Below are 144,179 nucleotides of genomic sequence, written 5' to 3'. Positions count from 1 at the left end.
GCAATAAGGTTCTTTAGTTCAAAGTTAATTATGAAATTTATTTTACAAGAATTAAAGTGAAGATTTCAAGAGCCATTACAAAATAACTACAATGAATTCCTAAATAGTTTTGGTATTTAAAAAGATCTTTTTTTTTCCAGCACTTATACAACAATTTGGGGATTGAGGCCTCCCAACTGCTGTAAATGTGGCTGCTGGCCCAGCGTCGGAAATTCATTGCGGGCTGATAACAGGCTCTGGCAGTCAGCTGACTGTACAGCTGCTGTGTACCTAACAGTGGTGCGAATTTGTGCCATTTTATTCAGAAAAAAACTGTTTGGGTAATGTTTTTTTTTACTCTTTCCTTTATAAAAAAAATAGAATATAACAGTTTTAAATGCTTATAGTTTCAAAAAAGTACCATAACATAAGAGTGAATGAGGTTTTCTCTGGGTATCTATCTTATACACCGCATTTAATAAAGTTTTCGTAAGTTCACAATAACTATCTTTGGAATTATTAAAACCTTAAAATCTTTGAAGGGGGTAAAAAAAATTGAAATTGGTTAAAGCAAGCTTAGATATTAGTTTCTGGAGGATACAACATTCCCCCGCCTTTAATGTTTAATTACAAGGGGAATGTCATTTTCATTTTCAAATGTTAGTTTAAGTTCATTAATGCCTTATATTTGATAAGCGTATTTAACAGGAACAGGTTTATTTATGGGTCTGTTTACATGTTGGTATCATTGTGACATGTGTCTTTTGAACCCGACTCTTTAAATTGTTTACAAATCGCAGATTCCAGCCAGTTACTCTGTTTCATCGTTCAAAACTACTAAAATGCTCAGTATCAATAAACTCAAGATTAATGTCAATGGAAATGGTGGCAGCTAATAAACATAAGTTACTTTCATTATCTTTCAGTTCATTTAAATTGTAAGAGGGCCATGAAACTGAAACGTCATTAAAATAATCAGGGCCTTTAAACCAAATGTCATGATCAATAATATACTTGAAGAGGGATCCACGGGATATAATGTCAGCCGGATTTCGCGTAGTCTTCACATAATGACAAAATTAAATAGGAAGTAAATCACGAATTTTTATCAATCGATTTTGTACATAGGGCTGATAAGTTTTATTCATACTATTCAACCAATGTTCGAGTTTTTAAGCTTCTTTCTCACGGTAGACATCAGAGAGGATAATAAACCCATCGCTGTTAACTCCAGTCTTGGAATAGTTTATTTTTTTACGGGGGCCACGCTAGATTTAGAGGCAACGAGCGAGACAAAACAGTGTGATTCATTAACAATATATCCAAGATAGATACAACAACCTAAAGTTTTTTGGCTTGCATCAGAAAAGGTATAAAACTCAAGTTTAATATTATTGTTGGATAAGTAAGAGCCAGATAAAATCTAAAACAATTCATCCCAAGAAAATTTCTCAACACACAATCTCTGAAACAAGCACTACATCTGAAACGACAGGATTAATAAGTCCCATTGGTTCGAAAACACTGACAACAAATTTAATTAAATCTCTTTTTGAAGGAATTTTTATAATGGTTTCAAGAATGTCATTAAATGAATATATCAATTCGTTCGAATCTTTATCCCATACTTGATAGAGTACTATAATTTGAGTATTTCGTTCATAATTGTTTGCTGAATCTGTTATTCAAGTTCGACCGAGTTTGATTCAAACTATCGAAGATTGAAGTTTACTTCTTGCAAACAATTTCTAGCTTTATTGAAGAACTCCAAGCATTGGTTTAAGTTAATTGGTTTTAATTGCTTTCAGAGTTTAAATCATCAACATGTAAAGAAGGCAATATCCTTTTAACAAATCCTTGATCAGTTTCCTATTAGCGACTCACCTAGAAGGTGAGTCACTAATGTTGCCCTGAGTAAGAATGGTGACGATGTTACTCCAAACAGAACTCAGCATAAACGATATGTAACAATTAGAGATGACAAAAGTTCTTTTTTATTTATAGAATCTATAGCGTGAACCCATAAAAATTAAACAAAATCTCAATCTTTTTCTTTAAAGGATATTTGAAAAAATGCTTTTTCAATGTCTAAGATGAATGCATGCTTGTTACATCAAAATTGAAAGAGTACACTAAGCAAAGAGGTTGTTAAGCTTCGACCTGCATTTAAATTGTCATTTAAGGATGGCCCATCAATAGTTGCACTAGCGTCAAAGACCATGAGAACTTTAGTAGTGGTCTTGTCATCTCTGATTACAGGGCGATGTGGTAGGTAATGTACATCACCATAACTAATTACATGGTTTGCTTTTTCAATCAGTTAACTGTTCTTTTATAATCGCATTGTAGCTTTTAAGCAGCTTGTTGTCTTTGCTGAGTTTATTAAGCACAAGTGCTAGGCGTTTGATGCAATAAATACAACTATCACTTATTAAATCATGGTTGAGTTTAAACGGTAACCCAACTTCGCAGCGATTAGAATATTTATTGAACTCAATTTCATTTTTAAATTCTCATACACGTTTCAAAATCCCATAATGATGACATAGAATTATGAAAAACAGTTTTATCGTTACAGAAATTAGAAGCAATGTTCAAAGTATGAGAGTGAAACACAGTACAACTATCTGAAACGCCAAAAATATTTCCACTCAATAAAAAACCAACCTTAGATTTCAAAGCTATAGGACCCTCAACACCTCTAGTTACCTCATTATCTACAATGGACCAGTAAAAATTAGAACCAATAAGGATATCAACACGAACATTCCCTTCAGCAAAATGACTGTCTGCCAACCTAAAACCTTTCAAATGACTGTAATTTTCAATAACAAACTTTAAATTTTGACCATTAATGAGAGCGCATATCTTCTTCACAAAGCATGAAATGGAAATGCGAGCACTATTCATATCAAGAACACAGAATTGGAGCTTCTCTTGAATGACTCTGACTTCCAAATGTTTTAATAGATATTTTCTTTCAATCAATAGTTTCTAAATGAAGTCTTTCTCGAATAGAGGGTGAAACATTACTCAATTAGGAGCAAGTATCAAATAAAATTCTGCAATTACGTAATATAGTGGTACCAGATGTTATTGTATCTAAAGCAGTCTGTAACAATACAAAATTGCCTTTTGATAATCCAGCAACAGACTTTAGATGGTTGTCAGGTAGTCGCAGCTGATTTTTTTTATTAAGCATGGCTGAATGATGTCTCTGAACGTTCATAACACTTTATTCGAGATAAACAAAAGAAATATGTTCAATACGTAAACAAATGAAGCAACGTCTTTTGTCTTCTTGCATCTAATTGCGTTAAAGGCTTGTATTGTTGGAACAAATGATCCTTGCCAGAGAAGGCACACTTAAAACTTTCATTTTTATTATGAAATTTAATGTAAGAAATACTATAGTTTCTTCTATTGTAACATGAGGAGCTTGAATGAATTGTCTCAATTGATAAGGATCTTCGATCATAAGCAGAAGCATTCGAAACTGAATTTTCATGAGCTTGAAGTTCACATTAGAAATTTTCAAGAAATATTTTTATATCCCAAGAGTCACAGCCTTGAAATTTTCTTCAGATAATGAGATTTAATTCTTCAGGTAATTGTTGGATGAAAATTGGTACAAGCAAGGGACCATACATAGAAGAAGTTATGTCCAAACTCTCTAAACTACGTATTTGAGTTTCTAGATTGTCGTAGGTTTTTCGAAGCTTTGATAAGTCTCTAGTATCAATAACTTTATCTAAGGAAAGTAAAGAGGTCATGTGAGCTGATATGAGTAGTTATTAATTATTGTACTGCACTTTTAGTACGTTCATGGCAACATCAAAGCTGCTGTTCGTTAAAGCAAGACCTTTAATAGTAGAAGATGCCCGTCCTTGAACTAAACTGCGAAGATATGTCAGCTTCTGGATGCCAGATAAATCATTGTTATTAACAATTGCACATTCAAAGTTCTCATAAAATGACAACCAATTTTCAGGCTGACCATCAAATGGCTTAAGGATTGTTAATGATAATTTGACTACGTATGATTTTGACTGACTAGAAATACTTATATTTGCATCAGATGCTATGTACTTTTTCAATGAATTTTGTCATTAATAAAACGTTTTTATGAAAGTAGACACTGAACTCAGTAGAAGTATCTTCCTAAATTTCCAACTCAGCGTTCTCCTCAATTTGGTACATAATTTCGTCATTAAACTGTTCAACTTTTTTAAATTTTTCATCCTGCGTATTTTGAAAACTAGACATGTTTTTCGGCAGCATCTTCAACAGAGTCATAAGTGTTAATACACGAAAAAGCTTTTTAAAACAGTTTTTTAATAGAATTAATATTAGTTATGCGAAATCGACTTATGTTAACTAGAGACATTATACGGAAATATACAAACAGCTTTATACTCAACGATATGCAATAAAGGTTTTAAATTTAAACGTGTGACAAGCTTTAATATGCTTAAATCTTTGTAATCAGTAATAACACAGCTTTAAAACTCAACAAGCAAGTTCAATGCTATCTCTCGGCTGGCTCCAATGTAGAATCTTGAAGTGACCTATTTAGCTAAAGGGTTTATAAATATCAAATTAATGAAACACTTACCAACGTTAAAGGTTATTACTCTAAAAATATATGCTCCTTCAAGGTATTTACACTTAACAGCAACAAAAAACTGTAAATTCGGGCCGTCCTAAGAATGGTCTATGCAAATAAGTTTCTGGAGAATACAACACCTTTAAACCAATTCATTTAGTCCATTGAAGCAAGGTTTACAACAGACGTGTGGAGCCCATGACTTGTCCTGATCACCAATTTTCTTGTCAAAATAGTGAAAGTAGGCGGTTCTGAGGAGGGGAGTGATTGTTCGATGCTGTGCAACTGATGTGACGTCCCCACACACGTAGCAGAAAGAATTGGCTTTGTTAAGGCATCCTCGATGTTTTGACGTACTTGAAGCCATCGGAGAATCTGAAAATATAACAAAGTAAAAGTTAACTTTATACAAGGGAATAAAGTGTGCATCGGAAAATGCAATACAAATATTTACCTACCAAAAAGATGTGTAACATTATGTGTTACATGACAAGTTCAGGGACACCAACATCCTGCGCCGCCTGCGAACAACCTCTTCCAGTGACTGCCAGAGCAATACTGAGTACGGATTGAGACCTGCTGCCTTAACTTCAAAAATCAGTCTTGATACATAACTATATATATATATATACGTATATAATGTAATGCTATCACTTACATTTAGTGTATTATAACTAAAAAATAAGCCATAAATCTCACAATGTAAGAATTAACCCCGAATGCATATGCGCCTTTATGTACCGTATATGCGCAAAATATACACCATGCATATCTAAAAAACTAGAGATGATGAATAAAAACAAATTTTAATTTGAGTTCAGCACCCCCCAAATTAGGCAAAAATTTCTCAATTTCTTTATAAACCAGTGTTAATCTAATATCAACTCTACTACATTGTTCCTCAGAATTTCCAAAAACACCATTTTCTATGAACTTGAAGTAATCCTTTTTAAATATCGCTTTGAGCCTATACCCTAAACTTAGCATTCAAATCAATATATTTCTTTAGCCAGGCACTTTCCTTACATCTAATTGTTCTATGAACTACTAAGCCAAACTTTCATTTAAATTTAAGGTCTCATGATGAACAATATATTTTTTTTATCTTTTAAATTAGGTTATACTTAATCTTTATTACCTATTTATAATCCCTCAGGAGCTAGAAGACAGTCGTTTCGTAAATCATGCAACTCTTTTGGATATGTAGGTGCAATTTTTGAATTTCCAAAATGTTCTCTCCATGAAATACATTTGGTTTCATCATAAACATTCTACAGCCTTGTGTAGGCAAAGGTCCACACATTGCATGTGAGTAATGAGACTTTACACCTATATTAATTACAAACTATGAAGGTTCATTTTTGTTATATTTATCTCCCATGTACTAGTTATTATCTTCTGCATATCTTTTATTCCACCTCTAATTTCTTGATCAAACATGAGTAACATATCAATATCATTAAATAAATCTAACTAAATATCAGTTACTTTAAGAGCAGTATCCAGAGATAGTCCAGGATAAATGTAATGCCGTGCAGGATCTAAAGTATATGTTTTAATAGGTACATCTCTAAAATTCTCATAAAAATCAGCTAAGGCTGAAAAACTTAGTTGATTGTCAGTGTTTTTTTTTTATTCTTTTAGAGTTTTCACTCCAAAAGCTTTTCATACTTTTTGTGCGCGATTCTAATCATCATCAAATGTGTACTCACCACTTAGTTTCGAGTAGAATGCCTTTTAGGAGGTAAATTAGTATCATTTATTTATCAATACTTGTCATCTATTTATATGGATACACACTTTTTTGTAAAAGTATTTATTCACATGCATAAACATCATACTTATCTGAGAAGTTGTTAATATTTTTAAAAACTATTACTATCGAGATTTTTAGCCAGATTATCTTAACTAGCGGCCATAAATCTAAAAATTATCACCGACCTCTATTTTCACATCTGCTCTATTACTTATTTGGCTTTGCTGCGTTCCGCTTCTCATCCCGTTAACCTCTATCACTTGCTCCGATACATCCCCAGTAACAATACCTGGACGGACAGTAATGAATGAAATCCATTTCAAACATTTTCTATGTTTTGTTTACTTCTAACTTCCCGTGCGTCCACGCGACGGGTGCTGGATCTATCGATTGATATGGTTCGCACTCCCAACAAATTTTTCTTGCACCTTTTTTTGCTGCAAACGGTAACTTCTTCAAAAAATGGGAAAAGCTTTTCTAACTCGAAAATGTCCAGCCCGCTTGTATATTTCCAAAATTGATTCTTTATCCATCAATGCAATTTCTGCACAATTTACTAAGTATTCTAGTTAGCTGTTGCAAGCTGTAAACAGTTATTTAAAAAAAATGAAAGTTGTAAATAATAGAAGACTGTAACATTTGGCTACAAAAGATATATTGGAAGAGCTCAAGCCAAAAGAAATAATAGAATTTTCTTTAGTAATTTAACTAAAGAACTTACAGCTTGGTTTAAGTTAACGCTAATTAATGATAGAGCAAATAAAGTTAGTAACAAATAGTAATAACTAAAAAAACTGTTTCGAAGAAATTTAGTCCTTGGTGTAGGGTTTTTCTAATTGAAGAACTTAACAGTGCAGCCATGAATCTTAAGTTTTATATTTGACTTAGAAGCTAAGTTTATGATACAGGGCAGTACGGCATTTTTAAAGATGTTTTTGAACTCTTTTCTTTAAATTACTCTATTTTTAAGTTACTACGGAGCCTTACTTTAAACAAAAAAGCGACGTTCAAACCCAAAGTGCAAGGCTTAGCAGTGCACTTAAGGGTTCTGATATTAGTCCATGGGCAGTAACCAAACTAACATGAAAAGAATCCATGGTATGTACTGGTTAGGTATTAAGATGATTCCAATAATATTGTTAGAAAAAAGTCTAAGTTTATACAAATCCTGTATGAGATTATTTATGCGGATTGATAAAGTACATCTGGGGAAAGTGCGACGCGATTTATAAGTTTCAAAATTTCTCTTTTGAATTAAAATAAGATCAAATTATATTCCAGCTGAACGGTGCCACTTCAGAAAATTTTTTTTTTTTAATTGCTATTTAATTGTCAGCTTCACCGATTACAAGAAGGATTACATTGGATGACATCTTCAACTATTAAAAATTGAAAAAATAGTTTCAATACTTTTGTAAAAGTATTTCGAATTCGAATAAAGTATTCGATCTTGGGGTAGGTTTACCACCATTTGTAAACATCTTTCGTCTTGATTTCCAACTAGAATTACTTGCGCTGATAATGATGAGACTTTGTATTTAGTGGTTTCCTTATGTAACAACATTTTAGACCATTTAGAAGTTTGAAGGACGGAAAAATCAATAACGAGGATGCAACACAGCTGTAGAGAGTAATAGGGTTTTTAATTCTCCGCGCCTCTCTTGATTTTAATGTGTTACGGCGTTATTTTTTAATTTGGTGATTACCATACATTTGTTTTACTAATTGATGTAAGATTCATGCTATGCGACTTCATAATACTGAATACATCGATAAATTGGCGGCTGAAATAAGCAAGGATGTTGAGCACAAATACAATATCTAGGAATAGTAATCTTAGACATAACCCGCAAGTAAGTGTAATTGCATTTCACAAAAAATTCAAATTTAAAAGTTTTATTATCTTTTGAATTTTTTTTATCTAATTTTTTGCTAAACGGAAAAAAGGAATTATTAAATACGGACTTTTTTCAAACTTTATAAAGGCAATTTGTACTAAGAGTTATTTGACGGATATATCAAAGCTTATTATCATGCAAAGTCGAAGCACAGATGTTAACAAGAAAAAAGTTCTATAGGAAATGAAATAAAAAGTTTATCCAAACTAAATCCTCCTTCATGTGCAAAGAAGTTCATACTTTCTTCGAATCGTTAGTGTATATTTATTTATTCCAACGGTAAAAATGGTCGAGACGATCATACTTCATAGTCACTCTTCTTCATACTTCATAGTCTTTTTTTATGACGACCGATTCCTATCTGATAATTGTCGTAAAAGGTAAGCTTCAAACTTTAAACGCATCGCACCACATAAAAACCACAAGCACCCATATCTTTTTATTGGACGAGCTATAAATTTTAATGGTATTAACTCACATCTAACCTATAAGGCCCTGCCCTACGACTTCTTCTGACCATCTATGTAATCTCTTCTTCAGAATCTTTATTGAGAGATTTTTTGCATGTGTTTCGCAACTAACGTGTTGGTGAAGAATCATTTGGTTGTATATCTACGATTTGAGGAACTGTTAAAGAGACACCAATCAATATACATTTTACTTAGTATTATAATTGATTTATATCTGACAGCAAATGATTTCCGAATAATAATAGCCTTCTTTTATGCATAATTTACAACCGCGACATAGTCATTAGTACCTTTAAAGAGATTTTATTTGCAAATTCAAAATATTCCAGTTTATATCAATTTTAAATAAGCTTAAGACCCTGCGTGAAGGAATTACATTTCACAACAATAGGTATCCGCGCTCAAAAAGACCCTTGGTTTTAGCAATAGCCTTTGTAATGACTTTGACTTTGATCCTAAAACCTTTGACAATGATCATGGACGTGAATGGTATCCCTAAATTCCTGCATAATCTTAAGAGTCTGTAAGAGCACTACAGGGTTTATAAAAAAATATTTTCCCCAATAATGTTTCCTTAATAAAATTTTTTTTAAAGAAACGTTTACGGGACATAGAATCAATTAAAAGCCTTTACGTTGAACAGTTGTGAGAGTCACTTAGAATAGAGCGATATATATATATATATATATATATATATATATATATATATATATATATATATATATATATATATATATATATATAATTACGGCCTAAAAAAATAAAGGATTTAAAAAATCAATCAGATAAACGAAGTTTTAAACATTTGAGAACCGACCTATCATTTTCTATTTTTTAAGAGAAATGGGAAAAATACTTAACGACCATAATTTTGTACAAATTTTTATAAAAGAATAGTATAGAAACAAGTGACTGAGCCAAACTTTTTTAAAAGACGTTGAATAATAACTTGATATTGAGATTTAATCCTCCTTTTTGAATTTTTCTCACCAATAACTTTATCAAAAAAGTATCATAACAAAATTTAAAAATTTTGAATTTATAGTGAAAACAATATTGCTCCTGAAATCACTCATATTCGTCTGAAAAGAACTAATTCTGAGAAGAGAGCAATTCTAATAGATAAACGTTCATCTGTGTGTATTGTGTGTGAGTGAGTCTATAAATAATCCTATCTACCCCCACCCCCTGACTCCTAAAAGCAAGTTTCTAAAATATCATTCCCAAAGCTTTAAGCTCAAGAAGATCACTCAATCGTTACCCTTTTTTAGAAGGAATGAACTCGAAAGCCAACGGTAAATTTCAAGAATGTCAGGGCAATTAAAATATTTTTGATTTAACTTTTTTAATTTTTTTCTTGTATGTATATATTTATACGTATATGAGTAAAAACAAGTGCAACTATTTTCTTCCAAAAGTATCAATACAGTATTTTATATCTGAAAAAGTAACGTATGTTTATATCTTATATTATGTATGTATAACGCATGTTTTTATCGTATATTAATTGAAACTTTTTTTTAAAATAATATACATCTACTGATGCAAAAAATTAGAACAGGTGTTATACACATTTTATGCAACTCCGACATTTAAGTCCCATTCATGTTTAAATAAAAAAGAAAATTGTAGGGTTCATTGACTTTTAGAACGTTAAATTTCAAAGTTGGTTTTGTAAAGTTAGCTAATATATTTTAGGATTTCCTAATCAAGTAATAGCTACCTTTTCTTAAAAAAACAGGTTCAAGAAAATAAAACGGAATTAAATTTTAAATCAAAGAGCGCAGCACAGTTGTCAGTTTCTCCTAAACTCGTAATAGCTTTCATGCTGAAAAGATTGTAGTTCATTATTAACACGAAAACATAATTTCTCTAAAACATTTACAGTTCTATAACAGGCCAAGTAAAATATTGCTGGACTTTATTCAGCATTAAGTAACGATTGTTTGTCATGAGTAAATCGATTTTAAACGTTGCAGGTTGTCCAATACCGAAAAGTAAAGGGTCTTTAGTCTAGTCTAGTTTCTTGTGATATAGCGAATTGTAACATGTTAAAATCGCAAGATTTAAAACAACTCACGTCTAAACTTTTGTTTAGTTAAGCGGTAGCTTTTGATAAAACGCTGCGAATAACAGAACCCGAAGGCTCATCACAATGGGTTAAACAAGCCCTATATCCTTTGAACCAGTTAACCGTTACATATAAGTCTCATAAACTTGGTTCTGTAACCGTATAAGAGAAACCGGTGATTATATACTAGGTGTGTTATCAAATAAATAAACGCAACATAAGAATAAATCAATTTTAAACAACAACCAGAAAGTTTACTAATACGAAGATAATAGATGCGGCAAAAACTCAAATACTAAGTTATAGCACATATATATTAATTAACTTTACAGAGGGACGGAAATCTTTTACGTACTTGTGTTAAAAAATGGGGGCAAGAAGCAAAAGTGGAGTTTATACGGAGTTACATTACTTTAGTAAATGCACTGTTCTCTAATAAACTAGTCTTAAACTTTTTCGAAAAATGAAAGCTAAGTTTTTTGAGGAAAATGTCGCAGTACTTTTTTTTTTTTAAATAAGCAATCTTCAACTTGAGTTTATTCAAAAACTATTTTTGATTTTTCATAGAGTAAAGAAAATGTCTCTCAGCTTCTAACTTCAGCTTTGCTCCAATTTCCATGTTCGTTTTGCTCCATTTCTGTTAACTTCACCCTTGATCCTTGTTTTGAGTCTTAACGTGACTGTCAGTGGCTGTTGACAGCAAACCTAAATGCACTCGCAGTCTTGTATTGGTTTTGCTTAGATAAGTATACTTTAACATTTGATACACTTTTTGTTTATTATGTAAGGGCGGCGGTTTTAATAACTAAATGTTTTAACATTTGCTGCTGTATGTGATAGTAAGGACTAAAATTTAGGGAAGAATTTGGCCAGAGTTTTGAGGAATGAGTCTTGTGGAAGGTTGGGGTCCGAGGTTGTTGGTGTAAAGATTACTTAGTTAGGATAGACTGAGGTGTGGCAAAAGCTTGGTTAGGAATGGGCGAGGTTTAATCGTGAAAGGGTTAGTGTTGTGTTTACAGTCCTCAAAATTACACAATATACAATACTGTTATGCAATACAATAACTCGATACTATTATACAATAACTCAATAAACGTCCTATTAGTGTGTAATGGTCAGCACTCTTTATCAATTATGTTTATAAAATACAAATGATACTCCCTTACTCTACTTGTAGTGTTTGATACTGCTTTTTATCAATTACTTCTCTCTTTTTTATTCTATTTTTTTACAAGTATATCTTCTTCATTTGAAACTTCTGGTTATTTTTCTTGAACCAACATTTCTTCTGACTTTTTTATATTGCCAGAAGAAATGTTGGTTCAAGAAAAATTTCTCATTGTCAAAAATTTCTTCTTCTTTTTATCTTTTGTTCACTCATAACACTTGTTTATCCAAATATTTTTCAATTACAAAAGTTCTGTCTCTTTAGAGTTCTTCTTATAAACTTTCAAAAAAACTCTCTTTTACTTCTCTTTAAAACTCCGTCTTGCTCTTTTTCTGTCCTTCTCTTACCATCCTCTCTGTTTTATTTTTTTTCCAGTAAAAATGGCTGAAGGAAAAAACTCTAAAACAATCACCAACATGCTTCTGATGTGCACATTTGCAGGATGATGAGGAGAAGAACAATTCTTATTGACCTTTGAAATTAAGTTATAAATGGTAGTGATACAAATCTTGCTAATATATTTTTTTGAAAAGAAAATAATGCTAGCCCACGGTTTGCAAAAGATACTGCATGATATATTTTAAAACAAAAGCTAGTTAGCTCTAAATGCCACTCCATATGCGCTCTGTTTTTTTATATTTATTTCCATGAAATTTAATTGTTAAAAAATAATTCGATTTCAATACTTACTTTCTAGCAGCATACATGCTACTTTATTTTTCAATAACCATTTGAATGACATCAATATAATTTTATCAAATGTTTTTAGGGCCATTAAGAAACCTGTTGTTCAATACGGGCGAGTTGTCTATTACAGCCTGCACACGGCGTCTAAAGGCGTTGCCACTGTTCAAAATGAAGTCACTAGATATTTTGTCCCATTTTCATTTCATTACTTGCTTGAAATCATTAACACTAGAATGAGATGTTTTGTTGGTGATGCTCCAGTTTCTACCAAGTTGAATTGTCCAGGGGGTTCAAGTCAGTGCTGGACGAAAGACAGAAGGTAGTTGGCTAAAAATCTGCAATAATGTCTTTGCAGAATTTTCACACATGTTTTTGAAGCATTCTGGGTCCACAGGTTAAAAAAAGAAAAACATAGGTATCTTTTTTCCATCAGATGCCACAACTCTCAGAACAATGATTTGAGCTGGGTGCTTGGTTCTAAAGATTTCTTTCACTTCAGAAGTTGACTTAGCAAGGTACCGACAGTTACAATGCTTTAAAACTGCATTAATAGTAAATATTTTTTATCAGAAAAGACTTTTATTGTTGGTCCATGCAGTTCAGAGAGAGAAATCCATTTCAGGCTCTTTCATGTCTTCTGGATTTCAACATTTTTATCAAAATGTACTTTCAAGTCCTTTTATATAACCTTAGCTGCAAACCAGTATGGACAGCCCTTCTTTTGGTCCGTGAGCTTGCTTTCATGTCCCAAAATAGCTTTTTCATGGATTCTATTGGATCTTTCTATAATTTGGTTTGGAGAGACTTAAAAATAAATACAAAATCCCGTTTCTTATTCATACCTCAAAATACTAGCTTTATCTTAATGACTTCTCCAACTGAACTTTTGCCCTTAAGATTGTAGACGGTGCTCATAGCTAACCCAACATCTCCGTGGTACGTCTAGTTTTCACTCCAGCAAGAAGCAAATCTGTTATTTGCTATCTTTTAGCAATTTGGGCGGAAACAGTTTATCCAATCGTTAAAACTGCTTTTGAAAATAATTTTTTAATCCCTTAAAAGGAAAAGGTATATTAAACGCAATCGAGAAAATAATTTTAAAAAATTGTTTAAGATATTCTAAGTTTTACTGTCCCACCATATATATCATATATATCACGTTTATTTATATATGATAGATGCGATATATACCTGATATATATAATATATACATATATATCATATATACCACAGTATATAAATATACATAATATATATATATATATATATATATATATATATATATATATATATATATATATATATATATATATATTAGGGATATGACTTTTTTGCAACCTACTAGGCCTGTATCGTAATTCAATGAACTTTTATGTAAAAAGAACGAATAGATGTTTCATTTTGACATATTTTGAAAAAAGGTCACCCCAAAACCAAAAAATCGAATTTTCAATAGGTACACTTTTGTACAGTAAATGAATATTAAAGGCTGAAGATGTTGTAAGAGTCATACTCCTGTTGTTATTTTATTTATTTATGCAACATGTACTGTGATATAACAAAAAACATTATGTGATATATAATTATACATGTATTACAAAATTAACAGTATCAAAGCGTCTAGTACAACAATATACATAACTGTCTGTGTCTATAGGCCTACTGTGTTTAGTACAGGGGTCACATGATGCTCACGTCTCATAAAGAGTCTAGCGCTTATTACTTAGAATGAATCGAAGTTGCAGTTTGTCTTTCTTTCTGCAGGAAGCATACAGGTCTTGCATCACCTTGATTGCACGTTCAGCTATCTGATTACTTCGTGGTATGTCGATGACGGATGGCTCTTTCTTCCAGTGATTTTTGAATGACTGCAATGCCTTTTTGTAAGGCTTCAATACATCAGATAAATTCTTGAAGTCATTGTCATTGTACTTTTGACTACTAAACCAATGTTCTGCCCACTCATATGAAATGAACCTGCAAACCTTCTCCAAATTCTTTCTCGCTTCAGGCATAAGAATGAACGCCAGAATGGCGAGAATGGCTCTTGAGTTCCATCTGGCATTGCTCATATTAGGAATGTTCTGAAAGTGAATCAGAGGGAAGTTTCTTTGTTCTTCATAGAACCTAAACACTCTTGTTAAATGGTACAAAAACTTCATATCGTCTCTCCACCCTGATTTATCAAGAATTTCTACAGTTCCATTCACAAACTTATCCTTCAGTTCATCATACTTATTCAACAGTTCAGACACAAATGGGTATTCAATGTTTGGAGATTTGGTATCACCCCCAAGTTCTTCGTCCATCACCAGACGGAGAATCCTGTCTAGTACGTGATGCTGACAACCGATAAATTGTGGTATTGTGACACCCTTTAATTTAAACATACGTTGCAACTTCACAACAACTCCATTTCTCTTCCCAGTATTGACGTTTGTTGTATCAGTAATGATCATCTTAATTGAATTCCACAAATTGTATTCATCAATAAGTTTGGCAATTTTTTCAGCAACAGTTTCAGCTTTGCCATCTTTTAAACGCAGTGCATCAAGTTTCACGTCAGTTCTTTCATTCTGAAGTACAACTACCTGATATTCCTTATCATCTATTCGTTTGCCGTCAAAGTGTAAGGACCACTGTTCCATTTTAAGTTGTTGTATCATTTCTTTTTTTAATTTACCTGCCTCTTTGAATGTGGACTTGTAAATTGCTGATTGACTTGGAGTTGGAATATCAATACCTTGTTGTGATAATACATTGCATATTTTAGCAGCTTTCTTTGTGGAAACTCCACTTGATGTAACCATACTTACAGCAAATTTACTTTTGTAGTGCTTTCTAGTTTTTTTCTGAGTGTCCTCATCATCGTCTTTATTACCGTCGTCGTCTTCATCATCTTCACTCTTACTTTTGCAGTTTTCAGATTCAGTACCACTGTCTGTGGTAGACAGGACTTGTGATGTGGAAGGTATTGCTGTTCCAGACTGGACTTTCCTTCTCTTGGAAGGGTGAATGGTTTCTTTACTTGCCACTTGTCCTGTTGAGTACCCCACCTGTCCTTTACTTTCTTTTTGTAGGTGGTATAGACGTTTATCTTCCGAGGATAACCACTGGCCATTCACTTTCGTGATGTCAAATAATGCATTGAGAACATCATATTTTCCACGCTTGACACATTCATCATAGACCTTCAGCACCTTCATAAGCTTTGCTCTTATCACTTGATCAGACACATGTGGAAAATTCAGTTTATTGTCCCAAAATTTTGTAATTTCCTTAGAAATTTGGTCTATTCGTTCTTTTCTTCCTTTAACATATGCTCCGAGAAACTGGTATCTTCCTACGATCTGCAATTGAAGTGGTATTCTGGATTTTTCATCGAGTGAATGTTCTTCTACAGCCACGCTTCCTCTTCTTCTGTGTGACTCTTGAAATCTCACCAAATTTTTAGTCCAAGTCTTCTTGTTCTTTGTTACTGTGGTATGACTTTTCTTGTGAGACATCATATAATATTGTTACGACTTTACGGATAGCTGAGCGTAAATATCCGTTTAATAAAGTCGTTTAATTAATAAAATACTTTAACTGTATAGTAATCCAATTATAGTTCGATAATCCAGTCAATGTTGATAACAGTTCGATAATCCAGTCCGTATCCTAACGATAATGCTACAACTACTTATACTTCGTACACTTACAGCGTCTTTAGTTCGCTACAGTAGTTCCTTATTAGCTCAGTTATTATTATACTATTCACATTATCAACACTGAGCTCATATTAGCAACACTGAGAATTAAGCTGAGAATTAAGCTTAAGATTAAAACATCGGTCAAAAATGAATGTATAAAAATGGTAAATCAAATTTTTATTTTGGGGGTGACCTTTTTTTGTTGCAGAAAGCTATTTGGGCCTTTTTTCATGATTTTAAGTAAAAGTTCATCGATTTATGATACAGGAAACATTTTATTTGAAAAAAAATTAAAAAGTCATATCCCTAATATATATATATATATATATATATATATATATATATATATATATATATATATATATACATACATCGCACAGCTACTGGAGCAAGAGTAGGGCCAAAATGTTTTCCATGAAAAACTTTATTGGTTTTCAATTATAAACTTTGCTTTTTATTAGCAACTTGTGAAAGAAAATGATTAATTCAATTAACATTACTTTTTCAAATTCAACTTACTGTATTGATACTTTTGGAAGAAAATAGTTGCACTTGTTTTTACTCATATACGTATAAATATATACATACAAGAAAAAAATTAAAAAAGTTAAATCAAAAATATTTTAATTGCCCTGACATTCTTGAAATTTACCGTTGGCTTTCGAGTTCATTCCTTCTAAAAAATGGTAACGATTGAGTGATCTTCTTGAGCTTAAAGCTTTGGGAATGATATTTTAGAAACTTGCTTTTAGGAGTCAGGGGGTGGGGGTAGATAGGATTATTTATAGACTCACTCACACACAATACACACAGATGAACGTTTATCTATTAGAATTGCTCTCTTCTCAGAATTAGTTCTTTTCAGACGAATATGAGTGATTTCAGGAGCAATATTGTTTTCACTATAAATTCAAAATTTTTAAATTTTGTTATGATACTTTTTTGATAAAGTTATTGGTGAGAAAAATTCAAAAAGGAGGATTAAATCTCAATATCAAGTTATTATTCAACGTCTTTTAAAAAAGTTTGGCTCAGTCACTTGTTTCTATACTATTCTTTTATAAAAATTTGTACAAAATTATGGTCGTTAAGTATTTTTCCCATTTCTTTTAAAAAATAGAAAATGATAGGTCGGTTCTCAAATGTTTAAAACTTCATTTATCTGATTGATTTGATTTTAAATCCTGTATTTTTTTAGGCCGTAATTATATATATATATATATATATATATATATATATATATATATATATATATATATATATATATATACTTACTTTTGAAGAATATTCTATTAGAGCAAGAAAAAAAGCTTCTCGCTTAGCATGCAAGTCGGTATTTTCGTTATTAATCAGTCCCTTAAAAATAATCCTTGCGCCGCTGTACCGATCATATGATGTTATCTTAACCCAGTCCCGTGAAAACCTGAAAAGTTGTATGTTGTAAATATAAAAAACATCCGTAAAATATAAAAAACTATATCTCCGCCTGTGGTAAAAACCAGATGAGAGACTTAGGAAGTTTTTCCGATTGTAGCGATTTAGGAATAAATTACTTTCGCTGGTAAAATTAACCGAACGTAACGATTAACGTTATCAATTAAATTGTAATTCTGACTAGTAACAGTTTCAGTTATTTGAAGTTCCGTCTAGTAACTCAATCAGTTTATTCGCAACTTCAAGTAATTTGCTCGAAAGGTCCGTCATAACTAACGAAATCAATTAATTTCCTCGAATTTTCCACTAAAAACTGCGACAGCCATTATTTAATTTATTACGATCTTTTCCCGTTAAATTTTCAAAAAATTTTGAATTACTTTCAAATTTTTGAACTATTTTCAATTTTGATCTCTTTTGGGTCATTATCATTCCAGTTTGTGAAAAGACCCTCTTTGAGCTAGATGATGTGGGCGGAGTGCACAAGAATGCACATACCAGACTAGCAACCAATGGTAGATGCTTCTCATTTGATATCCAACAGTCCAGAGGGCCAACCCCAAGAAAACTTTTGCAGAATTTTAAAAGTAAATTTTAAAAAAGGGGGAAAGCAAGCACATGTTATCACAAGTTTCTGTCTGAAATTAATTTTTATGCTCGAGCGAGTATACTATCATCAACAGTTACTGTTTTAAAATGTTTTATACTCACGGTGGTTTAACTTTAAGCATTTGTGGACATTTATAATGCGCATGCGTTACTTTAATATTTAAAAAAAAGATGGTTTTAACTTTGTAAAAAAAAAATTATTAGTTTATTAGTTTAAACTTTTTATAAGTTTAAAAATTTTGTACATTAAATCTTATATGTTAGCAATAAAAAAACACCTAAAAATGACTGAGAATCATGAAACAAAACTAAAAACATTATGTGGAACATGTGGAGAAAGTCTAGATAACGGCAGTGTTCTTTTAACGAAACATATTTTTAGAATAGAATTTCAATATTAAGAAATATTGAAAAAGGTTCAAACACTGCACTAAAATTAAGATCTTGGCCTGAAAATTGCAATGTGACTGAATGTGTTTGCTTTAAAGCCAGTATAGAAAGAAAAAGAAAAAGAAAAAGATAAGGTTATTCAAAGTGCCACTTGTTTAGGTGCTTTTTTTTTTCATTATTCACGTTATTTTGATTTTATTTATTAGGCATTTGTCGCAAAATCACATGAATAGTCGTAAACTAAATAATACAATATTGTTTACAATTTATAAATTATAAATAATATTGTATTATATCGTGAACGAATTGAGAAGGGTAAATATATATTTTCTCAGTTGAGAATTAGTGATAAAATATATTAATTTATTTTATCACTATTTCTCAACTGAGAAAATAAATATTTACACTTCTCAATTCGTTCCAGGACTTTTTCATACGCGATATTAATAATGGCAGAAATTCGCTTGAACTGGTGAATTATTGTAATAAAACTAGACGTCATCGCGTGGTTAAATAAATGTTTACAACATATCCAAATGCATTCTTAAGATTTCATCAATATCCTTTTCTTGGTTTTTTAGCTCAGCATTAACATCGTTGTTCTTGTTGTCAAGGTGATCATGGTAAGCTTTTGTTGAAGTTTGTTTTTCAATAATCTTTTTCACCAGTGCATCTCTTTCATTGTTGATGATCATGCTCTTGTCCTCATATTGTTTCTTGAAGTTTGCCTTTTTAGAAATGAACCTCTAAACAGGGGGTCAAATAAGTTTCCCATGGCGTAAGCTTCTGTTTTGATGCCTTCCTCTGGGAATCTCTTGTCAAGGTCCTCTTTGAGAGCATTGCGCCATCCGACAATCAGGATCCGCAATCTTTGCCTGTTCAAACTCAAGGTTGAACTCATCAGCAATTAGAACATTCTCTCGTCCAAGAGTGCTTTGTTTCAACTGTTTCAGTGGTTCCCGCACCTGTGTGGCTCTAGAGATCATTTACTGATGACTGTTCTAACGGGTATCAGCCAGTACAGGGATAACCATGTATTTGCCTTAAGGAAAAATACTTACTTCAATCAATTTCGTAGTGTTATTTTTTGTTAAAGTTATCAAACTATTTCAAATAAAAATATAAGAAGAACAAAAATGATTGTGGAAAAAAGTATCCGGACAGTTACTTTCTGCTAATTTTTGGTCAAGATTTTCAATTCAGTTCATGATAAAAGATCTTATAAATATACAAATAGCTGAGGATAATATAAGTAAAAATGATAAAAACCATAATTTCTATTTCTCTAACATTAAGAATCCATTGACGACTGTTACCAATGTGAAAAGTAAAGAATTTACAGAAGTTGCTGGGAAAGAGATTGAAGTGCTCTCAAAAGAAGGCAAAACGGTTCGAGATATAGCACAACAGCTTGGTATGCCCAAATCAACTGTTCAAGATACTCCGGGGAGAATTAAAAAGCATGGAGTACTCAAAAGTTTGCCAAGATCTGGACGAAAACGAAAAACAAATCCACGGATTAATCGAAATTATCGATTAATCGAAAAATCCTCACTTTGGCTGTGAATTCTGTGAGACCAAACGCAACAGACATTGTAAATCAACTCAGAGAACTCGAGTTAGTTAATATCATTCCTCGAACTGTTAGAAACAGGCTGCATGAGTATGATTTACATGGTAGAGCACTTGCCACTACTAGGATTTGGGAGTTCTGGAACAAAACTTTTTTTGAGCATAAATTGAGCATGAAATTTTAAATTGCGTCATAAGGTGGAATTAGAAATTTTAATTTTTGTAAAGGTAATATTTCTTGCATTTTGTCTTGTTTAATGTTCTTTGTCTTGTTTTTTCTTTTCCTGGATACTTTTTAAGATTTCATTGAATTTCCAATTTTGTTGTGGTGAATGACGTCTTTTCATTTTGTCTGTGATGAAGAAGACGTGAGTGACCATTTTGTTTAATTGAGGATCAAATTTTTGAATGGAAATAGTTTTTGGTGAGACGGTGCAACAACTCATTGTTTTTAAATGTGCTAAGAATTTCTTTAAGTCAAAATTTTCACAAAATTAAATTTAAAAAGAGGATGCTTGAGAATGGGGAGTTGGGTCCGAAAAGCAATCCGGAGCCGATAGATTAGTATCCTTTTCCGCTTTTTACATAAACTCCATCTCCGACTGAACTTCCTTTCACCCATGGTGTTAAAAACAGTTCGTCACCTCTCAGAGTTTTCATTTTCATTCCATTTCCATATCTTTTGACGTAAACGACGCCTCTTCCTGAAATTTTGTCGATCACAGTGGACCCAATCGAAGAGGCAGCGCCGCCGAGCAAACCAGTGGCAAGTACTGGAGCTGCTTGCGCTGCAAGCATGCCGATTAAAGGCAAAAGAGCTCCAATAAATCCTCCTTTCACTTTCGAATTGTGTTCCAACTGAGTTTTGCTCATTTTAATGGTCATTCAAACGCCTTGACGGAGAGCATTCGCAATTTTTTGATATTGTCTTTCCGTCACAAACAAAACGTCTTTTCCGTTAAAATCTTCTTTTGAAAGCCTGATGCTCACTGGCTTGCCTTCCATCATGGATTTTTTTATTTTGTCGGCTTGTCCCTGAGACACATTTACTTTAACACTGAAATATCTGCTCATTTTATTAACGTCGGAAAAATATTTTTTTCACTTCTCGAATGTGATATCGGGTCGCGATGTCTTCCCCTCGAAAGTCGATTAAATTTCCATTCTGATCAATGATGCGAGGGATCATAGTGGAAATTTCGCTCAATTTGACAGGGAGATAAAACAAATGGGTGGGCCTCTCAATGATTTTAAAACCTGGACCCACGTCTGGATAAAAGGATTAAATGCAATTTAATTGGGAACCATTGATGTATGCCAACCCGATGACGTTGTTGACAATTCTGATAGTTTTTACGCTTGAAATTCTGTGGATCCCAAAACTGACGCGATGCTGTTTTCCACGTTCAAGTCCATTAAATAATTCAAACCCAGTTTGATGGTTGATTTTAAAGTTTTTTGGTTAGATCCGATTTTGATGTTTTCCGGTGAGTAGCTGATTTTATTTGCAGCGACGTAACTCGGACTTTGAGACGCGTAACTTTTTATTGTGTTTGAGACGGACTTTTGCAAAAAATGGTTAATATCGATGATGTCGTAACTCCCTTCTGGAATGACGATGTTTTCTCAATTGACTCCATTGTTCATGCTGTACTTGAAAGAATTGTTTTTGCTGGTGATGTTTGGAAAGCTGTTGTATGTCTCCAGACCAAGAAAAGCCATTTCGTAATTTTTCCCTTTTTCAAAAACAATTTTGTCCAAAAAATTCGCTATGATTACGTTGAAATTTCCATCCACGTCAATGATTATGCCATACATTTTTAATACGCGCCATTTTTTTAAAATCATTTTCGGATTCCCAGAAAATTCGAAGAATTTTTAAAATTGTCTCTTTTGGAAAATAAAAAGTGTCAAACCGCTCCGATATTTTCCATCCTCATTTTTGGAGAACAAGTCAATCACCACAAATCCATGAGGTTGAGACCAGCAATGTCTGCAAAACTCTGTAAACTCTTCTTTTTTCATGTCGCTCGAAACATGGTTTGGAAAAATGTGAGCATATTTGTGTCCGTTTGAGGAACGACAAAAAGCAAGTTTGTTCCTTCGCATGGATCATTTCAAAAAGGGGGAGACTTGGTGGAATCGATCAACAAATTTTCAAAAAAAATCAAACTCCCTTGGGCTGAATTCCCAGGAGAAATGCACATTCCAGGCATGAATTTTGCTGGGCCTGGCACAAACTTAGACAAGAGGCTCACTTACACCGACATGTATCAGGAGTGGAGCAAACCATTCGACAGGATGGACAACGCAGCATACCATCACGACCTTGCTTACAAATATTTCAGCGACAGGCAAAATAGAAATTTGGCAGATTAAATGATGTTTAAAGAAATGAACTCAATTCCAAACCCAACTCAAAAAGAAATTAACGAAAGAAAACTTATCACTCCCATCATCACCGCCAAAGCCAAATTCGGACTGGGTGTTGGGAAAAAAAAAATTCCAACGATGAACCTAAAATGGACAGATCAGCTTGCAGAGAAGCTTCACAAACCAGTGATTAATCATTTTAAAGGAAGAAAAGTTTTTGTGAATGACGTCGATGAAATATGGGCTGCAGACTTAGTCGACATGCGCTCTTTTTCAAAATTCAACAACGGGATAAAATACTTGCTTATGGTCATTGACGTGTTTTCAAAGTATCGATGGATCACGTCTTTAAAAGCAAAACGGGCCTTGATTCGGCTGAAGCTTTCAGTAAAATCTTCGAAAAAAGAAAGTGCACCAAAATATGGGTGGACAAAGGAAAAGAATTTTACAACAAGCACGTGAATGCGCTGGGCGTGCAATTATATTCCACTGAAAACGAAGAAAAAAGTTTCGTCGTCGAACTATGGAACAGAACGATGAAAGAAAAAATGTTCTAATTCTTTTCAGCAAACAACACCAAAAAATACATTGATGTTTTAGATGAAATGGTAAACAATTACAACAACATAAAACACTCTTCAGTCATAATGACTCCAGTTGAAGCCAGAGATGAAAAGAACAAAAGTAAGGTCTGGATGAACCTGGATGGAAAGGTGCAAACAAAAAGACCAAAACCAAAATTTTCCATTGGCGACAAAGTGAGGATCACAAAAAAGAAGTCTAATTTTGAAAAAGGGTACACACCGAGATAGACTTAGAGATTTTCACAGTGTCAAAAGTTCAGTACACTGATCCACCCACGTACAAAGTCATCGACGCCAACGGTGAAGAAATTCAAGGCACTTTTGACATATTCAGAATTGAAAAAATAATTCAAAAAACAAAGGGCAAATCATTAGTCAAGTTGCAAGGATATCCAGACTCGTTCAACTCGTGTGTGGACCATAAAGAATTGATCCGTTTGAAAAAATGATTAAAAAAAAAATTTTTTTTATAAAAAGATGAATTTTGTTATGATTGAAAATTTTGACGAGAGCAAATCATCGGTTAGAGAAATTTTTTCAGCAACAAAACCAATTCAGTACCAAAAGATTCCGCTATTTTATGATTACCCCTCTGGAAAAGGTCCTGTCATTTTGAGGACTCCCGTTTTGTTTTCGCTGGATGTGTTTGAAAGTCGCAGTTTTGAAACGAAAGAACTGAATGGTTATTCCATGTCTTTTCTTGGTTTTAACGAAAGAAATGGAATGAACGAAGAAGAAAGAAAGTCCATCGAAGTAACTGAAAAAATATCAAAATTTCTTCGAAAACAAGTCAAGGAAATGATGCCCACTTTGAAAAATGGAGGAAGAGCAAAAAAAAGTCATGACGGAAGATTTGTCCATTTTGAAAAACAAATCTGAAAATCCAAACGCAGCTCCAATTTTTTTCGGAAAGTTGTTTACAAAGAAAAACGGAAAAAACATTGAAGTGACTTCTTTGTTTTTCAAAAAGAAAACAAAAAACGAAAAGTGAGTCAATGAAAATAAAATGCCCGTGAAAACAAATCCTTTGGAATACATTCAACAAAAGTGCTTCACCATCGCTTCTTTGAAAATTGAAGGTGTTTTTATCGGAGCGCAGATCGAGTCCATCCAAGTCAAACTTCCAGAAGTTTTCATCACAAAAACTGCACCTTCTTTTCAAAGCATCATGGGTGACGATTTGGATTTGGGGGAAGTGGAATCTGACTTTACATAAAATTCATGAAAATAAAATGTGAAATTACATAAAATTCATGAAAATAAAATGATTTAATGAATTTTCTTTTCATATAAAAAATGTACGCCCCTCCTAAGTTGTTTAAAAACAGCGCCTCAGCAGAAATCCACAGTTTGGATTTGTATTTGGAACATTTGGAGGAAAGAATTATAGAGTTGGAACGAAAAAATCCGAAAAACATTGTGGTCAATAAAAAATTGAATCATCCCACCTATTTCAATGTCAACGGACAGCAATCTCATGCTGTCCAACAAGACATTAAATTTCTTCCTTTATCACACAAGCAGATATCGCTGTCAAACGGACTGAATTTGGAAAAGGTAATTGCTATCGTCACTTTGATGAACAAAATTAGTGATCACTTGAATTATTTCAAAAACGATGTTATTCTTTCAGAGTCTGTGGATGACGTTGTCATGGTTATACACAATTACAGCAACCAAGACGTCGTAGTCAAAAAAGGTGAAAAACTTTGTAAAATTAATCATATTAATTCGAATTAAAAAAAACATGACTTGTTTAAAAAGATGGAAATATTAAAAAACACGGAAAAAATTTACCCAGTTCTTCTAAAAGCACTGTTGGATGAAGGACACAATAATCGACTTCAGAAGATCAGCGAGATCCAAAAAGAAATTGAATTGGAAAAGGAGAAAAGGATGTCGCTCAGTAAAAAGTACCATCGAGCAGCGAAGATTATTCATTACACATATGATGGATTGCAAGCAGAGTGTCTTGCTCTTGGTGCAGTCGCAGTTGGGTTCTTGTCAACCATCGCGGCCGCTCCCGTGGCGATTGTCGCTTTGGGAGCAGGTTTTTTATCGATCGTTGAAGGGCAAGTCAACAAAAAACTGATACTAAAGTCTGAAAAGCACGAGAAATTGAAAGTTCTTGCAGAGTCAAAATTAAACGCCACTAGTGACCACATTTCAAAAGCTTTAATGGACGGTGTTATAAGTGATTCCGAGTACGAGTTTATTTTAAAAGAGCGTCAAAAGTTCAAGTCCCCTGGAAAACAAAATCAGAACAAAGATCTAAACAAGCATTGATGAAGTTACAAAAGAGTCGTTGATAAACGAAGGAAGGAAAAAAAATTGATTTTCCTCTCAACACAAACGCAAACGAGTTTGTGTTTTTGTTTAAGATTTTTTTCTGCGTATTTTAAAAATTTCTTTTTTTTAAATACAAGACCCGAAAAAGAGGGACGAGATTGTTAAAAACTACATGGCTAACAGAGAAAAGCTTTACAATGACAGCATCAACAACAACATTTCAGAAACAAATTATAAGGCTGTTTTGAGCAAGTTTTTCAAGCCTCTGATCGAAAGCAATGAAAAGGTGAAAAACGAGCTGAAGAGCATTGCTTACAGAGCGGTTGACAACAATCCACTCGCTTTAACTTATCCAGAAAGCGAGACGTCTTTTAAAAGTTAAGAGACTTCTGAAAAGCCTCCTGAAAAAAAATGAATGTTGGAAATATTGCTATGTACTATTTGTCCAATTACGCGTCCGACCGATTTTCTTCAGACAGAGTGTTTGGAAATTACGCAAAAGATGGAAAAATGTACATTGGAAAAGAAGAAATTTCCATCGATGAAAACGACGTCATTGTTGGTGGAGAAAGGTATGAGGGAACAATAGGTCTTTGGGAGCTAATTTTAAGGTCCATACCTGACAAAAGCAAGTACAAGGATGAGGACCTTAAAAATTATGAAAAAATACTTCTCGAAACGCATGCAATGGAGAGAGAAGGGAAGCCAACCATACCAAAAGCTTCGAGAAGTGAAAAGTGGGAAACGATTATTTCAGCAATTTGGGAGAGAAATCGAATTAAAACGAATGGAAAAAAAGGTAACGGAGTGATCAAGGAAAAAGGAAAATGACGAAAAAGAATGCAACCAGAATTCAAGATCTTGTCAGAATGGGGAGTGGACTTTTAATTGCGTGAAAAAATTCAAAGAATTTTCCACAGATCAAATGTTTTCAGATGGTTTGAAGCAAATGTGGTACAAAGACACTTCAAACGCTACTGAAAATTCAGGATTCAACGTCAGATGAGACCACTTGTTTACAAACACAAATTCCATTGGAGCTTTTTCGTTTGGGATACCTTTAAAGCACATTTTTGGTTTTTGTGAAACTTATGACAAAGTTGTTTATGGATTCAGACACACCATCAACTTTACAAAGAAAGAATATGACGACACTATTTATAGATCTGGGATTAAAGCTGCAGGAATGATCGGCCTTAAAAAGTTCATGCTTTTTATCCCAAGAAGTGCTCTAGATGTTTTGAGGAAAGCCGATTTTACGGGTTTCATGACGAAATGAATTTCCGTTCTAGTGGCATATAAGGCAAACTAAGTCGAAAGGCAAGCCATTCCAGCTGGTATTATAGAACTTACCTGGACTCTCGGAAGAGTCACGGACAAAAGCGTTCGGATATATGTCATATTCGGACTTCAGACAAATAGACCTTCCAGTCAAACTGCAACTTCGTCCATATTCGATCATTGCGATATTAACAATTTTTACATGACCGTCAATGGAATAAAGTATCCAAACTACAATTACGACTTGAATCTTGGAGAAAAGAAAATTGTAATGGCTCATTCTTGTTTGACAAAAAATATTACGGCACAAACGAGCTTGTTTGTCAATCTGGTTTGTCTCTGCTTGAAGATAAAAATTTGTATCCATTGTTCTTTGTTGACATCAGCAAGCAAAAAGAAAGAGTTGTTTTGGAAACGGCTGAATTGGTTGTGAACCTTAAATTCCGAACAGCAACGCTAGAGAACACCGTTATATTCGCAGTGATCACTTCCGACAAAATGATTAAATTTGTTTCAGACGGAATCAACATGAATGCTGTTTATTAAGATCCGCATGAATAAATCTTGACAAAAATGAATTAAACAAAATTTTTTACTTTTCAAAATAAAAACATGAGGTTCACAAAAAAATTATCTGAAATAATTGTTGAGAGAAAATGGAGTCACAAAAACTTCAAACAATTTGTTGACTTTGATGATGATTGCGGTTGAGAACAATCTGATCAGCAAAGATTTGCTTTTGGAAGGTGCAAAAGAAGACAGACCTGTAGGTCGACCAAAAAAAGAGGGAAAGAGTGAAAAGGTAAAGACGAAAAAAGTGAAGCCAGAAAAGGTGAAAAAACCGATCGACCCAAACTACGAGCGACTTGGTTTGATTTTAAAAAAACTGAAATTGTGAGTGCTCTTCAACCTGTCGTTGCAAGACCAGTGCCTGCTCCGCGTCAAATTGTTCAAAAACCTGTCATCGCGCCGAAACCGTCCACAATTCCACCGAGACCTGTCATCGCATCAAGGCAACCTCTCATGTGGAAATCAGCTCTTGCTCCAAAGCCGGTCCACTTGCAAAATCCTGTCATAGCGACGAGATCTGTTCCAGAGCCATCGCATCACCTCATTGACGTTCCTGTTCCAGATTCGTCTCCTGCGTTAACTCCTGGACTGTTTTCAAGGTTGACGACGGCTGTGAGAAATGTGGTTGCCAACAGCTTTAACAGCGTGATTGAGTCCATTGATCCGTACGTTCCAGATGTTGTGAAAAAAAGATTAAAAAATACAAAAAGAGAATTAAAAAAATAATATTGTCTCTCGAATCACTCGTGTTCGAAAGACCGCAAACTAATCTTCAATTGGTCGATCACGCGCTGAGACTTGTTGCCAAACAATTTTCGCATCAAGTCGAAGGAATTCATCATGACGCTTTTGCCTTTTTAGACTATAAAAATATTTCAAGAAAATAAAAATAAAAAAGCGTACATTGTTTTAACGTGCGAGATGATGTGCGTGAGCATTACGACCGGAGAGGAGACAACTCGAACTGTTCCTTTTTCGTCGCACTCTGAAATTGTTTTGGAGCCTACTGATTTGGAAGAATTTTACGACACAGCAAAAGAGGAAATCCTGGAAAACATGACCAAGTACAACAAGATGGGTTCAAATTGCAGAGTGTCTGCCATTTTGAGGATGGACATCAACTTGATTGATTACAATCCAATCAGCGCGAGGTCGTACCTTCCTCTGAATGATTTTCTGGCAAGCAAAAAAGCAATCATCAACATGGTCAACAAAGACAACGAATGATTCAAATGGTGCGTCTCCAGGGCGTTAAACATGAAGGAAAAACACGGTGAAAGAATTGACAAAGGCTTGATTGAAAAATCGAAAGAGTTTAATTGGGAAGGGATTGAATTTCCAGTCAAACTCGATCAAATCAAAAAATTTGAAAAAAAATATTCCAGACATCAGCGTCAACGTTTTTGGATGTGAAAACAAGTCAATTTATCCTTTGAGAATATCCAAATGTTTGAACAGAAAACATGAATTAGATTTGCTGCTCATTTAAGACGAAAAAACAAATCATTATTGTCTGATCAAAAGTCTAAGCCGATTGATCTCCTCGCAATCATCCACGCATCACGGCAAAAAATATTTTTGCAGAAATTGCTTGCAGGGAATGAACAGCGAGGAAGATCTTTCCAAACTTATTGCAAAGAGCACAGCTCGGTCCGAATCGAACTTCCCGAAAAAAATTCGTCCATGAAACTTAAACACAAAGAAAGGTCGATGAGAGTTCCGTTTGTCGTTTACGCAGACTTTGAAAGTTCCATCACGCCGATTAACACTTGCGTCCCTAACACAAAACAGTCTTACACAAAACAGTACCAAAAACACACTCCCAGTTCGTTCTGTTATTTCATCAAATGCTTCGACGAAACCGTTTATGAAAAAAAGCTGGTGACGTTTACCGCGACGAGCGAAACAGACGACGTTGCAAAAATATTTGTGGAGATGCTTGAAAAAGACATCAAGGAAGTTTGCGAAATGACAAAATTCAAAAAAGAGATTGTCATTACCCATGAAGATAAAAAAAATTTTAATTCCGCAACCGTGTGCCACATTTGCGAGGAAAGTCTCGGAAATGACATAGTGCGCGACCACTGCCATTTGACTAGAAAGTACCCGAGGAGCTGCGCACAACACTTGCAACACAAAATACAAAATTCCAAAATTCTTCCCTGTTTTGTTTACAATTTGTCAGGTTACGACAGCCACTTGTTCATCAAGAAATTGTCCGATGGAAAATTAAGCTGCATTTCAAACAACGAGGAAAAGTACATCAGTTTCATCAAAGAAATCAAAGAGGGAGAATTTGAAAAAGAGGGAAAGGTTGTTGAAATTAAAAAAGAGTTGAGATTTATTGACAGTTTCAAATTCATTTCTTCCAGTTTAGACTCTCTGTCCAAAAATATGATCAAAGACCAGTGCAAAAACATCGCCAAATATTATTCCGTAAAAAGTTGGATTTGCTTCTCAGAAAAGGTGTTTACCCGTAGGATTGGATGGACTCGATCGAAAAGTTTTCTGAAAAGAAATTGCCTCCCAAAGAATCGTTTTTCTCCAAAATCAACGATGATGAAATAAGCGACGAAAATTATTTGCACGCCAAAACGGTTTGGGATGAGTTTCAATAAAAAACGTTCAGAGACTACCACGATTTGTACAACGTGTCGGACGTTTTGATGCTGGCGGATGTCTTTGAAAGTTTCAGAGACGTTTGCGTAAAAAATTACAATTTCGACCCTGCTTGGTATTGCACATCCCCCGGATTGGCTTGGGACGCTGCTCCTAAAATGACAAAAAAAAATTGGAGTTGTTAAGCGATTTTGACAAAGTGTTGATGATCAAAAAAGGAATCCGTGGAGGAATAAGCATGATTTCGAACTGACTTAGAACCTCTAACAATAAATACATGGGACATTCGTTTGATCGGAGCAAAGAGTCAACCTTCATGCAGTACTTGTACGCCAACAACCTGTACGGATGGGCCATGAGCAAACTTCTTCCCACTAACGGTTTCAAATGGATGACTGACGACGAGCTTTCCGATCGGAAATCGATTCCGTGCATTTTAGAAGTCGATTTGGATTAACCAGAAAGCCTCCACGATGAGCACAACGATTACCCTTTGGCGCCGTAAAGAATGACCATTAAAAAAGTAGACAAACTCGTTCCAAAATTGAACGACAAAAAGAATTACGTACTTCACAGAGAAAACCTGAAACTGTATTAACGATTGGGAATGAAAATTGTAAAAGTGCACAGAGGAATCAAATTTGAGGAACGAGATTGATTGAAAGAGTACATTGACCTCAACACCAATTTAAGAACAAAAGCCACAAACGACTTTGAAAAGGATTTTTTCAAGCTGATGAACAATTCGGTCTTTGGAAAAACCATGGAAAACATTGAAAAGCGAGTGGACGTGAGACTTGTGACGAAAAGGGAAGAAGCCGCTAAATTGTCGTCCAAACCCAACTACGATCGACACACAATTTTCGATGAAAATTTGATCGCCGTTCACATGAAAGGAACAAAACTGGTTTACAACAAACCAATTTTTTGGGAATGTGCATGTTGGATTTAAGCAAGACTTTGATGTTTGAATTCCATTACGACTACATCAAGAAAACGTATTCAGATCGGGCAAAATTGCTGATGACAGACAATTAGGGATTGCAATCCCGCACACTTTTCAATCCCGCGGGATCCGCGCGGATTTTTTTAATTTTTGTGCGGATCCCGCGTGATCCCGCGCGGGATTTGTAGGTTTCTTATGCACATTATAAAAGGCAAAATGACAATTGTATTTTTCTTTCAAGTATTTTAGAAAAAATATACTCAACTTATTAGATTGATAAGATAAGGTAAATAAAGCCAAAAAACGCAATTCATTTGTAAATCAATATAATTCTTAACATTTAATGAACAAAAAGATAAGCCAAAGTACATAGAACATCTTTTAGCTTTACGTAGAACTATTAGCTTTATTTGTTTTTTTAAATATCAAATTGAGAAAATGATTGTAAGAAATGGGCTCTTAAGAAACAGACCCTACTTAAAGTATCATCACTTAATCTACTCCTCAAAGGACTGCATATGTAACCAGCAGCTGAAAAAGCTTGCTCGGCCTCTACGCTTATTGGTGGTATGGTCATCAAGTAACTATGCGCTATATCTAGAAACGTGCCTCTTACTCCATTACTTTTATAGGCAGACATTTCCGGCTTCAATAATTTATCAAAGTCTAAAGAATCTAAATTTGGTCTCTCCTTTACATTTTCTGTCCAGCTGTTCTTGTCTTTCTGTGCTTGATTTTCCAATTCTTTTTTCAGCGATAGAATTGTAGGAATAAGTATTTGGGAATTGTTAATAAAATCTACAGCTTCTTTTTCTTCGAGTTCATTTTCTTCGTCGGATTTTTTAAGTAAACTAGTAGTCCATTTAAATTCTTATTACGAAGTTGTGTAAACCTCTCACGAAGTGCCGCGGCTAAATCTTTGCTCAAAAGTGATGATTGCTTTCGCAATTTATTTAGCATAAATTGAAAAGTTGTTTCCACCGTGACAAGGTTCGATTCTCTTCTGCATTAAAGTTCGAGACCAAGTTTTAGTGGTGCCAGGCAAATAATTAAGTCATTGATTTGGGACCACTCTTCTTGGGTGAAACGAATCTCTGACCCAACATTAATTAAGGCTTTTTCAATACACACTTTTAGTCTATGAAATCTTTCTAACATATCGAACATAACTGTCCCACCTAGTGTTACAATCAAGAATCAACTGAAGCTTTTTCCCGTGTTCTTGTAGGATATCTTTCTGTAAATATTTCCTTTTTGACAGGAGAGTTTTTAAATATTTTTACAACCTTTCTCACTTTTTTCATGAGATCTTTGTAATTGCTAACCAATTCAGCTGATGCTCGGTCTAAAATCATCCTCAGTTTTACCACATTCATCTTCTTCTTCACAATTTTCATACGTAGTAAACGATTCTTCGACTTCTTCGCTGTTTTTCTTGTATAAGATATCAATAACTTCAAGTTGTATTCCATGAGCATAACATAGCTGTTGATAGCAAGACATCATTTTACCGACTTTTACCATCACACTTGCTCTATCAGTGGTCATGGCAATAATGTCTTCTTGGAGGTCAATATCGAAGCTATTTAGCCTTTCTGAAACTAACTTGACGCAATATTCTGCATTACACGATCCATGGATTCGAATCAATCCAAGATTAAAGTGTTTCGCCTCTATATGTACATTTAAGTTTAAGTATCTCTGACTATTTTGTGATGCCCATTCGTCAAACGTTATCTAAAACTTTTGATTTTGCTTTTTTAGTGATGTGAGTTTTTGCATTATATCGGTTTTTACAGAATCTGAGAATTTAACTACCATCAATCTTATAGTATTAGGTGAAGTAGGGAGCCGGAAACCACTCTTTGAAAATAAGTACCGTAAATCTGAAGATGTGCAAAAACTATTAAATGTAAAGCCATCTTTTGCAACCATGCGCGATACCATTTTTTTCCATAGAAATTTCCTTTACGAAAAACGTGTCAATTGTTCTGACTTTTTTCGATGGAATTACTTCTTCGTCTTCGCAGTCGATGTATATTTTAGGCTCTAGTTCAACTGATTCATGCTGTTTTGAAGTTGAAGCTCCGTCTTGTTGTAAAACGTTTGATTTCAAATCGGTGCCACGTTTAGTTTTTAAATGGATTAATAACCCTTTAGTTGATCTTTGATTAATTTTTAAAATAGCCGAACATAACATGCACTTCGCATTTTCTTCATTATCACTTTTTTTAAAATAACTCCATATAGTTTTAATTTGCGACATGCTTAGTACTTTTGTTTTAAAATCTTGATGTAAATAATTTTTAAAGACTTTTTAAAAAGTAGTTTTTAAAAGTATATTTTTTACAATTATACACGCACGTTTTCAATTTCACGTTTTCAACATACTCATTAACAAAAATTTGAACATACTCATTAGCGAAAATTTCAACATAATCATTAATTAAACAAAAAAAAATTTGAACGAGTTCGACTAATGTTTTGCTAAATAATTGCTTATTTTTGAATGATTTTTTTATATTTATAGCTAAGAAAAATATTTTAATAGCTGAAGATAAATTTTTAAATTGATTTGTTTCACAAATACAATAAACACTTTTAATTTGATATCTTTTTTGTCTTTTTTGTTTAAAAGAATTGACCTTTTTTGTTTAAAAGCAATTGTTTCAAAATCCCGCAAATCCCGCGGATCCCGCAGTAGTTTTTGCGGGATCTTGCATGCGCTAAATTAATGCGGGATCCCGCGGGATTGCGGGATCCCGCAATGCGGGATTGCAATCCCTAACAGACACGGACTTGTTGATTTAAAAAATAAAAACGGACGACTTTTACAAAGACATTGGTGAGGATGTGGAAAGCAAATTCGACACGAGCGAATTTTAGGTGTAAGGTTGGAGCAAACAAAAATGTCATCGGAATGTTCAAAGACGAAATTGCCGGAAAACAGATTGAAGAATTTGTCGGCCTGCGGTCTAAATTGTACTCTTACAAACTCCATGAAAAAGAACACAAAAGATGCAAAGGAGTCAAAAGAAATGTGGTTCAAAAAAGCATCACAAACGAAGACTACAAAAACTGCTTGAAAAACAAAAAAGAAAAGGTAAGTAAAACAAACGTCATCCAATCCCATTTGCACGAAATTTACACGGAAGAAATAAACAAAGTCTCGCTCAGCGCTGACGACGATAAAAGGGTCATTTTGGAAGATGGAATTCGTACGTTGGCTTATGACCAATACAAAAACAGATTTTAAAAATTTAACAAAATAAAAAAATGAGCAACAAAAGAATAAATGTGGAAGAAATGGTTTTGCCAAACGAGGCTTTGACAAATTTTCAATTGATAAAACCAGCAAAAAAACCAAAAATAAAAAAACTTTAGGGGAGTTTTTGTCAGAGACGAATTGCCAAAAAATCCAAGGAAAAAAGAATGCGGGATTGCCAACACTGGGGATTCGAGCACGGACGGATTTCATTGGGTGTGTTGGGTCAAGGACGGTGACAAAAACTTCAGTTTTGACTCTTACGCCCAACCTCCTCTTGTCGAGCTCGTCAAATATTTTATAAGTTCCGTCTTTTACAACAGCGAAAGAGTTCAAAGTAGTAGAAAAATGAGAGTTCTAGCGCATCGGTACTTTTTCCATACTTAAGCATGCTAATTTTGTGATTCGTGCTAATTTTTGATTCGTGCTAATTTTTAGAGAGATGAGAGTTCTGACGCATTGATGTACATTTCCGTCTTATTTTAAGGCAACGAATAAATTTTTCAATAATTAGAAAAATTGATTTAAATAAAATAATTTTTAAGATAAAAAAAATGTTTCTAGCGAGAACAAAGCATGCAAGTGACTTAAAAGCTATATTCGATCTTTTGTTTTATAATATGAAGATGGTGAGTTTGAATATCAGCAAAAAAGGGATTCATTTAAAAGCAAAGACGACTATTAATCTAATGTTTGAAGTTGATCTTTTAGCTGATCAGTTTGAAGAGTACGTGTTTAATTTTGAGGAGCCATTGTATATCGGCATTGAGAGTTACATTAGCAAGGCTTTTAAAACAATGAAAGGTGAGAGCATGGTTACTTTATCGATTTTTAATCCAGGAAGCTTGACAATTGATGTAAAATCTTCTGAAAATTTTGAGTACAGCATTAAGGTGTTAACAGAGACTGTTCAAAATGTGTTTTTTCTTGATTATTTTTCGTATGATGCAGAGTCTAAAAGATGAATTTCATTTTCGAGATTTAGCGACATGTGTAGGGTGATTAAGCCTACTTCTGAATTTAGCGTTACAAGGGAAAAAGGGTTGTTTATTTTTTAAATGGACACACAAGATATTTTTTCAGAGAGTTTTAAATTTGGAGTAGAGGATTTGTCAGATGAGATGAAAGTTCACAACGTGTATCGTTTAGAGCAGTTGTATCGAATTTCGAAGATTGTTTTATTTTCGAGCGTGTTGGATGTTTTTGTGGAGAAGGATAATCCGCTTATGCTTTTGTCTACTGGTAAAATTGGAGTAGTAAAAGTGTATTTTCATTAAAAACGTTAAAAAACGTTTTAAAAGAAGTTTATAAAATTGCTCCTAAGAATGTAATGCTTGAGAAGGGTGAATTAGGTCAAAGCAGCAAACCAGAGCCAATAGGTTCATATCCTTTTCCTTTTTTAATAAAGAGCCCATCTCCGTAAATGGGTTTGTTTTTAGTCCAAGGTCTTAAGTATAAACCAGAACCGGCAGAGGCGAGTTTTACTCCTTTTCCATTTTTGCTCATGTATACAATTCCTCGTCCTGCGATTTTGTCAACCATAGCTGAACCGGCAGAAGAGCCAACACCTGCAAGCAGACCAGTGGCAAGAACTGGAACAACCCTTGTGGCGATGGTGCTTCCAATCATTCCTAATAAGGGAGTAATGCACCGATAAATCCTCCTTCCACTTTAGAGTTGTATGCAATTTGTCTTTTGCTGAGTTTAAGTGTGACTCCTTTTCCATTGCTGTATGCTTTTTTAATTTTGTTGAGTTGAGATGTTGTGACAGCGAGAACATGATCTCCATTTAAGTCTTGATGAGTGAGTTTAATGCTAGCGTCAGTTTTATCTTGAACGGCTTTTTTAATTTTATCAGCTTGATCCTGTAAGATGTTAATTTTGATATTTTGATAACTGCTCATTTTTTAAAAGAAAAGAAAAAAAAATTCACATGTAAAATTTATCGATCGACAGCGCTGCTTGTATATAGATCTTGCAATACAGAAGATATTCGTTCTCTGACATGAAATCAATGATGTCTTCTCCTCTTAAGTCGATTAAATCTCCATATTGATCAATAAGTTGCGTTTCCATTCTTGATATTTTGTTTACGACAATGGGCAAGTAGATGAGATGAATAGGTTTTTCACTGATTTTGTATCCAGGAGGAGCGTCAGGGTAAAAAGAGTAAATATCGTTTGTCGTTTTTCCATCTAAATAGGAAGAGCCGATACTGTCGTTGGTGACTCTAATGACTACAAGTTCTTCAATTCTTACAATGCTTTCCGATTCGTAGTAGTCAATAACGCTAGTGACTTTATCAGGGTCAGCAGGATCTTCTTTTTTCTCAACGTAAGTGTATTCTTTTTTATCAAATCCAAGAAGTGAGGCTAAGCTGTTATTAATGTTAAAGTCGACCCAATATTGAGTGTTCGCTCCAGGTTTTACAAAAGTGAGAGTAGATCTTGAAGTAGTATTGCTTGTTCCAAGAATGACTCCGTCTGCTCTGTAAAGAGATCCAACTTGGTTTTTCATTTCTTTTTGCAAGTAATCGTTAATTTCATTTATTTCGTAAGCCCCTTCTTCAATATGAATGGTGTAACTGGTTGATCCTAAATTAGGACTATATCTGAAAACGTTATTTTTTGAGGTTATGTTGGGGTAGTTGCGATAAGTTTCTGGCCCGACTAAGGCCATTTCGTATTTTTCGCCATCGCCAAGATCGATGGGTACGTCAAAGTAGGTTCTAATGACACTGCTTTCAACCGTTGAAGTTTCTTTTTTCGATTTAACGATAAAATAAAATCCGGACATCTTGTTATTTACGCAAGAAAATTTTTTAAGCCATTTTAAAAAAATTTTTTTTTACGAGCTTGGAAAATAAAAATCGCTAAACCCGCTTTGGTATTTTCCCTGGTTCTTTTTAGAAGACAAATCAATGACAGCAAACCCATGAGGTTGAGACCAGCTGTACTTGCAGAAGTCTTGAGGAAAGAGACAAATAAAATTGGCATTTTCTCTGATGGTTTGTCTAGGGAGCATGAAATAGTTTTGAGCGAGATAAAAGCAGTCAACGTTAGAGTGTCTTCCTCGGATGTAATATTTTTCGCATTTGTTTTGTTTGGTTGGTTGCAAGTCGTCAAAGATCATTAAATTGTTTTTGGTAGAGTCTAAGGATTCAGGTTCAGGAACTTCTTCTTCAGTTTCAAAGAATTGGCATTTAAAGTTTATTTTTCCTTCCCAATTTTTAGAAATTTCTTCAATGACACATTCAGGACTTGAGTTTAATTCTTCAATTTTGGTTTGAATGTTGAAAATTTCGAGTATGATTTCTTTTGGTAATTTTTTTTTTGAAGGACCTTTTGAGTATTTTGTATTCAGGTTGAAAAAGGGATTTTCCAAACACTTGCAATCGGTTGTAATCGAGCCATCCCGGTCTAAGCAATAAACTGAGAAGCAACGTTGTTTTTCCGCATCCAGACTTTCCAACGATGATACCTCGAATGCTTCTCGGGAAAAGCTTGTTGTTGTTTCTTTTTGTTTTACCGACGTTCCACGATAAGTCAATAACTTCCATTTTTATAGATTAAAAAAAAATTTCTTTATATATTTAAAATGTATTGCGTCAAGTGTAAAAGAGAAACAGAAACCATTCACATGAGAAACGAGATGACAAAAAATAATCGAAATATGTTAAAAGGGACTTGCGACTCTTGCGGAACGACCAAATGCAAGTTTATTCCATCGACAACGAAAGGAGGTGATTTGGTAGAGTCGATTAATAAACTGTCAAGCAAAGTCAAATTTCCATGGGACAAGTTACCAGGAAAAATGCATATTCCCGGGATTAACTTTGCAGGTCCAGGAACGAATTTAGACAAGAGATTGACTTCCACGGACATGTATCAGGAGTGGAGCAAGCCGGTGGACAGAATGGACAATGCAGCGTACCATCACGATGTGGTTTATAAATATTTTAGTGACAAATAAAATAGGAATTTGGCAGATCAAATGATGCTTAAGGAGATGGATTCTATACGCAACCGTACTCAAAAAGAAATCAACGAAAGAAAACTGATTACTCCTGTGATTAAAGCAAAAGCTAAATTCGGATTGGTTGTTGGTAAAAAAAAATTTCCCGAGAGTCGTCTGAAATGGACAGATCAGCTTGCAGAAGAGCTTCATAAACCGGTAATTCGCCATTTTAAAAGAAGAAGGGTGATTGTGAACGACGTCAATGAAATATGGGCTGCAGATTTGGTAGACATGCAATCGTTTTCAAAATTCATCAATGGTGTAAAAAATTTGCTTATGGTGATTGACGGGTTTTCAAAGTATGGAGGGACTGTTCCTTTAAAAAGCAATACATGTCTTGATGTGGCTGAAGCGTTGAAAAAATATTTGAAGAAAGAAAGTGTTCCAAATTGTGGGTAGACAAACGAAAAGAATTTTATAACAAGCATGTGATAGCGCTGGGTGTGCAACTGTATTCTACTGAAAACAAAGAGAAAAGTTGTGTCGTCGAGCGATGGAACAGAACGATGAAAGAGAAAATGTTTAAAAACTTTTCAGCTAACAACACCGATAAATTCATTGACGTTTTAGATGAAATGGTGAAAAATTACAACAGCACAAACCACTCTTTCATAAAAATGACAACAATTGAAGCCAGCGAAGAAAAGAGCAAGGTTTGGATGAATCTGTATGGAAAGACGCAAACAGAAAGAAAGGATCCAAAATTTATTATGGGTGACAAAGTGCGAATTACTAAAAGGAAGTCTAATTTTGAAAAAGGGTATACGCCGAGATGGACTGAGGAGGTTTTCACAGTGTCAAAAGTTCAGTATGCAGATCCACCTACGTATAAAATCACTGACGCTAATGGTGAAGAAATTCAAGGTACTTTTTATGAGCAGGAAATGCAAAAGACGCATCAAGACATATTTAGAATTGAAAAAATCATTCACAAAACAAAGAGCAAATCACTGGTTAAATGGTTGGGATATCCAGACTCGTTTAACTCATGGCTGGATAATGAAGAATTGATACGTTTGAAAAAATGAGTTAAAGGATTTGGTTTCTTGTATAAAAAATAATTTTGATGAGAGTAAATTATCGGTGGGGGAGATTTGTTCGGCAACAAATCCAGTTCAGTTTCAAAAGATTCCGTTGTATTATGAGTATCTTTTAGGCAAAGGTCCAGTTGTTTTGCGCACTCCTGTTTTGCATTCTCTTGGAGTGTTTAAGAGTTTGAATTTGGAGACTAAGGAGCTGAAAGGTTATTCGATGTCTCTTCTTGGCAAAGAGGAAAGTAAACTTGTAGAGGTGACTGAAAAAATATCGAAATATCTTTGCGAACAGGTCAAGGAGTTGAGTCCTTTGTTGAAAAAAGGTGGAAGATCGAAGAAGATTATAACGGAGGATTTGCCTATTTTAAAATCAAAGCCAAATAGTTCTCCCATTCTTTTTGGTAAATTGTTTACAAAGAAAAACGGAGAAAACATTGAAGTGAGTTCAGTGTTTTATTCAAAGAAGGAAGGTAAAATGGAAGTGGATAAAAACCCTTTGGAGTACGTTCATCAAAATTGTGAGGCGATTGCTTCTTTAAAAATTGTGGGTCTGTTTATTGGTTCAAAGGTAGAGTCTATTTAAGTGAGTGTTCCAGAAGTGCTGATCGTAAAGACTTCTTCTTCTCATTTTAAAAGCGTCATGTCTGATTTAGAAGATTTTTAATTTTTAAACGAATATAATAATGATAAACGTGGAAGGAATTGTTTTGCCTAATGAGGCTTTGACCAACTTTTAACTGATAAAGTCAGCAAAAAAGCTAAAAATTAAAAACTTTCGAGGTGTTTTCGTGAGAGACGAGTTGCCGAAAAAGCCAAATAGAAAAGAATGTGGAATTGTGAATACGGGAGATTCGAGCACTGGCGGTTTTCATTTGGTGTGCTGGTACAAAGAAGTTAATAAGAAGTTTAGCTTTGACTCTTATGCTCAGCCTCCTCTTGTGGAGCTTGTGAATTATTTGAAAAGTTCTGTCCTTTATAACAGCGAAACGGTGCAGTTTGGAGACACGTCTTATTGCGGTCACTTGTGTCTTTACGTTTTAAAAAACTTGGATGAAGGGTTAGACTTTCAAAGCGTCGTCAATACTTTGTGGTGATGAAGCTGCAAGAAAAAAAAAAAATCTACAGTTAATTGGGGAAGTATTTATAGACAGAATTGGGGAAGTATTTATATAACCCTTATTTGGTGACATCAAGTGAGCTCTATATCAGAACAGATAGAAATAGCACCATCACTGCAGACATTGATTTTGACTCTCAAAAAATCATTAATCTGGCAGAACCAACCAACTCACACGACGCCGCTACGAAAAATTAGGTGGGCACGCATTTGTCGGGAGGAACTTCATTGGGAACAGCGGACTTGGATTTAAATTTTCACAAAGCGATCATTTTGAACGAACCAACAAATCTTCATTACGCAGCTACAAAAAATTACGTGGACGTCAGCTCGAGCATACGCATCAAAACGGACGGGTCAAGCACGATCACTGGAGACTTGGGTTTAAATTCTCACAAATTGCTCAACGTTACTGATCCGACCACTCTTCACGATGCTGCGACAAAAGTGTATGTGGACACTCGAGTGGCATACGCCAATATCTTTTACACAGATATTAAAATGACGTCGCACAAATTGACTAATCTGGCTGAGCCCACTTCAGCCTCAGATTCAGCCACAAAAAATTATGTGGAAACGCATGCTTCACCTTCGGTGGGAACTGCAGACTTGTATTTAAATTTCCATAAATTGATCAATATGCTTGATCCGTCAAACGCGCAAGACGCTGCAACAAAAAGTTATGTGGATGCTTCATTGCAAAAATCTAACTTTTTAGGACTTGTTCCAAATTCAAGCTTTTCATCCTTGGGGTTAAAGTCCCAAACTGTGGCAGGATTGACCACCGCACCACTCTTTAGCTATTCAGACGGTTCTAGAGCTCTGAGAAGGTTATGGCTGGCTCTTAATGGAACTGGAACAAGCTTTCCTGGACAAGTCTTTCTTCGGATATTGGCAGAAGGATTAGGAGTGGACGCCACTGCCCTTGCTTGCGACTTGCTCTTTTCCCCTTTCGGAGGAACGTTTTACGCCAACTCTTTGCAAAGATACAACGTTTACAGCTCCACTTCCTTGGGAGGATATTTTACCGTCGACCTGCCGTTTAAAGCAAACTTAACTATCCAATTGGTCAATAATTATGCTGCAGCAATCACTTACTGGATTCAACCCTTCATTTCCACATTCACCTCTATCCCTCCTCTTTTATCCTCCGTTAAATTGTACGCTAGGACGTTCAGATATCTCAACACAACTTATGGAAACGAATATGTTTTGCTAAACACCAATGGAAAAGGAAATGGTGTTTTTCGGAAGTACATTAGAATGCACGTCATTGGCTCTTCTGGAAACTGGTGGGAGTCTAGAGTCAGAATGTACGATGGAAATTTACCTCCAGGCAACGGCACTGTCCTCAGCCCCTGGACCTCTTACAGTGCAAACAATTACAACACTTTTCCTGGGTATGACGGCGACAGCAAATACATCTTTTCCTCGTCTGGACAGGAAGATTTTTACTTGTCTTCGTGAAACGGATCAAACTTAACCTCGTTTAGCAACAAATCGTCAGGGCTGTTGTACCAATCCACCGCCTCCATCGGCTCCACCACCACTATTTCCTTTTACAGAAATTTTGCAGAGGCGGACTCCATGCCCAGCGTCGCAACTGGCAGAAGACTCTTTGTCACGCTCAACTCTGGCGACGCGCAAGTCGGTAAATCCGGAAGCTTTTACCTTCTCGGACAAGCGTATTATTACGCCTAATTCTTATGGTGCATTGAAGAGATCTCGCCAGAAAAAATGCAAAAAAAAAAAATTTTTTTAAAACAAAAAGATGCAGTGTGTAAGAAGGGTTCATTACGATCGAAAGAAAGAGTGGAAAAAATGCACTATTATTTTTGACAAGTATTTAAAGCATCCTCCGTTAAAAGTGGGTGATAGATTTGAGATATTTGCGCAGAGAGATATTCATTTGCTTCGTCTGTCTAAACAAAAGATTCTTTTCATGTTTGGAATTGAGAAGGGGATAGCGTTGGTGAATTTGAGACATGGTCTTAATGTAAAGTTGAATTATTTTAATCACAGTATGATGATTTCAGAGCCTGTAGATCAGATCTTTATGGATGTTTACAACAAAAGCGACAAGGACGTCATTATTAAAAAAGGCGAAAGTTTGTGCTTGGTAAATTTTCTTTAAAAAATAAATTTTTTTCAATTCATTTTTTTGTCTTAATAAAAATGGATTACAAAAGTTATAAAGAAATACATCCGAATCTTCCTACGGCTCCAATCGAAGAAGAAGGTCACGCTAACCGACTTCAGAAAATAAGCGAGATTCAAAAAGAGATGGACAACGAAAGGAAAAAGAGAGTTCATCTAAGCAAAAAGTATCATCGCGCTTTCAGAATTATATCCAATGTAGACAATACGATGCAAGTTTTATGCATTGCTTTAGGAACTGTTGGAATTAGTCTTTTGAGCACGATTGTTGCCAATCCTGCGGCGATTGCGTATGAAGGCGTGGCTATTGGAATGGGTTTTTTATCTATTGTTGGAGGTCAAGTGAACAAAAAGCTAACGTTAAAAGCGGAGAAGCATGAAAAGATAAAAGTTTTAGCAGAGTTTAAATTGAATACGATCAGCGACCACATTTCGAAAGCGTTGACGGATGGAAATATAAGCGATTCTGAGTTTCAATTGGTTTTGGAGGAGATTCAAAAGTTTACAGCCATGACGGAGGAGATAAGATCGAAAGCTAAAAGCGGAATAGATGAATTGACTAAAGAGTCTTTGATCCAAAAAGGCTGAGAAGACGCGATTCAAGCGTATAACAACCTATTTAAAAAGAATTGAAAATTTTTTTCCACGTATTTTAAAAAAATGATCTTTTATAAAATACAAGACCCGAATAAACGGGATGAAATTGTGAGAGAGGTGATGTCGAGAAGAAATAAAATTTATCAAGATAGTGTGAATGAAAACATGATGGATTCTCAATTTCAGACAGATGTGAGCAAACTGTTTAAACCGATCATCGAGAGCAATAAAAAAGTGATTAATAGTATTCAGTCTGAGATTAAATCTGAGCTTAAATCTGAACCAGTGATCGAGTCTATGTTTGAGGAGAATCCTTTGGGCAATATGTCGGTTACGTATTTGATTCTTCAGAATAAGGTCAAAAGAGGAAAGAGAAATTTTAAGAACAAGTTTGAATTGAGTAGAAACGATGGTCAATATACGATTGGAAAAATGGGTGTTTTGTTTGAACGAGATGACATAATTGTAGGTGGTGAAAGTATGAAGGAACAAGAGGTCTTTGGGAGCTGATGGCCAATCCAAGCATTTCGAAGAACTTTGACGTGACGGAAGAAGATGTGGCTAATTACTCGAAAATTTTATCAGAGAGTGGAGCTTTAAAGCCAGATATAAGAATGAACAAACCCAAAGCTGCAGAGGTTGAGAAATACAATCAATTCATCATACCTATTGAAAACGCTCTTAAAGGAAAAAAAGGTCATGGATTAATCGTTCTTCCGAGCGATCCGAATGCGTTGGTGGAAAAGCTTCAATTGAGTATTGCTTATTGTCATGCTGAAAACAAGGCTTCAAGAAACGAGGCTGTTGCTATTTGCGACGAGCTGCTCAGACAAAAGGTGATTAGCAAAGACGAGCACAAATCGATTCAGAGATGCATTGCAAAATAACTTTTTTGCTTATAAAAAATGATCGTTTACAGAAAAAGATATGTGAAAAAGCACATTATTGGTGGAAGCGGTAAATTTGACACGTTTAAAAACGTCATGCAAAGAGCGGCCGCGTCAAGCGCCTCGAGAGCAGCATCAACTTTGGCTCAGAAAATGGCGAGAAGCGAATTGGGACGAGAGGCGATCACAGCTGCAAAATCAGCAGGTAAAGAGCTAGCTTCTTTGGCGATTGCAACTGCTAAAGACGTGGCTATTGATAAAGGCAAGAAAGCGATTGAAAAGGTGTATGTCAAGACTGGAACACCAAAGCCGACAATGGCTTAGAAAAGCAAAGACATTATTTCAGAGCTGGTTAAATCTCCAGCCTCATCAGGTTTTGTGGAAGAATATTCTATGATGAGCGGTTCTTTGAATCGTAAAAACGCCATTCGAATCCAAGACCTTGTTAAAATGGGTAATGGTGTTAAAATAATCTGAACTTTGGAACTTCGGAACTTCGGAGCCCCCCAAAAATTTTTTTTTATTTATAAAAAAATGGCAAATTCTGAGATTTTAAATTTTACAGAAGAAACATGGGTTGATGAAGGAATCGAAAGATTTGACTTTCATGAGTATGAACCCGTAAGCACCAATTTAAACAACACTGGAGAAATAAGAATCAACATTGAGCAGCAGGACTTGTTTACTCTTCCATGCGAATCGTACCTTTTGGTCGAAGGAAGACTGACAAAAGCAGACGGTGCGGCTCATGCAAGCACAGATGTGGTTACTTTTGCAAACAATGGTATCATGCATCTGTTTAGCCAAATTTCTTATTATTTGTCGAATCAAGAGGTGGAAACCAAATATAGTCCTGGTCAATCCACCACTATGTTTGGTTATATTAAATATCCGGTAGAGTTTCAAATATCTGAGGGAATGAATCAACTGTGGCAGCGAGACACGACCGTGGATGCTGATCTTGCTAATAACACTGGATTTATCAACAGACACCCTTACATCATCAAGCAGCCCGCTGATAAAGGAATCTTTCCGTTCTGCATCCCTTTGAAGCACATTTTTGGTTTTTGCGACGATTACGACAAAGTTCTTTATGGTTTTAAGCACACCGTTACCCTTGTGAGAAAGAGCGACACCGATGCGATTTTTAAAGCCAATGCAACAGGCACAGGAAAATTCGATTGGACTAAACTGTCTTTGTTTATGTTTCATGTCACTCCCTCTCTTTTGGAGAGCAATAATCTTTACAAAATCATCGAGTCCAAAGTAGACGTTCCCTTAGCGTTCAAGTCTAGACAGTGCGACACCATTTCCGTTCCCGTGGCAAACACATTCAGTTGGAGACTGAGTGCGAGATCTGCTAGCGAAAGACCGAGGTACGTCGTGGTTGGATTCCAGACCAACAGAGACGGAAGTCAAGACCGAAATCTATCCATCTTTGATCACTGCGACATTAAAAACATGTACGTCACCTTAAACAGCGAAAGGTACCCTGCTGTGGATTACAACTTGGACTTTAAAAACAACACATTCTTAAGGGCTTACAGAGATGCGTGCAAGTTTGACATTAGGCTTTACGGAATCGACGACATTTTGGCTCAGCCTAATATAACCGGCTTAAATTACAGATACATTTGCCCGCTTTTTGTTTTTGATGTGAGCAAGCAGGCGGAGAGGTTAAAATCGACAGTGCTCGAAGTTCAAATCAAGGCCACCTTTAATGCAAACGTTCCTGCAGACACTCAAGCCTTTGCCGTGGTGATCTCTGACAAAATGCTCAGGATTAAATCCGACGGGAAAAGCGTTGTTTATTGATAAATAATATTTACGCGTTAAAAAATGAGGTATACGAAAAAGGATTTGAAAAAGCTGCTGAGAGATAACAGAATTACTCAAACGTCGAAAAGCAAAATGTCTTTGTTGATGCTGGCGGTGGAGAACCATCTGATTGACAAAAGCGAATGGATGAAAGACGTTATGGAAGAAAGACCTGTAGGACGACCTAAAAAAGATTCTGGAGAGTTATGAAAAAATTAAATTTGAGTTAAACAAAATATTTCATATTAAAAAATGGAGGATTATAATTCGTTGGAAGAAACAATTAGGATAATTATTAGATCAAGTGAAGAAAGATTGATAAGATTAAGAGAAAACAGGAGATTGAGTGAAGAAAAGTTGATAAGATTGAGAGAAGGAAGGAGATTGAAGGGTTTGTTGGACTTCGACCTAAGCTCTACTCTTACAAGATCCTTGAAGAAAAAGAGCACAAAAAGTGCAAAGGGGTAAAGAAAAGCGTTGTTGATAAAAAAAATAGAGCATCGAGACTACAAAGACTGCTTAATGAATAAAAAATAAAAGTTTGCTAAAACGAACATTATCCGATCTCATAAGCATGATATTTACACGGAAGAGATTAACAAAGTTGCACTCAGCGCTGAAGATGATAAAAGAAATATTTTGGATGACGGAATTCGCACTCTGGCTGTAGGACATTATAAAAACAGATTTAGTTTGATCAACTACTGGAAGTTTTTCGGTCCGGATGATAAGGGTTCATCTGATCTGTAGACTTTTATATAGTAGCTTATGATCATTATAAAGCAGTTAATAAACATGAATATCACTTCATTAAACGAAAAAATTTTAAAGGAGTTTGACATTGAAGCTGCAAAAGACACGGAAAACTTTAAAAAAGTAAAAACTGAAAAAGCTTTCTATTGCAAAAACTATTCATCTTGTTCAAAGGTATGAAGACATTTTACAAACAAAACTTCCCTTTGAAGAAATTTAAAAATTTAATGTAGAAAAAGAAGACATTCAAAGACAATACTTTCAAACAGCGTCAAACCTTGCCGACTCTAAAAAGTGGACTCATTAAAATTGAGCAAAAACCAATCTACTTGTACAAATGCAAATACTGCTCAAATGAAGACCTCAACAACTTTGAAATGGATGAGTGCGGAAAAATATTTGCATAAAATGTTCTTGCCAACAAGAAACTCTAGAAATTAAAATAGGTTACTATCACTTCAACACAAACAACAAAATACAACGGAAAACAAAAATGCAAAGTTCAAAAGGAGATCTTTGAAAAACTAAAAAGTAAGTTTCAAGCTTCAAACCTTCTCGTCAACTCCATCAACATTCCAACAGCATCAAATATTCCAAAATTACCAAAGAACATATACTCATCTTCTTAAAGCAACTTGGGTTTACCAATCACTATGAAAATGCTAACTACATTTGTTTCGTGCTGGCTGGAAAAAGAATAGATGACATTGAATACTTGGAAGAACAGCTCATCAAGGACTATATAGAATTCTCTTCTCTCTATGACACTTATTACGGAAGAGACAAGTCGAAAGAAATTAAAAGAAAAAGCTTCATTAACGCGCATTTTGTTTCAACTTTTAAGAAACAGAAATCATCCATGCAAAATTGAAAACTTTTCTTTTCTAAAAACGATTGAAAAAAAAAAGCTGCATGATGAAATTTGCTCTCACCTATTTCAAAAACTTGGATGGACTTTTACACCCACTTTCTAACTATTGAAAAATTTAGTCGTTGCCTTAAAATAAGACGGAAATGTACATTAATGTCCTAGAACTCTCATTTTCCTAAAAGGTAACACAAATATCAAAAATTAGCACGAATCAAAAAATTATACTGAATTTTAAACGTACAAATCGTTTTGTCTCAGAACCAGCATTTTCCTACTACTTACATTTAAAGTGAACGAAATCTTAGTTTTCTAAGAAATTTTTACACACTTGTGTTTCCGATCTGCATGTTTTGTATTTTTTAATGTTTTCATATTTGATTTGTCTGATAACGTAATGAACTTTAAGATCTCTGTCTAAATATATTTGGTTAAAACCAAGTAGCTTCGTATGCTGCTATATCTTAGTGAATGTTTCTTTTGGATTTTCTCCGCGAGCTTACGTTTCATACTCATACTTGTTTCATATTCATAAAGGACAAATCAAAGAATGAGCCCTTTTTCTCCTCTTTATGAAGGTTTTATGAAAAAAACCGCTTTTCCGAAAAAACCGCTACTCCGAAACAGTAGAACTATTTTAAAAGATTTTTTTTTCTAATATTGTAATCATTATAATTTTTTTTTTAATTTCAAAGGAAATTTTAGTAGATTAATGCTGTTCAAAGTAAATTTTAGTAATTAATGATTTACTGATGCTAAAACAAAGCCTCGCTTTTGTGAATTTGTTTGAAAACGAGGTAACAAGTATGTAAACACTAAAACAGATCAACTAATGATTTTTTCAAAGCATATTTATGTCATAAAGACATTTTCCATTCAATTATGAATGCTTTCTGGCATGCAAAATATTATATAAACCTTTGTCCGCAAAAAGTTGTCCTGGTGGAATTTGACCTCAAAAGTCGCTCAAGATTTAACTGAAAAGAACACGTGGCGTGGTTTATGAAAAGGTACCCAGCGGTGAAAATGGAGTTAACAGTTTTTGTTGTTGTTATGTCAATAAACTGAGGAGTTTAGTAGGTAAATAAAAGTTGCGAAAAATATCTGCATTTGTTGCAAAAAAAATCATTTTCCTTCGCAGGAGTTTGAATTTCATCATTTTTATGAGAGTACTTTCTTACCCTTACTGCTTGATGACGTCAGAAACTGAATATAAAGACTTTTAGAAGTGGTTAAAAAATGCTAAACCGTAGAATTTGTAAAACTGTAGAATAGTAGGTTGTTTTTATAGTTTATATTACATACGTTTTTATAGTTTATATTATATTACTGAATTGCAGTACAGCGATCCGTTTTATTAAAAGAGTTTTCTTAAATATGTTATAAAAAGTATTATCAATTCTAGAAGCCGAAGTCACCCCGTGAAATATTTCTGGATTTCCAAACCAAAAGTACAGCAAACCTTTTAAAGTTTTGACAATTTTTAGACTTTTGATATTTGTTTTCATTAATTTCCTTTTAATAGATAATTATAGTTAATATTTAATCTTACTTAGAAATAGTTTCTTAAGGTGGTACACCCCCATTCTAAAAAATTTCCTTAAAATAATCAATACAAAATTAAAACTACAATACACAAGTTAAAACAAGTATGCTGATTTTTTTTTTTAAATAAGAAATCTCGATTGCTTAACTTTTGCCTCACTTATTCCATACGAATTGCCAAAATATGGGTGTAATTTAAAACAAGATATCTCCAGTTCTAAATATCTTTTAACTCTGAAATTTTCACACTATGTTCCTAAAAGGTACGAAGAGGTTATGAACCAAAATCATGCATTAAAGATGCATAAAACATTTTAAAAATAATTTTCTATATATTTAAAAAAATTGTTAACAAAAAAAGCAAGAAAAAAAGATTTTAAACATACTTATACATCATATTTATTTGTAGTTTTGGTTCATTACCTAAGTCAATTAATAACAAAAACACCCTGAAAATTTCAAGTCAGCATATGGTCCCAAACAGAAAATATTGCGTTTTAAAATTTAGGTATTTGGTAAACATGACATTTTGAGAAAAACACAAAAAACAAAATAAAAGTTCGTTATATTTGGAAAAGAAGCACGAGCCCAATTAAAAACCTCCACTATTATATTGTGGGTCCTTTTCGTATTAAATCATATGATTAGTAAGTAGTTTACATTTTTTGTTTTTAAAATGCGTTGCTATGGCGTTGCTACGGACTTCTCAATTTACTATGGCCAAAAAACACATAATTATACACACTTCCTTATTTATTTATTAAAAAAAGAATTAATAATATTGTTCTATGAAAAATTTTGAATTTAAAAAACCAATTTTCAAAAAATTGATTTTTTCTAAAAAATTTCAAAATTAATGGGGATGTACCACCTTAAAGAAAATGGTTATCTATTGATATATAAAAATTCTAACATTCTACTTTTTCGCCTTCTCCCCCCCCCCCCCCCCACCCACCCACCCGTGAAGTGAAGTCTGAAGAATTATAAAGTGTGAAGAATTTTGCATAATGATTGAGAGTGAGAATTTTTCTCTGCGCGAAATAAAAGAAAACACAGCCGCTATAAAACTACCTACACCTACTATAAAACCCCAAATTATTAATGTAAAGGATGATCAGTTTGTCAAAGTCCATTACCAACGCAGTCCCTTTTAAAACCTCAAAAGCAACATTTTAAAGACTAATGTTAACTAAAAATGTTAACAAAAACAAAATAAATCTTTTCCTAAACATCTGAGATACGTTTTTTACATTTCGGTTGATTTTTTTCGTTCTTTTTTTTACCCAAAAAATTCATCTTTTGACGCCTGAAATTTTAATTCCAAAAATACTCAATTATCATTTATTATTAAAACTATTGTCTGTCACAATCCCTCTTTCTCCTTTGACATCAGTCGAGTAAGATAAACAGCTTATAGGTTGCTTTTGTCACTGCTGTTAAAAAATCTCGCAACCATTTTTTTTTGAAGTTTATTAAAGGTTCTAGACTTTGTTACACTATGGACATCCTCAGGTCCAAGAAGCAATCTCTGATTACAAAGGATTAAATAAGAGCTAATGTTTCAAGGCGCAAAAGATTCATGGATTCTTTTGGGACTATTCTTGCCTTAAAGATTACTGCAATTGAGCATTGTTTTAGTTTACAGCTAGATTTATAGTCTTAATGCATATTTTATTCTTATCAAAAAAAATTATGAATTTATCTTCATTAATCATTCAAAAATTTTCATTCCATTTTTTCAAAGAAATTTCCTTGAAAAACTCTTGAGGTTACCAAGATTTAGCCACAACGCTGAAGTCATTAAACTTTGTTTTGTTTAAAAAATTTCATCGCTCCAAAAGCTTAAAAATAAACAAAAAGAATATATTTGAAAATTGCGAATGTCCGGTGGCCAAATCGTCCGTTGTTCGGAACAACTCAGCATAATTCACGACTATACGCCCGGGTTCAAATTCACTTACGGCATGATTCACGACCGTACGTTCGTGTTCATTTTTCGCCACAAACCAGCTTTGGGACATTACTATTTATCAAGTAAATTAGCAATAAAAATTACAGAGTTCAACAATAAAGAATAACTCATTTATGAGAAGTAATCGATTTTTCAGAATATCTTCGAATATAACTTCACACAATTTAATTAGATAATAAAATCGTTTATTACTCAATCAACCCTGATATATTTTGATATTCGTCACGAAGCTTAAAACTTTTTCATCGCAGTGAACAATAAGATTAATTTAAAGTTAATCTAAAACAAAAATCCCTTGATAATTGGTTAATAAAAAAGCAAAAGTGAGAAAATTAACTTTAACTTGTAATCATTCTGTTAGCCACTGTCTAAATTTGTATCTTACGCGAAGCAAATCAACCCCCTGAGAGAAGTTAATATTCTTTTATCTTAATGGTTCAGTTCGAAGTTTAATGGAAACGATTTGTTTAATTCCAAGAACCAAATATTTTCCGTCTTTTAAAAGAAAGCGAAACGAAGGAAGTGCAAAGAGAAAAGGAAACGAAAATCAGGTGAGCAAACGTTTGTTAAACTTGTGAAAATCTGTTTTTAATTTTCTAATGATTGTTAATGATAATTTATAATACTGAACATTACAAACATAAAAAGGTATGTTTTGCTAACTTCCTTAGAAAAACAAGCTTCTTAGAAAAAAGCTTTCCTGACAAATTGAAGCAATAACAAATCATATCTATAACAATTTTAACTGATCGATATTCTAAAATATTGGTGTTTAGATTTGTCTAAGGTCAAGGAAACACGGGCATGATACTAAACAGATTAGAAATGTAAAATTTATCATATACTTTTTTGTATTTAGCACTTTTATATGTAAAAACTTAAAAAATTTCGAACATTATTAATGTGAATACTGGACTGCAAAAAAAAAAAAACCAAAAACAAACAAGCAAACAATAGACAGCAACAACCGATAAAAAGTTTTCAAATGACCCTCAATAATTTCGGCTGAGCTCGACACGGTGCGGTGAAATGGAGTTTATTCACATGTAACTTAATAGTTTTTCGTCACGGAGTTCATTTTTAAAGTTTCATAGTAAGGAAAATCAAACTGAGGTTCGGAGAAAACTTTAAACCACAATAATTTAATAATTTTAGACATATATTGAGAAGTAACAAATATAATATTGTAAGCATTTGTTAAATTTGCTCATTATTATTTGCCTATTATATTTCAATCAAGTTTAATCTACCCCCTAAAACTAATAAAAACTTCAGCCAATGAAAATTCGCACAACGTTTCAGTTCTTAGAATTTAACGCAAACTCAAATAATTTTTGAAGTTTTAATTAGCGTAGAAAGACGAAGAAGAAGAAAAGAAAGTGAGTAAATTTGTAAAAATCATTTTCTAACTTTTGATGAACGAAGGTATCTTCCTTAAATATTCACATGCAAGTTCCAAATAATTTTCTAACACCTTTTTAGTGAACACTCTAAATATTTGAAATTTCAATAACATATCGAGATTGCATAACCTCGTTTTCAAGCATTGATAAACATGTGATAAACATTGTTTATCTTCGACTCACATCTTTATAAATTATTGGTTTTAAAAAAAACGGCATCAACAGTTTTAAAAAAGAAATCATCAAAAAGTAAAGTTTGTTAAAATTGTTAACCGCTTAGAATGCGTTGGTTCAACAACATAAAACTATGGCCCTGCTGAAATTAGAACTAAAAAAATACATTTTAAAAGTACTAACTTAATAATCGTACCAAGTACTGACAACATACTGTCATAAACACGATATGCATGATCACTATATCTGCTAAATTCTTAAATCAAACTTCAAATTTAAACTTAATTACTTACGTCCCATGATAAAATCATTTAATACAATGACGTTTTTCGTTTTGGTAATCAGGGGCCAATGCTATAAACATAAAAAACGAAGTTTTTTCCGTAAAACACGAAGTTTTCACCGTAAAAAGCGAAGAAAAAAAAAGTCTATTGCTATAAACATTCAAAAAATTCCGTTTTTATGATAAAAACTTCGCTATTAAATCCAATGCTATGAACCAGGGAATCGCCTTTTCAGATAAAAAAAAAATGTGTTTTTTCGAAAAAAAACTTCAGAAAAATTTTTGATCTAAATTTTAAATATTTTCTTCGTGATTTTTAGCGGCCATTTTCGGAACAACGTTAGCGCTTCAAAATCATTGAACATTCTTTGTTTGTGTTTTTATGTAGATATTTTGTAGATAAAACTGAAAAGGATTTTGGTAGCTCCATAATAAACTAATTACTTAAAATCTGCATTTAATCGATTATTCAGTTCCTTGTTGTGTTTCGTTAACAATACATGCATGAATTTAACATTTCATGCTTATTTATGTAGGTTTTCGATAGTTATTTTGGTTAAACAAATTTTTCATAGTGTTTGACTAAAGAAAAGTATAAATAGTCGACAAATATGCCATATAATACACAAATACACAACAAAATAAAATGCTGTCTAAAGAACTTAAAGTGTTACTAGCAATAAAGATCAGAGAAAACAAAGAGGTTCTTCTTGGGAATCTTAGTACGTTTTAATTAGCAAACTATTTAAATAAAAATATATTATATTAAAATATGTATATATATATATATATATATATATATATATATATATATATATATATATATATATATATATATTATATATATATATATATATATTTATATATATATATATATATATATATGTATATTAGGCCGGATCATAACTTAAAAAAATTTGATAAAATGAAGAAATACCATTATCTGGAAACGTACTGAAATGCTTTTATTTCGCTTAGTATAATGTTGCAAATCATCTTTAAGCCTAGTTTCTTAAAATCTAATAAAACTCTTGGGACTCGATACTGCTCTCGAAAATCGTTTTCAGAAACATCTCGGTTAAAAAAGCAACCATTAAACTAAAATGAAATTGAAAAACAAAACAAAAATATGATTTCTGCGCCTACTTAGGATGATTTCTGATATTGTTCGATAAAAAGTTATTAAAAAAACATCAAAATTTAGTAATTTTAAGTAATGTTTTAAACACCAACCTCTCAAGGCAATCGGTGGCGAAGCTCATTTTCTGCAACTTCGAAATCTAAGTCTTCATCCGAAAAAATTAAATCATGTTCCTATTTTAATTTTACACTGTTTTTTTAAACACCAAATACTAGAATGTAAAAATATTTATAAAAATAGAATAGGCAGCACAGCCTACTTAATAACTAATAAATTTTATTAAGTAGGTCTACTAAATAAAAATTAAAATTAAAATTGCTATCAATGACGGATAAAAAAAGTCCGTGAATTTTAGTGACGTATATGTTTTATGCTTTATAGCAATGGCTGAAAAAAATACAAACACCGATAAATTCTTCGAGTTTACGCATTTTTTTACGAAAAAATAATTTACTTAAAAAATTGCATTTTTACAAAAGACTTTTTTTCTCGAAAAAAACTTCGAATTGTTTATAGCATTGGCCCAAGGTTTACAATGAACACCGCATGTGTAAAGGTGAGTTTCTACTCATCCGTTTTAGCTACGCGAAAGGGAACGGGATGGGAAAAGTAATCACGTGACCATGCGCAGTGATTAATTTTCAAATTAAATTAAAAGCTGCGCATGCTCATGTGATTAATTTTCCCATTCCTTTCCCTTTCCCGTAGCTAAAACAAATGAGTGGAAACTCACCTTAAAGGAGAAGGCTTTAAAGAAATTAGCTTTTGGTTATTTTTTTTTAAATTAATGTTTTCAGTTAGAATGCAATCCATGGTTCTATTATATAAAGAATAATAAGATATATAGGAATATATATAGAGAGTGTTGGGATGAATAAAAATGAATAGGCGCAAGAAAAACATTTAACATTTTGTCGATTGTTTTAAAACTTTTTACAGTGAGACATATACCAGAAAAAATCTGCGCGGACATTATAAAGGATATTTATCTAACTATTGTATTTCGATATTGAATGTTATGTATATTTTGAAAATGCATATATTACTATTTTTAAATTTCACTTAAGAAAGTATGTGAGGTTTTGTACGTGAGAACGCACGCACTTTGCGTTTTACACTCGACATCAGCTTTTGCACAATCTTCGGCTGGACTTTCTTGGTAGCTCTCATCCATTTATTTTTGAAGTCTTTAATGTTTTTGGGTTCTTTTACATTGAACCTTAGTTTTCTTTTGACAAGAGCCCAATATCTTTCGATAGGACGTAGTTCGGGACAATTTGGTGGATTGCAGTGTTTTTCAACGAAATCTCTTTATGTTCTCTAAGCCAGTTTAAAGTTGTCCCAGAGTAGTGACATGATGCTAAATCGGGCCAAAATAACGGGTTACCCGTGTGTGTTCTTAAAAACGGCAAAAGACGTTTCTTGAGGCATTCTTTTATGTATATTTTGGTGTTTATTGTTCCCGTAGTCACAAAACAAGAGCTTTTTTCACCACATTCACAAATTGCTTGCCAAACTAAGAATTTTTTAGCGAATTTTTGCATTCCAATGCATTTATATTTGGAATTCAGTTTCTTGCGATTAATTGCTGAATAATATTGTTGTCTTGGAAGAGATCGGAAATATACAGCACAATAGGTTTCATCGTCAATAATCAAACAAGATTTTTTAGCACATAATTTTTTATAGAGCAGCTTTGAACATCGAATTGCGACATTTTCTTGCTTTTCTTCACGACGAGGAACTTTTTTCTTTTTATAAGATTTATAACAACAATTCCTCTTTACTTTTTGTATAGTGGAAGCACTTGTCTTAAATTTATTCGCTAATGTTCGAACAGAAACCTGTGGTTTTCTGTCTAAGGCATCTTTTACCTTTTTACCAAGATCTCGTCTAACAAAACATTTTTTTCTTCCACTTCCTAATTTTCTTATGATTGTACTAGTGTCCTTAAATCGTTTCACAACGCTCTGCACTGTTCTCAAAGCAATCTGCAGCTCTTTAGAAATTGTTTTGTTTTATACACCAGGATTTTCAACGAGAAAATGCAAAATATTTTCTCGCTTCTTATCTTGATTTGATGACATTTCAATTAAAGCTAATTATTTTAACAACAGAGTTGTTTAAATTTTGAACAGCATTAATACAATCACATTTTAAAACAATTAGCTATTTTAAATGATGAACGGTATCCGTAAACACCACATCAGAACACGCGCAGATTTCTTCTGGTACATGTCTTATTTTTCCTTTTTCAGAATCAACTTGTTTTATAGCATAACCTTGAACAATGGACGATAAAGAATTAGCTGACCTTCTTCAAGGTACATTCACCCTCTGATACTTGCAAATTTTATTTTAAAAAAGGAATTTAAAAGAATATGAGTTCTTAAACAATTTAAAAAACGAGGAAATTTGAAAAAAAACAAAATGATTCTCTCACTGTGTTGTTATTGCTGCTTTCTTGCTTACACAGAGAAATTCGTTTACTTAAATGTCTGACAAGAAACCGAACGTTTTTGAATAATATTTTAGGCTTGAGCTTGTCGACATGTCCAAATTTAAGTTGCAAGGACACTAAATGCTTTGTTTGTCACGAACAGTGTTTTAAATGCAAGAGAGACTGCAAGTGCAATACATTTTTACCAGTTGATAGTGATATTCGACAACCAGGTATATTTTTTCACATTTACGATAAGTTAAATGTAAATATTTCTGGACCAGACGATGTGCGTTTACCTGACCCAATTGGAAGCTTTCAGGATCTGAAAGAGTTACCTCCATCAATAATTAATAATAAGTCATTTTACAAGAAACCAACACCGATTCAAAAATATGGCATTCCGGTCATGATGGCAGGTTTAGATCTCGTGGCATGTGCTCAAACAGGCTCAGGGAAAACGGTAAACATAAGATCTATAAAGAATTTTATTGACTTTATTATTTTTATTTAGTTAATAAAAAAAATGAATTTTAATAAAATTTTAAAGTTTATTTGTAATTAATAAAATTTTACAGGCAGCTTTTTTATTACCAATCTTTGCAAAGATTTTATCAAGAAGCAAAAATGAGGGACCTTATGCTCTTATACTTACACCAACTCGCGAGCTGGCAATTCAAATTTATCGCGACATCAAACAAATAACCGAAGAAACTAGTATTAGGTGTTGTTGCGTGTACGGTGGAACGGGTGTAGAAAAAAACCGGCGTGACGTTAATCTTGGCTTCGACATACTAGTTGGTACACCGGGTCGAGTTTTGCATTTTCTTGAAATGGATGAGGTATAAATCTAATTTATTTTTTCAACCAAACCAAATATTTACGTTATCCAAGGTTTTAATTTCTAACAGAATTACGATGTTAAGTAGCTTTGTTTGACCTGTTTTACACTGTAAAACTGTGTTGTTAGCTGTTATAAAAATATAACATATTAGCGAGCCAGTAAAGTAGAATATTTATGTCATAGCTTTTAAATTCTTAAAGTATTTTAAAACTTTTTAAACTTGAACATAGGATTTGTTATCCACTATCAAAGTATTAGTTTTGGATGAGGGAGACCTAATGCTGGGAAGTAACTTCATTTCTGAGCTTAAAGAGCTGAACAAGTTTTTACCATCTGCAAAAGAAAGACAGACAGCTTTATTTTGTGCTACGTTACCTGAAAAGGTGACCGACCTCCGCGATGCTGTAAAAAATAAACCAGAAAAAAGTAAAAGAACAGCTTTTATAGGAATCCTCAAGAAATTTATTAAAGCTAACTTTATTTTCATCTGTGTGGGCAGAGTTGATGGATCCTCCAGTTTGATTGATCAGCATTTTATCAAAGTTCAGCAGAACCCGCCAAAGATAAAAATGCTTGTTGACATTTTAGTCGAAGAAGTAAAAGAAAAGAGTAAAACAATTGTATTTGTGGAAACAATAACTGAAACAAGAAGTTTGTCAAAGTTTTTGTGCCGGTGCGGCTTTCCGGTGACTGTATTTCACAAGTATTGATTGTATTGTTTATATTTATCAAAAGTTGTGTTTCTTAATCATTTTTGGTTGCTAGTTGATGAAGTTTTTGTTTGGTGTTTTGATTACAAGCAGATAGTTTGCTGTATTTTTTTTTTTGTTTTTTTTGGATTAAATACGAGATCTTCGTTTTTAATCAAAAAAAACTGACGGGTTTTAAACATCACAGTCTTTACAAAAATCTGATCCTTTAAAACTACTTTAGAGATCGAAGTCAAACGGACCGAGAGTACGGATTGCATCAGTTTAACACTGGTATAAAGCCCATAATGGTGTGCACAAGCGTGTCAGCACGAGGTCTAGATATTGATGAAGTGAAAACCGTAATCAATTACGATTTGCCTCGCGATGTATCAACTTACATATATAGAATCGGACGAACGGGAAGAGCTGGTAACAGAGGAAAGTCGATATCCTTCTTTGTTGAGGGCCGAGATGATGATATTGCAAGAGGATTAGTAAAAACCTTATCTGTGGTAAGTTTGTTAGTTTTCTGTGAAAATCTTGCATTTTATTACGTTTACTTATTTCACTAAGAATTGTGTTTGCATTTAACACAAAAGTTTAATTACTAGTCAGAGCAAGATGTTCCAGAATGGCTCGAAGAAATTGCAGAGAAAGCTCTAGGAACAGAATACGGGCCTAGAGCAGGAAAGTTTGCGGCAAAAGATACCAGAAAAAAGGTATAACAACTTTTTTGTTTTAATTTTATCTTCGAAAAAAGGGTTTTAACTATGCAGCTTTTTTAGATTTCATTAATTTTCCCTTTAGGTGTCAACCAAAACTTTCGAGTGCGTTCTTTCTGAATAACGGTAGACGAATCGCTTTTAATGGCTTTTTTTTTCTAATGAGTATGGATCTGTATTCTTTTTAAAAAGTGCAATTAAAAACCTGCACTTTATTTAAGTCTAGGAATTATTTAGGTATATCCTAAGTCAATTTCTTCCGCCCCCGCCCCCGCCCCCACCCCCCTCCTTTCAATTGTGTCCTACCACTCCATCGACATGTTCTGATGAAATAATTTTAAAACCCCTAGAACTTTTCAATCTGATACTTCTTCGATCTCGTTCAAACCAAAAGACAAACTGAATTATTGGATAGGTTACTCCAAGAATGGAACCTTTTAGCACCTAATACTCCGATATATTCGTTTCGTCGTAGACAATATCAATTAGGATGGGTTATTCAATTACCTTTCAAAATAAAGTTTTTTCTTTTTAAATTAAAAAATTGTATTTTTTATTTTTTTGTTTTTTTTTATGAAAAAAAAGAAAAAAAACATGATGGTTTATGTCAATGTTGATGATGAGGAGCAAAAAAAAGTGGCAACACATTTCAAAATGAATTCGTTACTTATTTTAAGTTTTTTCTCCACTTTGAACAGCACGTTCTTTCTCTCTCCACCTTGAACAGCATGTTTAACACGTTGGAGTCGTTAATATCAAGGGTTCTTTCAAATTAAGTTCCATACATTTTCCAGAAAGATTCACCTTGTAATGTTTACAAAAATGACGAAATTGCTTAAAACATCATAAGGGTTTACTAAAATTCTTCCAATCATCATTTGGTCTGTCATTCCACTGGTTCAAGTTCTTATAGCATTATTTGCAAAACAAAAAAGCTGTGTACTTGTCATAGTTCCAAACTATTAAAGACCATTAGCTTACATAAAATAAATTTCAATAAAAAAGGGTTTTAGTAGTAAAATATTTTTGGACGATTAAAATCTGCATTTTTTTGAATCATCATACTTTTACTTTATGTTATGAGGAGCTATTTTTTTACACATTAGTAATGTAGTAACCAACAATTCGTGTCTCCATTACATGTGTCTCCATTAAAAATTGTAATACAAAAAATCAAATTAGAGCATCAGGGCGCCTTGAAACGCGCCCTTCAAACGGTGTTTATTCAAAATAATTTAAACTAAAAGTTTAAATTTGTATATATATAAAATATTTTTATTCACTACACCGTTTCAAAATCTGTAAAAAGTTTAATATTGTAAAATTTTTCTTCCTTTACACCTTTTTAAAAAATGGTCTAAATCGGTGTAAAGTTATTTTACAGCTTTTTATAAAATGATAATTTACAAGATTACATCTTTTTTAAAAAACGGTGTTTTATACAAAATCTTATACAAAATGGTGTAAAGTTACTTTACATCGTTATTGTAATGGTGTCCGACAGTTTTAGATTGTTTTGTAAAACATTTTAACAGACGCTGTTAGGAATCGTCCATAAAGTAATTCAGTAAAGAAATAGAAAGTTCTTCTTCTCCGAAATTTGCTTTGTAACCAATAAAAAAAAAATTAGTTTTCCGACTTAAGATTCCAATTTACCTACATAAATATTTGAGGGTGGGGTGGGGGTCAGGATAGTCTTGCCCCATGCACCCTACATCGCCGGTTATCAGTAAACTAATAAATCATCAAAAAGTTGGTGATATTATTTACATGTTTTTTTTCTCTCCATATTTTTTTTTTTTTTTTTTCAAAACTTTTCAAGATCATTATAAAGTATAAATTAATCTTGAAATGTCTTCATATTTCAATTTTAAATTAATTAGCACAACAAGGTTGTCTTAAAAGCAATTGGTTCAATACAACAATGTGCTTTTTTAAACAATGTGTTCTTATAAAAAATAGCTTTAATGCACCGATGTTGTCTTATAAACTTGGGTAACAAGCTTACTCAAATTTGTTACCCAAGTTTAAAAAGCCAAAAAGCCAAAGTTCGAAAGTGTCTTTAAACTTCAGTTATAAAAATATCTATTTTTGAAATTATTGTAAAACATTTATTTTAAAATAATTATTTATAGTTTTTTTTAAAATTTATAATGTAAAGATAAACACTACAAGCAAATTGAAAACTGAACACCCTCGTTTCGTTTTCGGCTAGTGGTACCAGCACCTGGATTTTATAAAGCCATGACAGTAAACTACCTAAGATGAACCATAAAAGGGAAATAAAAGTTTTTACAGAAAACTCCACTCCAATCAATATTTTTAAGGTGGCTCACCCCCTCTAAATCTAACTTTTTATTTATAAAGGTTAAAAACTTGTTTTTTATTTTTTATATAAGGAAATTCTATTAAAACTTTAACTTCTTAAAAGAAAAATGAAATTTCCATTTTTTGATGCTGAGTCAGCATAATTTGTCTAAAATCTTACCTTAGCTAAAACAATGATATCTTGAGTAAAATTTGCACTGAATACACCATATTTTGCCAAATGGTAGCTAAATAGTTGCTCCAGGGCTGGAACTAAAATTTTTTTCAAATGTTAAAAAAAACTAAAATGGCAGCAATAAAGGTGCAGAAATTGATTTAGTGCCTGTGTCAGTCTAACAAACTACATTAAAACTAATTTATTTATGCTTAAAATGTTATAATTCTAGTCCCAGCCCTCATAAATAAGTTAATCAACATACTGTGAAAATTTGAAGATAAAAGCTTTAACCAAACTGAAGATATTAATGTTTTCGTAAGAAAAATATATTAAAATAAGAAAGTCTTAAAAAACACATTTTAAAAAAAAAAACATAAAAACAAAAAGTTTTTTTTATAAAAAGTTACTAAAAACTGCCACTAGCATAAGATTTCATATCATCATTCTCCTTGTCAATGTCTAAATAACTTTTGTTTATTGATCTTATATGTTTTCTTCGTGTTTTACTAACATCAGTCGATTTTCTTGACATATTTGATAGTCGGTTTTTATCTTTTTTGAAAGCTCCTTTTTCAAAATAAACACCTCCAGAAAACCCAAGCATTTTAAAAATGCAACTTAAAGAAGAAAATCCATCATTGTAATTTAAAATAGAAGAATAAACAGATATTTCAAGAATTTTCCTTGCAGTAAAAGTAGTTTTAGGGCATCGCTGCCATATCAAACCATTAAATGACTCATTGCAGTTTTGTGTCATCCCATGTAAACACTTTCTTAGCATTTCAGGGTTTGATAATTCTTGAAAAAAAGGTTTAATTTCCTCCATAATTGCTACAGGTAAATTTATTTTTTGTCTATAGCTTGTTTTACCCGTAACTTTATCTGATTGCCATTTGCACCAACTGCTTTTCCCTTTTAAACAAAATTGATGACGAGTGACTTCATATGGAAAGTTTGTACAATGGTTAAGTACAGCTATTACAGAATTTCTCATACTCAGTAGGTTATTTTTATTTTGTCTTATAGCCATTCCAACAAAGTTCTGCATTGTGTTAATAGTTTTATTGGTCAACTTTCCTTTTCCGGATATTTTTAAGCCATCGCTTAACAACCTGCCTTTAAAATCTTTAATTTTTTGACGCAAACGAGAGCCTACTCTTTTCTGATAATGGCCAATACATTCTAGCTTTTCAATAACATAATCACCGTATGGTTTACTTTTAACAACATTAGAAAATGAACTTGAGTCACCATCTCCAAGGTACTTAGTATATCTTAAATTATACTTTTGTATGGACGAATGGAATATTTCTTGAGCTCCAGCAGCTTCCATTGACCCTGCTGAGCCAAAATGATTTACTTGACAAGTGTGTGTAGCTTTCCAATATTCAAAATCAATAGGATTATTAATTCTTCTATGTACTTCACACTGCATACAAAACTTAGATAAAGAACAAACATCAATCACCTTTTTATTTTCATGCGAAAGACCAGCAACAACACCATTTAGGGAGGAGTACCCACGACGTTGCCATGTTCCATCTATTGATATGCCACAGTCAATAACTTCATCATCAGAAGCATTTGCATTTATAATTTCCCTTAGTTCTGATACAGCAGCTTTCATACTCTGAGAACTGCTTTCTTTATAAACTTTATGTAGTTTATTGTTTGTAATATTATAACTGTGATTCGTAAGAGGTGGAGGCATATTCATTATAGCAGTAAAAGTAGACATAGCTTCTATACCACGTCCAATTTCACGAAATGCCATAACAGCACGTAAATTTATTTCATATGGTTTTGAACTAGAAACACTTTGATTTACAGATGGTGATGAATAAAATGTACTTTCAAAGTCACAGTTTGAACATTGTATTATAATTCCAATAGAAAATCCCATACGTATAGATTCATTATGAAAAAAAGTTAGCTTGCTATTACACTCACTGCATGTGGAATACTGTTCAAATATATTTTTAATAATTCTAAAGTTACAAATAAAGAAAAAATTGTCAACTTCGGAATCACAATTTGTTGCAGCACTAAAGTTATGTTTTTTCTTAAGCTTTGATGCACTTGTTGTTTCTGATTTCCTGCTACAACCATTTACTTCCTCTGCTCTCCTTGTATACCTATTTCCATGATATTTTCTCTTTAAATTTCTAATTTTATTCCTTTTGTTCGCCATATCCAGATAGATAGTTTTCAGTTAAATTACATTGAATTAATGATACAGAGCACATTTTTAAGAAATATTACATTTTACAGAACAGTAGAAAAGCATAATAGATCTAACATTGAAAAATAGTTCAAAACTTTAAGTTAAAACCTTCAAGAAGTAATGAATAAATTTGTTGTTTACACCGTTGCTATGGCGTTGCTAAGGAGTAGGAAACTGTATTAACCACAATAACGGTATTTTTTGTTACTTTTTAAGCATATAATAGTAAAAATATATTATGGATTTTGTACTTCAATGCTTAAAATAATTCAAAAGAAAAAAAAAATTTTTTTTTTTTGATTTTTAATGGGGGTGAGCCACCTTAATTCATAAAAGAGGGGGGGGGGGGGGGAGGAAGGGGATTTGATCAAAAGCGTACGTACTATTTAGGGGATGGGGTTTTCAAAAAGTACGTATTGTCAGAGAGGGGGTGTTGCGTTAAAAAAGTTAGTCGATAAAAAAGTTAACAAATAGTTCTGCGCATGCGTTACGCATGCGCATTGTGGTTAAAAAGCGTTCGTTAGTGAATGAAATTAGACGTTAAAAAAGTTGTATTGTTTTATTAGGGTATGTAAAATAATAAAAAGTAGTTTATACTTTACATTAAAAGTTGCTGTCCATGTTTACTCAATTGATGAATTTATTTTATACTTTATATTAAAAATGGCTGTCCATGTTGCTGAGTTCATAAGCTTTACTACTGATATATGGACCAGTAGTTCAAATGAAAGCTTCATGAGCCTGACAGGTTACTATTTAGACAATACATTTAATCAGAAAACTTGTACTTAGAGTAGCTCTATTTCCTGAGAGGCATACAGCAGCAAATATTGCTGAATTGATTGAAGATTTTATGGCTGTATTAAAAATATCACCTTCAAAAATTCATTTAATAGCTGGAGAAAATGGTGCAAATATTGTTAAGACTATTAAAGATAGCCCATATGAAAGTATGCCTTGTTTTTTACACACACTGCAACTAGTAATTAATGAGTTTATTTTTGAACAAACAGTAGTCAAGAATTTTATTACAAATTGCCATTCAATTGTTGGGCATTTCAGCCATTCTCCCCAAGTCTCCCATAAATTTAAGCTCTTCAAAAAGCAAACAATGTTCCTAAGCATAAATTTATTCAAAATATTCCAACAAGGTGGAATAGTACCTATCATATGTTAGAACAAATTTATGAACAAAGAAAACCTCTAACCATATATGCACTTGAAAATGGTAAGCTTCCTTCATTAAATGCAAACAAATGGATAATAACTAGACAATTTCGTAATTTGCTAAAAAATTTCCAAAAAACAACAGTTTGCTTGAGTGAAAGAAATTCTATTGTCTCAGATATTATACCACAGGTACAGTTTTTGAAACATTTCATTAATAAACCTTCAATTGATGATAACTGATTTAACTAATTCAATTGAGAATAAATTCAAACAATATATTGATAACTATAACATCATCTTGTAAGCATTTCTTGATCCCAGATTCAAATCAAAAATGTTCAAAAATGAAAATACCTTCTCAGCTGCTAAAACAAGTATTGAGAACATAACCATTCAACTTATTAAAACCCATGAAAATATAAAAAATATCAAAGTTACTGAAAATGATCGGTCTGCAGCTTGTAACATTGAAAATATTGACTCAGAATATGCAAATAATGCTACAGTACTAAATGAATACAAAAATATAGTAGAAATGGGTTTTGACAATTGCTTTGAAGAGCTTTTAGGATTAAATTCTAAACAAATCTGCCAACCACAAACATTAATTTCAAATGAAACTATTAAACGAAATTCAACTCTACTCAAATAAAGACCTTATTGACAAATAAAGCAATCCTTTGTTGTGGTGGAAATCACAGAAAACCAAAATGCCACTATTAGCAAAGCTTGCTTTAAAGTATTTAAGCTGCCTACCGTCTTCTGTGAAGAGTGAAAGACGTTTAAGTATTGGTGGAAATGTATATACTGCAAAGAGAAATAGCTTAACAGGAGCTCATGGTGAAATGTTAATGTTTCTGAACTATAATATGAGAAATTAAAAATATTTGATTTTGTCTCTTCAGCCTATTTTTTATATAAACAAATTTTAAAATAAAATAATATTCCATGTTTTTGTCTTTGAGAGAACTGGTTAAAGTATCAGTGTCAGTATAATTCTTTTAGAAGTGAGTATCTATGTTCTATTTTTTCATGAAATATAGATTATCTAGGAGTTTAAAAGCTTTGATACTATGAGGAGGTCAAATGAAAAAAAAAAATGTCTTAAAAAAAGTTAAACTTTGTAGAATTAGAAAACTGCGGGAAAAAAAATTTGGGAAAAATAATTGAAACTCTGTTTTTGAGCTATAGCTCAAAAATAAAAAAAGAACGTCTCCCAATGCCTTAATCAAAATTTCAAAGCATATCCTGTTGTGGATTTGAGGTTTGCGCAAATAAAAGAGTATTGTCAACTGGGGTAACTTTGGTCAGTTTTAGCAGTTTTTCTTAAACATCTCTGAATCATTTTAACTTTATTACAGTTTTCTCTTTTGGTAATAACATTATAGGTCTTGGCTATAGGGCTATATATTTTTTTTTTTTTCATTTTTTTGTTACAATTATTTTTAAACGCCGAAAAGTGACCAATGTTACCCCAGGTTTTTATTATGTTTGATCAATAATACTCCTGCTATGGGGTAACATTGGTCACTTTGGAGTTTTAAAAAATTATCAGTCCTTAGAGAAGCATGAAAAAAACATTTAAGTGGACAGAAAATTTTGCAACTAGATCCCTGTTATTGTGCAAAAGTCATAAAAAGTCATTTTCTAGTAGGTCATCATCGTCATCTAAGGATGATGACACTTGTTCAACTATTACCCTTTTCTTGTTATTCTTGGTGTTATTGTTATTCTTTGATGTGGTAGGAGTTGTGTTATTTACCAGATCTTGTGGTGTTATGGCTTTGCCAGATGTGATCTTTTTTCCTCTGGTGCGCTTTGTTTTCCCATCCTGTCCACAATGTTTCACTAATAGACCTGCTATAGCTTCATTGAATACTTCCTTAACAGTACTACCGGTACCTCCTCCAATGTCTTTGTTAACCTGTGGCAAACGTTTCATGACCATTTCTTTATCGAAGGGAAATATTTTACTTGCCTTGAATTCAGATCTCAAATTATCGATTTTCAATTAACGTTGCAGTAGAGCAAGAAGACCGGGGAACTGATTTTTTGGTATTGATTCTTTGATGCGCGTTTCTATCTTTAGCGGACGGAAAACAGCAACGTCCAGCGGTTGAAGCAAATGGGAAACGTATATTCCGAACTGTCGACTAGACTTTCTCACGCTCATTCTTCCAGTTAAACATTCTTTCATAGCATTAGACAATGTTTCTTGACTGTATGTAATTGCATATGCTGTTGAACCAGGCTTTCGCTTATATTTCCTCGGCATTTTCATCGGCTAAGAATCAAAATGGCTCAATAAATGTATCAGAAATATCAAAAAACGCCAAAATAAACTCAATGTAGTCTACGAAGTAACTACTATACTCACAAAAACTGTTGATATACCAAAATTGTTGAAATAGTAGTTTACATATATTTTTGGTATCTCTAACAAAATTAAAACATGTTATCTTTGTTAAATTTTATGAATTTAAAAAAAAAAACAACAGTTGACCAAAGTCACCCCGGCGACCAAAGTTACCCCGGTTGACGTACCATTTTGAATACTTTGTTAACTTTTGACTTCATACTTCAGAATTTGTTCCAGATTTTATTCAGGACCATAGCTCTTCTCCTGGACTATTGCAAGTTCAATACTTGAAGTAAATGATATTTTGATAAACACATATACACATAAACATATGATAAAAAGTATTTCATTAAAAAAAAAAAAAATTTTATTGACAATAAGGTTATTTTAAACATAAGCTATTTATAATTTCTAAATGATCTACCAATGCACTACTGCATTTTCAAGGGCATAAATGAGAAGAAAATTAGCAGTCAAATTTATCACATCCATCTTATGCAAAAATGTAAATGCCATGTTTGCTTCCAGCAATTTTCACATTATAGCTCATTAACATCACATTTATCAAAAAAAGCATACAGTTAATCTAACTAACTTATTATTTTACAAACATGTGAAACACTACTGCAAGAAGCTAATAATATCAATTCAACTAAAAGTCAAAATATGGAAGAGGAGAGTTAAGTTTTTCAACTATGTAATGCTCCTTTGTGACTTGAAGTTGAAATATGCTTTAAGTAAATTTGTTCCTGAAAACACACTCAATGAACTTGATGAATGATGAACAGTGAACAGTGACTTATGTATGGTAAAAGATTTCAATGAGATCATGGGACTACTAGAAAAAGCGGATTCTGGCGCATTGATACTTTTCTATACTTAAGGAATTCAAGATGGCGTCGTTTTTAGATGTGTAATGATGTTCTGAGTTATATTTAATGAATTTCAAGATGGTGTTTTTTTTTCTGTGATAGATTGTTTGTAGTGTGTGATTATGTGTTTGCATTCATCAATGTTTTTGGTTCAGAGTCGTGTATGGGTTGATCATATCCGAAGAGTTTATCATAGTCCATAAAATTAAAACAAGGTTTTAGTTTGTAGTGTCCGAGGGCTAGCGTGTGAATGCCGTCTTGTAAGATGTGTCTTTTGTCGTCGTTAGCGCTGAGTGCGACTTTGTTGATTTCACGTTAGAGAGAGAATAACCTCTGTGCTCCAAGACCTTTTTACGAGCAGTGCTGTTCAACGATAATTTTTTTTCTTTTATTTTAAAAATGAGCAACTACCAAAAAGTAAAAATAAACATTTCACAAAGTCAATCTGACAAAATAAAAAAAGCCATTCAAGAAAAGACTGATGTCAATATAAGACTATCCCATTCAGATCTAGAAGGTGAACATGTTCTCGCTATCACTAATGCGCAATTGAACAAAATTAAAAAAGCGTATGAAGCTGGAAAAGGAGTCACACTCAAACTGAGCAGAAAACAATTATCATACAACTCAACCATTGAAGGTGGATTCATCGGAGCTCTTTTACCGTTATTAGGTATGATAGGCAGCACACTTGCCACAAGAGTAGTTCCAGCTCAAGCTACTGGTTTGCTTTCAGGTGTTGGAGCCTCTGCTGGTTCTGCTATGGTTGATAAAATTGCTGGAAGAGGTGTCGTTTACTTGAAAAAGAATGGAAATGGAATGAAAATGACTGCCGCAGGATCAGGAATCTTTTTAAGACCTTGGGTAAAACCTACTATTGGTGAAGGACTCTTTGTTAAAAATGGAAAAGGTTATCAATCTGTTGGATCTGGATTATTGCTCGGTCCAAACTCACCCTTCTCAAACATTCCCTTTTTAAATTTAATTTTGTAAATTGTACGACTATTTTATATATTTTTCACTGATATATAAAATCATAGAAAATACACTTTTACCGTTCCAATCTCTCCTATCGATGAAATCATCAACGTCTTTCCTACAAACACATCCAACACGCTTGAAAAAGAAACTATTTTTGAAACTCGATACAACTGATCAGACTGACGCACCAAATTCACCTTCAATTCATCTTCCGATTCTTCTCCAAACTTAAAGCTCTCAGAAAATACATCACATGTATCCATTGAAAATATCAACAACCCTTTCTCTAAACACACTTTAAATTCAGATGTAGGCTTTATCATATTACACATATCTCTAAACCTCGAAGCCGAAATTCTTCTCTTTGACTGAAAAGAATAGCGCTCACTGAAATTTACATTTTGAACGCTTTCTATCGCAACCTTAATATTATACACAAACTGGTCTAAAGATCTCACGGCGATTTCCAAACTTCCCGCATTCAAAATCGACAATGTCAACTCACAACTACTTTACACCGTTTTAAACACCTTGCTTATATAACTCTCAATTCCGACATACAACGGTTCCTCAAACGTAAATATGTACTCGTCAAATTGAGAAGCATTTAAATTTACTTCAAACATTAAATTTATCGTTGTTTTTGTTTTCACACAAATTCCTTCTTTACTTATCGTTAAACACACCATCTTCATATTATTGAACAAAAGATCAAACAACGCTTTCATTTCACCTGCATGCTTTGTTCTCGCTAAAAACATTTTTTAAAGAAGAAAATGTTTTTAAATCATTGATCTTTAATTTTACTCATATTGAAATTTGCTTTCGTATTCTTAACAATATTTTCATTATAAGCATGATAAACTCTTTTTACTGAGTTGCCATACACTAAACTTCTATTCACTGATTTTTTAATTTCAATACAATGATATGAATTAATAACAGATTTTAATCTTATTAAAACTTCTTCGAATGGAAGCATTTGAATCATTTCTATAAACGATATTTTAATACACTTTGGAAGCTTTCGAACGTTTCTTTCTAATTTAAGAAATTTTCTAGATTTCTCATTACAATATTTCACTTCTTCACCACTAAGAATATCAATAAGGTCAAATTCATCTATTTCATCCATTTTTTAATGACATAAGAAATTTATTTATCTCAAAATCAATTTATAAATATTAATCAACAAAGTCGCACTCAGCGCTAACGACGACAAAAGACACATCTTACAAGACGGCATTCACACGCTAGCCCTCGGACACTACAAACTAAAACCTTGTTTTAATTTTATGGACTATGATAAACTCTTCGGATATGATCAACCCATACACGACTCTGAACCAAAAACATTGATGAATGCAAACACATAATCACACACTACAAACAATCTATCACAGAAAAAAAAACACCATCTTGAAATTCATTAAATATAACTCAGAACATCATTACACATCTAAAAACGACGCCATCTTGAATTCCTTAAGTATAGAAAAGTATCAATGCGCCAGAATCCGCTTTTTCTAGTAGTCATGGGTTTATCTATTATAATATGTTCAGTTAATCCAAATTATGAATCTTTGTTAAAATAAATGAGTTTTCTTAGATAAAACTTGAATAAGTTTTTCTATCGAATTCAGAAAAACATTCCAATCAAAGAAAATCTTAACAAATGTTTTTCTTCAGCTAATATGGTTGATCAGTTAAAGTTTTTTGCAGTAATGAATACAAATTCAATGACAAATCATCTAAAAATTTATGGAATTTTAGTGCATGAAAAGTGGAATATTTTTTTTGCTAAGCATCTAGAAAGTATAGGACTTATTTTCAAATAATTTTGGATCCAATTCAAACTCTTTGCGGCAACACACTCAAAAAAAAAAAAAAACAAACAAGACATTCTCCCTTTATTTTTCTATTATAAATTTGCATAAAAAAGTATAGAAATCAGTAAAATCATGTTTTGTTATCTTCAGCAACACACATCACAGAATTCAGTCTTCCTGCTATTCTTAAAGTATTCAGAGATGACCTGAATGATTTACAATAAATGGTGTATATATCCAAGAAAAACTTTATCCTGTATGTTTTGTTAGCTTTCTTGGAGATAACTTAGGATCTCATCTCATTGGTGGGTTTACACACAGTTTAAATTCCTCTAGACCATGTTGTTACTGCATGATAACTAAACCCAGGTTGAAAACATTAAAATGCATTATGTGTTACAAACTGTCAGTAATCGCAATTCTATTGTAGAAAAGGTTTAGGAAGATCTTTCTTTGAGCTTATAGCATTGTCTATTGTTCATCACTTTAAAATTTCCAAAATTTTCACCCTTATCTTATTGCTTCCTCTCGATATTATGTATGATTTTCTTGAAAGATGTTCAAAGAAGATGAAGCTGAAGATGAAGCTGATATTAAATTGTGTGGCAGATAGCAGGTTCTTGGAAACAGATTAATAATTTGTTGAATCAATTCCAATTCAAGGGTGCAGGTAAGTCAAATAAACCTAGACTTGTGATGAAAAAACTTTTTAGGGCAAAGTAGTTCAAATATGGTTTTTTTTATGAGATTGGTTGGCATTCACAAAGTCTGGAGTACATAAGTTTTAAGATATAATTTTGGCAACAGTGTTGAAAAAACAAGTTCTGTATCATCAAAACAACATTACACAAAACATAATCCTTATCTTCTTGAGCAGCATGGACTCCTCAGTGCAGCTTCTTCATTGTGTTTTGAAGGAGTCTATCAGGTGCAGAAGCAATTTGCATCAAACTCGAAGAACTTTTAAAATATCAAATACACAATGGCATGCAAATTCCAGAAAAGTGCTGCTTATAATTGAACTAGAATTGATTTTGTTGAGGAAGAAATTATTCTTCAAGGAACTGATGTGTCTTTTCTCCCATTTATTGCTAAGCAAGCCTTTAACACTAACTATCCTAAGATTACCAAAGCAATTGCTGCTAAATCTGTAAGATATAATTCTATTTTGTACCAAATTGGTGGCTGCATTCATTTCTATAAATTGTTGTGATTTTGTAAATCTGCATTCCTTAATACAAATGTTATAGTTTTTTAAATCAAAAAACTTTGTGTTAAATATTAAATAAAGGTAGGTAATGTTATTCTTTTTTTTTTCTGTATTGTGTGCTATTTTTTTCAGTGAAGTTTATATCCCCAGAACACAATCTTATGCTACTTCTATTTGATAACAGGCGACTACAATTAGACTAAAATTTTGAAAAATAGTTTCAGTATAGAGAGGAGAATATAGCCCTGGGGTCCTTCATCTTAAAGGATTCCAGCACCCAGAAAAAAATATTAATTTTATAGAAATATACTTTACTTAAGTTATCTCCTTTTCTTAAGAGTAGTATGTGTGTACAGGCTTGGTTTTTTTTTTTTTTTTTTTTGTAATTGTCTCTCATCGCACAGTGGGCCAGTAGGTGGACAAAATGGGAAAAATTTAAGTTTTCTAATCTTGAAAACTTATTTAATTTTAGTATCTATATATATTAGGAGAAATTTATTGATAACTTATTTATATTAAATCCCTTAGTTACCAGGACTCTAAGCATTTGAATATTGAAATTAAAAAAAAAAAAAAAAAATTTAAATAAGTAATTAACGGTGATATCAACGTTGTGTTATATTTCAATTACATCTACGTTTTTGAAACAAAAAATTAGCGCATGTTATTCTAGAGTGTTTAGAGATAAGAAAAACCAAATGTGTGAAATAAATTTGTCATAGCATGTTATCTCAGTTATACTTTGAAAATCACAGATTAAAAAAAAAAATTCCTTAAGAAATTTGTTTTTTGCCGCACTATAACTAATAGTTACCACAATTTGCCATGTGCTGTCTTATATTTATTTGAGCTATATGATGCTTCAATTGAATTTTAATTGATTGCTCGTCCCCTTAAATCCCCGTTCAGATTTTATATATGTTTTAACTTGGTTGCTATGGTACTAAACTTTGCATGGCAACAACTCATTTTTACATTAACGTTGTTTTAACAGTATTTTACATGCGCTAAGTACACAATATTGGGGGTATGTATTAAAATGAGATTCACAATTCTTATGGGATTATTTTTTTTGGTTAGTATGGATACCTTACTTTGCATAGCATAGCAACAACATATTTTCGGTAGTTGTTAGTAATTTAATTGCTAACACTAACAGTAATTTAATTACTTTTAATTTTAATTACTAACACTTGTAGTAACTTAATTAATAACAAGTATTAGTAGTCCGGACGGCATATATATTATAACATTAAACTTTTAAATACAAAATACTTGCTACAATAATAATTTAGATATGGTTTTATTAAACTTAGACATTCATAATTTTCTCCAAATAAACAATCTTAGTATTTCAAAACAATATATTTCTGAAGATATATTAAAATTTATTCAGCCAAAATTTGCTGATTTTAAAGACGTTGATTTTAGACACGCTGTTCAACGATTTGTTTACTTGTATAAAAAAAAGTGGAAATCTGCAAACTATACTGTCAAAAATTTTGAAAAGAAGTTTGTGAGCTGGCTTAATGAATATTTAATTGTCAGAAAAAAAGACAATGAACCAACTGCAAGTAGACGTGGTCGAAAACCAGTTGCATTTGATAATAGTTCTAATAAAACTAAAAAACGGCGTGTATCTTGTTTAATTGAATCTCATTCATCCAATGAATTATTTTTTGCTGCTAATAAAAAATTTAGAGATGAATCTATTATTGTTGCTGCCAAGAACGTTTTAAATATTTCAAATACAGATAAAGCAACTAAATATTCAGCAGACGAAGCACTGGCTTTAATAATTGATGCAAGTCTGACAAAAGCTTCCTATCAATTGGTTTGAAGCGGAGCCTTGGAGAAAGAATATAACATTTACCCTGCTTACAATGATGTCAGAGATGCAAAATTGAAATGTTATCCTGCAAACATAACAGTGGAGGACTATTCAGCTTCAGTTCCTTTAAAAGATTTAATAATTCATACTTTGATAAGAATCTGTGGAGTTCGGGAACCTGTGCTAAGGCACTTGATATTGAACGACAAAGCAATAAAAACAATGACACTAACGTGTAAGGATGGTTTTGATGGTGCTACTGGCTAAAGTATTTATAAACAAGTTTTATCAGAACCCGACATTAACAGAGATTTAAAGCGTGAAGAATCACTATTTATTACTTGTCTAATACCATTGGATTTGACTGGATTTAACAACAGCAACGAAAAGGTGCCTATTTGGAAAAATCAAAAGTCGTCCTCCACAGCCAATTGTAGACCCATAAGATTTGTATACAAAATGGAATCCAAGGAATCTGTGATTGAAGAAGATCAGTACATTAAAAGTGAAATAGAAAGCTTGGGAATGATTTTATTTAAGGTTTGCAGATCTTCTATTGAAGTGAATTGTATTATTGAACTTACAATGATTGATGGGAAGGTTCAAACGATATTATTGTTTTATAATTTTTTTGGTGCAATTTAAAATTGACAATGTTTTCTTGCACTATTTTTGCTTTTATTATTCCTAAAACATTATTTACCTAAATACTCAATTGTTATTCAATATAGGTGGGTCAAAAATCCGACAAAATATTCAAATATCAATTTACCACTTTGTAACTAAGGAAAGTATCCGGAAACTAAGCAATATAAGTATCCATAGCAACTAAATTTAAAAAATTATCACTTTTGTAAGAAGTGTGATTTCATATTGGTACTCATGACAAATTTAGTGAATATAACACTTATAAAATATTTGCAGATAACAAAAATAGGTTGTTTCTAAGCAAAATAAAGGTATCCATAGCAACGAAATAAAAAAATATTACCTTCATAAAAAGCGCAGACATCATATTAGTACTCATACTAATTTTAGTGAATATAGCTCTAATATTAAATTAGTTACGAACTTTGTCCAGTAAAAGTGAATTCTGGCCCACTGTGCATCGGTCCAAAAATCTTTTTTGTGTTTTTTTTTTTTTTTTTTTGAAATGTTCTTAAAACAACTAAAAAAATCTGGCCAGTTTTTTACAACTAAATATTATCTCTGTGGTAAGTTTTCGAGAGCGATCGCTCTCGTTTCCCGACCAAGCCTCTGCGTATATTTATTTTTGTGTTTGGCAACTTTAGCACATTTTTTGTGTGTATATTAGCAAAATTTGCTACACATGAAATTCTCTATATATCTAAATACTCTTATGGAAGTATTGATTACGTTGGAATCCAAACAATAATATGATTTTAGCAATTTGAAAACAAATTTAGATTAAATGGAGCAATTATTTTTGGGCTATGTTTTCTTTGTTAGAGCTTAATTGGAGTTTTTTTATAAGCCCCAATTGAAGTTCTTGTTTGATCAGAGTCTAAGTTTCTTCCTGCATAATTAGCTTTTTATGTTAATCTAGTTATTAACTCAGCATCTTTTTTTTTTTCTGTAATACAATTGAGACTGGAAACACATGCAGTGCAATATTTTCATCTACTTCACCACCATTGGTTTCTTTGACTACTAAAATATCACCACATATTCCTTCAACCCTCACAGACATCAATGGAGATGGTTCAATGTGGCTTAGGTTTCCTACAAAAAAGTTTAAGAACTTTAGGAGGAGCCTATCACCTGCAAAACACTGCAAAATCTTTTCAGTGAAAGTAAGTAATATATAAAACATTTAACTATAACTAATAGAAAACTCTTTTAAGATTAAAACTTTATTAAGTGTGTGTGTTATATAGGAATATTTAAAAAATTGTTATATATTCCTATATAGCACACACACAGTAGTAAAGTTTTATATTTTTTTATATTTGATGCAAAATTGAACGCTCTTTCTGATGATGCTATTTATTTTTTATATACGTTTTAATTTTCTCTGTTTTTTAGCTAAATATTATACAATGTCAGTGGGCGATTTTTGGTCAACTTTTTTGTATAAGTTTAAATTGGGACAAATTACTGCCGAGGCGGCTAGAAAAATTGACCAGGCATTTGAGGTCAATAGTGTCAGTGAACGCACCATTCAGCGTTGGTTTACGAAATTTCGTTCTAGAGAATTAAGCCTTCATGGTGAGCCCCATAGCGGTCGGCCTACATTAATCCAGGGCGAGGATCTGAGGACCCTGGTGGAAGCCAACCCTTCCCAAATGGTTCGGGGGATCGCGGAAGAGCTGGGAGTGAGTCATCAAGTTGTTTCACAAAGGTGAAAAACCTTGAAAAGTGGGTGCCCATGACTTGAACAATCTACAGAAGTTGTCACGTTTTGAGGTTTGTTCTTCTTTGCTTCTGCACAACCAAAATTCGATCCAAGAAAGGGTTTCTTGGATCGAATCGTAACGTTTGATGAGAAGTGAATTCCGTATGATAACCGGAGACGTTCAGGACATTGTTTAGACGTCATTGAGTCACCTAGGCACTTCCCATCGCTGTTTTTTTGTTTTTTTTAAGCATGTAACTTGTAGTTTTCTTCAAGTTCAAGATTATTCTGGGAAATTTTGATGTTTTAAAAAAAATCTTCCTTTATCAATAAAGGCAAATCAACTCAAAATCTTTGTATGTAACTGTACAGTAAAGACCTTTTTAAGACAGAATTCTTTTTTTAGTGAGTAGAACATAACCAGAACATACCATTTTATGTGCTATGTAAATAGATGATGAGCTACGTAAATGCACTGTAGTTGTTATTAGTTACTTTTTGTTTTACACTTTTTAGAGATGTGAGTTGTTTAAAACTGCTGCACACCTTTTTGATGCAAGTTAAGTGTATTTGTAACTTTATAATCTAGTTATAAATAATATAAATAATAATATAAAAAATATAAATAATAGTAATATAAAGCCAGATGTAAATTAACACTGAAAAGGTGTGCAGCATGAAAAAAACACCAAAACGGTGTAAATTAACACCATTTCGGTGTTTTTCAAGCTGCACACTTTTTTTGAGTAATTTAACAACTTTTGATTTAAGAGTTAAACTTTGTTAACTTATTTAAAAAGTTTAGTTGTTGATTTATTCATCGTTATTTATTATTCAAGTAAAAATTGGTGTTAACAATTAAGAATATTGAATCCGTTAAATGTAATCGATTTCTTAGAATATTCTCGAAAAAGATTTCGCGTAATTTTATTAGATAATAAATTCACTTATTACCCAACCAAACCTGATATACTTTGAATTTGATCAAGGAATTGACTTTTTTTTCATCGCAGTGAACAATATTAATCTAAAAAATCCCATGATATTTAGTTGATGAAAAAGCGATTAAAAGGGAGAGAAATAATTATTACCTGTATTCATTCAGTCAGCCAGTGTTTATATTAGTATCTTGGTCAAAACAAATCAACTCCCCTGAGAGGAGTTAAAACTCTTCAATTTTCCATGGTATTCGACTCCAAATTTAATGGAATAATTTGTAATTCTAAATTAAAAATGTATTTTTTGTTAACTTCCTCAGAGATGTAGCAACAACAAATCAGATCTATAACAGCTTTAATCAATAATTTGAAGCATCAGTATTTACAGTTTATCTATACAGCAATAACTCAAAACATCACTACAATTTAAGCCATTCAGCTTTTATAATCAAATGTAATCACATTAAATCTGGCAAAGTGTTTCCAAATTTTTTTAGAAAAAAACTTCATTTAACGCTTAACCATCGATGCAGACCTAGAAAAGGTGACTTTATGATTTAGCTGCTGCATCCAAGAAAAGCTGAAATGCATAGTGAATCAAATGTTACGTTGCTAATGCTTTAAATTAACTAGAACATTAATTATAATTTCAATGTTCTGCTGTTCCTTTCAGCTTCGATTAATATTTAAAAGTATTTTATACTTTTAAATATGAAAACTTTAAAAAAAACATTGTTAATGTGAATTAAAAATTGACTGCGAAAAAAATCAAACAGCAACAACTAATAAATTTTTGTTTCAGCTTTTTAAATAACACCTAAATCTTATTTCCACTTGGCACTGCATTATCAGGTGAAATGAAAACTTACCTGTAACGTAAATAGTTTTTCGTCACGGAGTTCATTTTTAAAGTTTCATAGTAAGGAAAATCAACCAAGGTTCAGAGAATTTCACTTTAATTTCACTTTAAATAATTTAAAATTAATTTAATACTTTTAGCCTTATATTAGGCAGTAAAAAAATATAATTGTATGGATTTAAAAGATATTTGTTGCATCAGCCGATTATTAGTTCCAAAATTTGTTTGAGGTATCACCCCTAAACCGAATAAAAAGCTTCAGCCAATCAAATTCCGCTCAACGTTAGCGTCTTTGAACTTTAAGTTACGATAACTCAATGTAAATATTATTGAATTACCAACATTAATTTTTTTAAATGATGAAAGAGTTTTTGAAGTTTTAATTAGCCAAGAAAGTTTATGGATATATGATCATGAATTTATCATGTATATCATGTGTTATGACGAAAAAACAAGGAAAATTTAGTTGTTTATAAACTTTTGCACGCTACTGTATATTGAGTTTGACGAACAGAAACGAGCTGGTAATAAAGGAAATTCAGTATCCTCTTACCTATCTTGAACAACAAAGCTACGGGGCTCAAAATTTCCCCTAAAAATGTTATTTCTCCCTAGGCTCCCACAAAAAAAAAAAGTTCTTTTACACTTTTTGAATGAGGAAAAGTTTTCTCATGATAATCAAAAAATAAACTTTCTGGGGATGTGTTGCAAGGTCTTAGAGCATGCTCCTATGCACCGTGTATTTTTAGATGCTTCAAAATAATGGTATTTTAATAAATGATGACGTGGACAGTTTATTGAAACACTCCATGTAAAAAAGTCAAACTTATATTTTTATATCAAATTATAGTTTCATTTGTAGTTATAAATATTTTTTTATTATTATAATTAACATATTTTTAATGATTCCTTTAATTAGATATCCTCTAAATATATAAATCTAATTGAAACGGAATAATTCACGACCGAACATTCTTTTTAGTTTTCGGCAAATATAGTTTTCGGTTTTGCACATCCGTAGTGTTAAACTTGGTTACCTTATTTAAAAAGCTTAGTTGTTGATTTATTATTCATCAAGTAAATTCCTGTTAACAATTAAGAATATTGAATGCGTTAAAAAGAATTGATTTCTTAGAATATCCTCGAAAACAATTTCACGTAATTTAAATAGATAATAAGTTCACTTGATATTCAACCAACCTTGATATTTTTTGAGTTTCATCAGGGTAATAACTTTTAGCTTATTTATCGCTGTGAACAACGGTATTAATCTAAGACGTATCTAAAAAATCCTTTGTTATTTGATTAATGAAAAAGCGATTAAAAGGGAGAGAAATAACTATTACCTGCATTCATTCAGTCAGCCATTATGTATATTAGTATCTTGGTCAAAACAAGTCAACCCCCTGAGAGGAGTTATAACTCTTCAATTTTCAATGGTATTCGACTCCAAATTTAATGGAATTTGTATTGTGTGATTTCTAAATTAAAAAGGTATGTTTTGTTAACTTCCTATCAGATCCTATCAGATCCTACCAGATCAGATCTTCAACAGTTTTAATCGATATTCTTAAGCACCAGTATTAACGTTTTGTTTAAACAGAGCAACAATCCAAAATATCACTATATCTTAAGCTATTCAGCTTTTATAATCCAATGCATTCACATTAAATCTGGCAAAGTTTTTCTAAATTTAAAATAAAAAAAATTTCATTTAACGCTTAACCATCGATGCAGAGCTAAAAAAGTGACTTTTGGATTTAGCTGCTGCATCCAAGAAAAGCTGAAATGCATAGTAAATCAAATTCTATAGCTTGTGATATCTCAAAGATGTTTAAATTATCCCCTAAAACGAATGAAAACCTTAAGCCAATGAAAATCCGCTGATTAGGAGTTCTTAGAATTTTATGTTACGCAATACATAGTTTTAGAATTCTTAGAATTTTGTCTTACGCTCAATGTAAATATTTATTATCATCATTAATCTTTAAAAATGGTATTAAAGATTTTTTGAAGTTTTAGTTAAGGAAAGAAAGCCGAGGAAGAGGAAAGAAAGTAAGTTGGTTGATCAGTAAAATTTTAAAAAATCATTTTGTAACAGTTCGATGAATTTAACAAAGGTATCTTCGTTAATATTTAAAAACTCTAAATAATTTTCTAATACCTTTTTTGTTAACAGCATTATAAGCAAATTTGTTATTTTTGTTGTATTTATTCGATAAACATTTTTTAAATTGTTTAATAAACTCAAAAACGACAGCATTTTTAAAAATGAACCGTCAAAAAGTGATACATGTTAAATAAATGCGTTGGTACAACAAAATAAATTATAGCTTTCTAAAGTTAGAACTAAAAAAATACATTTTTAGTTTATGTGCTAACTAAAGTGATCAAACACATGTTGATAATATATTGCCACCAACACGGTGCGCATGATGACTGTATTTGCTGAATTCTTTTACTAAAGTTCTACACTGTAGTTTTAAATGTAATGATTAATTGATCAGCTGTCCAAAAGAAGTCTTGCTCCAGCTCCAGCTTCTCAACGCGTCTTCGACTTTTAAACAAAAATTTTAAGTTCAAATCAAACTCCAAATTTAAAGTTAATCACTTACATCTTATGATTAAATCATTTAACACAGTGACGCGTTTCGTTTTGGCTCTCAGGTTTGTAATGAACACCACGCGTTTGAACAAATTGTTTTCAAATAAGATTTCTTGAACTTGAATTTTCATTAATACTGTAACCCATAATCATATTGTATATATAGTGTAAGAAAAACATTAAGCTTTAATATTTTGTTGATTGTTTTAAGATTTTTTTACATTATTTTTTTCCTTCTTTAGAATCAACGTGTCTCACAGAGTTGAACCTCTAACAATGGATGAGAATGATTTAGTTAACCTTCTTGAAGGTACATTTGCCCCCTCTTGTTTGTAAATTTTTTTTTAAACAGATGTTTAAAACAATGAGTTCTTGAAAAATTTAAGGATGCTTTTAAAATTAGACACCAGGAATATTTAAAAAAAAAAAGAAATGTTTTTCTTCCTGTGTTGCTATGTTACTGCCTTCTTGCTTACGTTGAGAAACTCGTTTACTAAAATATGTCTCACGAGAACCGAACGTTTTTGCATAATATTTTAGGATTGAATTTGTCGACATGTCCAAATTTAAGTTGCAAGGACACTAAATGCTTTGTTTGTCACGAACGGTGTTCTAAATGCATGAGAGACTGCAAGTGCAATAAATCATTACTAGATGATAGGTATATTCGACAACCAGGTATGTTTTTTCACACTTACGATAATTTAAATGTATATATTTCTAAACCAGACGATGTGCGTTTACCTGACTCAATCGGAAGATTTCAGGTTCTGAAAGAGTTACCTCCATTGATAATTGATAAGTCATTTTACAAGAAACCAACACCGGTTCAAAAACATGCCATTCCGTTCATGATGGCAGGTTTAGATCTCGTGGCTTGTGCTCAAACAGGCTCATGGAAAATGGTAAACATAAGAACTATAAAGAATTTTATTGACTATTATTTTTATTTAGTTAATGAAAAAAATGAATTTTAACAAACTTTTAAAGTTTATTTCTAAGTAATAAAATTATTTATCTAATAAATAAAAAAACTTTATTAACTTTGCTTTGTGTAATCACAAAAGAAACGTTAATAAAGTTTTTAAATAGTAAGTTTTCATCAACGTTTTTTTACAGGCAGCTTTTTTATTACCAATCTTTGCAAAGATTTTATCAAGAAGCAAAAATGAAGGACCTTATGCTCTTATACTTACACCAACTCGTGAGCTTGCACTTCAAATTTATCAAGACATCAAACAATTAACCAAAGAAACCAGTATTAAGTGTTGTTGCGTGTACGGTGGAACGAATGTAGAAAAAAACCGACGTGACGTTAATCTTGGCTTCGACATACTAGTTGGTACACCGGGTCGAGTTTTGCATTTACTTAAACTAAATAAGGTATGAATTGAATGCATTTTTTTTAACAAAATAATATTTTAAAACTGTGTTGAAAGCTGTTAATAAATGTTATATATTATTAAACTAGTAAATTAAGATATATTTATCGTAGTTTGTTGTTCCTAAAATAATTTAACATCTACTTAAACTTGACCATAGACTTTGTTATCCACTATCAAACTATTAGTTTTGGATGAGGGAGACCATATGCTGGGAAGTAACTTCATTTTTGACCTTACAGAGATAAACGAGCTTTTACCATCTAAAGAAGAAAGACAGACGGTTTTATTTTGTGCTACGTTACCTGAAGAGGTGATCGATCTCCGCGCTGCTGTAAACAATAAACATAGAAAAAGTAAGAGAAAAAAATTTACACAAATCCTCAAGGAATTTATGAATAACTTTGTTTTTCTCTGTGTGGGCAAAGTTGATGGATCCTCAGGTTTGATTGATCAGCGTTTGATAAAAGTTCAGCAGAACACACCAAAGACAAAAATGCTTATTGACATTTTAGTCGAAGAAGTAAAAGAAAAGAGTAAAACAATTGTATTTGTGGAAACGAAAAAAGAAACAAGTTTGTCTAAGTTTTTGTGCCAATGCGGCTTCCAAGTGACCGTATTTCACAAGTATTGATTGTATTTTTCAAAAGTTGTGTTTCTTAATCATGTTTGGTTGCTAGTTGACGACGTTTTTGTTTGGCGTATTGATTACTAGCAGATAGTTTGCTGTTTGTTTTTTTTTGGATTAAATACGAGATCTTCGTTTTTAATCCAAAAGACTGACGGGTTTTAAACATTGCAGTCTTAACAAAAATCTAATCCTTTAAAACTACTTTAGAGATCGAAGTCAAACGGATCGAGAGTACGGATTGCATCATTTTAACTCTGGTATAAAGCCTATAATGGTGTGCACAAGCGTGTCAGCACGAGGTCTAGATATTGAAGAAGTGAAAACCGTAATCAATTACGATTTGCCTCGCAATGTATCAACTTACATATATAGAATCGGACGAACGGGAAGAGCTGGTAACAGAGGAAAGTCTATATCCTTCTTTGTTGAGCGCCGAGATGATCAAATTGCGAGAGGATTAGTAAAAATATATCTGTGGCAAGTTTCTTAGTTTTCTGTGAAAATCTCGCATTTTATTTCGTTTACTTTTTTCACTAAGAATTGTGTTTGCATTTAACACAAAAGTTTAATTATTAGTCCGAGAAAGATGTTCCAGAATGGCTCGAAGAAATTGCAGAGAAATGTCTAGGAACGGAATACGGGCCCAGAGCGGAAATATTTTCGGCAAAAGATACCAGAAAAAAGGTATAATAACTTTTTTAATTAAATTTATTTTTGTAGGGAAGGGAAGGCTTTAGCTAATCAAGTTTGAAGAACATATTATTTTTCCCTAGGTGTCTAAGCAAATCTATCCAGTGGGATCTTCCTGATTGGTCGACATCAATTTCAGGTGAATCGTTGACAAATTGTTTTCAAATACTTTTTTTAAATGAGTGTGGTGCTGTATTCTTTTTTAAAACTATAATGAAAAACTGTATGAATGTAAAATTATATGAAGTTGTACTTTGGATTTATCTAAGTCTAAGGACTATTTAGGTCTCACTTAAGCCTATTGGATTGTAATTAAGTCTCGAATCATTTTCTCCTGGCCCTTAATTGTTAATCAAATGTTAACGGAACCCGGATATCGGGTGATTAACGGGTCTATACCCGAACGGGTTCGGGATCCGCAAAAAATTTTCGGATCCCGAACCCGTTCGGTTATAGACCCGTTAAATACCCGATATCCCGATAACCCGAAACAATGATCAAACGGGTTATCGAGCACCGACAGCTAAGGAACGGTAACCGATAAATTATCGGGTACCCGTTCGGGTATTGAACTTTTTTTATTACCCGAAAACCCGAACCCGTTCGGTTTTTGGCTTTATCACCGTTCGGATCCCGAAACTTATTAAAAAATTTTTAAAAATTGCGAAAATTCTAAAAGTACTAACTTTTTACTACGAGTTATTGCTTACGGTAATTTTAGCATCTTTGGAAGATTCTGTGTAGTAAATCCAAATCCGGATTTCGGAATTTCGGAATTCCGAAATTCCGTCATATTTTGAATTTTTAAAAATCCGGAATTCAAAAACGCAAATTCCGGATTTTTCGAATTTAGAAGTTCGATTATTTAATTCTTATTTTATTTTTGAAGTTATTTAGAACTGTTTATATAAAAATTTCAAAAAAAACTTTTGTTTTGTTTTGATATTATGTATTTCTTCCGTTCTAAAAATTTTAATTTTTATTACTAAAAACGTTTTTCAACAACAAAGTTGTCATCCTCAGTAGTATAATACAACAGTTTTTAGTAATAAAAGTTAAAATTTTTAAAACGGAATAAATACATGATATAAAAACAAAACAAAAGTTTTTTTTTGAAATTTTTAGAATTTCGAATTTAGAAGAACTTTTACTATAGATGGCAGCATTGTGTACTTTCATTGTTATAAATTCAAAAAATTTAAATTTTAGTAGGCTTAGGCTACTGCAAATGCATTAAAAAATTTTTTTTTAATGAAATATTAACATTAAGAAATTAAATTGTATGCAGAGCAGACAAAGTAAGTCATTATATTAATTTTATGTTTCAAAAACTTGGCGAAATGCATGCTATGCAAGCAAGTTTTAAAGATATTGGGTGGATGTACAACTCCCATGCACACACATCTTCGTTCTAAACACAACACAGTTTTGAACAAGCGAAAGTTTGATGAAAATACAACAGCTTCTACATCTGACAGTAACGATAGTGTTGTGAGCACAACCAGAAAAACGAACACGATCATTAATTTTTACAAGTCAAAAAAAGATGAAACTTTTCCTGCCGTAGTAGCTAGAAGGATTGCTTCTGATGGTTTACCGTTTCGTGTTTTTTGTACGTCAAACGATTTAAGAAAATGTTTAACAATGCGTGGATTCGGTGATATTCCAAAATCACCCACCAGCATACAGAAAGTCGTGATGGATTATACTAAAAAAATTAAACAATTGCAAATTGCTGAAATTAATCAATTAAAAAAGAATTTGTGCTTTAGTCTAACATTGGACGAGTGGACGTCCTCTCGAAATAGACGTTATATGAATGTTAACGTTTATGGGTCGAAAAATATCTGGAATTTGGGTCTTTCTCGAATTAATGGTCGATTTGCGGCTGAAAATTGTGTAAAATTGTGAGAGAACAAGTTAGAATCATTTCAGTTAAATATAAGGAACGATATTTCGTGTATTGTAACTGATGGTGCTTCTATGATGCAAAAAGTGGGTAGATTATTACCATGTGAACAAATTTTGTGTTTTGCTCATGCAATTCAGATTGCAATTGTAAATGTGATCTACAAACAAACAGAGAAAGAGGTAGATGAAGATGATTATGAGAGTGTCCTAGATCTGGACTCTGATGAAGAAGATTTAAGTGATGATGAAGGAATGCAAGTGGGGACGAGAAATGAATGTGATGTAGAAATTACTGAAAAGTTTACATTGCGAAATGTAATCATGAAAGCTCGGGTAATTGTTCGAATGTTTCGACGTTCCCCTTTAAAAAATGAAGTGTTGCAAAAACATGGGAAGGAAGATCATGGAAAGGAATTGCAGCTATTGCTTGATTCGAAGACTAGATGGAGTAGCCTGATCTCCATGTTAGAACGTTTTAATCTTTTGAAAAGTTCAATAAAAAAGGCAATAATTGATATCAAAGCGGATACATTTTTGAATGATTCAGAATGGAATATAATATCTACAGTTTCTAGAAATTTGAAGCCTATAAAATTAACCGTAGACGCGTTATGCCGTGCTGATGCAAATTTACTTTCTGCGGATGCAACATTTACGTTTGTGTTAGAAAATTTTGATGAGAATGAAGAAATTAGCCGTGAAATGAAAAAAGAGTTTGAAGTTCAAATTAATCGAAGAAGAACTGTGGTATCCGATGTTCTTCAATATTTTCATAATGGGGGTAAAACCAAAATTCACAAGAACATTTTGCGTCGCTCGAAAACTGAAATAACCAAAATTATTATATCCGTAATCCAAAGACTTAGTGGTGAAGTAGCATTAGAAATAGACCCGACAGTATCTGAGTCTACTAAAATGGATGACGAAAAACTATCGAATCATTGGAAACTCAGTTATCTTTGCAGGAAATTCTTCAGCAAAAGATAAAGGAATCACTCTCGGAATCACGGTCAAAAGTTCTACAAAAATCATCGGTTCATTCCGAAATTCGCAGTGAAATGAAATTTTGGGATGAAGGGGGATCCCGCGGAATGCTTTTGGAAGATCTTTACAAAAGTTTATTAACAATTCCACCAACTAGTTTTGAGTCAGAGCGCGCTTTTTCCGCTGCAGGAGCATTTTCAACAAAAATTCGATCAAGGCTCAACGACAAAACATTGGATACTTTGTGCTTTTTAAGAAGCTTTTTCAAAAATCAAAATGAAAATTGAACTTTCATTTTGCAATTTTATTTATGTAGTTCAAAAAAATTTTAATATGAAATATTTCCTTATTTTGTAATTTGTTTTAATTTTATTGTTTTGAACTAAATACATTTATGTTAAAAAATAATGTACTTTCTTTTCTTTATATTTTTTAAATTCTTCTATAATAATTCCGGAATTAAACCGGAATTCCGGATTTCATCTCCTGTAATTCCGAAAATCCGGAATTCAGTTTTTTACAAAAAAATGGATTCACTAATTCTGTGAAATGTATAATGTAAAATTTAAAAAATGTACTAAATTTAATTTACTTAAGCAGGGAGTTAATTAATGAGTATTTAATCAAAGTCCACAGTTAATTAAACAACATGAGTAAATGAAAGAGGTTAAATGATGTGAAAATGTATGCAGTTTTGGTACCAAAAGTTAACTTTCTAAACACACTAGTTGCCTTAGTCATCATAGAAATAAAACACTGGTAAGTGTAGCATTTCACCTTAGAATTTTTACCTAATACTGATTACAAATAAGCATTTAAAGTTTAAGGATGCACTGATTCAGAGACTGTTTTCATGAGTTTCTTAGCAAGAAATAAATTGGAAGAATTCTGAACCAAATTTTAAAAAATCATTTTCGACAAATTCTTTGTCTTTTTCAATGTCATACATGTCCATAATCTTAATTGCGTCAACAGGGGCTTCCTCGATGTCATCATTCGGGTCCTCATTTGGAATTGATGAAGAGCTCTTAATTTCTGAACAATATTTTTCTCTCAAACTAGTTGTTTCTCTTGATAAAGAGCAGTTTTTCAGCTTTCAGAGGATCCATACGATTTCTTCCCTTCGTTTCTGTCTGGCTGGCAGCGCTGAACAAGCGCTTTGAGAATTTAAAAAGCTAGGCTTTCATGGGCAAAAAGAGTTTAAGGGCAGATGGTCAGACTTTTCATACTTTAACCAACTTTTACTGACTTTGTGTCCTAATACTTGCACAAAAGTAGACTACAGCCAGTTACATTGTAACTTTTGACTAATAATATTTTAAAATGATTTTTCACTCACATTTGTAACAAGGATCCAAGTGGTTGGCAGCCAGAAAGACAACTTGTCTGGATTTTTTTCAACTTTAAGAAATGCTGGAAAGCAGTTAGCACCCTGTGTAAAATTTACAGGCACTAAACAAGGAAATTAAACTAATTAGCAAGGTATTACCTGGTTTTTCGGCTTCGCTGAGGAGGCAGGCATCTAAATCTGAAGATAGTTGGATTTTCTTTTTCACGATCATTTCCTTATTTGTTTTCAGTATCAACATCGCCTAGACCTTATGATGACTGAGCACTTGACTGGCTAGTAAACATTTTTGAACTGCTTTTCTCTTTTACGCTCGTCCGAATTTTAAATTCAAAATTTTTAAATTACAACCTTTTCAACATTATTTCAAGAAACGGAAAAGGAAATAATTTTGAAACACAATAATGCTTTACGATCGCTTTTACTGGTTTTGGCTTACCTTGGGTTTTTTGTAACAACCAATCAGAGTCGAGCATTTCAAATAAAGGGTGAGATAAAGTAATTTTGCCAAACGGATGGCGTGAAAAGCACAAGGAAATATATTAAATTTTGTTTAAGTGCCAAAAGGCAATGTGAAAATGTAATTATTGCGATTATTACGGTTATATTCCACTTTGGTAACTTTTTAAGAAATATCAATTATCTTTAAACAAAATGGACCTTTTTCACAGAATAGCCGACAGAACCGTTCGGGTAATCGGGTTCGGGAACCGATAGGATCAATAACTTTCGGGAACCGATTATTTAAATTACTCGAAAGATTGAATCGAGTCGGGTATGAAAAAGTTCGACTACCCGATTTTATCGGCGTTATCGGTTAATACCCGTTCGGGTAATCGGAGTCCGATAAAACTATTTTTAGCTTTTATCGGTGTCCGATACCCGTTCGGGTCGGGACTCGTTCGGTTCCTATCGGGACCCGGACATTCCCTACTTTAACCTTTACGTCCTAATATAAACCAATGACATTTTAAAACCTTTGACATTCTGAAATATGAGAAACAACATTACTACTGGTCATTGATCTTTTAAGTCATTTGTAAAGTTCATCATAGCCAACCTTACTTGACTTGCATTTCTCTAGATGTCCACACGTGATCACATTTAACTTTGTCAAAGCTTGTTTAGGAGTTTGATTAGAACAAAAGTATTTGTTTATATAAAGACGGTCAGTGAGTGTGGCCTGAGCATGGGCAGTATATGCATAAATATTTTTATATTTCAGTACAGAGAAATGTTTAGCTTCACGTTCGATTAACTTTTTATAAAATGGTTTTGGAAAGAATGATTTTGAAGGCATTTTTGTATTAAGTGTCTATAAAAAACTCCTATAAAGTTATATTCGAACTTCTATAGAAAACTTCTATAAAAAAGTTTCTTTAGAAATTTTTTTTCATGAAAATGGACTCAAAAGTGAAACAATAACTGCAGTTTTTACTCTGATATCTTTGTCGTCGTAGACACAGATAACTTGTTAAATACTTTGAGATGGAGGATAACTTTTTTTAATGTAACCTAACTTTTTATTTTTACTTTATTATTAAATTTTTTTAATGTAAAGTTTATAGTTTAATGTACTTCAGCAATTAGCACGCTGTCGACTTTTTATCGACTCTCCCAGTAGCAGCTTAAAAGCTGTTTTATTGCATTAAGTAAGTTTTATTTTCATCAAAACAAGTTTTAAATTCTGTTCATATGAAAGAAAGTTACGACGAAATAACTAGACTTTTTAAGCTCGATTTGCCTTTACCTCGTTCTAGTTTCCTTGACAACATCAGCAATGAATATGGAAAAAGGTTTCATCAAAACTTCGGTATGATGGAGTGACGTTAAGGACGAAACAGTGTAACCATTCTTGCCTGTTACAATTGGATGCTTCAATGCAATACACATCATGCTTCTAGTTTGCTATTTGCTCCACTAACTCTATTATGAACTTTCTCAATATTCATTTTCTCCTGCTTTCCCACAACCTCATTAATACGCTCCCCATCATCCTCCATAGTTCTTAATTGGTGCACTTTTTCATATAACCTAATTTCAGTGCTTTAAGTCCACTAAGCAATCTTTTAATGCGGATATTTTATTCTTGCATTCTCCTAATCAATGTTTTAATAGCTTACTTTCTTCGGAATTTGCAAGACTCTCAGTATCTCGCTCAACCGTAGTTACATTCTCTGCAACATTTTCCCTAGTTACATCGATATTTTCTATTGAAATATCTTCTATACGCTGTATTTTTGCTTGTTGTGCTTTTCTGTTTAGTGGTTCAGCGGTCCTTTTTTGATTGTAATTTCTACCATATTCATATCTTTAGCTGAAATGTTAAGTTTTACACCCACTGAAAACTTTACTCCCACGATTTACATAAAACTTTTCGGAAACTTTCTTAATGCGAGAAAAACTGCGCCCCTTTGGCGTGCTAGTACTCGCATTTCTAGTTTTACTCCAAATGTTTTGCATACAAGCTTTTCAAGTATAAAACTACAATGAGGTGTTGTACGATCTACTGATGTTTTTACCAAGACATCTTGAGATATTAGTCAACTAATTACAATACTCTCTGGATCTAGCTTTAATCCGCATTAGTTTACGCTTCTAAGCAATAACTTCTTGAGACTTGTATCTTGAATATTTGATGGTTTTTGATCTTCCACTGTTTCATCAATTTACCCCTCAAGGGTAAAACGATGAAACAGTGGAAGATCAAAAACCATCAAATTCCTACACCACCTGGCCACCTTGGCGAGTTTGAGAAAAGCACCTAATAAAACTACAAACGCTACTATGCCAAGGTTCCAAAAGGATTTTAACAATCAGACTGGGGGTAGAAATTTTAATTCTGCTCCGGAATTGTTCAAATGCTGCGGCTTCTGCTAGACTTAATTCCACCCTTGCCACAGTATTAAGCAATAACCGATATCAATTTTGTATACCCGAAAATTTTCTTAATTATCAGAGAACCCTTCTGTCACAGCTCATTCGGCTATCTACTTGAGTATGAGATTATCTTTGCTGATCGGTCACAGGTTATCATGAACACCGACAGCAGTGCAACACCAAACTGTTTACTTAATAATGTTACCCTACAGTATGAGACTGTGCGCACCTGTCAACTTGCTTCTAGCATAGCATTTGAAGCCACTAGAAAATGTGCCTTTCCGCCTAAATGAATAGTCAGCCACCACCAAGTAAACCGTGATGAGTAAATGGCGGTGGAATGAAGCTCTGTAAATATGGTGATGGGTTGAGACTTCAGCAAATTTTACTCTTGAATCTGAGACGATTGACATCGCAGTATTCATTGTGGTAGATGGTATCACAGAGTTTGAGGTTGGTCAACTCGAAGGTGTCTCATGGTAAAGTAAAATGTGTAGACCAGTGCTTAAACAGTCATTATCTTTTTTCCTTTTAAAGCGAGAGTTGGCATCGGTAATAAAAAATTAGCAAACAATAATCCAAAGTAGTAACAAACTATAATCATAGGTATTAGCTAAAAGTAATTGCGACTAATGGTTGACATGTGGTATAATAATGTGCATGCATGAAAAAAGGCATAAAACATCCTTTTTTTTTTAGAAACAGAAAACAATTGGTGCGCTTTTGGGTGTGCAAGTGTGCAGTCAATGATTTTTCACTAACGCTGATACAAGAGTTTGCACAGTCAACCGTTATTTGGGGAAGAAGGAAAGGGTGGAAAGAGATAGGGTTGACATCCATAAGCAGAAGCAGTTGCAAAAGTATTGGTGATGATAATCAAAACGTAGTAAAACTATAGTTGAAGTATGGCTAAGTCAAGCTAAGTCAAACTCTTGAAAAACAGGTGTTCTCAAAGCTCTTTTCTATTTTGTTTCAAACAAATTCGGACACTTGAAAACTACTTGATCCTAAACCGCTATATTACTGATACTCGAAAACTAACTCGAGAAATTATTTAGAATAATCACCGGTATTATTTAGAATAATCACCGGTATTAAGACCTACTTTTGTAAATTCCAAAACTGTAGAAACTACATAATTTAGGTTTCAACCGACAACTTTTCTCATACTGAACTTGGATCTATACCAATTATGACCAACTTATTTTTTATTGCATGACGTAAATTGTTTTGAACTAATATTTAGATCTAAGTTCAATTAACTATTTCTATTTTTAACCGATATTATAACTAGTTAATTGTTGGTTGAATTACTTATTGTTGGTTAAATTAGTTAATTGTTCGTTAAATTTGACCAGCATTAAAAAGTAAAATTGCCAAATTTATTTATTTTTAATTATCTTTGTTTAAGAGGGATAAACTTGCAAACAAAAGCAAATAAAAAAAAGTGAAACTTTAAAAAGAATAACAGACCAGATATACTGCTTATACCTAAGAATGAGCTATAAAATATTTTGAAGAATTCGGGACATTAAATTATGTAATATTTTGAAGTAAACCTTTCCAAGTGATAAAAGGTAAACTTGTAGCAGAAAAAAGCTAACTAAAACTAAAAACAATTTTGAGAATCGACATCCAAGTTTAAAAACGTATATTCTCAAAACGGACTTACCGTAGCAGCCAACAAAGGGTGTCTCCATCTCCATTTTGCAGGGATAAAACGTAAAACAAAAGAAGCCAAGTTTAATGACTTCAACGTTACCCAGTGAGAAAGGTAGTAAAGGTCCATTATCCCTTCAAAAGATTCTTAATAAACGTTCAAATTAAATTTGGAAGTTGCAAAAGTTCGTTTCCCATATTCCTTCAGTGTTTGGAACAACCAGGCATAATTCATGACCGTATGTTCGGGCTCAGTTTTCGGCATATACCGGGTTTGGTGTTAAGCATTCTTTACTTATTTAAAAAGTTTAGTTGATTTTTTATTCATCAAGTAAATTGGTGTTAACAATTAAGAATATCGATTCCGTTAAAAGTAATCGATTTCTTAGAACATTCTCGAAAAAAATTTCGCGTAATTTTATTAGATAATAAATTCACTCATTACCCAACCAACCCAGATAAACTATGAATTTAGTCACGGAATTAACTTTTTGTTCATTTAGATTAGTTTTAGATTAATATTGCAGTGAACAACAATATTAATCTAAAACTAATCTAAAAAATCCCTTGATATTTAGTTAATGAAAAAGCGATTAAAAGTAAGAGAAATAACTATTACCTGTATTCATCCTGTCAGCCATTGTCTATATTAGAATCTTGGTCAAAACAAATCAACCCCCTGAGAGGAGTTAAAGCTCTTCAATTTTTAATGGTATTCGACTCCAAATTTAATGGAATTTGTATTGTATGTGTGTAATTCCTAATGTAAAATGGTATTTCTAGTTAACTTCCTCAGAGATGTAGCAACAACAAATCAGAACTCAAACAGCTTTAATCGATAATTTGAAGCATCAGTATTTACATGTCTGAACAGGGAACAATAATTCAAAGCAATACTATATTTTAAGCCATTCAGCTTTTATAATCAAATGCACTTATACTAAACCTGGCAAAGTGTTTCCAAATTTTTTTTAAAAAAAACTTTTTTTAACGCTTAACCATTGATGCAGAGCTAATAATTAATATATTTTGATTTAACTGCTGCATCCAAAAAAAAAAGATTAAATGCATAAAAAATCCAATGCTACCTTGTTAATGCTTTACATTAATTAAAAGTTTACTCATAAGTTCAATGTTCTGCTGTTCTTTTCAGCTTCAAATACCATTTTCGGACTCTAAGGCACGACGCTAGGCTTTGTCTCAGAAAAGAAAGGGTTATACTAGCATGCTCATAATACCCTGTTACTTTTATGTATTTTATACTTTTAAACATGAAAACTTTAAAAACTGCAAACATTCTTAATGTGAATTAAACGGCAAAAAAAACCAGCCAGAACCAACCAATAAAAAATTATATTAAATCTTATTTCCACTTAACATTGTACAGTGCGGTGAAACATTTAGAACAACACGGTGCAGTGAAAGGTTTAAGCGTAACGTAAATAAATTTCGTCACTGAATTCATTTTTAAAGTTTCATAGAAAGAAAAATCAAACTAAAATTTAGAGAAAAAACTCTGAACGAAAATAATTTTAAACTTTAGGACATTAAGAAGTAAAAAAGATAAGTAAGCATTTTTGTTGCATCGACCGATAATTGTTTTCCTATCTCAACCAAGCATTGACCCCCTAAAACGAATGAAAAGCTTCAGTTAATGAAATTCCGCTAAACATTTGAGTTCTTAGAATTTTATTTTAAGCAGTATTTTTTTTTACTTCCAAAATTCTGAGAACTTTATTTTACACTGGTATAAATTAATTAAAAGCATTATATTTTTTTTTAATGTTATAGAATATTTTATGAAGTTTTAATTAACGAAGAAAGATAGGAAGAGAAAAGAAAGTAAATGGATGTGTAAAATTTGTAAGAATCATTTTCTTACTTTTTGATTATGTATTTATATATGTATGTATGTATGTATGTATGTATGTATGTATGTATGTATGTATGTATGTATGTATGTATGTATGTATGTATGTATGTATGTATGTATGTATGTATGTATGTATGTATGTATGTATGTATGTATGTATGTATGTATGTATGTATGTATGTATGTATGTACTTTTTGAAACTTAATATCTCGAGCAACGCCGTGTAGTTCAGCTAATATGTTATAAATGTTGTTTTTCTTCATATTTCTATGAAGCAAACTATTTTGGTTCATATTTTTATAAACTATTTGTTTGATAAAATCAAAAATGGCATCAACAGTTTTAAAAATGACATCAAATAGCAAAGTTAAAAGCACCAAAAAGTAAAACTTGTATGAGTTGTTTGCTGCTTGCAAGACGTTGATTCAGCAAATAGCAAAAATATTTTATCTTTTGTTGAGCATTCAACAAAAGAAGAAAATAAAGTCAGACGACATAAAACTATCGCTTGCTTATGTTAGAGCTAAAACAAAACATATTCAGTTAAAAGGTGTTAACTTAATTTATCATATAAATGTGGATAACTTATAGCTATCAGCACTATGTGCATGATCACTGTATCTGCTAAATTCTTTACTAAAATTCTACACTGTAGCTTTGAACATTCTTGCTCAGTGTCTTCAAAAATTGTGTCTTCAAAAAAAACGTGTCTGTCAAAAATCAAACAAAACTTTTTTTTCGAGACTCAAAATTCGAGTTCGTTATCCTAAAAGTTTATTGACCTGTTTTGAAACAAACATTAGATTTAAAGTAAATCACTTCTATCTCATGAATAAATCATTTATGATTGATGCGTATTATTTTCAGTTAGAATGCAGTCCATGATTATATATATATATATATATATATATATATATATATATATATATATATATATATATATATATATATATATATATATATATCAAGCAACTAAGTGCGAGAAGTTTAAACAACGATTCAAAGGTGCTCCATTCACTTTTTTCAAAGCTGCCCCAATAGCGATTTAAATAATAAACAATGATTTTTCCAAACAAAATTATCTAAACGATAGAAATTTTCTGCTTAATTGTAAATCTTATGAGTTATCCTATCTTATAAATAACATTAAACATCTCACTAGTTGGAAACGTGGTCAAAAAGTTCTTACAACTTTATATTGAAATGTTTACGATTTGTCCTCAAAAAAAAACCAATCATATATTTTGTCCAGTTTATGCCAAATGCCAGGAAAGACAGGTGACAGGTGCGAGGTTAAATATTATCTTCACAAAATATTTAGTTTTATTAAGTTTAAATACAAAAGCGCTTCACAAAAGCATTTTTTCAAAGCTGCCCCCGTTCAAAGCTTCCCCCCTCTCCCCAAAATAGTTTTTCGTCGCGTTCATTTTTAAAGTTTCATTGTAAGGAAAATCAAACTAAGGCTCCGAGAATTTCACTTTAAACCATGATAATTTAATACTTTTAGCCTTACATTAGGCAGTAAAAAAAATATAATTGTAAGGATTTATCGCATCCTTTTAAGAGATATTTGTTGCATTAGCCGATTATTAGTTCCAAAACTTACTTGAGGTATCACAACTAAATTTATACCACCCCTAAACCGAATAAAAAGCTTCAACCAATCAAATTCCGCTCAACGTTAGCGTCTTTGAACTTTAAGTTACGATAACTCGATGAAAATATTAGTTAATTACCAACATTAATTTTTTTAAATGATAAAAGAGTTTTTGAAGTTTTAATTAGCCAAGAAAGTTTATGGATATATGATCATGGATTTATCATGTATATCATGTGTTATGACGAAAAAAACAAGGAAAATTTAGTTGTTTATAAACTTTTGCACGCTACTGTATATTGAGTTGGACGAACGGAAACGAGCTGGTAATAAAGGAAATTCAGTATCCTCTTACCTATCTTGAACAACAAAGTTACGGGGCTCAAAATTTCCCCTAAAAATGTTATTTCTCCCTAGGCTCCCACAAAAAAAAAAAGTTTCTTTCACACTTTTTGAATGAGGAAATGTTTTCTCATGATAATCAAAAAATAAACTTTCTGGGGATGTGTTGCAAGGTCTTAGAGTATGCTCCTATGCACCGTGTATTTTTAGATGCTTCAAAGTAATGGTATTTTAATAAATGATGACGTGGACAGTTTATTGAAACACTTCATGTAAAAAAAGTCAAACGTAAACTTTTATATCAAATTATAGTTTTATTTGTAGTTATAAATATTTTGTTATTATCATAATTAACATATTTTTAATGATTCCTTTAATTAGATATCCTCTAAATATATAAATCTAATCGAAACGGAGTAATTCACGACCGAATATTCTTTTTAGTTTTCGGCAAATATAGTTTTCGGTTTTGCGCATCCGTAGTGTTAAACTTTGTTACCTTATTTAAAAAGTTGAGTTGTTGATTTATTTATTCATTTGTTGATTTATTTATTCAAGTAAATTGCTGTTAACAATTAAGAATATTGAATGCGTTAAAAATAATTGATTTCTAAGAATATCCTCGAAAACAATTTCACGTAATTTAATTAGATAAAAAGTTCACTTGATATTCAATCAACCTTGATATTTTTTTGAGTTTCATCACGGAAATAACTTTTAGCTTATTTATCGCTGTGAACAACGGTATTAATCTAAGACGTATCTAAAAAATCCTTTACTATTTGATTAATGAAAAAGCGATTAAAAGGGAGAGAAATAACTATTACCTGTATTCATCCTGTCAGCCATTGTCTATATTACTATCTTGGTAAAAACAAATCAACCCCCTGAGAGGAGTTATAACTCTTCAATTTTCAATGGTATTCGACTCCAAATTTAATGGAATTTGGGTTGTGTAATTCCTAAATTAAAAAGGTAACTCTTGTTGACTTCCTATCAGATCCTATCAGATCCTACCAGATCAGATCTTCAACAGTTTTAATCGATATTCTTAAGCACCAGTATTAACGTTTTGTTTAAACAGAGCAACAATCCAAAATATCACTATATCTTAAGCTATTCAGCTTTTATAATCCAATGCATTCACATTTAATCTGGCAAAGTTTTTCTAAATTTAAAATAAAAAAAATTTCATTTAACGCTTAACCGTCGATGCAGAGCTAAAAAAAGTGACTTTTGGATTTAGCTGCTGCATCCAAGAAAAGCTGAAATGCATAGTAAATCAAATTCTATAGCTTGTGATATCTCAAAGATGTTTAAATTATCCCCTAAAACGAATGAAAACCTTAAGCCAATGAAAATCCGCTGATTAGGAATTCTTAGAATTTTATTTTACGCTATAACATAGTTTTAGAATTCTTAGAATTTTGTCTTACGCTCAATGTAAATATTTATTATTATCATTAATCTTTAAAAATAGTGTTAAAGATTTTTTGAAGTTTTAGTTAAGGAAAGAAAGCCGAGGAAGAGGAAAGAAAGTAAGTTGGTTGATCATTAAAATTTAAAAAAATCATTTTGTAACAGTTCGATGAATTTAACAAAGGTATCTTCGTTAATATTTAAAAACTCTAAATAATTTTCTAATACCTTTTTAGTAAACAGCATTATAAGCAAATTTGTTATTTTTGTTGTATTTCTTCAATAAACATTTTTTAAATTGTTTAATAAACTCAAAAACGACAGCGTTTTTAAAAATGAACCGTCAAAAAGTAATACATGTTAAATGAATGCGTTGGTACAACAAAATAAAACTATAGCTTTCTAAAGTTAGAACTTAAAAAATACATTTTTAGCTTATGTGCTAACTAAAGTGATCATACACATGTTGATAATATATTGCCATCAACACGGTGTGCATGATGACTATATTTGCTGAATTCTTTTACTAAAATTCTACACTGTAGTTTCAAATGTAATGATTAATTGATCAGCTATCCAAAAGTAGTCTTGCTCCAGTTCCAGCTTCTCAACGCCTCTTCGACTTTTAAACAAAAATTTTAAGTTCAAATCAAACTCCAAATTTAAAGTTAATCACTTACATCTTATGATTAAATCATTTAACACAGTGACGCGTTTCGTTTTGGCTCTCAGGTTTGTAATGAACACCACGCGTTTAAACAAATTGTTTTCAAATAAGTATTCTTTAATTTGAATTTTCAGTAAGACTGTAACCCATAATCATATTGTATATGATGTATATTGTATATTGTATATGATTTATATTGTATATTGTATATGATTTATATTGTATATTGTATATGACTTATATTGTATATTGTATATGATTTATATTGTATATTGTATATGATTTATATGGTATATTGTATATGTATTTACAGTGTAAAAAAAACATTAAGCTTTAACATTTTGTTGATTGATTTAAGATTTTTTTACATTATTTTTTTCCTTCTTTAGAATCAACGTGTCTCACAGAAAACCCTTGAACAATGGATGAGAATGATTTAGCTGACCTTCTTAAAGGTACATTTACCCCCTCTTGCTTGTAAATTTTTTTTTAAACAGATGTTTAAAATAATGAGTTCTTGAAAAATTCAAGGATGCTTTTAAAATTAGACACCAGGAATATTTGAAAAAAAAAAGGAATGTTTTTCTTCCTGTGTTGCTATGTTACTGCCTTCTTGCTTACGTTGAGAAACTCGTTTACTAAAATATGTCTCACGAGAACCGAACGTTTTTGCATAATATTTTAGGCTTGAGTTTGTCGACATGTCCAAATTTAAGTTGCAAGGACACTAAATGCTTTGTTTGTCACGAACGGTGTTCTAAATGCATGAGAGACTGCAAGTGCAATAAATCATTACCAGACGATAGGTATATTCGACAACCAGGTATGTTTTTTCACACTTACGATAAGTTGGATGTATATATTTCTAAACCAGACGATGTGCGTTTACCTGATCCAATCGGAAGCTTTCAGGTTCTGAAAGAGTTACCTCCATCGATAATTGATAAGTCATTTTACAAGAAACCAACACCGGTTCAAAAACATGCCATTCCGTTCATGATGGCAGGTTTAGATCTCGTGGCTTGTGCTCAAACAGGCTCAGGGAAAACGGTAAACATTAGAACAAAAAAAAAAAGTTTATAAATTTTATTTTGTGTAATCACAAAGGAAACGTTAATAAAGTTTTTAAATAGTAACTTTTCATCAACGTTTCTTTACAGGCAGCTTTCTTATTACCAATCTTTGCAAAGATTTTATCAAGAAGCAAAAATGAAGGACCTTACGCTCTTATACTTACACCAACTCGTGAGCTTGCAATTCAAATTTATCAAGACATCAAACAATTAATCAAAGAAACCAGTATTAAGTGTTGTTGCGTGTACGGTGGAACGAATGTAAAAAAAAACCGACGTGACGTTAATCTTGGCTTCGACATACTAGTTGGTACACCGGGTCGAGTTTTGCATTTACTTAAACTGAATAAGGTATGAATGGAATGCATTTTTTTAACAAAATAATATTTTAAAACTGTGTTGAAAGTTGTTAATAAATGTTATATATTATTAAACTAGTAAATTAAGATATATTTATCGTAGTTTGTTGTTCCTAAAATAATTTAACATCTACTTAAACTTGACCATAGACTTTGTTATCCACTATCAAACTATTAGTTTTGGATGAGGGAGACCATATGCTGGGAAGTAACTTCATTTTTGACCTTACAGAGATAAACGAGCTTTTACCATCTAAAGAAGAAAGACAGACGGTTTTATTTTGTGCTACGTTACCTGAAGAGGTGATCGATCTCCGCGCTGCTGTAAACAATAAACATAGAAAAAGTAAGAGAATAAAATTTACACAAATCCTCGAGGAATTTATGAATAACTTTGTTTTTCTCTGTGTGGGCAAAGTTGATGGATCCTCCGGTTTGATTGATCAGCGTTTGATAAAAGTTCAGCAGAATCCGCCAAAGATAAAAATGCTTATTGACATTTTAGTCGAAGAAGTAAAAGAAAAGAGTAAAACAATTGTATTTGTGGAAACGAAAAAAGAAACAAGAAGTTTGTCTAAGTTTTTGTGCCAATGCGGCTTCCAAGTGACCGTATTTCACAAGTATTGATTGTATTTTTCAAAAGTTGTGTTTCTTAATCATGTTTGGTTGCTAGTTGACGACGTTTTTGTTTGGCGTAATGATTACTAGCAGATAGTTTGCTGTTTGTTTTTTTTTGGATTAAATACGAGATCTTCGTTTTTAATCCAAAAGACTGACGGGTTTTAAACATTGCAGTCTTAACAAAAATCTGATCCTTTAAAACTACTTTAGAGATCGAAGTCAAACGGATCGAGAGTACGGATTGCATCATTTTAACTCTGGTATAAAGCCTATAATGGTGTGCACAAGCGTGTCAGCACGAGGTCTAGATATTGAAGAAGTGAAAACCGTAATCAATTACGATTTGCCTCGCGATGTATCAACTTACATATATAGAATTGGACGAACGGGAAGAGCTGGTAACAGAGGAAAGTCGATATCCTTCTTTGTTGAGGGCCGAGATGATGATATTGCAAGAGGATTAGTAAAAACCTTATCTGTGGTAAGTTTGTTAGTTTTCTGTGAAAATCTCTCATTTTACTATGTTTACTTATTTCACTTAGACTTGTGTTTGCATTTAACACAAAAGTTTAATTATTAGTCAGAGCAAGATGTTCCAGAATGGCTCGAAGAAATTGCAGAGAAATGTCTAGGAACGGAATACGGGCCTAGAGCGGGAATATTTGCGGCAAAAGATACCAGAAAAAAGGTATAATAACTTTTTTAATTAAATTTATTTTTGTAGGGAAGGGAAGGCTTTAGCTAATCAAGTTTGAAGAACATATTATTTTTCCTTAGGTGTCTAAGCAAATCTATCCAAATGGACCTTCCTGATTGATCGACAACAATGTCAGGTGAATCGTCGACAAATTGTTTTCAAATACTTTTTTTAAATGAGTGTGGTGCTGTATTCTTTTTTAAAATTACAATGAAAAACTGTATGAATGTAAAATTATATGAAGTTGTACTTTGGATTTATCTAAGTCTAAGGACTATTTAGGTCTCACTTAAGCCTATTGGATTGTAACTAAGTTTCGAATCATTTTCTCCTGGCCCTTAATTGTTAATCAAATGTTAATTAATGTTCAGAGGGGATCTCATTCATGAGGTTCCACATTTTTTTGCGACTTTTCTAAATAAAAAGATTTTTAAAAAAAACACAAAAAATGCAAAACAAATTAAAAGGGAAAGGGGAACGCGAGACTCGTTTTTGTTGAAAAAATCATCTTCGCATTACTAGAGAAACCCCAGGCAATAAAACATGTTTATTTTTCGTCGGTAAAATTTGTAAACTTGTTTTTTCCATATGTACTTAGATGAGAGTTGACACTCAAAAACCACCCACTCAAAGACTTCAGAAGCAAATTTCTTCAAAATATTTAAAAACAAGTTCTTTAACCTTTACGTCCTGATATAAACCAATGACATTTTAAAACCTTTGACATTCTGAAATATGAGAAACAACATTACGTCATTGATCTTTTAAGTCATTTCTCAAGTTCATCATAGCCACACGTGATCACATTTAACTTTGTTCTAATCAAACTCCTCAACAAGCTTTCACAAAAGTATTTGTTTATATAAAGACGGTCAATGAGTGTGGCCTGAGCATGGGCAGTATATTCATAAATATTTTTGGTGTGGACGTTCTTGTTAAAGAAGATGTATTTCAGTACAGAGAAATGTTTAGCTTCACGTTCGATTAACTTTTATAAAATGGTTTTGGAAAGAATGATTTTGAAGGCATTTTTGTATTAAGTGTCTATAAAAAACTCCTATGAAGTTATATTCGAACTTCTATAGAAAACTTCTATAAAAAAGTTTCTTCAGAAATTTTTTTTCATGAAAATGGACTCAAAAGTGACACAATAAACTGCAGTTTTTACTCTGATATCTTTATGTCGTCGCAGACACAGATAACTTGTTTAATACTTTAAAATGGAGGATGACTTTTTTTAATGTAACCTAACTTTTTATTTTTATTTCATTATTAAATTTTTTTAATGTAATGTTTATAGTTTAATGCACTTCAGCAATTAGCACGTTCTCAACGTTTGGCGACTTTTTATCGACTCTTCCACTAGCAGCTTAAAAGCTGTTTTATTGCATTAAAGAAGTTTTATTTTCATCAAAACAAGTTTTAAATTCTGTTCATATGAAAGAAAGTTACGACAAAATGACTAGACATTTTAAGCTCGATTCGTCTTTACCTCGTTCTAGTTTCCTTGACAACGTCAGCAATGAATATGGAAAAAGGTTTCATCAAAACTTCGGTATGATGGAGTGACGTTAAGGACGAAACAGTGTAACCATCCTTGCCTGTTACAAATGGATGCTTTAATACGATACGCATCATGCTTCTAGTTTGCTATTTGCTCCACTAATTCTATTAAATGAACTTTCTCAATATTCATTTTCTCCTGCTTTCCCACAACCTCATTAATACGCTCCCCATCATCCTCCATAGTTCTTAATTGGTGCACTTTTTGATTTAATCTAATTTCAGTGCTTTAAGTCCACTAAGCAATCTTTTAATGCGGATATTTTATTCTTGCATTCTCCTAATCAATGTTTTAATAGCTTACTTTCTTCGGAATTTGCAAGACTCTCAGTATCTCGCTCAACCGTAGTTACATTCTCTGCAACATTTTCCCTAGTTACATCGATATTTTCTATTGAAATATCTTCTATACGCTGTATTTTTGCTTGTTGTGCTTTTCTGTTTAGTGGTTCAGCGGTCCTTTTTTGATTGTAATTTCTACCATATTCATATCTTTAGCTGAAATGTTAAGTTTTACACCCACTGAAAACTTTACTCCCACGATTTACATAAAACTTTTCGGAAACTTTCTTAATGCGAGAAAAGCTGCGCCCCTTTGGCGTGCTAGTACTTGCATTTCTAGTTTTACTCCAAATGTTTTGCATGCAAACTTTTCAAGTATAAAACTACAATGAGGTGTTGTACGATCTGCTGATGTTTTTAACAAGACATCTTGATATATTAGCCAACTAATTACAATACTCTCTGGATCTAGCTTTAATCCACGTTATTTTATGCTTCTGAGCAATAGCTTCTTGAGACTTTTATCTTGAATGTTTGATGGTTTTTGAGCTTCCTCTGTTTCATTGATTTAGCCCTCAAGGGGTGTTAATTGGTAAAACAATGAAAGATCAAGAACCATCTCATCTCTATTCCATAACCACCTTCAGCCATAGTAGTAATAACTGCTCGTAACTTTTAGAGCACTAATTTTAAGCTCTAATACACCTTAGTAAAATGGCTTCAAACCTTCAACATATGGTACTAAAGTATAGTGAGCCTATCGCAATAAATTGTGACTCCGCATGAATTTAAGAGGGAGTGTCAAGTCGTCACCCTTTCTCAAAACTAAAGTAGCGTTCCTACACCACCTGGCCAGACACTCTTGATTAGCTCCCAAACTCTAGAATAGATTTGTATTGTTTTTCCAGGTACTGTAGAGCTCTTGTACAATGTAACGCTCACACGTGGACTGATATGAACGCCAAATTTATTAACATCTCAGGCGAGGTGTTGAAGAAAAGCTGGGCGTACGCATTTAGGGCAGGAGATTTAGAGCCTTTGTTTCTATGATAACTATTGGGGAGTTTGAGATAAGCACCTAATAAAATTACAAACGCTACTATGTCAAGGTTCCAACAGGATTTTAACAATCAAGCTAAGGTAGGAAATCTAATTCTGCTCCGGAGCAGTTCAAATACTTCGGCTTCTACTAGACTTAATTTCACCCTCACCACAGTGTTTAGCAAGAACCGATATCAATTTTGTATACCCGAAAATTTTCTTAATTATCAGAGAACCCTTCCGTTACAGCTCATTTGGTTATCTACTTGAGTATGAGATTATCTTACTCTGATTGGTCACAGGTAATCATGAACACCGACAGCAGTGCAACACCAAACTGTTTACTTAATAATGTTACCTTGCAGTTTGAGACTGTGCGCACCTGTCAACTTGCTTCTAGCATAGCATTGGAAGCCACTAGAAAATGTGCCTTTCCCCCCAAATGAATAGTCAGCCACCAACAATTGAACCGTATATTTATGGCGGTGGAATGAAGCTCCGTAAATATGGTGACGGGCTGAGACTTCAGCAAATTTTTCCCTTAAATCCGGGACCATTGATATCGCAGTATTCATTGTGGTGGATGCTATCGCAGAGTTTGAGGTTGGTCAACTCGAAGGTGTCTCATGGTAAAATAAAATGTGTAAACCACTGCTTAAATAGTCAACATTTTTTTGCCATTTAAAGTGAGAGTTGGCATCAGTTATAAAAAATTAGCAAACAATAATCCAAAGTAGTAACAAACTATAGTCATAGTTATTAGCTAAAACTAATTGCGATTAATGGTTGACATGTGGTATAATAATGTGCATGCATGAAAAAAGGCATAAAACATCCTTTTTTTTTTAGAAACAGAAAACAATTGGTGCGCTTTTGGGTATGTAGGCAATGATTTTTCACTAACGAAGGTACAAGAGTTTGCACAGTCAACCGTTATTTGGGGAAGAAGGAAAGGGTGAGGGGGAAAGAGATAAGGGTTGACATCCAAAAGCAGAAGTCGTTGCAAAAATATTGGTGATGATAATCAAAAAGTAGTAAAACCATATGTGAAGTTCGGTTTTACCAAGCTAAGTCAAACTCTTGAAAAACAGGTGTTCTCAAAGCTCCAACAATCTTTTCTATTTCGTTTGAAACAAATTCGGACATTTGAAAACTACTTGATCGTAAACCACTATATTACTGCTACTCGAAAACTAACCCGAGAAATTATTTAAAATAATCATCGGTATTATTTAGAATAATCACCGGTATTAAGACCTACTTTTGTAAATTCCAAAACTGTAGAATCTACATAACTTAGATTTCAACCGAAAACTTTTCTCATATTGAACTTGGATCTACACCAATTATGACCAACTTATTTTATTTCATAACCTAAATTGTTCAGAACAGATATATATTTAGGTTCAATTAACTATTTCTATTTTTAACCGACATCATAATTAGTTAATTGTTGGTTAAATTAGTTAATTGTTCGTTAAATTTTACCAGCATTAGAAAGTAAAATTGCCAAGTTTGCTTATTTTTAATTATCTTTGTTTTGGAGTGATAAACTTGCAAACAAAAGCAAATTTAAAAAATGTTAAACATTAAAAAGAATTACAGACCAGATATACTGCTTATACCTAAGAATGAGCTATAAAATATTTCGAAGAATTCGGGACATTAAATTATGTAATCTTTTGAAGTAAACCTTTCGAAGTGCTAAAAGGTGAACTTGTAGCAAAAAAGTGATAACTAAAACTAAAAACAAATTTGAAACTCGACAGCCAACTTTAGAAACGTATGTTCTCAAAACGGACTTACCGTAGCAGCCAACAAAGGGTGTCTCCATTGTACGCGGTAATAAAAAAAACTAAATTATGGCTAATGTTTCAAGGCGCCAATGGTTTGTGGGTCCCCTTAACACAAGCCTTATATGAAAGATCTTCCCCTATAGCAACTAGATTGTTTTTAGTTTACATCGATTTTTTTTTTAACATAAACTCTTGAGATTAAAAAGGCGACTGTCGACCGTCGAAGTCATTAAACTTGGTTTCTTTTGTTTAAAGTTTTATCCCTTCAAAAATAAATAAACGTTCAAATTAAATTTGGAAGTTACAAATGTTCGTTTGCCAAAATCCTTCATGCTTAGAACAACCCGGCATAGTTCATGACCGTATGTTCGGGCTCAGTTTTCGGCATATACCGGGTTTGGTTTATTATTCATCAAGTAAATTGGTGTTAACAATTAAGAATATCGATTCCGTTAAAAGTAATCGATTTCTTAGAACATTCTCGAAAAAAATTTCGCGTAATTTTATTAGATAATAAATTCACTCATTACCCAACCAAACCTGATATATTTTGAATTTAGTCACGGAATTGACTTTTTTTTCATCGCAGTGAACAACAATATAAATCTAAAACTAATCTAAAAAATCCCTTGATATTTAGTTAATGAAAAAGCGATTAAAAGTAAGAGAAATAACTATTACCTGTATTTATCCTGTCAGCCATTGTCTATATTAGTATCTTGGTGAAAACAAATCAACCCCCTGAGAGGAGTTAAAGCTCTTCAATTTTTAATGGTATTCGACTCCAAATTTAATGGAATTTGTATTGTATGTGTGTAATTCCTAATTTAAAAAGGTATTTCTAGTTAACTTCCTCAGAGATGTAGCAACAACAAATCAGAACTCAAACAGCTTTAATCGATAATTTGAAGCATCAGTATTTACATGTCTGAACAGGGAACAATAATTCAAAACAATACTATATTTTAAGCCATTCAGCTTTTATAATCAAATGCACTTATACTAAACCTGGCAAAGTGTTTCCAAATTTTTTTTAAAAAAAACTTTTTTTAACGCTTAACCATTGATGCAGAGCTAATAATTAATATATTTTGATTTAACTGCTGCATCCAAAAAAAAAAGATTAAATGCATAAAAAATCCAATGCTACCTTGTTAATGCTTTACATTAATTAAAAGTTTACTCATAAGTTCAATGTTCTGCTGTTCTTTTCAGCTTCAAACACCATTTTCGGACTCTAAGGCACGACGGTAGGCTTTGTCTCAGAAAAGAAAGGGTTATACTAGCATGCTCATAATACCCTGTTACTTTTATGTATTTTATACTTTTAAACATGAAAACTTTAAAAACTGCAAACATTCTTAATGTGAATTAAACGGCAAAAAAAAACCAGCCAGAACCAACCAGTAATAAATTATATTAAATCTTATTTCCACTTAGCACTGTACCGTGCGGTGAAACATTTAGAACAACACGGTGCAATGAAAAGTTTAAGCGTAACGTAAATAAATTTCATCCATGAATTCATTTTTAAAGTTTCATAGAAAGAAAAATCAAACTAAAGTTCAGAGAAAAAACTCTGAACGAAAATAATTTAAAACTTTAGGACATTGAGAAGTAAAAAAGATAAGTAAGCATTTTTGTTGCCTCGACCGATAATTGTTTTCCTATCTCAACCAAACATTGACCCCCTAAAACGAATGAAAAGCTTCAGCCAATGAAATTCCGCTAAACGTTTGAGTTCTTAGAATTTTATTTATTTTATTAAGCAGTATTTTTCTTATTTCTGAAATTCTTAGAACTTTATTTTACACTGGTATAAATTTATTACAAGCATGATTTTTTTTTTAATTATATAGAAGATTTTATGAAATTTTAATTAACGAAGAAAGAGAGACGAGGAAGGGAAAAGAAAGTAAATGGATGTGTAAAATTTATAAGAAACATTTTCTTACTTTTTAATTATGTATGTATGTGTGTATGTATGTGTGTTTATGTATGTATGTATGTATGTATGTATGTATGTATGTATGTATGTATGTATGTATGTATGTATGTATGTATGTATGTATGTATGTATGTATGTATGTGTGTGTATGTATGTATGTATGTATGTATGTGTGTATGTATGTATGTATGTATGTATGTATGTATGTATGTATGTATGTATGTGAGTATGTATGTATGTATGTATGTATGTATGTATGTGTGTGTGTATGTATGTATGTATGTATGTATGTATGTATGTATGTATGTATGTATGTATGTATTTATGTATGTATGTATGTATGTATGTATGTATGTGTGTATGTATGTATGTATGTATGTATGTGTGTATGTATGTATGTATGTATGTATGTATGTATGTATGTATGTGTGTATGTATGTATGTATGTATGTATGTATGTGTGTATGTATGTATATATGTATGTATGTATGTATGTATGTATGTATGTATGTATGTATGTATGTATGTATGTATGTATGTATGTATGTATGTATGTATGTATGTATGTATGTATGTATGTATGTATGTATGTATGTATGTATGTATGTATGTATGTATGTATGTATGTAAGTATGTATGTATGTATGTATGTATGTATGTATGTATGTATGTATGTATGTATGTATGTATGTATGTATGTATGTGTCTATGTATTAGGGTGGTCCTTATTCATTACAAAAAAAATTTTCTTCAGTTTTCTGACGGGGCACCCCCTTCAATGGTTGACGTTTATGAAAAAATAATTTTACTGAAAATTTTATTTGAAAAAAATACATTTTAGGGGTCTCTACCGCAGAGTTTATATCTATAAAAGTGCCCACAGAAGGCTCATATGCTCAGTATTCTACAATATGAATGATTAGGACAAATATGATCACAGAGCACAACATTGCTTTATTGAAGCACATTTAAACAACTGTTACAATGTTACATATTGTAATTATTATTGTCCTTCTGTGTTGAGACTGTCAAAGTGACAAAAACCGTCTAGTTAGTCCATTGCCAGGGTATTCTTCGCTCGATCAGGAAATCGCTGGCGGTACTTCTTTACAATTAAGAGAAGGCACTGTTTCTGCTCCTCATCGTTTGTGTGCAGCTTGTTGTATTCGTCCATTAAGGCAACTCCACGTTCTGCTATGTCATTCACAACTCTCATACTACTGACAGTGTTCTTCGCCAACTGATAGTCAGCATCTGCAGACCAGAGCTTCACATCTTTGTTGAGGAAAGTTGACGGTAGACCAGTGATGGTCAAGAATCTACGACTGCTCTCGGTGACAAAGTCTTCCAAGTTCTTGGAGCTCACCAGCGTAGGATCAACAGTTATCCTCTTCAAAGGATATTCTGCACCCGGTGCTTGCAGGGCACTGACCATCAGACGTTTAGTGTCATCGGAGACTTCGTCATCAAAGAAAGCCAATGCAATCAGTTCTTCTGACAAGTACCACAAATGTCCTAAAATTTTCTTCATTGCGATCTGAGAGACTGCTTGATTCTGTGCCTTGTATTTGTCGATCTCCTTGATAAGCTCGAGATCAACACGAGGCGAAGATGGCACTGACGGCGCTCTAAACCAGGCCTTGACATACAGAGTCACTGTGAAAAGACACACGTCTGCTATTCCCTTCTCTTCTTTCTTTGTCATCTTGAACTGGCTTCTCAGCATCCATATTTTCAATGAATAAATAGCCTTGGCCATCCATCTGGCTCGATGCAGTCCTGCCGGAGCTTTGAATGAGCATCCTTGAGATGGAACGCCTCCCAGAAATATTATTGTCAGCTCTAGCAGTTCGCGATAATCATCACGAGTCTGAAACTGTTGCAGTTGGTTTTCAGCAAATGCAATAATTTCATTTGCAACACTGGAAACGGCACTGTGCACGATGTCATTCGAACTAGATGCCTGAAAGTTTTACCGGTCAATGATTTCCCAACTGCTTTGAAACCTTTTAAAAATCATAATGTCTGGACCCTTTGAAGGGCCAAGAGAAAGAGTAACCGTTGCCTCTAAGACTATATCTAAAATGTGATGACGGCAAGCAAACCAGAGCAAATCTTTGTCAAACTTCTGCTCCAGTAGGATGCAAGCACCATTTCTTGGACCACTATTGACGGAAGTAGTGTCGAAGCACATGAACTTGACTTTATCAGCTATGCCCCACGCTACAGTTACATCATAAACAGCTGTTGCTGCAGCTTCTCCAGTTCCAGATGGCAGCTTCGGTACACAAAGAAGTTGGTCAACTCCTAGTCCAGACACGAGGATTGGGAGCCGGTCCACAATTTTTTTGCTACTGATATCTTCCAGCAATTTCCCATCCCAGTGTATTGTTAGTGGCACTGTTGGCTTGAATTCTGCTTTCAAGTTCTCTGCCATTCTCTGCCTACATTTCATCCTTTCTCTTCGAATGGACGATCGATTGATATTAAACTCTACTGGGTCATGACCGAGGTGCTGCAGTGCTGGAGTCAGGACTAGTGCAGCATTTCTATCACTGACCTTTGCCATATCCAGACATACTGCTAACTTGTCATTCAGTATTTTGTGTGTGCCACGTTTACGTTTAGTTCTCTTTGAAGTTGTGCTTGATGATGGCTCACCAAATGCTTCATTATCATTACCAGACTCCTGTTCGCTTTCGGAATTCTAAAGAATAGCTTTCTCCTCTCTGGCCACTCTGTCCTGTTCTTCTCTCTCTTTTCTTCTCTTGAAGTTTTCTTCTCTACTGTGAACATCTCTTTCTCTTTTGACCATGGCTTTGTCAACACTTCCCATCTTACCACGTCGTCCCGCCTCACGCTGAGCTAACAGGAACTCCCTGTCCTCCTGCATGCTAATCATCTTCATGGCATCCGCATGAGCAATGTCAAAAAGACTCTCTAAGCCATCCTTCCATTCTTCTTCCTTCAGTAGACTTTCAGAACGCTTTGCTTTATTTTCCTTATTTTTCTTCAGTTTGTCATATTCATGGAACAGACATTCAACTTTTTCAACAACGTGTTTCTTCAACCGTGCCGGGATGCGGGCTTTAGCCCACACTTCAAGAACGTCATTAGTTGTTGAATGTGATGCTTCACGAACGGTCTGTTTTGTGGCCTCTTTGTAATAGAAGAAAAGTGCCATGACTTCCTTCCTTGATGGTAACTTTGTAGAGCTGAGAATTTCAGATATTTGACCTATCAGCCACAACTCAGTTTCTCGTCTTGTAGTTGGTTTCGAAGTCCTACAGCAAGCATTGGCCATCTCCCTTAAAATGATAAATTTTATTTGTTACCATCCAATTTAATTATTCAAATTATATGTAATTTCTAACAAAAACTTATAGAGCTCAGAAAACTAACTGACAAAATTTATGTTATGCAATATAAATAAACAACAATGACATATGAAAACTCTGACAAGGTCTAAAACCAATAAATAAAATACACAATTATGTGCATAAATGAAAAGTCAAGTTCGATACTATGGCACTCAGGCAATTGATATTAATTAACAATTTAAAATGGATTTAGCACAGCGGATCGGTCATTCTGTCTGTTTTATAATAATTCATTGTTAAATCAATATAATTTGGCAAATTAATATTTAAGCAAAAATAAACAAAGAAAACACTCACTTTTGATCCAGTATCCACTAGGTCAGTTGTTACGGAAGTTTCCCTGAGAGAGTCAGTAGTCACTAATTCAGATTCATCAAATATTATTGTTATATTGAGTGTCTGTCAGTGTCTGATTACAAATGGCTGACAGCTGGTGAAATGCATTCTGGATAATTTAACAATAAATAAGTAACATCATATTGATAAATTATGCAGGCGGTATAGTGTGCAGTGAAAGAGTTCACCAGCATAACAACTAGTGACATGCAGCCACGGAACCCCATATGATACTTAACTATTATATATGTGGTAGGGACCTCTAAATGTTTTCAGATTTAGCTGATTTTTTTTGTGAATTTTTTATGCATGCATATAAAAAAAATTCAAGGGTGCCCTGTACAAAAATCAAACTTTGAAAATTAAGGACCACCCTAATATATATATATATATATATATATATATGTATATATATATATATATATATATATATATATACGTTTTATTCACAGCAATTGATGTTAACTGATATTAATTTTTATGTTTTTATAAACATTATTGTTAAAAAGTATATTTTTTAAAAAATTATGAATTTTTTTTCAATTTTTCTCATGTTACTAACAATTTTGTTTTAAGTAGCCGGAAATTTACTGGGAAAAATAATAAATACGGTAATGATTAATCTTTTTGTTTTCTTTAATTATCAACTATAATTACTTTTCAAATATGTGTTTGACTCTGGTTGTTGTTAATACCTCGTAGGAAGAGGATTTGGAGGGGGTAATAGACTTTTCCGCCATGTTTATGTAAGAGGAGGGTCACTTCCCTCACCCTTCCCCTTCAAATCTCCAACCCTGGCTGTTTTAGTCACTCCCCCTCAAACTGATATGACCTTCCTACGCTACTGAATGATAATAAATTACATTATTATAATAATAACAAATTACTGAGAAGATAAATTAATTATTCGAGAAACTAAAAAAGATCCATTTATCTCCAGCAACACCATTTAAAAAAACTTTAAATGGTGGTGCTGGAGATAAATGTAACAGTACGAACAATTAGAGGACGTTTAGTTGAAGCTAATTTGTTTTTCAAGATCACCTAGAAGTGTGCCTTTATTGAAAAAATGACATAAAAGCCAGAAAAGAGTTTTGTCATAAATATTCTGCATAGAAAAATAAGAAATGGAGCACAGTTTTGTGGACAGATGAATCTAAATTTAATATCTTTGGATCAGATGGTAAGCAGTTTGTCCGTAGACCACCAAATAAAGAGTTTGACCCACATTACATTAGAAAAACACTTAAATTTGGTGGTGGAAGCATTATGGTGTGGGGATGTTTCTCGTCATCTGGTACTGGTCCTACCATTTTTAATAACAGACACTATGACAGCTAATATTTATACTGATACAATTGAAGAAATAATGCTTCTTTATGCTGAGGATAACATGCCGCTGCTCTGGATATTTCAACAATATAACAATCCAAAACATACAGCTTCTATCACAAAGAGATGGTTCCAAAATAATGGTACAAGACAATTTGACTGGCCAGCACAATCGCCAGATTTAAATCTAATAGAAAATTTATGAAAAATTGTAAAGGATGAGGTTGCAAAACAAAGCCTCAAAACAAAAGGGGTCTGTGAGAGGCTGTGAAAACATCATGGTACGCTATTCCACTATCAACATGCCATAAATTGGTCAACAGCATGCCCAAAAGACTAATCGAAATAAAAAAAAAAAAAAAAGACATACAACACAATATTAGGCTACTTTTTTAAATATTATATCAAGTGATTGATAAACCTTTTTCAGAAAAAAGAAAAGATTGTTTTTGTTCTCAATTGTTTTTAATTATTTTTGTTAAATATTTGTTTTATGAACATTGAATTTTCTTGATTTTTTCAAATATACGACCAAATTAACCATTTCTGTATTTATTATTTTTTCCAGTAAATTTTGGCCTACTTTAAACAAAATTGTTAGTAACATGAGAAAAAATTGAAAAACAGTTACGTAATTATTTTAAAAATATGATTTTTATCATTAAAGTTTATAAAAACATAAAAATTAATATCAATTGCTGTGAATAAAAATCATTTTTCTAAATGTTTAGATAGTGTATTTATTATTTTTTCCACCACTGTATTATTTTTCCTTTTTTAGAATCAACTTGTCTCACAGCAAAACCTTGAAAAATGGATGATAAAGATTTAGCTCACCTTCTTAAAGGCACGTTTACCCCCTCTTGTTTGTAAATTTTGTTTTAAAAAGATGTTAAAAGAATAAAAGTTCTTGAAAATATAAAGATGCTTTTAAAAATTAGACACAGGGAAACTTGAAAAAACAAAATGTTTCACTTACTGTCTTGCAATTATGCTTGCGCAGAGAAGTTCGTTCGCTCAAACATGTCTGACGATAAACCAAACGTTTTTGCATTAATATTTAGGCTTGAAATTGTCGGAATGCCCAGATTTAAGTTGCGAGGACACTAACTGTTTTGTTTGTCAAGAATTGCGTTCTGAACTCAACGGAGACAATAAGTGCAATTTATTACCAGTTGATAGTTATATTCGACAGCCAGGTATATTTTTTCACACTTATGATAAGTTAAACGTAAAAATGTCTGGACCAAACGATGTGCGTTTACCTGACCCAATCAGAAGCTTTCAGGATCTGAAAGAGTTACCTCCGTCAATAATTGATAATAAGTCATTTCACAAGAAACCAACACCGGTTCAAAAATATGCCATTCCGGTCATGATGGCAGGTTTAGATCTCGTGGCTTGTGCTCAAACAGGCTCAGGGAAAACGGTAAACATTAGAGCATTAGAAAATGAGAACTTAGTGATTTTATTAATTTTATTTAGTTTAATGAATAAATAAGTTTTAATACAGTTATTATAATTTAATTTTACAATTATTGTGAAGAGGGAGAATTAAATTAAAAACAACGATCGGAAAAGATGTACACAAGATGACACGTCAACCCTTCACATATATAAAACGAAAAGAAGCAAAGTTAAAAACAACGACCGGGAAAAGACGTACACACGACGATTCATCAACCTGTCGTGTAAGTAAATGATAAAGCAGAAAGAAGAAGAGTTAAAAACATTTGGAAAAGACCTAAACACGAAGACTCATCAACCTGCCATATAGATAAAAGATGAATAAGTATCGCAACCAAAAACTATAAAAATGCTCCAAGTAAAAGATTTTTGAGAAGACAGAAAGAGAGCGAGAAAGAGTTTTACAAGAGGAAGACGGAGTTTTAAAGAGATATAAAAGAGGTTTTAGAAGGATTTTAAAGAGAGAGAACTTTTGTGATTAAATAATGAATTCGGATAAACAAGAAGTTTTAAAAGTTTTTCCGTTTCAAATAAACAAGAAGAAGAAGAAGAAGAAGAAGAAGAAGGAAAAGAAGAAGAAGAGATATTCCTTTAAAGAAAAAAAATAAAAGAGGAGTAATTGACAAAAACATTACTGAACACTACAAGTAGAGTAAGAGAGTATTATTTATATTTTATATACTTAATGAATAAAAGAGTACTGACCATTACACAATGATAGACACATATAAATCTCGTACCCATTCCACTCTAAACTTGAACCTTGCTACAAACAAACAAACAGATAAACATTTACTTAAAAAAACTCCGCCCCCCACACTGGAGTTTCCAACCGATATTTACGTAATCACACATTTCTTCATAAATCAGTGAAATTTGATTATTAATCATTTTTCGAACAAATAAATTAATTATTTTCGAACAAATTAATTATTTTGAAACTGAATTGAAGAGAAAACATTTTTGTTTAAAAAGAAGAAGAAAATAGAAAGAAATTTTTCAAACGAGTGAAATCACATATTTAATAAACATTTAAAACAGTTTTATCAAATGGTATTCAGATTTCCAGCGATAGTAATCCTAATGTTATTCCACTTTTTTATTCAAAAACACCATCTGCACCCAACTGTGTTACACCCGACGACGATGTTTCGCAATTAGAATATTTTGATCGAGACTCTCTTGGAGATGAGGAATCGTCACGTGTACTCTTTTCCCGGTCGTTGTTTTTAACTTCTCTTCTTTTCGCTTTATCATTTATTTATATGAAGGGGTGACGAGTCATCCAGTGTACTTCTTTTCCGGTTTTTGTTTTTAATCTAATTCTCCCTTCTCACGTAAACATTTACAGGCAGCTTTTTTACTACCAATCATTGCAAAGATTTTAACAAGAAGCAAAGTTAAGGGACCATATGCTCTTATACTTACACCAACTCGCGAGCTTGCAATTCAAATTTATCGCGACATCAAACAATTAACCGAAGAAACTAGTATTAAATGTTGTTGCGCATATGGTGGAACGGATGTAGGAAAAAATCTCAGTGATATAAGGGCTGGCTTCGACATACTTGTTGGTACACTGGGTCGGGTTTTGCATCTTGTTCAATTGAATGAGGTGCTTTTTTTTTCAATCAAATAATGTTTATAACGTTATCCATGGTTTTCATTTCTAACAAAATATAAATGCGATAGTAAGTACCATCTGTTTTACACTATAAAATTATGCTACAAGTTGTTAAAGTATTTTTGTCTTAGTTTTACAATTCCTTAAGATCTACTTATATTTGAACGTAGACTTTGTTATCCACTATCAAAGTGTTAGTTTTGGATGAGGGAGACCATTTGTTGCTGGGAAGTAACTTCATTTCAGACCTTGAAGAGCTAAACAAGCATTTAAAAGAAGAAAGGCAGACGGTTTTATTTTGTGCTACGTTACCTGAAAAGGTGACCGACTTCTACGATGCAGTAAACAATAAACCTGGAAAAAGCAAAAGAACAGATTTTGCAGAAATCCTCAAGAAATTTATTAAAATCAATTTTGTTTTTATCTGTGTGGGCAATGCTGATGGGCCCTCCAGTTTGATTGATCAGCGTTTTATAAAAGTTCAGCAGAATCCGCCAAAGATAAAAATGCTTATTGACATTTTAGTCGAAGAAGTAAAAGAAAAGAGTAAAACAATTGTATTTGTGGAAACAATAACTGAAACAAGAAGTTTGTCAAAGTTTTTGTGCCGGTGCGGCTTTCCGGTGACTGTATTTCACAAGTAATTGTTTATATTTATCAAAAGTTGTGTTTCTTAATCATGTTTGGTTGCTAGTTGATGACGTTCTTGTTTGGGGTATTGATTACAAGCAGATAGTTTGCTGTATTTTTTTTTGTTTTTTTTGGATTAAATACGAGATCTTCGTTTTTAATCCAAAAAACTGACGGGTTTTTAACGTAGTATTCTTGACAACAAGTCTTATCCTTTAAAACTACTTTAGAGATCGAAGTCAAACGGAACGAGAGTACGGATTGCATCAGTTTAACACTGGTATAAAGCCCATAATGGTGTGCACAAGCGTGTCAGCACGAGGCTTAGATATTGTTGAAGTGAAAACCGTAATCAATTATAATTTACCTTGGGATGTATCAACTTATATATATAGAATCGGACGAACGGGAAGAGCTGGTAACAAAGGAAAGTCGATACCCTTTTTCGTTAAGGGCCGAGATGATGATATTGCAAGAGGATTAGTAAAAAACTTATCTGTAGTAAGTTTCTTAGTTTTCGATGAAAATCTCGCATTTTACTGTTTACTTTTTTCACTAAAAATTGTGTTTGCATTTAACACAAAAGTTTAATTATTAGTCCGAGCAAGATGTTCCAGAATGGCTCGAAGAAATTGCAGAGAAAGCTTTAGGAACAGATTACGGTCCTAGAGCAGGAGAATACGCGGCCAAAGACACCAGAAAAACTGTACACCAATTTGTTATTTTAGTTTTGTTTCGGGAAAAGGGAGGTAGGGGATGTTTAGCTATGTAGTTTTTTAGATTTCATTAGTTTTTTTAATTTTTCATAGGTGTCAGCCAATACTTTCGAGTGCATTCTTTTTGAATAATAGTCGACGAATCGTTTTCATAGACCTTTCTATAATCAGTTAGCTTTGTATTCTTCTTTAAAAGCATAACGAAATTTTATATGAACTTTGGTTTCATTTAATTCTAGGAATTATCTAGGTCTCACTTAAGTCTTTTGGATTGTAATTAAGTCTCGAATCATTTTCTCCTAGCCCTAATTGTCAATAAATGTTCAGAGGAGATGTCTTTCATAAGGTTCCACATTTTATAACGGCAACTTTTCTAAATATAAACGGAAAATGGAACGCGAGACTCATTTTTCTTAAGAAAGGTTTCTTGGAATCGCTAGGGAATTATGGATCTAATATTCGTAAAAGTTGTCGGTCAAGTTTGTCATTTTTTTTGTTCCATACGCCTTTTAATGAGGGTTTGCAATAAAAAGAATACTGCTGAAATGTTTCAAATTATTTCTTACTCTTTAACCTTTAAGTACAAATTATATTATAAAAACCTTTGATATCCTGAAACATAAAAAACAATATTACATTTATCAAATTTTTTAGCCAATTCTCATGTTCATTATCGCAAATATTCTTCGACCTAATTTTGGTCATAAACACAAAGATCCTGTTCCATACTTTGAGATGGGGAGATTTTATTACAACGATGTTTTTGGTCTAATGGAATTCAGCAATGAATGCGTTGCCAACTATTGGCGACTTTTTATCAACTATTTTAAAAGCCGTTTAAAAGCTATTTTATTGCATTACAAAAATTTTTATTTTTATTTAAAAGAAGAATATGACAATATGGCTTTACTTTGTATATCCCTCAAAATCCATAAGCTCAATTCGCCTCTGGACCATTTCCTTGACAACCTAGGTTATGATAATGGAAAACGGCTCCATCAAGATATCGCCATGATGGAATGAAGCTGAGGACGGTGAGTTTGACCATGCTTGCTTGTTATTGTTAGATGCTTCAATTGACAACATGCCAATCATTGACTAAATTTGACTTTAAAGAAAATTGAGTTAAAAACATTAACTGTTTCGGCCTGAGAGAGACAAACAACTGCCCAATACAAAAACAATACATTAAAAGTCACCCAAAAAATGTTAAAATGTTTGAGAAAAATTTTTTTTACCGTTGTTAATGTTACTTGGTGATAAACTACTAAAAGGGTAAAATTTAAATGTAGAAAAACTGTATTTTAAGATATAATCAGGGCTATCGGATAGAGATACGCCCCCCAACCACGATAACTATCCGCATTTTTTATCAATCTCAGAATTTTCACAAATCTGAAATTAGAAACCACCAGCTCTCTGTTATTTTTTTGTTATTTCTTTGTTATTTTTATTAGTCTTTTTTTTTGGTAATTTAAGATGCGGTACGCGGTTCTATTGAAATACTTGCATGTAAAAAAAAAAAGTCAAATTTATATTATATTCTTATTTTTAATTATAATTATTTTGCTATCATTATAACTAATATACTTTTAACTATTTCTTTAATCCGTGACAGCATAAAAAATCTCCCTAACTTTTAAGATTTACATCGCTCTGCTCGGCGTATCAAAGTGCCTCATGTCCTTTACAAAATATAATTGATCTATACTTGTTGTTAAAGAGTTGGATAAAATGCGACATTTTTCGAAATTTTGTCGACATAAGTGAAAAAGTTTGACAAAATTTATTCCATAAATTATGGAATATGGGGCGTTACAAACACACAGAACAAACTGTGATTGAGGAAAAAAAAAAAAAAAATCGACTTGTTAAATTTCTTTGGAACGGTTATTACGCAACTAGTTTTAAAATTAAAAATTTTTTTTGATACGATGTTACTTTTAAAACCAACGTCTCATCTGCCAACTTTACAGGTAGTCAAAAATCACAGGTAGTTTAAAGTAAACGGTTCTCTCACGCTGAGTCTCCTTTCATCAACTTACCTGCCCTAGGTAACTATTTACCGTTTATTGTTAACGTGTTTCGGAAAAAAATATTTGTTTTAAACCCCTTGAGTTTTTGACCCCGCGAGTCTTTCTAACGTTAAATAGGCCGATGAAACTTAAGAAAAATACTGAAATAGAAAAAAATTCAATGAAATTTCTTACAGAACTGTAGAATACGTAAGTTGCTTTTTTACGCGGATTTTCAAAAGAACACGTGGAAGAGCATTCCAACTACGGTAACATTCCAATCATACCAAAAACGCGCGCTTGATATTGCAAAAAAAATTCAGTTGTAGACGGTTTGTTTTTTGCGTTACTTACAAATTTGGCATTTATAACTTTGATAGATTGAGACGTAGAAAACCATTTTTAGTTAATTATGAGCTACTCAAGAAATTATAAACCGCCACATACTTACTTTGACCATTTCTTTGCATCCAGTTATGAAACGCATCCTGAAAACAGCTTTGCTTTTGATACAATCTCAAGTTGCCTAACGAATGATCAACTTCACAGCGACAACTGCACTCTGACGTATATTTGTCAGTTGCCTGTCAGTTCCTATGCCCATTCCTGTGATGAACGAGAAGAGACTACAAGGTTCACAAAGCAAGTTTTTCGCTTTACAAATCTCCGCGATGATCGAACCGAAAGTCACGTTGAAACAATCGTGACTCGTAGAGCTATCTATTATCGTCACAGAATATTTGTTGGTTCCCTTGACCATTTTGTAAGTATCAATTGCTAAGTGTGTTTCGGGGTTTGTAGTTTGTGTGCTTGGCATTGTTTTTCGAATTGTTTTATATACACTATGTTTACACTATCTTATTAAGAGTTAATGTAAACATAGTGTAAATATCGAAAACATCCTATTTTACGAAATGTAACTTACAAGCTGAATCCCCTTCTTTGTTTAGACCAACTCAAAAGAACTTGCAGAATTCTTTCAAAGGTTTGGAGAAGTTATCGAAGCTAAAGTAATCTTTAATCCAGAGGGCTTTTCTAGACGGTCAGTATCTTTGCTTTATTATTACGAACCTTTCATGTTTACAGCAAAAGCCCTTTATTCTTCTTTTTTTTTTCCCCTAGATATGGGTTTGTATCTTTTAGCTCACCGGATACTGTGACATATATTCTAAGCCAAGACGCTGTTTATATGGATGATAGAAAGTTAGTTGTGGCACCAGCGATTCGTAAAAAATAGACGAACAGTTTTGTTTTTGTTTCTTGATTCTATTTAGGTTTTGTTTTTGTTTACTGAAAGAAGTTATGTTTACTCTTTGTCGTCGTTTTATTATTTTTTTTTCGTATGCGGTCCTTTGAAACCCACATTGATTCTAATAAACGCTAAGTGAACATAACTTCCGTTTTCTTACTTTTGAAGGGGTTTTTCGCCATAAGGTTCATCGGATTTTTATTGGAAGAAAGAAAAGTAATACCACTTTAAAGTTTGTGGATCAAATAAGCTGCGCTTTTTTTCTTTTTTTTTTTTATTTCTTCGCCGTTTATTGTCTTCGCTATTCAGTTATTTTTTTATGCGTTACTAAGAGAGGATTAATGGGACAGTATCGTTTGATTTTTCTTTAAAAAGCTTTTGATAAGAGTCCTTAATTCTTCTAAATTTTACTGGATTTTTATTTTTACATTCGTTCTAGGTGCTTCAGAATTCGCATTTTATTTATTTTAATGAGTCCTTTGAAATGTTCACACAATTTTGACCTTTGACTTTTTCTATAAGAATCACGGCGCCTTTTGTTATGAGAACTTTACACAAACCATTTTCGTTCTAAGAATTTCAAACAAACCACCAGTTGGCGTCTAAATGAATTCTAGCCATGTCACAATTTCAAAGTGACACAATTTTCCTCGTGCGCCATTGGTGCTTATTAGCGCATGAGTTTGACAAAAAGCAACTTTTTAGTGACAAAAGTTTTCTTCTTTTTTTTATAAAAGTAACAGAAAATCTTTTTTATTTTGGTTATTGTTATTTCGTTTATCATTTTTTTCATTTTGGATTTGGCATCCACAAAAACATGTCAGCTTATAATTAGGTTGCCGTGGATTAAATGGCAAAACGCAGTTGTTAAGTATTTTGACAAAAAAAAAATTGTTTTTCTTTATTTTCTTGGGGCTTCTTTTGAAGTCCTGTTTTTAAACATTGGCTACGTAAAATTTGAGCATTTTTTAAAGGGAAATTTTTAAAATAAAACATCAATGTAAAATTTCAGTTTATGTCTTAAAGAAATTTGTCTTCGCTATTGAAAAAATAAAACATTTCAAAAGAAATTTTTCGTATTTTTTAAAATGCCATCGAAAAAAGAAAAAGTTCGCGAAGATGTTGTGCATAAATTTATTTCGATTCCAAGCGCTTCACATTCTTCAATCGCAAAGGCAACCAAAGTACCTCGACCAACAGTCCAACGTGTAATTTCTAAAACTTTTAAATTCAAGATTCCGGGAGTCTGGAGCAAACCTATTCAACGAAAGAAACAAGGATTCCTTGATAAGAAATTAGTTGAGAACTTAAAGCGATCATTTGAGCAAAATCCCAGCCTATCGAACTGAATTCGAGTTCAATGATACGGAACTTCAAGATCATTCGTGATGTAAATTCTGTAATTTGAAGTTTTTTAAAGTCAAGAAAGTACCTAATTGCAATGAGAAACAGAATTAGGCTACCAAAAAGCGAGCAAGAAAATTATTTGATTAGGTGATGACAAATCAAAATGGCTGCTTTATTGACTTATGTCAAAACTGACTTAAAACAGATCCCAGGTCTCCAATTTTATGTTTCAAACAAGCGATTTGGTGTTCATGACAAGTTTAAGTTTCAAAAGTGAGACAAGTTTTGCAAAAGTTTATGATATGGCAAGCGATATGCAGTTGTGGCCGTAAATTAAAAGCGTTTGTCACTTCTCAGACAAAGACCAAAGAACTTAACGTCTCTTAGTGCTTGCAAAAACTTCGTTACCTTTTATCAAGTCCCATAATGGTCCCACCATCTCGCAAATGTCAGAAAAAAACAAAACCGCGCAACTCATAATTTTACTTTAAAAATCAATAATAAAAATAGAATATTACTTAAAATTATAGTTTCAAAGTATTCTAAGAATGTAAACTAGTAAATTCCTGTAGAAAATATGGTAGTTGAACCTTTTCAAACAAATAGACATTGTAATTACAAAAAGATTTATTTTACGGTTAAAAACTTTTACAGAAAATGTAAGAAAATGAATTTAGCGTATGCATCATATATCAATGGAAAATTTAACAGGCAGAAAAAAATAACCACAAAAAGCACTAACAAGAATAATGATTCAATAAAGCAATAAGTTCATTAAAATGAGTAGGTCACTCTTCATAATCACTCTCAAGCACACTTTCGGAAAGGTTAAGTACAGGTGTTTGTAAAAGATGTGCGATTTCAGGTAGGGGTGGGAGTTAAGGTTAGTTTTAGTCTAACTAAAATTAGCCGACTAAATTTTTAGTCTAACTAAATTTAGTCGACTAACTTTTTAGTCTAACTAAAATTAGTCGACTAAAACAAGATTTTGTGCTAAAAAAACTGAATAACCTATAGTAGCGTAGCTAAAGGTTTCGGGCTCATAGGCAAGATCCCCTGAGGGGCCCCCTTAAGGTAAATTTACTTTATAAAAAAAGTAAATTCAGTAAATATGTTATAAATTCAGTAGTTTATTATTATTACAGAAAAGAACACAGTATGAAAAACACTTACAAAGTACATAATATTAAAAAACTTTTTTTCAAGCTTTTGCATTTGCAAAGATATTCACAACTTTTTTAACATCCATTGTTGATGCTGTTTTACGCTCTATGGCTAGTAATGCAAGATGATGTAGTCTGCTTTGAGTGGTTGCTTTTCTTTTGTAATCTTTAATTATTTTTAATTTATTAAAACTTCTCTCCACACTTGCAACCGTTACGGGTATTGTAAAAAACAAAAGAGCTGTCATGTAAGTTTCGGAAAAATCACTTTCCAATACACTATATTTGGTTGTCATTATTTCAGCTAGCTGTTTAATTGTCGTTGTGTGGTTTAAATCTAATTTTGATAATGTGGTAAGTTGGACAAATTGATTAGCCAGGTTGGATGTAAACACTTCTGGATATTTGCTGCAAAGTGTATCACAAGCTTTTACCATATTTTGTTGCGACATCGTTAATATATTCTTAGGTTCAAGAAATGCAAAATAATGGTTGATAGTTTGCGCCATTTTTCGATGGGCCCTTAGGCTGTCCCTACTCTTGCTATAGGGTAGCTACGCATCTGATAACCTATACCATTGAACGCGTGCTATAGGGTAGCTACGCGTCTGATAACCTATACCATGAAATTATATGAACATAATATGAATTATGACAAATAAATCAACTTAAAGACATTCATCAAAATTTATTGTTTTTAAGAAATTTAAAATACGTAATATAATTTGTGACAATTAGGTAATAAAGTTCTTTTGTTTGTATCTGGCCCCAAATTTTCTTTTATTGAATTAAATAAAAATTGTTTTTTTTGCAGAACAACTCCGTCAAAAACAGCAACAAAAACATTTTATACCAAAAACATGATTGGTTATTAGCATTTTGATAATAATTTTTAAAAGAAAAACAAAAATTGAGAGTTGAACAAGATATATGTTCAATGACACAATATAGAAAGAATAAAAAACATTAATTGCCTAACTGTTTCAATCTTATTGTTGTCATTGTAAGTATCTGCGTTTTTATGAGTGTAGAGCGAAATAAATTTATGAGTGTAGAGCGAAATAAATTTATGAGTGTAGAGCGAAATAAATTTATGAGTGTAGAGCGAAATAAATTTATGAGTGTAGAGCGAAATAAATTTATGAGTGTAGAGCGAAATAAATTTATGAGTGTAGAGCGAAATAAATTTATGAGTGTAGAGCGAAATAAATTTATGAGTGTAGACCGAAATAAATTAGGTATTACCTTAAAAAATGATTGCAGGTATTATACAAAGGAAATCCGAAAATGCTTCTGCACATAACACACCTTTCAAAAACATGGCACCATTTTTTTTTATAAATTGATTTCACTTGTTTTATAATTTGTAATTCACTTTAATTTGAAACTGAAAAAATCCAGATCTAAACCGCTTATCATTGAAATTTAAAACAAGTACTTAATAATAACGGGGGACTAATTAGATAAATTTTATTACAAAATTCCAGGTGTATATGTCGCAAACCTTTTCTCATGAACCTTGAAACAGATGCCCTGCAGATGTAAATTATAATTTACAGCAATTTGTAGTTAAAAACATGGCGCTCAAACCACTTCACAACAAACGCATAAAAAGATTTTGAAAAAGTATTTTTTGGGTAACAGTAACAATATATTTTTCGCAAATTAAAAATTTAGTAAACTAAATTTAATTAAACTAAAAAGTTAGTCGACAAAATTCAGTTGACCACAAAGTTAGTTGACTAACTTTAGTTAGGGGAGAGTGGGGTATTGGCGAACGCGGGGTAAATCCGAACAAGGTCATTACGGCATGTTCGATTAGGAAACTTGACAAATTTTTTCCCCCTGGCGAGAGTGTGTTCCATGATCAGTTCCAGACGTACAGTAGTGTAGTATAGATGCGCATGTTGTTCACGATAGATCTATTCTAAGTTTTTCTCTTTGTGTCATGTAATTTTTACTTGCGAAACATTTATGTATTGGCTATACTAAGTATATAAAACCTAAACTTTTTTTTATGTAGTTGCAAAGTATCATAATCATGGAGTTTTTTAACACGTATTATATTTAGGGTATATTAATACAACCTCAATATATTCATTTAATTTCATTTGGTTGGGTCGCTGGGAAATAACGAACGATCTTAGTCGGGTAATAACGAACGCTTATGTCACCGCCTACGTCCGTGTGATATCAGAAATGCTCAATGATATATATTAACTTAATATATCTCATTGGATACACTATATTCTTTTCAAATACTTTGAGAAAACATCGAAGTATTCTAGTGTACACACGGACGTTTCTTAAATAAAGTTATTATAAATTATTTATTTAGTTTATTATTATTCAAAGTTAAAATTACATTTTGAAGCAAGTTAAACATTTACAATATACATATATATATAAATATATACATACATACACATATATATATATATATATATATATATATATATATATATATATATATATATATATATATATATATATATATATATATATATATTAGGGTGTTTCTTATTTTTTAAGATTCGATTTTTGCATGGGCCACCCTGCCATTTGGTTCATTATCATAAAAAAGTAATGCACTTTTTTTTTTTTTTTTTTAGAATGATTTTTAGGGGTCGCTACCGACCCTACAGTATTGCGCAAATGTACCCTAAAAATGCTTATGTTGCGTATGATGTTATGCAACAAAAGTGGTTGGTGCTTAGCGTACAAACCTCTTTTAACTAGTAAATTTTTTACTTTTAGTGTGCAGAATTGTGTCTATTATGCTTAATTGTTCCTTTTGCAGGTTAAACTAGTGTAACTACTGTACAATGATGGCTTCATCAACCAGTGGAACGATAGCTACCAGAAAGAAAACGGAGATATGGCTTATTGGACAGATGTCCTCTTCTTTAGATTGTGTTATGCTTCCATCAAAAAGGGAAGTGTTGGCCCTTTTCTTCCATTACAAGCAGATTGTCAAGCAAAGCATTAGGGAAGCATTACATTCCACAGCAAATGATGTTTTTGAAGTTTGGTCCGAATACCAGTGCAATTAAAGAAGCACTTGTCCCTAAAATCGAAAACATTTACAAGGAATGGGAAAAGTTGAAGAAAAATAAAGAGAATAAAGCTAAGCGTTCAGATTATTTGAAACAAAAGGAAGACCAATGGAATGAAGGGTTAGAAGAACTATTCGATATTGCCCATGCCAACGCATTGGAAATGATCACCATTCAGGAGGATAAGAACTTCCTATTATGCCAAAGAGAGAAAATTCGGAGAGGCAAAATGGGTCCAGTCGATAAGAAATTGGCAAAGCAAGAAGAAGTATCAAGAAAAAGACAAAAAGAAATGAACCGAAAAAGGGACCGAGAGAAGATGGCAAGAAAATCTCGAGAAGAAACAGTTGTTCTTTCATCATCTTCTGAAGGTGAAGATAACCCTAAAGAAGATAGCATAACTCAAGAAGATGCCTCGCCTGGTAACCAAGATGACTCTGAGCCATCAACTTCAGGTACACCGGCTCCAAAGCGTCCTAGACGTGGCAGGAAAAATATACTGAATGAGAAGTTGGCAGCTAATTTAGATGTGGCTAAATTGAGTGATCGTGGGGCGGCACTTGTGTTAACATCGGCATTACAACTTCTTAGTCATGATCCAAAAGAATACAATGTTAATCCAGCTTCCATTCGAAGGGAACGAATAAAACACCGCAAGAAGATAGCAGAAGGTTTAAGGAAGGAATTCAGACCAGAAGTTCCTTTATGTATTCATTGGGATGGAAAATTACTCGCTGACATCACCAATAAAGAAACTGTTGACCGACTTTCAATTCTAGTATCTGGAGTAGGAGTGCAGCAGCTTCTTAGTGTCCCAAAACTACCATCAGGAACAGGTGAAAATGCGGCATCTGCAGTGCATGACGTTTCAGTGACATAGGGAATTAACGATCAAGTAAAGTGCATGTGCTTTGATACTACTGCAGCCAATACTGGGCCAAGAAATGGGGCTTGCATTCTTCTAGAGCAGAAGTTTGGGAAAGATATGTTGTGGTTAGCATGTCGTCACCACATTCTGGAAATTATTTTGGAAGCAGTAGTTTTGCTGTGTCTCGACCCTTCAAATGGACCTGACATACCACTCTTTAAAAGATTTCAAAAAAGTTGGGTCTCATTTGATTCTACAAAGTACCACACAGCACAGTCTGATAAGAACGCTTCAAATGCTCTTACCGATATCACTGATGAAAGAATCGTCTTTTGAAAAGATCAACTACAAATCTTTCAACCTCGTGACGACTACCGAGAACTTTTGGAGTTGTCTATTGTTTTTTTGGGAGGAGTACCTTTGAGGGGCATTTCATTTAGAGCTCCTGCCGGTCTACACCGTGCTCGCTGGATGGCGAAAGCTATTTATGCGTTGAAGATTTGGATGTTTAGAAACCAATTCAGATTGACAAAAAGAGAGGAGAAGGGAATAAGGGATATTTGCCTTTTCACGGTTCGACTGTACATTACAGCCTGGTACAGATCTCCTGAAGCAACCTCAGCTCCTAGAATTGATCTGCAGCTCTTGAAAGGCTTGGATGCCTACAAGACCCATCATCCTGAGATCTCGAAAATTGCTGTTAAGAAGTTACAAGGGCATCTCTGGTACCTATCAGAGGAACTTGTTGCTTTAGCTTTTTTTGATGATGAGGTTCGCTCTGAGACGAAGGTCAAGATGGTCCAAGCATTGAACAATGTTTCAGATCGGATACATATGAAACGGGCTACTGTGGACTGCTCAGTTATCCAAGAAAAGAAACTGGAGGACTTTGTCACGTTTAATACACGAAGATTTTTCAGCATCACAGGACTTCCATCACACTTTCTTCAAAACAGTGTGAGCGAATGGGAACATAATGATGAGTTCAAGACTGTTAAGTCCACTGTTCAAAGCATGAAGGTTGTCAACGATATTGCAGAACATGGCGTAGCACTAATGGACGAATATAATAGACTACATACAAATAACGAAGAGCAAAAGCAGTTCCTGTTGTTGGTAGTTCAAAAATATAGACAGAAATATCCTGACAGAAAAAAGACAACTCTCATGAGCGATTAATCTTAGTACAGTAACTATTGTCTTATATAAACCTACTATCAAATTAAAAAGCAGGTTTATTGATGTCTTTTAATAAGTAGAAATGCAATGACACAAAATGGATGTTTTTAATGCATGTAATAAGTAAATAAATGTGTACCAAGTAAATGAATCATTATCACCAGTCTCCATCAGTTTTATGATTTTTTCCTATGTTAATGACTAAGAGCGCATAGTAAAATATGCCTTAAATTTCAATGACTGGTAGCGCCCAGTAAAAATGTTTTTTTCCCCTTGAAATTTTTACACATTTATTTTCTCGCCAAAATGAACCATTTCAGTGGGTGGCCCACTGAAAAACAAAAAAAAAATTTTTAACCCCAAATAAGAAACACCCTAATATATATATATATATATATATATATATATATATATATATATATATATATATATATATATATATATATATATATATATTTATATGTTATTTAAATTTCTTTTTCATTTTAGATGCCACGAAATTATAATAGAAAAACTGAAATAAAATATAGACTAGAGGATTTAAAAAGGGCCATAAAAGATGTGAACAATAAAACTTTGTCATTAAGTCAAGCCTCTTTAGCTTATTCGGTGCCTAAAACCACTTTATTTGACCACTGCAAGAGAGAATTCATAACACAACCAAGAGGTGGAAGAAAATGTATATTCTCAGATGCACAAGAAAAAGAGTTAAAGGAATATATTGTCAAATGTAGCCAGGTTTTTTATGGGTTAACAATTAAAATGGTGCGACAAATTGCTTTCAAATTTGCTGAACAAAATAACCTGAACCATAAATTTAATAGGACAACCCAATTGGCAGGTAAAGACTGGTATTATTCTTTCATAAAAAGAAATTCAAATATTTCATTGAGAAAACCTGAGCCCACTTCGTTAAACAGAATAAATGGATTTAATGCAACAGAAGTAAAAATGTTTTTTGAAAATCTGGAAACTTTACAAAGAACTTATAACTTCGACACTAATCATATATATAATGTTGACAAGACCGGTATTTCTAATATTCAACGAAACTCCAAAATATTAGCCCCTAAGGGCCAGAAACAAGTTGGGATGGCAACCAGTGGGGAAAGGGGTTCAACAACTACAGTTGTTTGTGCATTCAGTGCTTCAGGAAAGTATATTCCTCCATTTTTTGTATTTAAAAGAAAACGCATGAATGGTCAGTTGTTGCGGGGAGGCAATGTCGATATGCTTGCCACGGTCAGTGACTCAGGTTGGATCAATGAAAATTTATTTGTGGACTGGCTTAATCACTTTATGTCATTTGCTAAACCAACCAAAGACGAACCTGTGTTATTAATTCTAGATAACCATGAGAGCCATATTAGTCTTGATTGCTTTCTACTTTGTCGTGGAAATGGAATTGTATTGTTATCCCTTCCACCACACACTTCCCATAGAATGCAACCATTAGATTTAACATACTTTGGTCCACTCAAATCTGCATATAACAGGGAATGTGAAATTTTTATGGCAGCAAACGTAGGCCGAAGAATTACTCATTATGAAATTGTTGAACTATTTACAAAAGCTTTTAATCGTCTCAGCAATATTGAAAAAGCAGTCAATGGATTTCGAGGAGCTGGTATTTATCCGTTAGATCCCACAAAATTCAATGATTTATTTCCAAGAAGTATCGTTACACCTGAAACGTCATTACTTGATAACATTATGAGTTCAGAATCCCAGGTAAATGCAATGAATCAATCAGATACTCAAGCCAAATCATCTGAAGTGTTAGTTAATCTGTCATTGAATCCTTCTAGTGTAAGTCTGTCACCTGATGTGAATGTCTCCCCTGAACTGCTACCAAATAGATCAAATCAGTCAATACCTCTTTTGAATATTGTCTCTGTACCTAATTTGCCAAAAAGGAAAACCAGAGAAAGTCTAAGAAAGAAACATTCGACTATTATCACTAGTTCTCCAATGAGAGATTTTTTAAAGGACAAGGAGCAAAAGAAAAGTATGAAGGAACAAGAAGTAAAAAAGATTTCTGTTAAAAAAAAGAAGGTAGGAAGCAACTTTAATAAGTTTGAGGCTAATAATGAACCAAAGAAGAAAATAATAACCAGAGATGATAAAGAAAATGATTGTTATTGTTTAATTTGTGAAGAAAAGTATCATGATCCACCAACGGAAGACTGGATTATGTGTTACAAATGTAAGTCGTGGTCCCACGAGAAGTGCACAAGTTGTGCAAGCACATCTAGAGGTTTTCTCTGTGATTTTTGCACTTAATAAATGGAAGTAACAATATGTTTGAATAACATTGATAGATATTTGACATTTCATTGATGTAACATTTTATTTTGTTTGAATAAAATTTGTTGATATTTCTTTCTTAACATTTGATTTGTTTAAAATTTTATTCAATAATATTTTAGCGCTTCAATTAAGTTTGATTTGCTTTGATCATCATTTTATCCACTCCAAAAGTGTTTGTTATTACCCCACGGTATGTTCGGAATTACCCCACGTACGTAGGGTAATTCCGAACACCAATGGTTTTGTTTTTGATCGAATTTTCTATTTTTTTATAAGATGTATGAAAATTGCTTTTGAGTGTTTTTAACTGAATAGTTAGACTAAATGATAAGCAATAAATATCATCAATATATAGTTATAGTTGTCTTTAATTCGCATTCCCGCTTAGCTGTTCGCCAATACCCCACTCTCCCCTATACTAAAAATGTAGTCGACAAATTTTAGTTATACTAAAAATGTAGTCGACTAATTTTAGTTAGACTAAATTCTTTGTCAACTAATTTTAGTTAGACTAAATTCTTTGTCGACTAGTTTTAGTTAGACTAAAACGTTAGTCGACTAAATATAGTTACGGTTTTTTTAGTTATGTTAGTTACAATTTTTAGTTTTGGTCACAAGACTAATTTCAGGTGGCAATGGCTTTTTTTGACTTAACAACTACATTATATAAATTTTTAAAATACAATTCATTTGTGATTTTAGTATTTGTCTTGCTTTATCCCTACAATTCAACAGCTGCAGAGTTACGCAAAATTTTGTACTCAACTGATTTTATCTTTTTGCCCATTAATAAAGATATCTTTTAAAGTCGGACAAACCCGGGCATGAAACTTTAAATTATTGAATTTAACATCATAATTATACAATAAATCTATAAATAATTGGTGACACTTTTAGACAATTTAAGAAAATTATGAATGAAAATTGGCTGTATTTCCTAAAAAATAGTTATTTAGTTGCCGTGAAGAAATCATTTTTTGGTTGATGATAAAATTGGAAATATCTTATGAAGTATTATTATATTTCAATTACACATTTGTGTATTAGAGTTTTAAGCATTTTTATTATATGTTTTATATTAAAAAATCCTTGTTTTCTAGACTGGTCCTAAAGCTCGTATTTTGTATGGAAGTTTTTTTCTCTTCTGGTTTTATCAACTTAGTATTGAATTTCTTTTAAAAAATTATTTTAGGTGTAAGGTATGGTAAATTTTACTTAATATTTTATTAACATAAACTATTAGCTTTAAGTAAAACGCACAAATTTAAATAGTAAAGTTAATTTTTATTCTTTTATTGTTGCGCAATTTTAGGTAAAACTGACCATTGTGGGGGGAGGGAGAAGGTGATGTCTCGAATAGGTATGGCATTTGAATCGCAATTTTAATTTTGTAACGTTTTAGTGACAGCGTTTATTAAAAGCAATATTGGTTCCCTTAAGGTGGTACCAGGGTAAATGCAACTTTTTAACAAAAAATTTAAAACTATTAATAGACTTTAGCTCTTTTCTATTAATGAACAAAAAAAATATAAAACGGTACAAAAAAAATAGAATAAATAATTGATGACGTCATTAGTTATGCGCATAATTAGTGTCATTTTACCCCCAAAACTGCATATTCTTTCATCTAATATAACTAACTTAAAAAGTGTCAAAACTGTTTGAAAATTTGAATTCTTTAACGTGTTTGGAATGTTGTCTATGAAACAGAATTTTTTTAAACATTTTTGATTTTACATTCGAACTTTAAGATGTAAAAATTAAGGGAAGTTTGGGACCAAAGCATGATAAAAATGAGTTTTAAAAAATAAAACAAAAAAACTTTTCTTCATAGACAACATTCCTAATATGTTCATCTTTAAACCTGCAAAATTTCAGCCCACTATCTATTCTCTATGAAAAGTTATTTTTTCTGAGAAATTGAGATTTAGCGAGAGAAAAAAAAGTTGCAGAAAAGCTAAAACAAGTTCTAAAAAGCAATATATTGTAATTATATGGTAACAAACTACTTAATAATGGCCATAACCATATGTCTCTCCCTCTTCAAATTTATCTTTATCATTATACCCTTTTTTCATGGCTCTGAGCTTTCGATTCCAAAGAAATTTTTAATTTTTCTGCAGAAGCCCTGATTCATTTACAAAATTTTTTGTAATATTCGATGCTGTATTACCATTATTTCTTGTAACTTTTCCTCTAAAATTTTTTCTTTTTTTTACCTTTAGGGGACTTATACCTGCTCGCAGAACCCATTTATAAATAAAAACACTAAAAAATCTTTAATTATACCCCAATTTAAACTAAAGGAAGACTGACAGAAAGTTGACTACCGTCCTTCAGGAGCTCTATTTTGAGAACAATTTTAGTGGTTTCAACGTACAGCTTATAGCTTAAAATAATACTTAAGGAAAAGTTAAACATCTTGAGCATGGTTTAGCAAAAATTTGAAGTTGATCGCTTTTCTGGTTTAGGAAATATTGGAGAAAAAGCGTTGCTAAGGTCGTTGCTGTGAAGCAAGAACCAAACTACACTTTAAAAAAAGGGCAAATTTGATTAAAATTAAGAAGATTTTTGACTTTTTGAAAAACGCATATTGAAATAGGTAGATTTAAGAATTCAAAACATTATTTTTGGTATTTTTCAAAATTTTATCAAAAATAGCCGTTTTTCACTCTAATATCACCTTAAGTTTTAGGAAATAATTTCCAGTAAATTTTAAAAAAATCTACCTGTTTAAATATTTTGTACTCTAAACCTTGGATATTCCGCTAACCTATCTAACTAACGAGTTAATAATATCAGCAGTTATTCTATTTTGTGTTTAGATATTATAATGACATAATGGCACCCTTTATAAGTTACATAAATAATTTGTAATTACTTCCAATTGTGACAACATGAACCACAGAATTCAAAAAGTTTTAAATAATCTATCATCAGAATGGAAAGAGTTTGCTTATGGCACTGGTTTAAATCCTAATATTGTAGAAAGTATTGATCTTGATGATCGAAGTGATGAATTCAAATTAAAATCATTTCTTGAAGAACTCATTAAAAGTAATCCTTCAAATTTTATGACTTTAGTTGAAAAGTCTCTGGCGGTCATTGGGAACTTAGACATTTTGAACAGAATACATTTAATTCGTAAGTAATGAGCAATCTTTTTACATTTAAGTTTTAAAATTCACTTTATTTTAAAAAGCTATTTTGATTTTGTAAACATAATTTTATATATCCAATATGTTAATATATCATAATTATACAAACATAACTTTTGTATGGGTATCTTGCTATAGCATCAGAACTTGTACCATTACTGAAACATGATATCTTTAAATTATCTGAGTTATCTAAAAAGTTATCTGAGTTTAATTTTTTGGCTAATTTAAAAGCATGCTGAGCTAAAGTTCCATTCGCTAAATAATTGTTGTCAAATTATTGAGGCCAATCCAATACAAAAGAAACATACGAAAAGCAGTTTCTGCAACTTTTTACATTAGAGGACGATAACAGTACCCATATTCAAATTGTATTCATAACAATTGTACTAGGATGGCCTCGAATTGGTCCTCCCTCCCTCCTCCCTGTTTAGTATTGATAGGAAGTAAATCCCCTCAAAATAATGACCCAATGTTTTTTTTCTTAACTTAAAAGCAAAAGACTTAGAGCATGTCTTTATCTCTAATTCATTTAGACCAAATTATGGATAATTAAAAACCCAAACAAAATCAATCAAGAAAAATAAATAAAAATGAAGTGATAGATAAAAATACATTATATACATTCAAGTATAATATCTGCTAAAAATTATATAACTTAAAGCTAACCATTTTAAGTATGTAAGTGCATGAAGTATGTAAGTGCATGATTACTATTTATCAAGTATGTAAGTGCATGAAGAATTATTCAAAAAATGTAGTTTACCATTTATTAAAATACATCAAATAGCTAACTAACCATTAAATATAGTAATGAAAAAATAACTGATAAAGAAGATTCAAAGAAAGAAGAAATCTCTGTCATTAAAAATGTCTGCATTTAAGTTTATAAATGCAAATTACACCTAATTGGTAACTTGATATATGATAATACAAGAATGTTAATTGTAACAACATAAAAATATCAATTAAAAACTATATAGTTAAACATTCACCATCAACAAAAATAACAAAATTTAAAAGAACTATACACAACATTTTAATATCTTTTAGCTGTATTCACCTTGGCTTATAGTTAGTTCATATTTAACAGTGAGCACTATTTAAAAGTTAGCCAAAATAAAATAATTAAGATAAAGTAATTAAAAATAATTCATGTTTTGTTTATGTCCTCAGTTAATACAGTTTTTTTGATATCTTTATTTCCAATAAGTTTCATGACAAAGTTCTTAAACCTATTAAGCGTTTCAAAAAAGATTTGAAGATTTTCACTCTCCTTTTTGCTTTTGAGACTGCAAGTTTCCTGCTGCATGTTAAAATTTTAGTTTGATAATGATAGTGGCTTAAATTGTTCAAATTTAGAAAATGAAGTTTATCTGTTAGTAAAAGATTTTAAAAGCTGTGAAGAAAATTTTGTCATTGTTTTTTAACTTTACTATTCTCAATTTTAATTTAAGTGAAATTTAACAGCTCAAAAAAGTTGAAGTTAAACTGATACCAATTCTGTGTTCTATTCTAAGCAATAACTTAACAAATCAAAAAAAACTTTCATTGACCAATAATTAAGTATTGGATTCTAACCTTTTCTAATAATTAGTTCTACATTTTTTTTTTTTTTTTTTTTAAGTATAAGAATATGAATGGATTTGTGATGTGTACAGGCATGCTGTTTAGTTGTTCTAATAATAGCTAAAATAAAGTAACTAAAATAACTGAAATAGAGTTAACAAGTTTTAATGAGTGGTTTTTTTCCTTAATGAAAATTTTTTCTGTTTTAAACTCTATAGTCTTTTAATTTAGTCTTTTTTTTTGTTTTTGTTATATGGTTCTTTAAAAAGATAATCCATGGGTCACTACTATAAAACTCATTCTGATCAGAATTTAAAAAATTGTAAACCCAATGAATTTCTTTGGATTCGACAAAATAGGCGTAAACCCGATAATCCCAAATAGCCTCTACTATAAAGATTTTTTTTCGTATCGTAAAAACTTCTCAACGAAAATATTAGCGGGTTCATAAAAAAAAACAAAAAGATATTATCTAGTTAATCAATTGTTTTTTTACATTTTGTTTTGTTTATATTATGGACAGTTGTGCAAACTTTCAACTAAATGCCACAAGAAGAACAAATTTCAAAAAAGAAATGTAAGTAAACCCAATATCCTTATCTTAAATATACATTATACTTATTTCCAATTACGAATCTTTCTTTGAAATTACCACAGTCCTACGTTCATATGTTTTAGGAGTTTTAAGACATTCTTTATCAATTTACAAGACCAACTAATCAATGTTTTATCAAAATATTAAAACCATTAAATAGTTATAAGTAATTTTTTCACTGTAATTTTCCTATGTTATAGACATACCACAAAGGCAATAATTATATGTCATAGAACTTCTAATTAAAAAAAAAAATTTTCTAAGGCATAACAAAGAAAGGCACACAGCCACAATTAAACAGTAATTTTAAAGTAGTGAAATTATTATCATGTTAAGTAATTTTCATGTTAAATAATTTTCATCATATTACATCAAAGTTATTCTTTATTGTTATTGTTGCCTGTTTGTGTCGACCCTATACATAATACTATTCTCACACTTAGTTCATTATATTTAATGTCCTTTAATGTTTTTTATCCAAGGGGACAGAAAAAAGATACCTACATAACTTGAGTGTCATTGAGTTTGTCACAAAAATTTGGCAGACTGGATTAAACAATTCAAAGATGTTTTAATGAGAAGATTTGGTGAAAAGTCACAGATGGCTCAAAAACACCAAAGGTTACCAATCTTAAAAAAAATCTGGGCATCTGATGCTATCTATTCTAAATCAGTTGCAAATGGACTCCCCATTCCAAACATCTACTACCTAAGACATGTAATAATTTCTTACATTTCCAAAAGTATTCTAAACCTAGTTTAAAATTAGATTACCAAGTTTTATTCACATTAGATGTTAGTTTGGTTTGTTAGAAGCAGGATTCATTTTGACCAGACAAAATGTATTGGTCCTAAATGCAACTTATTATAAGCCCTTAAAAGGAAGCCTTTAACACTTCTACTACACTATAAATAACAATAAATACCTTTAAAAAGCATCAAAAAATATCCTAAAGGTTGTTTTAGCAAACTAAAATTGGGCAATTCGATTCCATTTATTTATAATTTTTTTTAGGAGAAATTAAAGTAATAATCAAGCTTGCTCTGACCAATTGAACAACTTTATTTGTTGTCTCCTGAAAAGTTTAATTCTCTTTTTAATTATTTAGTGAAAATCAGTGGTTATCACATCCTTGATAATTTTTCATTTATAAAAAGTATTGCTTTAGTATCACCTGTCTATGTTGACCCTTAGATCCCATTTACACATTATATGTTAAAATATGTCAGGTAACTAAAACTGATGCCTGGCAATTTTTATTTACAAAATAAAAATTGCCAGGCATCAGTTTTAGTTACCTGACAATATTTTAACATAGCAAAAGTGACCTATTGCCCAAGGTATAAATGGTTCCTAGACGGTGCAAAATACTGCAATAATGCAATATCAATAGTATAGGATGTAATCAATGTTGTAAAATGTTACAAACTTAAAATATATTATCTAACTATATAGGACTTCTGGAACAACATCAAATAAGTGACTACAAAGAAGGTGACAGATTTTAACAAAAGTAGTATGGGGAGTCAAAAGCTAATACCACTGGATGAAATTGTTTTTGAAATAGTTCTATAGAATATAGTACAACTATTCTAGAATTAAATTCTGAGTTTTTATATTCAAATTCAGTGTGTTCTACTGCAATATAAAGAAATCTAGATAAAAGTATTTGTAATTGGCAAAGCAGTTTCGTTAATTATTAGTGACACTAACCTTAATAGTCTCTTTTTTTGCAAATAATATTTAATGATAACCTTGGTATTTGGTATTTGTGGAGAAATTCATATGAAAATAGAGTTTGGTCTGAAAAAAGTAAGAAATTTATTCGTGCCCAAATTCATATTTTAAATTTCTTACCCACTGTTGATTATCTGTTGTCAAGGTGGACAGTGAAAAATGAAATGTGGAACTTATTATTCTAATTTCGTCAATGAGAAATGTTAGAAATTGAGTTTGATTTCTGTTTTTGTTTTCAAAACAAGAATCTTTTTAAAAAAAAAAAAAAGCTAGCTCAAATTATCGGATTTATGATTTCCGCTACACAAAGATCGCGTAAATTTTAATTGGGTTTTTACGCTGAAATTAGCGGAAATTACGAAAAAATATGTTTATAGTAACAATCCGCTCATTTCAGCGGGTTTCAGATGAAATTGTTGTGAATTCCGATCGGAATGAGTTTTATAGATGTGACCCCAGGCCCCTTAACATTTCCTAAGTCTTGGATCACTAAATACATGACTGTATTTTTATGCTGTGACAGATTAATAAAATTTTAAAGTTGATAATCTCATGTTTTATTTCACACAAAATAAAAAGACAATGATGTGAAATGAATTAGAGATAAACACATGCTCTAGTTCTTTTGCATTTTCTAATACTTAAGTTAAGAATAAAAGACATTAGGTCAATATTTTGAGGGGATTTATTTCCTATTTATACTAAACAGGAGGGGGGGGAGGACAAGCATGACAACACAATGTCAGTTATTAGTAAGTAAACAGTGGTTGATTACCTCTTAAGTTTACAACATTGACTTAAAGGTTAGCACCTAATATATTTTATGTGTATGTTATTATTCTAGCTGCATAGTCCAAAGTTATTTGATTATTAGGGATATTAATTTAAAAAATAATTACTTACTATTTTTAAAATTCATATTCTGTTTTTTTGTTTTTGTTTTTTTTTTTTGACAAAGAAATTCATTTTTGCTTTTTAGAAGCCAATGAGCTGCTCAAATCCTATTACATAAAGTCTTATGCTGGCATGCTGCAGCTTGGACAACATCAGGCAAATACTGATGTCAATCTTGTGATGAGAACTGTTGAATTAACTAGTATTGAAGCAACTGATACCTTTGACAAGAATCATAATGAATGGGAATATTTTCTTCAAAAATTCAACAAGTATAAAATTACCAGTCTCAATGATGTTTTTTCAAAACAACTACAAATCTTGTTACTTTCTATTATAGATAATCGTGGGAGGACTAATTTTCTTCAAAAATGTCTATTTTTTTGGGCAAAAGGTTTGCTATGGAAAAATGCAGATCTTGTTTTGTATTTCAAGTTCAAAAAGTTGAACGAATTTTGCCAAATTTCAAGCATAAGAAAACTTATAAACAAGTTTTACAAAAACATTCTGAAAGGACTGGACATACTGCTTTTACAAGCACCTATAATTTTTATCATAGATGGTTTGGATGAATTTATTTACTTAAATCAATTATATAATCACAACAGTCCTAATAACCTTCCCATAATAAAAACACTTGTACAAATCCTCAGTTCAAAAAATAGTCAATGTATTCTTGGAGGAAAAGTGGAAGCCATGTTAAGGTGCTGTGGCTTAGTTAGAGAATTTGAAAATATTATGTATATCCAGATCATGGACTTCAGCAACTTCGGATTAAGAAATTTTTTTGGGAGTAGTTTACTGTGTGAATCTTTGAGGAATGGTTTGGAAAATCTCATTACATTTCCACCTGTTGCAAAGGCTATGTTGTCTGTTGCATTTAATTTAACTGCTGTGTGCTCTGCATTTTCTTTATCAACTTGTAGTTATTTGTTGAAAACCATGACTGAACTGCAGACATTGATCTTTTTATATTTGTTGCAACAGAGTTGTAACACAGAAAAACCATTGTATCAACTTATGCAAATAAACAAGCCACATATTTTAAAAGTATGTAAAGTTGCCTACAATTTATTAAAAGAAAAAAAGATAATGGTTTCCCAAGCTGAACTGGCTGCAGTTCTTGACGAAAATGGTATTGAACTATTTGGTTTTATAAAACCTGACTTGAATCATCAATACCAATTTATTCATCCCATTTTAATGAATTTCTGTGCTTCCATTCATTTATATTTTTACAAAAATCCACAAAAAGTATTTGAACACGAGACGTTACGCTACTGTTTACCTGTTGCATGTGGATTACTATACAACAATGGTAGGAATTTTGTAAGTTTAGTCAGCCAGTTACAAGTACCCTATCACAAAGGCAAGTTGTGTCTCAGAGGAATCTGTGGTAAGTATAGTCTGTTAGTTTAATGTCTGTATTGCTTTTATGTGTGAAGAAATTGCCAAATTTTTTAGAGATAGTTTTAATGTGCACAGGGTTATATATGGTTAAGTATGGTCAAAGGTTTTTTTCATCATGATGTTATTTTTAACATAAGTGATGTTGACCAGTTGTTTGTAAAAGAACTCAGTATACAAATTAATGAATAACAGCTTCATTGGTGATGCATGAGGTGCATGATAAATGAGATGACTAAAAAACCTTTCTCTTTTGCTTGTCTCAGTTTTAGTACTCAGCTACAATTAATGACCTAATTAATGTCCATGATTGATAAAATATAATGGTCTCTTTTACAGAAGGAGTCAGTATAGGCAATACCACCCAATTAGCATTTTATTTCATGTTTGCATAATATCAACAAGTTTAAGGAAAAAGTCTTACAGAGTTTTAGCCATATGATTAACATAGAACTTTTAAATAAATTAAAGTGAAAAAAAAACCTAAAACTTAAATAATGATTATTGGCCTGTAAACTCTTTGTACAAAATGGAATCAAGATTTCGTAGAGATTTTAAACTTTAATAAATTGGTGGTAGTGGTGGTGAGGGTAGAGTCCACTGATCTCTATAATAACTGGATAGCGCAACTCCGAGCAAAACTTCTTATTTTTTAACGCCAAAATCGCCATATTGGAAAGCCCCAAAAATTTTAATCCTGTAAGCTTTAAGTTCTGTTTTTCGGCTTATCGCTTTATCGCTTTATCGCACATATCAGATTTCATTGTTCTGGGGCTTTCCAATATGGCGATTTTGGCGTGAATTTTGATATTAGAGATGCGCTATCCAGTTATTATAGAGATCAGTGGTAGAGTCAAATAAGATAAATTTTAACAAATTAATTCAAAATAAGGAAGAAGAAATTAAATTAAAAGTTGTAAGAGTAAATAAATTATTGCTCTAATATCAACACTTAACTCTTTGTGTTGATTTTAAGAATTTAAAGTAATTTACTTATTATACTTAAATATATTTACTTAAAGACTTTAAGTAATTTACTTAAAATATCTGTCTTTTTATATTTTAATATTTTTAGCTCAAAATGATGTTTAAAAAAACTGAATTAAATTTAAAGACAAATAAGATGAAAAAGTTTTCAAAAAGGACAATATTTAAGTTAAAAATTTCTTAAAATTATATATAAGTCTTATATCTTTTTAGTTCAGTCTCAAAAATTTTTTAAATGCCAGTTTGGTATATTTTTAGGGTTATACTATTTCAGTGTACATTTAATATTTTTGGAGTGTCAATAGTTTTGCACTTTTTCTATGTAATGTGACAGTGCAAGATCAGGCAAGAATATTGTATAGTGGTTGTATGAGTTTTTCAAACCATTTTAAAATTCTACATACAATGTTTTAAGTATCTTTATTAATTACTTGCCCTAATGGAACACTAATCGAACAATGTATTGGTGAGTGTTTCCTTTAGTGCAGGACACAATCCAAATGATGTTAATTGTAGTTTCAGCCAAGTTGTTTCTTTTGTTTTTAATCTAACATAATTGATGCTAATTGATGCTAATTTGTCTGAAAAATAGCGTTTAATGTTTCTACAAAGCCCAAACTTTTTATTCTACTGCTGAAATTAAAATCTATAAATAAATAAACTCCATATAGATAAGATCCATCATCAACGGTTATAAGTCCTGGAGTGTTAAAGCCTTTTTTCTTCATTTGGGGCACAAAGATAATTTTTCTTCATTTAGGGGCACAAAGATATTTACAGTGATAAGCACCTGTTTTATCAATTTTTTATTTACAGTGATAAGCACTTGTTTTATGAATTATGTCATGTATTGAATAGCATTAAAGTTTTTCTCTAACCTGTAAAAATTTACATGTACAACTTTTTTTCTGAAGTATTTAATTAGCTATATGCAACCTTGCTTTCTCTAATAATTAGTTGATCTTAGTGAATTCTCCATCTGAAAATCATTTACAGCAAATCATTATTTACACCCTTTTTTCAATTAATACAAAGTTTGTTTTTATTGCAATCTGTTTTTTTTTTTTGAGGTAAAATCTCTATTATCAAAAAATATTTGTTTTCAAAGCAAGTTTGCATAAGCATGATTTTTTTTTTTTATAGATATTTTGCCAAAAGATTATCTTAGGTTTAGTAAGTACATTATTTAATATTACTTTAAATTATCTGCAGACTTTTTTTATGTAGATAGCTACAAAGTAATTAAAAATGCATGCTTCTGTAGATATTTTGTGACTTGTTTAGTTGATACAAATTTATTATTGAACTATAGTTGGATAAATCTTTCAAAAAATAAAAAAAATAAAAAAAATAAAGAAAAGCTCCCCAATAAGTTTTACTTTAGTTGGTCTTAACAATCCAAAAATCATCAGTGAACACTGTGAACCAAAGAGACCGCCAGGTTTTATGTTGTGTCAGTTGATCAAAACCTTTATTATTAGTTTTTTATTTGACTCATAAGAAATATTTATAAAATCTGGCTTGCATGGTAAAGTTTTAAAATCATTTGTTGGTTTCTAAACTATTTTAAGATTCTATTGTAGGTATTACTATTAGCAACCTTTTCAGTACAGTGTGAAAATGCTTTTCAAAAAAAAATAACAGGAACAAACTAATTTTTTTTTTTTAACTTGCATATATGGCTCCCCTTACTTTTTGTATAACCCCTTAAAAAAGGGGTTAGAATTAGGTTAAAGTTAGGGGAAAAGAAAAATGGTAGTTTTGAAAATAATCATTTTAACAGGATTATAGTAACTAACCTGGACCTTCTGACTTCTTTTTGTTTCTAGGGAAGCATGTCAAAATTAATGCTAAGTTAAACTCTTCTTAAATTTAAATTAACTACAGAAGATAGCAATCATTCTCCATGTTGAGCCCTTTTCATATTTAAATCTCATCCATATAGGTTTAAATTTTAAATGGCCTTTACACACTGTTCAGCAAACTTAGATAGGCCACAGTTATGGTATTCAACAAAATGTGAAACTTCATACTTACTGAAAAATTTTTTCCAAAAACCTGTGCAAGATCTTGGGTAAATAGGAAAGAGTTTTTTAATTCTGCAAATGCAAACTTATACTCTGACAAAAACAAGAATCCTTTACTTAAAATGTCTTTCGTACATTGAACTATAGGTCTAAATAAAGGAACCTGAGATGTTGCTACTTTATAAAGTTCATCCAAATTTTTCAAGATGTCATTGGAATTATTCTCATCCCATCTCATTATTCGTGAATAGTGGGAATTTAAAGATGAAGGTTAAAAAAAGTTTTACATTTGCTGTGATAACATTTAGATGATCATGCTTTGTCAACAAATGCAACAATGCAACAAATGACTTTCCAAGCATTCTATAAATTCCTGAGAGAATCAGTTAAGATTATCTGCACCCATTCTGTATACTTTAAAAATTTTTTGGCTACCACAGATTTTAAAATCCCACTATTCATGTAAATTACAGGCTTTGTACTTACATTCGCATCAAAGACATCAATTAAAACTTTTAAGATGGATCCTCCAACATCAATAGAAATTTGTACAATTGCAGAATGGAGATTTTTTAAATCCAGTATGAACGATGATGTCTTTTGAACATAAAAAAGATCCTTTGAAACTTCTCCCACTTCACTGTCTAGAAAATCCATCTGTAAGAATATTTAAATAATTATCATTATTTTTTTAGGCACCAAAAAATATTCTTCACATTCAACAACTTGTTGAAGCATATCCAAATTGGGAAAACATAGGGGTTGAAGTATTAATACAAAAAATTTTAATGTAAATTATACAAAATAGATAAAAAATAAATTTTTATTCACACAATAATCATATTTAAACTAGCTGCACTACTTTTAAAGAAATATTGTATAACTACTAATGGTTACACATATAGCTACAGTATGTGATGCATATAGTAGTTATATGTGTAGCCATTACAAATTCTGCCATAATACTTTAATCATAGAAGATCTCTCTCTCTCTTTACATACATCCACTTTTGCAATTGATATTTGTAAATGGCCTTTTCTACATGATAATAATAGTGATATGGATTCTTCAAGATTATTTAATATGCCTAAATAGTTCTACAGCTGTCTTATTTCCTGATCCTTTCTGAAGGGCAGGTTAACTGTTTGGTTTTGTTACTAGAAAGTTCCAATATGACTTGAAGTTCTTTTGTAACCCGTAAGGATACTCGTTGTAATGATCTTCGATTTGCCTTGTTAGTGGGACATTCAACAGTTACAACCATTGGGTTTCCACCAAATGATAAAGAAAAAGTTGCCCTTTTTGAAATTCAATCACTAATCATTTTTTTAAAAAGAAAGTTCAAGTTTAAAGCAATTAAAGAACAGATGCTGGGATTTCTAAGTGCTAACATTGAGCAGCATTTTCTTCAGAACTTTGAGTTGTCTGGTGAAGAAGATTTGATTGGTTTGGTTTCATTAAAATGGAGAATTGATGTTGAAATCCTAATCAGCATTTTCCATTCAGACTTTAGTGAAATTTCAATACATAATTTTATTAATATAAATGTTTCATCGTAGTTTATGATTTGATATAAAGAGTATTAGTATATTTTTTTTAAGTAATAAGGTTAAAGAACACATCAATATAGAGATTAATAGACTTACTTTATGATGACACTTAAAAAAATTGATATGTTTAAAAAATAGCTATACTCTACATGAGAACTACCTTTGATGTGCCTCTGGACGTATTACCCGACTTCATTAAGTAAAGGTTTCTACAATCAGATCAAACTACAGTTGGGTGATTTCAAACTTCAAAGAAATACCCAAGATATATATGCAGCTTCATTAGACCTTCCATTGTTGAAGTTACTGGGGATAAAGAATTGGACCTTGCTCCAAAACATATTATATCCATTTTAATTAATTAAACTCAAAGTG

General features: G+C 32.2%; 7 protein-coding genes and 1 long non-coding RNA gene across 20 annotated transcripts in view; 6 read left to right on the top strand and 2 right to left on the bottom strand.

Moving 5' to 3' along the window:
* Positions 1 to 44,518: 44,518 nt before the first annotated feature.
* Positions 44,519 to 45,883, top strand: LOC149877726 (uncharacterized). Its single transcript, XM_090073597.1, has 2 exons — positions 44,519 to 44,522; positions 44,634 to 45,883. Exons 1-2 carry the CDS (start codon positions 44,519 to 44,521, stop codon positions 45,881 to 45,883), a joined length of 1,254 nt encoding a protein of 417 aa, XP_089929723.1.
* Positions 45,884 to 51,326: 5,443 nt separating this feature from the next.
* Positions 51,327 to 116,808, top strand: LOC145182174 (uncharacterized). The gene is made up of 30 exons (XM_090073596.1): positions 51,327 to 51,575; positions 56,284 to 56,349; positions 56,561 to 56,928; positions 57,044 to 57,307; positions 57,540 to 58,012; positions 58,243 to 58,513; positions 58,613 to 58,719; positions 58,807 to 58,840; positions 64,193 to 64,382; positions 64,908 to 65,141; positions 68,402 to 68,822; positions 71,451 to 71,571; positions 71,686 to 71,793; positions 73,250 to 73,485; positions 73,993 to 74,284; positions 75,295 to 75,498; positions 85,081 to 86,008; positions 98,243 to 98,281; positions 98,512 to 98,876; positions 98,987 to 99,250; positions 99,409 to 99,878; positions 100,090 to 100,360; positions 100,460 to 100,567; positions 112,039 to 112,194; positions 113,065 to 113,101; positions 113,319 to 113,683; positions 115,073 to 115,336; positions 115,516 to 115,985; positions 116,206 to 116,476; positions 116,574 to 116,808. Exons 2-30 carry the CDS (start codon positions 56,316 to 56,318, stop codon positions 116,745 to 116,747), a joined length of 7,539 nt encoding a protein of 2,512 aa, XP_089929722.1. The 5' UTR covers positions 51,327 to 51,575; positions 56,284 to 56,315; the 3' UTR covers positions 116,748 to 116,808.
* LOC149877725 (uncharacterized) lies at positions 61,615 to 63,621 on the bottom strand. The gene has a single exon (XM_090073468.1). The coding sequence runs from the start codon at positions 63,397 to 63,399 to the stop codon at positions 61,615 to 61,617; it is 1,785 nt and encodes a 594-aa protein (XP_089929594.1). The 5' UTR covers positions 63,400 to 63,621.
* Positions 74,989 to 92,721, bottom strand: LOC149877723 (uncharacterized). 2 transcript variants are annotated; one of them, XR_016447753.1, is made up of 4 exons: positions 92,547 to 92,721; positions 79,184 to 79,318; positions 77,132 to 77,262; positions 74,989 to 75,427 (listed from the first exon to the last, which is right to left on the bottom strand). It is a non-coding gene; the product is annotated as an uncharacterized LOC149877723 (long non-coding RNA). The 2 variants fall into 2 exon arrangements; XR_016447752.1 differs by lacking the exon at positions 92,547 to 92,721 and having other exon boundaries at positions 79,184 to 79,365.
* LOC149877724 (putative ATP-dependent RNA helicase DDX4) lies at positions 79,804 to 83,436 on the top strand. 7 transcript variants are annotated; one of them, XR_016447748.1, is made up of 8 exons: positions 79,804 to 79,892; positions 80,685 to 80,752; positions 80,983 to 81,347; positions 81,562 to 81,825; positions 81,985 to 82,451; positions 82,663 to 82,932; positions 83,032 to 83,139; positions 83,229 to 83,436. XR_016447748.1 is itself a non-coding variant. In XM_090073470.1 (8 exons), exons 1-8 carry the CDS (start codon positions 80,458 to 80,460, stop codon positions 83,262 to 83,264), a joined length of 1,629 nt encoding a protein of 542 aa, XP_089929596.1. In that variant the 5' UTR covers positions 80,137 to 80,457; the 3' UTR covers positions 83,265 to 83,436. The 7 variants fall into 7 exon arrangements, 2 of the variants coding, with proteins under 2 accessions (XP_089929596.1, XP_089929595.1); XM_090073470.1 differs by lacking the exon at positions 79,804 to 79,892 and adding an exon at positions 80,137 to 80,504 and having other exon boundaries at positions 82,663 to 82,936; XR_016447747.1 differs by lacking the exon at positions 79,804 to 79,892 and adding an exon at positions 80,140 to 80,504.
* A 1,702-nt stretch (positions 116,809 to 118,510) lies between the features above and the next one.
* Positions 118,511 to 120,014, top strand: LOC149877722 (uncharacterized). The gene is made up of 3 exons (XM_090073471.1): positions 118,511 to 119,469; positions 119,657 to 119,748; positions 119,829 to 120,014. The coding sequence occupies exons 1-3, from the start codon at positions 119,119 to 119,121 to the stop codon at positions 119,941 to 119,943; spliced, it is 558 nt and encodes a 185-aa protein (XP_089929597.1). The 5' UTR covers positions 118,511 to 119,118; the 3' UTR covers positions 119,944 to 120,014.
* An 8,018-nt stretch (positions 120,015 to 128,032) lies between these two features.
* Positions 128,033 to 130,232, top strand: LOC149877721 (uncharacterized). Its single transcript, XM_090074368.1, has one exon. The coding sequence runs from the start codon at positions 128,058 to 128,060 to the stop codon at positions 129,849 to 129,851; it is 1,794 nt and encodes a 597-aa protein (XP_089930494.1). The 5' UTR covers positions 128,033 to 128,057; the 3' UTR covers positions 129,852 to 130,232.
* A 2,074-nt stretch (positions 130,233 to 132,306) lies between these two features.
* Positions 132,307 to 144,179, top strand: part of LOC149877720 (uncharacterized) — a 13,573-nt gene continuing 1,700 nt past the window's right edge. The window contains exons 1-5 of one of the 6 annotated variants that reach the window (XM_090074035.1): positions 132,307 to 133,022; positions 135,129 to 135,182; positions 135,683 to 135,918; positions 137,918 to 139,228; positions 141,370 to 141,399. In XM_090074035.1, coding sequence (XP_089930161.1) covers positions 137,965 to 139,228; positions 141,370 to 141,399 — 1,294 coding nt within the window. In that variant the 5' untranslated portion in view covers positions 132,307 to 133,022; positions 135,129 to 135,182; positions 135,683 to 135,918; positions 137,918 to 137,964. Of the gene's footprint in view, positions 133,023 to 135,128; positions 135,183 to 135,682; positions 135,919 to 137,917; positions 139,824 to 140,068; positions 140,128 to 141,369; positions 141,400 to 144,179 lie in introns of those variants that run through there. The other 5 variants (XM_090074034.1, XM_090074036.1, XM_090074032.1 and 2 more) reach the window with 5 other exon arrangements.

Source organism: Hydra viridissima, unplaced genomic scaffold, assembly GCF_058129835.1.
Source record: "Hydra viridissima isolate aposymbiotic clone 2 unplaced genomic scaffold, HvirCarnegie_v1 scaffold_16, whole genome shotgun sequence".
Lineage (NCBI taxonomy): Eukaryota > Metazoa > Cnidaria > Hydrozoa > Anthoathecata > Hydridae > Hydra > Hydra viridissima.
The sequence above is the reverse complement of the archived record's forward strand: the minus strand, read 5'-3'. Positions and strand labels throughout refer to the sequence as shown.

Coding starts and splice junctions, on each gene's coding strand:
- LOC145182174 (XM_090073596.1), top strand. CDS start 56,316: ATGGACGATAAAGAATTAGCTGACCTTCTTCAAG. Junction 71,794..73,249: donor AAGCAATTGCTGCTAAATCT/GTAAGATATAAT, acceptor AAATTTATTCAG/CCAAAATTTGCTGATTTTAA. Junction 99,879..100,089: donor CAAGTGACCGTATTTCACAA/GTATTGATTGTA, acceptor AAACTACTTTAG/AGATCGAAGTCAAACGGATC.
- LOC149877725 (XM_090073468.1), bottom strand. CDS start 63,399: ATGGCGAACAAAAGGAATAAAATTAGAAATTTAAAGAGAAAATATCAT.
- LOC149877724 (XM_090073470.1), top strand. CDS start 80,458: ATGATTAAATCATTTAACACAGTGACGCGTTTCGTTTTGGCTCTCAG. Junction 81,348..81,561: donor AAACAGGCTCATGGAAAATG/GTAAACATAAGA, acceptor GTTTTTTTACAG/GCAGCTTTTTTATTACCAAT. Junction 83,140..83,228: donor CAAAAGATACCAGAAAAAAG/GTATAATAACTT, acceptor ATTTTTCCCTAG/GTGTCTAAGCAAATCTATCC.
- LOC149877722 (XM_090073471.1), top strand. CDS start 119,119: ATGAGCTACTCAAGAAATTATAAACCGCCACATACTTACTTTGACCAT. Junction 119,470..119,656: donor TTGGTTCCCTTGACCATTTT/GTAAGTATCAAT, acceptor TTCTTTGTTTAG/ACCAACTCAAAAGAACTTGC. Junction 119,749..119,828: donor CCAGAGGGCTTTTCTAGACG/GTCAGTATCTTT, acceptor TTTTTCCCCTAG/ATATGGGTTTGTATCTTTTA.
- LOC149877721 (XM_090074368.1), top strand. CDS start 128,058: ATGCCACGAAATTATAATAGAAAAACTGAAATAAAATATAGACTAGAG.